The sequence below is a fragment of the Epinephelus fuscoguttatus genome, linkage group LG18, assembly GCF_011397635.1.
Source record: "Epinephelus fuscoguttatus linkage group LG18, E.fuscoguttatus.final_Chr_v1".
NCBI classification, from domain to species: Eukaryota; Metazoa; Chordata; class Actinopteri; order Perciformes; family Serranidae; genus Epinephelus; species Epinephelus fuscoguttatus.
Genome location: NC_064769.1, coordinates 5,620,389 through 5,733,239, shown reverse-complemented (window position 1 = coordinate 5,733,239; position 112,851 = coordinate 5,620,389). Strand labels below are relative to the sequence as shown.

The window sequence follows — 112,851 nt, the reverse complement described above, 5'->3', positions numbered from 1 at the left end:
GGAGGTAAAGACATATACACCCCCCTGTCTACATCAATGGAGCTAAAATGAACAGTGAACAGTTTCAGGTTTCTGGGAATCAGCATCACAAACAACCCGACATCCTGCTAAAACAAAACAATCCCCCAAACTGCTGAACCATAAAAAGGTAAAATTCCACTGGCAACTTTTACAGAGGAGCAATAGAAAGCATCCTGACTGGAGATATGACAAACTGGCAAGGGATGTGCATGGCCCAGGACAGAGAGATTCTGCAGTGCCGATCAAAACCGCCTAGAACATCATTAAAACCCATTTACCGCGCAGTGATATCAGTGAGGTGCCTGCACAAAGCACCCCAAAAAATCTGGAAGACAATACCACCCCAGCGCAGTCTGTTGACTCTGCTGCTGCTGTCTGGCAAGTGACACAGAAGCTGCTGCTGTAACGCCAGACTAAATAACAGCCTCTATCCTCTTTAAAAAAAAAACCCAAACAAGTACATATATATATATATATATATATATGTGTGTGTGTGTGTGTGTGTGTGTGTATATTTATAAATCTTTATTTACAATACAGAAAATATAAAAACAAAGAAGTCATTAACACAGACAAAACAGCATCAGAACCAGGACGGAATCTTAAAATGAAAACATTACACAAGGAACACAAATAGGCCTAAATGGTTTTCACAATTTTGTTTTTGTTTTGTTTTTTTAGTCAAAAATGATCTTAATGTACAGTTTAGGTTTTGAATGGCTAAAGTTTGATTTATGAATATGATACTTTGCTTCAATGATCATTAAATCGATTATATGTAATTCTTTAAGTTTTGTATTACTGTTATTGTAGATACCAAACCGTACATTATCCCAGTGAAGACAAATATCAGAGTTGATGTTATGAACAATATACAGAGATGCATCTCTCCAAAACTGCTTAGTGTAGGGACATTGCCGAAACAGATGCAGCATTGTTTCTGGATACATTTCACAAAATGAGCAGTTAACACAAATTTCCTTTTTAACTCTAAGAAGATAATGGCTTGCTGGATAATATTACAGTAGCATGCAAAAGTTTAGGCATCCTTGGTCAAAATTTATTTTAATGTGAATAGTTAAGTGCATAGAAGATAAACTGATCTCCAAAAGGCATGATGCTTAAGATGACACACGCTTTCAACATTTTAAGAAAATAAGTGTATTATTTTTGTCTTGTGCAATTTTAGAGTGAAGCAAGGAGCACCATGCAAAATTTTAGGCATCCCAAGATATTTGAGTTCTCAGACTACTTTTACCAGGGTCTCAGACCTTAATTAGCTTGTTAGGGCTTAATCACAGCCATTGTTAGGAAAGGCCAGGCAATACAAATTTCAAAGCTTTATACATTTTCTGACTCCATTAATCAGCAGCCATGGGCTCATATAAACAGCTGCCTAGCACTCTGAAAACTAAAATAACTGATGCCCACAAAGCAGGAGAAGACTGTAGGAAGATAGCAACGTCTTTTCAGGTAGCTGTTTCCTCAGTTTGTAATGTAATTAATAAATGGCAGTTAACAGGAACTGTGGAGGTCAAGTTGAGGTCTGGATGATCAAGAAAACTTTCTCAGAGAGTTGCTTGTAGGATTGCTAGAAAGGCAGATCAAAACCTCTGTTTGACTGCAAAGACCTGCAGGAAGATCCAGCAGACTCTGGAGTGGTGGTGCACTGTTCTGCTGTGTAGCAATACTATGACCTTCATGAAAGAGTCATCAGAAGAAAACCTTTCCTTTGCCCTTACGAAAAAAAAATCAGTGTCAGAAGTTTGCAAAGGAGAATCTAAACAAGCCTGATGCTTTTCAGAAACAAGTCCTGTGGACTGCTGAAGTTAAAACTGAACTTTCTGAATGCAATGAGCAAAGGTATGTTTGGAGAAAAAAGGGAACAGAATTACATGAAAAGAACACCTGTCCAACTGATAAACACGGGGTGGATTGATCATGCTTTGGGCTTGTGTTGCAGCCAGTGGCATGGGAAACATTTCACAGGTAGAGGGAAGATTCAGTTAAATTCCAGCACATTCTGGAGGCAAATATCACACCACCTGTAAAAATGCTAAAGATGAAAAGGCTGGGTTCTGCAACAGGACAATGATTCAAAAGACAACTCCAAATCCACAATGGACTACCTCAAGAGGTACAAGCTGAAGATTTTGCCATGGCCCTCATAGTACCCCGACCTAAACATCATTAAAAATCTGTGGATAGACTTCAAAAGAGCAGTGCATGCAAGATGGCCAAAGAATCTTCAGAGCTAAAAGCTTTTGCAGGAAGAATGGGTGAAAATTCCCCAAACAAGAATTGAAAGACTCTAAGCTGGTAACAAAAAGTATTTAAAAGCTGTGATACTTGTTAAAGGGGGCCACTTCTATGTAATGACCATGCAGGGTGGCTCAACTTTTGCTTTCAGCCCCTTACATTTTTTGTTATTTTGTAAAAGGTTGAAATTAAAAAGTAATCTTGCTTAAAATATTGAAGAAATGTGTCGTCTTTAACTTCATCTACTAATTACTCAACTATTCACAGTAAACAAAAGTTTGACTGGGGTGGCCAAACTTTTGCATGCCACTATATGTATGATTTTAAAGGAAACTTTCTTTATTTTATTAGTAAAGATGTATTTGTATGAAGATTTCAAACATTTTTCCAATTCAGGTTATCAACAAATCTAGACTAATAGGGTACAGCAGCAGGGGTACTAATAATATCTTTTTGAAATAATGAACATATATTACTGTAATTATTTCTCTAGGTAGCCTAGTAGTCAGACAGATTTTACCTACTGCAGTTGCCTACTGGTCAAGTGTGGGTTAACAAGCTGATCACTCTGCTTCTTATAGGAGAATTCAAACTCCTTTAGGGTAACAGGAATGCCAAAAGTAATGAGGAATTCAGAGTAGCTCAATAACAGCCCAATAACACTTACTAATTTGCTTAATTATACTATTGTCCGTTTCTTTCCTCGTGGTGTGGGTCCTCAATTCCACCTCATCACTCCACTATAAAAATGTTATGTTTTTGCTGTGATTTCTTATCTTTATACAAACATATGCTGTAAAATGACCATAACTTCACCATGAAGCTCATACAGTGCTTATTAATACAGCGATCACGACTAGTAATTACATCTACCAATAATTATATCGCCTACACATGCATCAGGTTAATAAAACAGGAATAAAAGATATTTACTGGTGACACAAAGACCAGAATAATAATTGATGGACGAGTGATGGGATAAGAAGAGGAAGAGGAGGAGGAGGAACAGGAAGAGGAGATGGGGAAAAACGGGGAGGAGGAGAAGAAGTAGAAGGAGGAGGAGCTATCCGTTTGTTGACATCGGGTAAAAACGACTATCAGATGAGTGAAGACTGATGATAATAACTCAATTTCTCGCCGTCATCAAGACATACAGCCTTGGCGAAAGCTAAGGTAAACCAGTGCTTGATGAGCCATCTGCTCACACACAGCTGACCGCTGTTTGTAGCCTGCATTTCCACATAAAGCTGTAAGCTAGCGCTAGCCCCACTAGCGTTGTTAGCTTGCATCATAGCAGAGAAAGTCATCGTTAGACACAAGCTAATTGAGAGGTTAAATGCACTGGTGACACCGTATCGGCAAGTTTAGGCTTAACTTAGAATAACAAGTGCTGCTCTTTGGTGTTTTGGGATGGTGTGAGTGAAAAGGCTTATAGTTGTTTTCTGTGTGTTAGCAGCTACCTAGCGTTAGTGTTGTTAAAGTAAAGAATTGTACAGTGTAGCTAGCTGGAAAGCTAGCTAACTTAGTATCAGTCTACTGTGTCTGCCAGGATTTATTGCTATTACTAACTAGCACCGACAAAAAGACAGGGCAAGCTAGGTTACTAGCTTCAGCTCATCAGCAGGAGTCATTCAGCTTATTGTAGATAATATTAGATAATTTTGTTACTAACCGTAAGGTAAAAACAAGTTGTTACAAAGTAGCCAACATTAGTTGCTAACAATAGCCAGCCATGGGCATGACGATTAACTTTGCTAAGCATGAAAAGGTCCACAACGCCTGCAAAGAGATCGTCTAAAAATAAAAATGCGGGCTCAGGTTGTTGGGGAGCTAAGGCATTTTGACAGTAATATGTCAACCAGTTCATTTAGTACACACAGAAAATACTGTAAGAGTGTATAGAACATGAGATAATTGTAATGCCTTGGCAGTGTCTTTGATGTTTTGCCATTATTTTGGATTGAATGTCATTTACTTTGATTGCTAATTGTGTCTGCAGTCAGTTTGTATTTTGTTTGTCACATGGTCCAAGGTAAAAGGACACCACACTGAACATTTTATTTAAGAAAATGTATAGGAATCCAAAACACTAATGTTCAGCTGCAATAAATGCCAAAAACAGTGGAAAAATGAAGGTCATAGTAGCTTATTTTTGCACTTAAAATCACAGTGACTTAGGACACAACTTTACTTTCTGGGCTTTGTACTCTTTAAAATATATTTTAAAATATAAAAGTCTTGACACGTAAACTTTGTAAAGGGCCAGCCTTTCTGGAATAGCATACAAAATGAATGTCAGAGGTAAGCTCTGACAGAGTTGACAAAAAGTCATGTATTTATTAATTTCACAGCTGTTGTAGTGAGGAGCCATTTTATGTTTCAAAGATGCTAAGAGCTCTCTTAATCAAAATACTAATTTTTAAACCATAATTCTTATTTAGTTTGGATTTAAAAGGATTACGGCATCAACCGGTTATGGTTGAGACACACCCTATGAACTCATCAAGAAATAGAAAGCTTACCAGTACTTGAGCAGCATTTCCACCTTTTTGGAAACCAGGAAGTGAGACAGGAGTCCTTGTGATATAGCTAACTCCTTTTTTAAATCACGTACAATGCTCTAATGATCTGGCACCAGAGTACATAACTGAGCTTCTCACACTGTACCGTCCAAACAGGCCCCTCAGGTCTGCTGGTCTGGGTCTTCTAACTGTTCCAGAGTCCAGGTTAAAAACAAAGGGTGATTGAGCCTTTTCAGTTCTTGCCCCTTGGCTTTGGAGCAGCCTCCCACTGACTATCAGATCAGCTGACTCTGTTCACGTCTTTAAATCTCGTTGCAGAACTTATATTTACAGATTGGCCCTTCCTGACAGTTGATAGACTGTGCATGTGGATGTGTATGTATTTGCAGCCATGTATATATATTTGCAGGCTTACAGTGATATATGTGATTATATGTTTATCTAGGTGTATGTATATGGTTATGTTTTATTAATATCACTCTTGTTTTGTATTTTCTTCAACTTGGAAGTTTGAAAAGTGCTCTGCAAAATTACAAAGTCTACAAGTTATTATTATTAGTATTAATATTTTATGCCTGATTAAATTATGTTTTTGTAGTTTTGTATCTGAAGGAGTTGACAAAAATGTACGACACATCTTTAAAGGGTCAACAGTTTTACAAAAAACATATTTTACAACAATGGTGATTATAACAGTACATTTTTACATCAATATTATCAATTTGTAAAGTTAGTTTTACATTTTGAAGGCTTCTAACACCTTTTTGATGTGTTGGAAATTGGAAATTCTCATTTGGGACAAGACTGTTTTCTGGCAGAGGCCAAGTTTAATGTTTAAATAAACAAAACTAAAGCATATCAAAATATTTTAGAAATCACATATTTTAATACATTTAAAAAGAATGGAAATTAGTGCATTGATAAGTATTAATTTTAGGATTTTTTTTTTTTTTTTTTGGCCCAGTTCTCAAGAATGGGAGGTTCACATTTGCGTCCATCACATTGGAAATATGAATTATCCAAGTCAGAATGTCAAGTGTAACTGCTGTGTCCTGCTAGAAGCAGCCTCCTGCGAAAAGAAATTTCTCCAAATCCTTTACTTTGTTCATTGTCTCCTAAGGTCCCCTGTACTGCCCTGTCTTTGATCTGAGCCAGAGAAAAAGAGGCTAACATGGCAGCCAAAGCAGGAGACAACCCAGACAGCCTCATGACTCTGGCAACGATCTTCTGCCTGAGGAACCTTAGGAAGACCATGTGCTACCAGGGATTCAGGAACAAGCTCTGTCTGCGCTCGGACATCTTCCTCCCCAGCGAAATCTGCGACAAGCTGGTCAACACGTAAGTAAATTTCTTCATTTTCATTCTGGCAAGATGCCCCATGTCTGTCAGAGTATTAGCAATACCATGCCTGAAAGGGGCTTTAGATTCAGTGTTGTGTTATTTTTTTGTTTAACAGATACATGGAGTTGGTCCACACAGACAGTAACTTTGAACCAGAGGAGAGCTTCTTCCAACTATTCTCAGACCCTCGCAGCACCAGACTGACCAGAGTACAGCTTAGAGAGGACTTCATAGGTGACAGAGATCTGGAGGCCATAAAAAAACAGGTGGGATGTCAGAAATTAGACAGAGACCAGTTTTTCAGAGTAAGTCTGTGGAAAATGTCAACTAGGAAACTAAAATTAAAAGGACTATTGTTGTTTTTTTACAGTCTCAATCTTTTTTTAGTTTTCTCTCCCATCAGTGTATGATAACATTCTACTCATTTCCCACTGTAATTCTAGAGACAAGTTATCAGTTGACAGTGTGTATGAAACAGCGTAGCACAAGCAACTTTATTATCTAAACCTTTTTATTTAAAAATGAGAACTAAGGAGAACCTTAAAGTTATTAATTTAAGTTATTAACTTAACTATCAGTTTTAAGTGTAAATGTTAGATTTTGGAAAACCACTAACTTCCTCACTCAGTGTTGATCTACCTGACTTACTGTTGGTATGCACCATTTTAGAAAACAATTAATGGTTATAATGGACAGTTTAGGTTCGTCTTTGTGGCAGTAATTAAAGGGTCACTGAGGTATTTTTCAACCTGTACCCTATTTCCTCAGGTTTTTATGTCTATGACTTATGGAAACATCACTTTTTGAAACTGGTCCATTATTGAATAAGAGCACTGCAGCCAGTAGCTGTGAAACAGGCTGCAATGTAACCAAGTGGGGCATTTGCACCACCGCCAGTGTACGTCCACTTTAAGTGTTTTTGCCACTGACAGGCTCAGACTGTTATTTTAAGTGGTTGAAAACATCATGGAAAGGATCCCTAAAGAGATAGACCTTCTTGTTTAAGACCCCTTTTGTTTAACCAGAAAAAAAACAGAAATATCCATCACCCAACCCACCAGACTTCATTTAAGTAAAAAGTAATTTTTGCGTGTATAGAGTCAGCATATTTTCACAAATAACTGGTGAATTAAGGGTTTTATTTTGACCAAACTAGAGTTGCTGATTGTTGAAAAAATGGAAAAACAAAACAAGATGGCTTTTGTAAAGGTACTGACACACCAAGCCGACGGTTGATTCTCGGTCAGTGTTTGGGCGTTGGTGAGTGTGTGCCGCCCTCATTGGCCATTGGTCATTTTTAGCAGAAACATTTCCAAATGGTTGTGTTATTGTTCACTGGCGCACAGTAAATATGGTCTGTTCTTTAAACATTGGATTGGGTTGTTAATGAGCTAACTGGCTCACTAACCTCAAGAGGGCCTTCTGATTCATTTTTTGAATGACGATTACAGACTGCCGCCATTTGCTGGTATGGTGAAGTATGTCCTCTCATGCAGGTGCAGAACATGCCTGTCAGACTAGTGTGTTTGTGTGTAAAATGTTCAACCAGATCTGGTTTTTGTGTTTTTAAATGATTATCCATGTTCACAAAACAGACCATTGAGTTCCTTGAGCAAGTTTTATTTAGCAGTTAGAATGACCCTGGTCACTGTTGTGAAAGAGGTATTACTTTTTGTAAATGCAGCATTCAATCTTGGCCCCTCCCCCCTGCACTGATTGTATGTATACTGTTAGCTAGAGCACTGATGTAGGAATGCTACATGGAGTACCCAAAAATAAGTCCTAAAACCTGGAAGCAAGTTAGCATTTATGCCTTCCCGGTTCCCTCGCCTCAAAGTCAAGTTTTTTTTTTTTTTTAATGGGTTTTCGATTAGATGCCTGAATTAAGGTCTTTGGTTAACACAAGCTTAAGAGACTTTCATGTTTTGTTCTTTGACATAAAATACATCAGTAAAAACCCCACTCAAGACCTTTGAAGCTTCTATGTGTCTTAAAAAAGTCGGTTGCTAAGAAGTGGCTAAATGAGACCACAGAATGTTTTCACGCCAAGCTGCGCTAAAAACAATTTTAGTCTTGTTATGGTGGTGATGTTACGTCATGGGACCGAAGCTTAATTTGTTCATAGCCTAATGTTAGCTTTTTAATTCTGGCAATTGCATTTAGGCTTTCAAGTTTGTAGGCTTATTTTGGGCAATGATCTAAAAGCCAATGGAAAAAGCCCATAGGCTTTTCTTTTTTAAAGAAACTTTTGACTTGGCCTAGGACTTTTTGAATTTGTTTTTATAATGTTTTAATTGATTTACCTTCTTACTGTGTGCTCTAGCACTTTGAGATTTTTTTCTAAATGAAAAGTGCTTTATAAATTAAGTTTATTATTATTGTGCCACTCTAACACAGGCACAGGTGTGCTCATATCCCTTTCAGAAGCTTTAGAATCCAGCCTTGAACTGCAGATTGTCTTCGAAGGCCAGATAAAATAAATCCGTGGTGATAAAATCCAACACTGAGTGTCTTTTGTGATTATTTATCCGTTTTTCCGATTAAAAATGAAAGTTGGGAAATGTTTAATTTTGGGTAAAATGGTCACCAACGGTCCAATCACAGTGCAGAAGTGGCAGGACAAATACCACAAAGACCAGCAGTCAGAGAGGACAAGTGCTGAACAACAACAACAACTGCTGTTTCCAGCTGGAAAAAGAGCACACAGCCTTATTAAAATAACATCAAGGATTGTCTGACCAATGAGAATTTAGTTGGACAAGAGCATATAGACCATCCAATTCACCAACCAACCAGAAGTTTACAGCCCTAGTAATGTATCATAATAGTAATTTATTGTAAATTAACCTGTGGCTCCTACTCCTATAGTGTGTACAGCAATTTAGAGATGATAATCCAGTCATTAATGATTGTAGCATACAAGGTGTGATTGAAATTTTGAAAAATTCACTAATAATTTACTTTGTGTGTTCTTCCAGGACCTGATTGAGCTCCACCTCACTTACTGCAACAGTCTGACATCCCGGAGCTTGAAAACACTGACCTGCTTCCGTGAGACCTTGGTGTCTCTTTGTCTCTTCGGCTGCAGCCACATCTTCCACAGGAAGCGTGGCGCTCCTCTCGCCTGCAATGAAGACACCGAGGACGAGGAGGAGGAGACCCCAGCTTCTAGGCAAGCATTAGAGACAGATTTTAACTTTCAGGGGTTCAACCGCCTCAGGTTGCTCAACTTAGGTGGCCTGCCTGACGGGTTGGATGCTGAGACCCTGCTCAAACCCCTGAAGTCACTCACCTCACTAGATCTGTCTAACGTACAATTGCTGGGAACAACTTTTCTCACGCAGTGGAAACACAGACTGGCATCTCTTGTTCTCTACAATGTGGACCTGTCAGAGGAGTTGGTCAATACAGTGGTGGAGATCGTTAATCTCAGGTAAGGTGGGCTTTTATGTACCAGTAGTCATTGTGCTCTTTGATTTTACGTCATTGTCAGAAAGAATTCTGAAATTTGTCGTGTGTCCCAGGACATCAACTGTTTAATATCCCTAAATACAAAAATACAAAACATTTAACCAAACAACAAAACCATTTAACAAATGCTACAAATATTCCAACAAATGCTACAAACAGACATTAAAAAAAGGGAATGCAGTGCAACAAATTACTGATTACCTATGACATTCAGTGTTGAACCCAGGTTACTTAGAAGCCATACTCTTGATTAATATGTTGACAGATTGAGGGACAAATGAGTACATCAGCCCGTTCAGTAGAGCCACTTAACATACATTGTAATTACATTTCTTGTGTGTATTGCCAGTTGATTGTGCCTGCTTCATATATGCTAGTGGCAGACCATGGCACACATTTTACCAACATGTAGGTTGTCGTAGAAATTTGCATGTGAAGTCAAGTTCTGTGTATCTTCATCTCATTCAACCAAGTTAAAATACAATTATCCACTGGACTAAAGTTGTAGAGATAAAAATGTTTATGGACTCATTAGAGACGTCTCGATGAGGATCTGCTATCCTTTTTAGGTGCTTTTAGGTGTTACAGCTCGACAAGGCCATTTAATTGGCCTTCTGTCCTTGCCCCAGTATACAAGCATGGGAGGGAAATCAGTTTATTGACTGAAGTATGTCTGACTTTGCTGCGATAGGTGGAGATATGCCCCCTATCATCTTGTTATTATTGGACCTTTTTCCCCTTTGACCTATTACTTCACAGACCAAACAATCGACAAAGAAGTTAGCTATGGTTAGCTGGCGGCAAACTGGTACTGTGGTGGACAACTTAAGAGCTCTGCACATTTTGTACGTGCTGTACGCTTTACTTTTTGTGCATGTTGTTACCAGCTTCTTCTTCTGTTACCCATGTAATGGTATTTGACTTGTGGGTCAAAGCCTGGGGGGGGGACTATAAAGCATGTGCAGAGCACCTGTTTGGGTCCATGTAGGAGTAATTTGATTCCCATTTACATTATCTGGGTGTGTTAGTCCGACTTTGAGAAATATGATTTAGTTCAGCTTTTTCTAATGTCATGTAAATGTACTGAGTGAAACTGCATTTACCCTCATATGCTGAAGGACCACATTGAGGTTTAGCAGTGGACGAATAGAAGAAAAGCTGCAATGCTTAAAACTGTTGGTCATGCAATATGTATTTTATGGCATTCCAGTTCAGATATGCAAAATATGGAAGGATGGAATGGAAATTTATACATGTATTTGCTGCACCTAATGTGTCGCAGATAAAAAAGAAAATGCTGAGTTACTTTCCTAGAGCTCTCCACCCAGCACCGCAACATTAGCTGTTATATTATTATTTATCTGTTTATAGATATGATTAGGTCAAAGGAGTTGAAAAGTTTACAAAAATGTCATACAGTCTCTCTTTCAGTATGAATGTTCAGTTGTAGTTCCACAAATGTTTTTTTCTTCAACTTCAGCAGTAGAAGAAAAGTCAAAGCAGCCCAGCATCAGATCTTATTGAATGGCACTTAAGGCAAATCAGATGGTCAAAAGCTAGGTTCATTTGAATTTATTTTATGGGGACATTGTAATTTAACATTCTTCCAGTACAGAGAATTAAAGTAATGTACAGAAAGTTTTTAGCTTTTACTAATTTTCAACTCTTGTTCCATGTTGGGCGGGCCCATCTACTTTCTTTCCAGGGTTTTTTAAATGGAAACACCCACTCAGCTCTCAGCAAAAAGCAATGGTGTAGGTTAGAGTGGTGAGTGCTGATGAAAATAATAACTGAAAAGGTTAGTTTGGGTTTTTTGAAATGGGGTTGTATGAGATACCTATCCATAGTCATTGTACTATTTTTACTTCTTTATCTTGCTGTCACACAGCCCTAGGAAACTGAAACCATTATATCGCTCTCCTCAAAGCCACCAGACTCCTTTGACAAAAACAGTAGTTTTACTGCACAGAACACACAGTAACAGCGTTTGTTGTTATTGTGCGACTTTTGGATCCAAACTAATGTGGCATCCACAGCAGTACGTTGCTTACCTTATGTGCCAATTAGGATCTAATTTTGAAGATCAATAACACACAATTTTCAAAGGAGGCTTGGCTCAGTCACAAAGAGGAACATCAAGTGGGCTGGGGGGGATTTTTATGTAGCAACATCATCATACAGAAACCTAAGTCACGTGGGGAAATGTGCCAAGAGGGGCTTGGGAAAATAGCATTTTGACACCAAAACATACATACTTTGACCAAAATTTGAATGTTTGGATTTGAGTATATAAGTACGACAGAGTATTAGGGCCTGTGAAGAAGTCATAATATTACGATAATAAAGTCATAATTTAATGAGGAAAAAAGTCATAATATTACGAGAATTAAGTCGTAGTTTTTAAGGAAATAATCAACAACAAACAGAATGAACCTGCTTGCGGCAGCTGCTCTTTGTCTCAGGTGTGTTGCCTCGACACACACATTTGGAGGCAGGGCCGGAGTGGGACTCATTTTCAGCCCTGGAGTTTCATGCCTCAGACCAGCCCACTTTAGATCACGACCTATTTTAACCTTACATGTTAAGTCTACAATAGTGCACTATTCTCTAAAGCCTTGTAATTTAGTGTATTTTTCTAAAATATTTCCAATTCAGTGCAAGTAAGGGTTGCTTCACAATATAGATTTATTTCAACATAAGTGCACATCTCCAACATTATTCTTAACAACACAACATCCTTTTCAACAATATTAGAATCTATATTCTGTTCAAATAAGTAGTGCCCACTCTGGACTTGTGGGCTCATGGCTGGTGCTTGGTGCTGGATCTTGCTTCTGAGGGGCTACAAGACAAAGTTCCCAGTTATGTGGCGTCGCATCATAGAAGACAGGAGACAGCGCCAGTAGCTCAGTCTGTAGGGACTTGGGTTGGGAACTTGCCTGTTCAAGTCCCCATCCGGACCAAATATGGAGCGTAGACTGGTAGCTGGAGAGGTGCCAGTTCACCTCCTGGGCACTGCCAAGGTGCCCTTGAGCAAGGCACGGAACCCCCGAAACTAGCATAAATCAGGAATAATGAATTTTTTTCCACTGCATTGTGGTGTCAGTCTCATAGAATTTGACAACTGAAAAAAAAAACCCAACAAAGTGCTAAAAAGTGCATATAGTGTTCCCTTTGTGCCTCTGTAACACATTATAGGCTGACTTAGAGTTGTGGTGGCATTCACTTGTTCTCCAAGATGAGATCAGAATGATGCAAATTGGATGGCGTTGTGCTGCCTGTGTACTTTACGTTTATGAGACAGTTATTACATATCACGTAGTCTTTATTGATTTTGTTTGTCCATCTGTGTTGCAAAAGCCTAGACTTTTGACTTGGTTTTGTCAAACTCAAATTGGCATGGGAAACCATTTAGAGCACCTGTTTTAAAAAAAATATATTGATATTTGGCACCAGTGTATCAGTAACGAATCACAAGAGTAAGTAATAAGATATATTGTAGTATCAATATTTTGTCCAACCACTAGCCATAATTGATATTTTTCCAATAATGTATGATATGAAAATGTGAAACAGGATACAAATATAATTCCAAACAAGTTCACCATGTGAACTTAAAATGTGTCTTGTGTCAGTTTTGTCAAAAAAAAAAAAATCAGTTATTGCAGGTTTAATGAACATGCAATATCTAATGTAACCTAATTACATCATCCTTAAATGATGGACTACTGGGGATATTTTGCAGGCATGGGATGATTTTTATTAGAAATGTAAAATTTCACTTTTGTTTTTATTGATTTACATCTTTTAATGATAGTGGATTAAAAGATTTGGTGTTTTCCAGTCTGTCCTAATATATTTGCTCCCATTGCAAAGACAATATCAGTTTTTATAACATTTGTAAAGGTATTCATTTTCCTGCCCCAATACAAAAGTTCCACTAATTATTTGAAAAGAATGTGTCAGTGTCATTGACGAAACTCTGCATTCCTCAGGCATCTTGACATCTCGCGGGAGAGCAGACGGACCTCTAAATCTAAGATGACTAGGAAAATCCTGACGGCCATCGTACAGCGTCTGGTCAACCTGGTGTCGCTGGACATCTCAGGCCACATTATGCAAGACAACTGCACAGTTCCACACTTTGAAGAAGCCATGGGACGGCCAAGGTGAGTAACCAACTCCAGAGTGTACCTAGGATGTAAAAAATGTCTGATTCAGAAATTTTATGCCTCCGCGCTGGCAATAGTCATGGTCAAAAGAATTATGTTTTCAGGTTGTTTGTCCATTCGTCCCATTCTTGTGAATGCAGTATTTCAAGAACACCTGGGGGGAATATATTCAGATTTTGCATAACTGTCCACATGGTCTCAGTGATGAACTGATTAGATTTCGATGGTCAAAGGTCGGTCACTGTGAACACCTTGAGGGAATTTCTTCAACCATGGTAAAAACGCTTGGACTCAACGATGAACTGATAAGACTTTGGTGATCAGGGTCATTGTAACCTCGTCTGTCTTATGCTCATAAACACGATATCTCAAGAACGCATTGAGAGAATTTCCTCAAATTTGGCACAAACTTGACATAGACTCAAGCAATGAACTGATTAAATTTTGGTGGTCAAGATAAAGATCAAAGTCACTGTGACCTCATAATTCATGTTTTTGGTCAAAACTCAAGAATTCATATACTAATTATGACAAAATTTAACAAAAATGTCTAATGGGATGAAAGTATGAAGTGATGACAGTATATATCCAAAAAGTCAAAGGTCAGCATCACTGTGACATCATAATGTTCTGCAAATGTTCTGCAAAAACCATTATTTAACCAAAGGTCATTATTTAACGTCATATCTCAAGAACAGAGGGGGAGACATTTGGTCAGATGCTGAATTGGTAACACTAATCTTGTCCACCTTGAAACTGTGCTGATTATATAGACCTTCTGTGCTGTTGGGGTGTGAAGCATCCATATTTTCACAGACATCGATGTAAACTGTGACTGCAACTTCACTACATACAACTGCAAGGCAGTAATTCTAGTACTGTATGTTATTTAATCCCAGATGAGCAGTGAACTTCTGAACAAACCAGGTTTTTCTCTCTTTTAGCATTGAGCCATGCAAGAGCAGCATCTATCCTTTCCAGGAGTTGAAGAGGCCCCTGCAGTTCCTGGGCTTGTATGACACCACCCTCTGTAATGTGACACACATCCCTGCTTATAAGGTACCGGATATTGAAAGGGTCGGACACACATATCTATTTACGGCTGATAATAGTTGGTTACAACTAAAGCGACAGTCCATTCTGACAAACTAGTTAAAGCATTCTGTGATTGAAATGAAAAAAATGTTTTTCAAAAAACAGTCACATGTGAATATGAACAGGTTATTAACAGGTTTTGTTCTGTGAGTTACATCTTTGTGGTGCCGCCCTTTTTCAGGTGACGGGATCAAAGAACGAAGACCAGGTCCTGAATGCCATTGAGGCTTACACAGAGTTCCGCCCTGAGTTGGCCCACAGAGCCATCAATCAGCTGTTTGACATCGCAAGGATACAACACTGCAGCCAATTGCTGCGAGCTTTGCAAGTATGATCAGTTTAAGTTGTTTTTATAGGAGGTGACACTAGTGACTTCCAATTAAATCTTGATGCCACAATTCCACATTTTATTCCTGTGCCACTCTCACATACCTCTCCTTTAAACATCTGTCCTTTCAGCTTGTGATTGCAGCATTGAAGTGCCATAAATATGAAAAGAGCGTCCAGGTGACGGGCAGTGCCGCTCTCTTCTACCTGACCAACACAGAGTACCGCAGTGACCAGAGTGTGCGGTTGCGCAGAGAGGTCATTCAGGTGGTGCTAAATGGAATGGAGCAGTACCAGGAGGTCACTGTAAGTCTACTCTGTGGCCTAACCCCCATCTTTGATAAGCCAGGCTCTACTTGAAATTCATACCAATACCAAAGCCAATACAGACAGAATACTTATGCATTCAGTTATTTTGTGCTGAATGTATAGAAAAATTAGATCAATCTGTAGAATTTTTGTTTTTAAACTATTTCTGTTGAGCAGTATCAAACTATCTTAATTACATCCACTATTATTAAATGTTGTTCAAAAAGTCACAAAGTATAAACTCAGCCAAATAAAGACTCATAGGCCTTTTTGATCTACATTATGTTAATAATAATAATGATAATAACATTAATAATACATTTTATTTGTATAGCGGTTTTCAAAACACTCAAAGACACTTTACAAAATAAAAACAACACAGTTAAGAGCAAGAATGGGGATTGAATGCAAGCCTGAACAGGTGGGTTTTAAGCAAAGATTTGAAGGAGTTTAAGCCTGTACAGTTATGGATGTGTTGGGGGAGAGAGTTCCAGAGGGAGAGGACAGCAGTGGAGAAGGCTTTGTCCCCCCAGGTTTTGTGCTTGGTCCTGTATGGTGGAGAGAAGAGATTTGCATCAGAGGAGCGGAGACTGTGGGAGGGGGTATGACAGTGCAACAGGTCAGTGAGGTAAGATGGGGCCTGGTTATGGAGGGCTTTGAAGTTGAGGAGAAGGACTTTGAACTGAATGTGTTGAGGAATTGGGAGCCAGTGGAGGTTCTGAAGGACAGGCCTGATATGGTCCTGGGAGCGGGAATGGGTGAAGAGATGGGCAGCAGAGTTCTGGATGTACTGCAGTTTATTGAGGACTTTAGAAGATGAACCATACAGAATGCTATTGCAGTAGTCGAGTCTGGATGTGATGAATACGTGAATCAGAGTTTCTGCAGTTGAGAAGGTGAGTGAGGGGCGGAGCCGAGCTATGTTTTTAGATGGAAGAAAGTGGTTTTAGTGATATGATTGACATGTGGTTGAAATGAAAGGTTGCTGTCGAAAGTGACTCCGAGGTTGCGTAGAACATTAAGACTGAATATATGGATGGTTTTAGTAAGGGAACTGGGGTCGATTATGATCATGTCTGATTTGTCACAATTGAGTTGTAGAAAGTTAGTTCACATCCAGGATTTTATTACAGTGAGGCAAATGTGGAGCAGATTGCTTCAGTGATGGATTTTGTGGCGATGTAGATCTGGACGTCGTCGGCATAGCAGTGGAAATGGAGGCCATATTGGCGGATGATGTTACCAAGCGGGAGGATGTGAAGGATGAAAAGGAGAGGACCAAGCACAGAACCCTGGGGGACGCCTTGGTACAGAGGAGTGGTGGAGGAGGTGCAGTTACTGATATGGATGAGTTGCTGTCTGTTGGAGAGATATGATCTGAACCAGGAGATAGTCGTGCCAGTGATGTTGTAACAGGTTAAGACGGGAGAGGAGGGTGGAGTGGTTGATTGTGTCAAACGCAGCAGTGACATCGAGCATGATGAGGATGTTGAGGTGTCCAGAGTTGGCGGAGAGGAGGAGGTCGTTGGTGACTTTGAGAAGAGCTGTTTCAGTGCTGTGCTGTGGCCGGAACCCGGATTGAAACGTCTCAAATAGGTCGTTGGAGGTGAGGTGGGTTTTGAGGTGAGTGGCAACAACGTGCTCCAGGATTTTTGATAGAAAGGGGAGCTTGGAGATAGGCCGGAAGTTGGTCATGATGTCGGGATTGAGTCCGGGTTTTTTGAGGATAGGGGCGAGTTTCAGAGGATCTGGGACTAAGCTGGAGCTGAGGAAGGCATTGATGATTCTGGAGATGAGTGGGGAGATAGAAGGGAGACAGGACTTAACAAGTGAGGAAGGGATTGGGTCGTGAACTGATGTAGAGTTACTTATACCTGTAGTGGCTTTTGTGAGGTCCAGAGGGGTTAGAGGGGTGAAGTGTGACAATGGCAGAACAGAGGTGGGGGGAAGAACAGGTGGAGGGGTCGGGAAGGGAGGGGAGGTGGTCAGGTTGCTGTACATGGTGCTAATTTTGTTTGGAAGAATGACAAGAATGAATTGCACTTGTCAACTGTGAAGGATGTGGAGGTGTTGTCGATGGGTTTCAGAAGTTTGTTTATTGTGGACAAAAGAGTTTTGGGGTTGTTGGAGCCAGAGTGGATGAGATGAGAGTAGTAGTTGGACTGGGCTGTGTTCAGGGTGTTCTTGTAGTGTAGCAGCTGGTCTGTGTAGACTTGAAGGTGAACTGTTAGGCTAGTCTTCTTGTAGAGTCTTTCCAGCTGATGCTTTCGGGATTTCATGGCATGGAGCTCAGGGGTGTACCAGGGGGCAGAGTGAGTGAAGGAGACAGTTTCAGTTTTGATGGGGGCCAACTGAGTTAGGAAGGAGGAGAGGGTGGTGTTATAATAGGATGAGGCTTTTGTTGTTCAGAGATTGTGTGTTGAATAGAGCCAGTTTCAGATGATGTTACTTAAGGACGGTCTTAGAGGACTGAGGAATAATAATGGGTTGTAAATTCTGGGCATGTCTGTGAGCAAAGTGAGGCTTGATTGAGTAGGGTCATTCAGTGATGATAACAGGAATGTTTGTGGGAGGCAGAACATAATTGGTGGAAACATATTGTGAAGGGCTGGGAACTGTAGGATGTTTGGGATTTGACCTGGAGCTGGCTGTTGAGGTTAGTGGCAGTTGCAGTTGGAGTCTGTAGGGGGAGAGGTTGTGGGAGCCAGTACTCGTAGAATGATCTGTAGAGGAAGAAGAGGAATGCATTGAGGGGGGGGTGGGGCATGTAAACAGTCACGGACGTGTGTTTTTTACGTGGTGTGTACAGTGTGCGCTATGTTGGCTGCTAGCATGTCGCTACCTAATTTGCTCGGGTGCAGTCTGTCATGCCTTTCTGTGTCTCCCTCTGTCCCCGTCCCTGTCCCACACCAGGTCCAGAGGAACTGCTGCTTGACTCTGTGTAACTTCAGTATTCCAGAGGAGCTGGAGTTCCAGTACAGTCGGGTCAACCAGCTGCTGCTGAAAATCCTGGAACCAGCCAGGCAGGATGAGTCCATCCAGAGAATTGCTGTGCACCTCTGCAATGCTTTGGTCTGTCAGGTGGACAACCATCACAAGGAAGCAGTGGGAAAGATGGGATTTGTCAAGGTAACATCAAGATGATCTTTACTCTTACTGAGTATTCCTGTAATTGTCCAATAAAAATGGGGCAATTACAACAATTCTTGAGTACAGATTATCTTTCCACTGTTGTTGTGAGCTGTGATTTTCTGCTAAATGAGGTAAGATTTTATTTGTGCTACTGATATTGCCTTATACCTTTGGGGGGAAAAAAACCATGCCAAGTTCCACTTAATTTATTAAGCTTTTTAAATCTTTGTGAGGAAATTCATCCTCTGTATATGAGTTATACTAAGAGCTGTGGGCAGCCACAGAATAATTATTCTAAGTAATTTCACTGTGTTAGAGATCTTTTAGGCAGACAAAGGCAAGCCTCTAATAGTATACTGAGTTCACGGAGGTGGTGCAGTGGGCAGTGTATGTGTGTTTGGCTGTAGAGGACTTAAAAAAGACAAGAGGATACAGAATAAACTTGCAATGCACTGTGTTGATCAGTCAACTCAATGCAAGCATACATACCAGTCATAATGCTATATATGATTGCACAAATTTACTGTTCACTTCAGAGACATCACAGTAGAGGATGCAACAGAGAATGCAACAGTGTAGGCCCGTCACGAAAATTATGTTAGTGCCTTAATGTACGCTACATTGATGTAACCTTCGATATTGCCTCTTGTGTTTAGGATACATGCATGTTTGTTGACGTAATGCCAGGTTCAGACTACACGATATCAGCCTGATCAGAGCCCGACGCAGCTATTGTATGGTGCAGCTCAGATCGTGAAGGACAATCAATATTGTTTGTTTTAATCCATTGTTTTATTCGTGTAGTGTGTCACAGTGGACGACAACCGCTGCCAGGCTTTGATTGTGAAACGTGCAGAAACTTGTTGTGGAGGATTCAGTGACTTGCATAGTTGGCATGCAGCACTTCAAATGTAGCTCCTGCCATCTGGTGGCACTTTTTTATGTTACTATAATAACAGTTAGGCTGGGATATGAAGGACCATAGTGACTGAAATAATTGTAATAATAATAAAAATAGGACAAGAATAATCTGATGACATCACAAACGTCGTGAAAGACGACCAGGGATGATTGGTCATGGACCAATGTGCGGTCTGTCCTGTCTGTTGCCCAAGTCACGGCAAGATTTTATCACTCCACAACGGCCTGATCTGACATAGTGACTGTCAAAAAGGACAAAAAATGTCATGTAGTCTGAACGTGGCATAACAGTGTCACCAACATTTTAGCCAGCACGATGCCTGAATAAACTGCAGTGTTTTTCCAAACTATTTTAAAATGTGGGCACAGCAATTCTCCCTTCTTTTTTTTTTTTTTCCCTTTTTCACCCCACTTACTTGCATGAGTCACAAGAAAAATAAAACAACTCTTCAAAGACAGCACAGCGTAGCTTACTGGAAGCAAGCAGCTGCACTTTTGGAGTGGAAGAGACGCAGTCCTGATTGATAGTGTTAGCTTGCTAACCCCTGGCAAGAAGTCAAAAAGTTTGTTGTTTGTAGTTTTACCTTCCAACAACTTCATCCTCCACTCTGTAAACCCACCAGCAAACTATCCGGCTCCCAGGCCGTCTGTCCCCGGGAGCCAACTGCAGCACACTGGCTGGTTAAAAGTGGTAACTGGAGTGTTTCCAGAGTTTCACTAACCTTGTCTATTAGTCACAAGATGCATCACTTGCATCACTTTGTTTTTCATTGGCCAAATTTTGTCTTTTGTCTTTTTTGGCTACCCCTATAAAAGTACGATTGTATATATACTTTCTAATATATATTACTTAAAAAAATATGTTAAATGTGTGTTTCATATTCAAATTCCAATGTCTGAGTATTCTTAAGAATTAAAAGTTTATTGCTCTTTGAAAGGCTGTGCTTGCTTTATTATGCAATTGTATAGTTATTATATCAGTGGCATAAAATAGTTTCAAAACGACAATAGCCTCATTTATCGAAGTTATTTCTGTGACAATACAGCGTCCAGCAAAAGTAGTTATGGTGACAGGCCTACTACTGTTGTAACTTTCCTAAGTTGAACACACCTTTTATAGTCAAGTACAAACTAATGTGCAGTGTCTTTCAACTGGACTCATGATTTGTATTTCATCTGTTATTTTTTGATTACATATGGTCAAAACAACTACATACTGATATAAGCTTTCAAATCTCTTTTTCATCCATCACCTTCTTCTTTCTTGGTACTGTGTGGTGATTTTGGAAAATCTGTTATCCTATAGCAACACACCCACACGGACACAGCCCACAATATTGTTTTGCCCTAGTGGCACCATCGGTGTGAAATTATCCTGACAGCTGTCAGCGGATTATATTTAAAGTTTTGTTTTCTTTGATTTTATTTCCTCCTCCACAGACAATGTTGAATTTAATACAGAAGAAGCTGCAGGACAGAATGGTGAGTCTCAGTTTTATTCCTTCTGAGTCTTTTGAACTTGAAATGTTATAGACACACCTGACCCAGTAGAGTATTGTAACCAATATTCTTGCCTGCATCACACATATGTGTGTGTAACAATCAAATGTAGGGGATTCATGCCATAAAGATTGTGTGTTTGTTTCCCCTCAGTGTGACCAGGTGATGGAGTTTTCCTGGAGCGCTCTGTGGAACATTACTGATGAGACGCCCGACAATTGTCAGATGTTCCTCAACTGTCGGGGCATGAGTCTGTTTCTGGAGTGTCTACAGGTGAGTCAACACCCTCCAACACTGCATCTGTTGTGCCTTTTCTGAAACCATAAGAACCCACTAAAGCCTCCTGCAGACAGTGAGATTTTAGCAATCTTATAAGTTTAATGCAAGCTACACTGTACGACATGGATCTAATAAGCCTGGGTACGACGTTAAGTTTGAGACTGCAGATTGTACAATTACAACACCTACTGAATCACAGGCTACATCATCAGCATGTGTCATCCATCTACGTTGTGCGATTCATGTTTGTTTTAATTTTTCTAAAACAAACATGAATCGCGCTCTTGCTATAGTGGCATTTCTGTGTGTAGAAAAAAGTCTTGAGAAGAATGTGGACAAAGTTGTGGCTGGGGAAAAGAGGCAAACTTGGCATGCAAATTTTACTACAAGAGCTCGAAATAAGTATTATTAGCGTCTACTAGCATTTAGCGTTGTTGCGCCAATCTGTGTGTCATTTCATGCTGCGTTTATGTTGGTTGGTTAGTATACGTAGGTTGTAACAGCAGTCACACACTGAGATGGTCTCAAATTTCTGACACTGTCAGAATTTCATTCCAGGCTGTCTTTGATTGGAAGACCGTGATAATGACCATCCTTGAACCTCTCTCACTGTACCACACACTGTGTGTGTGTAGACGTTTAAGAGCCATGACCAAAGATATTGCCACGTTTCTTTCACGTTCGTCATCATTCGTCCGGGACAGCCCAAAATCGCATAGTGTACACTAGGCTTAAGCTGACTTAAGGATTTGTTGCTTACATCTTAGAAATATATACAAGTGTGTACCTTAGTTATTATGCTTTTGAACTATAGGGCAGTAGTCTCCTGATATTTCCACTGTGTCTTGATATACCTCTCCTTTCACGATATGATCTTACTTCAGGAGTTTCCAGACAAGCAGGAGCTTCACCGCAACATGTTGGGACTTTTGGGAAATGTTGCTGAGGTCAAAGCACTGAGGCCACAGCTGCTCACCCCACAGTTCATCACTGTATTCAGGTAAGAGAGCTGTTAAAAATCAGTACAAAATAAATGAATTACAAAATGCTTCTGTCAACCTCTCCAGTTCATTAATTAAACAGCAACACCTATTAGAAGTGTGCTTGCCAAGGTGTCAGAAATACAAGATATTCTAACTCAACATTGTGGTTGCCCTAATGCTGTTTTCATACAAAGGAGATAAAGCTACAGCGTGACCAGCTACATTGTCCCTGAGTCAGCATTGGAGTGTTGCGCAGGCAGTTGTTGCCTCAGTTATGTCGCCACGGGCTTGTGTGTAACTTGCAACAAAGAACCTCAACTGAGCGTAATCTAAAGTTTGTATATGGTCAGATCAAAATCTGATCCCCATTTGAACATAACATTTTGCCACTCCATCGCATCCCCTACTGCACCACAATACATAGAAAGCTAGCATAGCGTCAGCTAACTCAGCTAAATAACACAGCACCACAGCTAGAAACAAAAACGTATGATTGGTTGATGCTTCGCCCCGTCATTGGAGCACAAAAAAACGTTAAGGCCAGCTCAGGTTTGATTTGTAGTATGTCATGCATGTCTGCAGTGCATGGCATCAGTTTGTAGCTTCATGTCACTGGCCTTCATTGAAAATTACTTGTAGCCTGTTGTTGTATCGCTCATAGTGTGAACACAACATTAGTGTAATATACAGTCACTGCTCAAACAAATGAAAGCTAGGGCAAAATATTTTAAATGATATGTATTTTATTACTTTGCATGGAGGCTTGAATGTACACAGTGAGACAAACTACTGTACATACCTATAACTACTAATGCTGATTGGTCTGATGTCCTGGGTTTGAAACAAAAGTCAGTTGAAGTTAGTAAACCCACAATGAAGATGAAAGATGAAATACCAAAGGATACATAGCATTACAATACTGTGGCAGAGCAATAACATTATGACAACAGACTGAAGAGGTTACATATGTAATAATTACATTTCACTGAAATTGTATTTTATATAATTTAATGTGACAAATTTATTGATTAATTGCACCGTGTCCTATCATCGGAGCACCCACACAGCCACACCACAGCCTCACCCACACACATAATAAGGTCTTACTACACTGAATGAGCCAAGACAAGATACAGATAAACAACTAAAATTTTTGAACAACACAACTGAATAAAGGGTTTGTAGACAAAATTGAAATTTGTGTCTGAGGGTTATTATTTTCATACAGACTGCTCATCAGATACTTGCTGTTTTTCTCTGTTCCCACCTCACTGTTGATGCTTTGACAGTAACCTGCTGGACAGTAAGGCAGATGGGATCGAGGTGTCGTACAATGCATGTGGCGTGCTCTCACACATCATGTTTGATGGGCCGGAGGTTTGGTCGATGGAAGAGCCGCGAAGAGACGCGGTGATGGACAAGATGTGGGATGCTATCCAGAGCTGGGACGTCAGCTCACACCGCAACATTAACTACAGGTGATTATTACCTGTGTACTCTTTCCTTTATTGATGCCATATCAGCCATCTTTTCATTTATTTAATGTATGTAAATCATATTTTATTATGTAATGTTAAAGAAAGAATGTCAGTATCATAAATGGATTGTTAAAAAAAAGTAGTTAAAACCAGGGGGAATATTTCAGACAGTGAACATTAAACATGTCATGAAATGCTGGTGTAAAGGAATCACAGAATAATGTAATGACATCACATCTGTATATTGACCAGTAATTATAACCTCTGCTAACCAACCTGTGGCTACTGTTGACAATACATCATGTTACACATACAGCAGTTAGTGCTTTATCAGCTGTTGTAATTGTTTGTATGAATGCTGTGGAACCTCTGAAAATCATTGTTGGTCAGTAAAAAAAGACAGATGTCACAGTGATGTCAGTACAGTTTGTAGACAAATAGATAACTTTATTTAGATTTAAAAATATAGACATGTATGTTAAATGTGCAACTGAGTAACAACATGTCATTGTATACGGAGTTGAAGCTGTGGTCTAGCAGCACTGCTGTCAGTGGGTTTTTTTCCTGTTTGAAATTTTAAATGGATTTTGGTCTCTCAGGTCATTTGAGCCCATCCTGCGCCTGCTGCCACAGAGCATCTCCCCTGTCAGTCAGCACTGGGCCACATGGGCTCTCTACAACCTGGTGACAGTTTACCGTGAGTATCTGCTGCTCTGCTGCTACCATTTTAAATCAGCAGCAACATTTAGTGTTAACATTGTCAGAGATGCTCACCTAGACCAGAACAGTATACCTGTACATATTTCTGCACTGAATAAACTGTGATTTTGTAAATGCAATTTGGCATATTTAAAATATTACTTACTTTTCCTCTCTGTTCTAACATAAATATTATTAGGAATATTAAATATTCCTTTCACCAGGCTGCTTGTTCTTTTATTTAAGTACACACACTGCTGATCTATCTAAATTGTGCTGTATACAATAATTCACAGCAATAATTTTCACAAACTGTCTGTCTGCATTCATTTTCATTCTGCAGCAAGCAAGTATTGTCCCCTGCTGATAAAGGAAGGAGGGCTAAGTCTTTTAGAGAAAGTTCTGGAACTGGAAAGTTCACAGCCAGAAACCAAGGACATGGCCAGGTAGGACATTTGAAAGAATGTTTTTTAAGCTGATCTTAATGTGCTCATTAGTACTCTGTAGCTTGTCAGAAGGTTCTGTTTGTGAATGATTACAAGTCTTTGGCCCGAATAATTTTGTTGCCAATGACTGTCAGTCATTTACTGCAGCAATCTAGAAACACATATCGTCACCTTCCTGTGTTTCAGATCATTTAGTCCACACCAGGGAGAAAGGTTAAATCTGTTTTTTTTAGTACTGGTTAGGGGTGGGAATTGCCAGAGGACCCAACAAAAGCCTTTGTCTTCAACAACACTGTATAGATGCAGATCTTTGCACATGAAGTAGGTGATGGACGGTGTTATTTTCTTAGCTCTCTCAGAGTTGGATGGTAGGTTTTTCAAGCTAAAGTGGGATTTATAGTTGTGCACAGACGCTACGCGCCCAGATGCTACATGCATAGCCCATGCACGTCCCCTGTGCCGTTGTGAGCATTTTTACTTGTGCGGTGGTGTGTCTGTAAAGTGCTGTAAAGTTTAGTTGATTCAGAACACACCCAAAACACACATTAAATATGGCTTAATAGAGACAATTTCAAACACAAGTACACAAATTGGCTTCACTATATTGCTTGTGTTAATCCGGTCACATTTTCCCCACAAATGCAATATGCTAACTTTATTAGCACAAGTTTATGGCATTTTATTTTGCATTGTATAAACTAGCCTAGCAGCTAGCGATCTTTTCCTCTTCTCATATAAAACCAGGGACAACAGCAACATTTATCAATTTGGCTCCATTACAACTGACAAAACAACTGTCATATTAAACACATTTTCCAAACAAACACAAAATGCTAGTGTTATTAGCTCCAGCCTATAGCATTTTACATAAATTAGCCTAGTGACGAGCGGAGATTTCCTCTTATATGAAATCTGGATAAATCCCGAAGTATAAATCCCTGAAGGATGAACACACAAGGCTTAAAATGCTATTTTAGTGGAGGCTTTACTGTCTTCACAATTTATTGTTTCTTATCTATGAAATAAAAGTAAATAAAAGCTTCGTTTCCACTGAGGGAAATGGTTTCAGCTTACAGAAACAGACAGGACATCTGCGTCACCGCGACGTATAGCTGCATTTCTGGGGAGGTGCACGTCAGGCTGCGGCGTAGGTAATGGCGTAGGCCCTACATCGACATGGAGCCTATGCTGTAGCTACAGCGTCCATTCAATGCAGAAGTATAAATTCCCTATAAGTGTGTCCAGTGTTGGTTGATTTTTCGGCTGAGTGGGTTTAGTGTTAGTTTAGCCATGAGCGGCTAACACTATCTCTGGATAGTGGTGTGTGAGGTGAGCCCTCGTGTTCGTAGTATTCCCAGAGTATTTTATTCTTATATGACACTGCTTACAAATCGCATGAGTCATATCCAAGTCCTCCTTTCCTTCCATGTTAAAAAATCCAAAATAAGTCCAGAGTCTTATCCAGAGATAAGTCCGACGGCATATCTCTGATTTCTTTGTCTGCTGCCTCCATCTTTGTTATGATGAACTTCCTGCCAAATGCTGCAGACTAAGACCTCTGCTGACCTCACCAGGATAAAAAGCATCAGCACCATCTAGCGGACTGAAAAAGCAATTGATTTTGTTATTGTAGTGCCAAAAGTATTTGCAAACATTAATAATGTATATGACAAAAAATCGATACTTAGTGTCTGTGTATCGATACAATGTCACCACGCAAAATATTGTGATACTATGCTGTATTGATTTTTTCCGTTACCCTTAGTTCTGGTGCTGTTTGTGCTCACACCAACTTCTAACAAACTAGCCAAGCCATTTAATCCTGAACTCATGTTGACTGACATTTAACTCTTTCATTGGTCAGCTTTGTCGATGTCAGCACTACTTAGACCCGTGGAGAGTCCTACTGCACTTTACTAAACATGACGTGTTTATTTGTCTTCTCTGGTGTCTACAAAGAACCCACCAGTAAAAAATCTGATTATGAGAAATAATACTTAAAACTTGAACTGAGCCTCATTGTTAATGAATAATGGTGGACCGTTAGAAATGGAATGAAAGAGAGGTGTCTTGTGTAATATGACAGAGGGGCTACTTACAATGGCATCATCTTTCACTCATATATAAATAATTAGATACACAGAGCAGGACACCAACACCACACAGGCATGTTTCAACTAATTTTGTATTGTCAGAGAAAATGTATATTCTCATTTGCTGACATGTAACCACGGTTACCAAATGATCATTAAAGCAACACAATGGAGTTTTTGAGCCCTCCAAGATCCTTGTGATGGTACATCAACTGACAATAGGTTGGATGACACCTCTATCATTGCTTAAGAGCATCTGTTTCGCTTGCACTGGCACTGGTCATATCCCCCTCCTCTCTTTAGAATAGTGTAGCTGAACCGAGGTGAACGAAGTTAGACGTGGTTGTCATTAGGGCTGCAACAATTAGTTAACTAATCGATGACTAACTGACTATTAAAATAATCGGTGACTATTTTAGTAGTCGACTAATCGGTTTGAGTCATTTTTCATATAAAAGTACTATAAAAGTACCCCAAAATACTCTTATTACAGCTTCTTACGTTCAAATATTGGCAGCTTTACACACTCTCCCATGACGGTGAACGAAAACCCTTTGGCATGAGTATGAAAGAAGACGTTAAATGACATAATTTTGAGGTTTGTGAGAGGCAGATCGATATTTTTCAACATTTGAACACATTTTTCGATAAAATGATTAGTCGACTAATCAAAGAAATAATCGACAGATTAGTCGACAATGAAAATAATCGTTAGTTGCAGCCATAGTTGTCATGGCTGATGCGACAAAGAAGAGGAAGAAGGTGAAGGTGTTGTCCAAGGAGACAAAGAAAAGAAAACGGAAAAGCGATAAAACAAGCTTGACCAAGGATTAATATTGGCCCGGCTTTCACATGCTGGCAAGAGCTGAAAGAGGAGGAGGGATGCCCAACCGATGGTGACCTGGCGCTGTTACTGCTGTTACCCTCTACTTAGGAGACTCACTGTCTGCAGGTCGGCTGCCTCAGGTACATTTTAAGATAAAGTGTTAGCCTACATATAGTCTCGCCACCAGACAATCAGAGATCTCTGCCTTCTGATAGTCTGGGGACACTCCTTTCTAAAGTGTGTTTAACACACCGGCGAAAACGGCCGGCAACAAAGCAACACCTCTTGCATTTTTGAAAAGGACACGCCTTCTCGGAAATGTGTGCCTCCCCTTTTCTCATCTACAAGGAAACAAACACACAGAGAGCTTGAAAATGGATGCCGAGAGATTTAACTCTGTTTTATCAAACGTGTGCTCAGTCCACAAGATTGTGGAAATGAAGGACTTACAGCGACTTGAGCCATTTTGTACCGCTACACGTGTTTCTAGTTGGACTATGTTTACGAGCACAAGAGTTCAGCGAGCCACCGAAGGACCACCCTGCGGATTTACTATTGGTTCTGCAACGTAGGGAGTTTTTTTTAAACTCTGAAATTGTATCCGCCCATCTAAACACAAAATCAGGGAGAAAGTCATCAGTCTTTAGTTAAGCAAAGCGTCTAAAGACTGACTTGTGAGTCTAGCCTACATACAGACAGCTTTCATTTTAGTTTGTCTTTAACACTTTGCTGTTAGCACCGCGAGCGCAATGTGCTTGTGTCGACCGCGATCGGAAATCATAATAGCGGTGAATGAGAGACTGCGGACAGAGCAGATTGAAATATGGCTTTCTACATGCTGATCACATCTATTGATAAAGTATTGGCTTGGCTGGCAGAGGTTTTATCGCACTTAGGCCTACTTACAGTAACAAGCGTAGTTGTCCTCAGCTAGAGTGATCTTGAAGTTATATTCGCTTCATCTGCACCGCAGCGTCTCTGCTGTTGTCTGACTTCACTCTGTTGAGTTTGTTTGTGTGTGTGTGTGTGTGTGTGTGTGTGTGTGTGTGTGTGTGTGCGTGCACGCTGTGAGGAGGCGGTCAGCCCTGACATGCAGAGAGCAACTCATTTCTGAGTGTCGAAAATGAATAAATAAATAAAATAAAAAAATAAATAAATAAAGCAATCGGCCTAATCATGTATGTACAAAACGCTATAAGGCTACTTTACCTGTTCTGAAGACATGATGATCACGCATTACATGGCCAGCTTCAGGAAGTTCACCAGTATCATTGGCTTGTCAACAAATGCATGTGCAGAAAGATTTTTGCGACAGTTCTAACGGACAATACCGTTTTTGATCTGTAGGGGGACCCCGTGAGGTAAAAAGCACCATCCTCCATTGTGTTGCTTTAATAATATACTGTATCTTGGAGCGGTGAGGGGGAAAAGTTGACACAGTACAGTATAACAATATTTTGCCTGGCAATATTTTATCAATACACAAATGCCAAGTATCGATATTTTATTATAGAAATTATAAATGCTGCAAATACAAATTAAACTTTTGGTAGCCTACTAGAGTAATAAAATAAATAGCTTTTTCTGTTCACTAGATAAACGTTGCTGCAATTAAAATGATTAAAGTGAGATGAACAGAGACAAAAAGAGTTTTTCCTTTGCAGTTGAAAAAGGCTAATTGTAATTTATCACAAAGTGATTCAGATTCAGATTCAGAATACTTTATTAATCCCCAGGGGGACATTGTTTTTGTTCCAATGCTCCGTGCAAAGTAGAAATAGAAATACAGCATGAATGGAAACAAGAGATAAAGATGAAGATACAAATAAATACTAAAATAGACAATGATTGAAAGTGTCACAGTGTATGTAATCACAATACTCAGGATATTGCAAAACATTTGAAGGTGCAGTAATATTGTATCGTGATGTGTCGTGACAGTATCGTACTGGGGGCCTCTGGTGATTCCCTCCCCTAGTATCTTGCCTGTAGGGATTTCTAATAAACTGTCTTGACAGTTCACAGTCAGTCTCGCATCTGTACGTACGCACAGATCTGCATTTATTTTGATAGGCTGTGTTGTACAGAGGTTATATCGCACATTCAGGCATATTAAGCTTCATGCAGCCTTCCTTTATGACAGGCTCATGACAGAATGACCTGACAACATTGATTCCTGCATGCACACAGCGAGAGAGGAGAGGGAGGGAGAAACACTGTGTTGTTGCAAGAGGTGCTGCTGACTGAGTTTACTCTGAACAGGAAGTCACTAAAAGAATCTGAAAAGTCTGAGGCGATTCATAAAACATTCAGCACACGTAGGCCTAACGACCCCACTGATTTCACGCTACTGAAGTCGCCGTCTACACGATGGAGCTGGTAGCAGTTTCACTTTAGCCATACTTGTTGTTGCTGTGCCTAACGATAATACATCTTTACATCAGCAGGTAGGAATATTGCTGTTAACATGATATTATTATTGTTATTATTTTTTATGATATTAAAAATTATACTGTTGCAATTGTATTTTCTTGAAATATTTAAATATTGTCCAGTATTTTGTCATACCATGAAGAATAATTACTGATAAAGTACCTTGACCTCATGATATTGTTATAGGGCCATCTCCTATACCAACCACAGATTAAAACTCACCTGCTCAAGTGGTCTTGTGCCTGGGCCACACTGCCTGAGTGAGCAGTCCTAAACGGCTACTTCACTAAACTGCTGTGGCGCTGCTGAAGAGCTGCCTGCTGCTATGACCACTGTATTTCCACAATTAAAATATGGTGAAGAAAGACTTAAGTTAATATATGAAGGGACTCTGTTCACAGAAACATTGTAAGAGGCATTTTATATTGACATGGAGACAGAAAGTGTTGAGTTAGAAATAAATATTTATGTTGTTTCATGTTTGTTACAAATTAGACATCAAAACTGTAGTGAAACGTGGTATGATGTTAATATTATTATAAAAAGACGAGTTTCACTGTCTGTTTTTGCTGAAAGCGTGCACGTCATGGAAAAAATAAATGAGACTCCAAATCTCTAGGTGTTCTGTATATCGTTCACAATAATACCTGTGCAATTTTTCATATGATATGAAAAATTCATTCAGTGATACTCTCAATGTTACGACTTGCTGATATATTGACGTCATACTGTTACATACAGCAACAGCAAGCATGACTAAAATCGAAATTATTACATACTCTGGTGGTTCCAAAAAAAGGAGCAGCTACAGTAGTGTGGAATAAATTGTGGCGTCCTAAATGTTTTAAGAACAGCCCCAGACTTCTCAGACTCTTTCAGCAACTTACAGCTAAGAGGAAACTCATTTAGCAAAAACCTTTGGTAACGTAAACCTTTGTGACGCTTGCAGCTTGACAAAAAAGTACATATATGTGAATATGCGATAGTTATGGTAGCACAACAGCCTGTCACAGGTTACAGCGTAATGATTAGAGGAAAGTGAGAGCACAAAGGTGCAAAAAAACCCCAACTCAGTCATTTAGGATTTTGCTAAAAGAGAAGGAAATCACCTGTTGATTTATATAAATCCCAGGGTACTTATTTTGTATTCCATGTGTAATTTGTAGTAGATTTTCTTTTGTTGAACTATTAATATTGTATACATAATCTGAATCTCACTCTGGTTTACTGTTGTTTACAAACTAAAGAAATGAGAGATCATTTTTGTTCAGTTTTTACTGAATATTTAAAGGCAAATTGTTAGGTTGACAAGTAAAACTTTATCACTAATTTTGTTACAATTCTGTGATGTTAAATTAATAATAACTTTTTTTTTTTTTTACTACTTTGTCATATCGTCAAGAATATCATTATCACAAAAATACCCTTAAATAACTGTGATAATATTTCACTTCAGCATAAGCAAACTAAAACCGTTACAAACAGGTTAGGTGTGGAAGCACCCTAAACGGCATCTGTAGCTAAAAATTCCCATGTGGACTGCATCATCTAACTGTGAAATCATTTTAGTACAGATTTTACTGTCTAAGAAGCTCTAGAACAGCATCTAACATTTAGTTAACTTGTGAAATATTTTAATTTTTCAGCAAAGTAATGGAGCAGTGTGAAAACTTCAAAGAAGACCCCATGGAAACAAATCATGGACCGGAGGTAAACTATGGACAGAGAGGTTGACACCACAGGAGCCATGATTCTCAGCAAACATCAAACAAACCAACCTAAGGCCCCTCCTACTGTCATCACCACAAGGGTCACTTGTGTGCATTATTCCTATCATACTTATTATTTTGTAGAGCAGAAATGTGTCTCTGACCCTTTTCACAGCAGTTTGGACAAAACCTTAATATATGACACATAGGACTTAAGATGTGGTGCATGGTGTTTTGTTGTGAGGGTGCTTACCTTTGCTACACATAAGCATCTCTTCTGTTGGGTTGGGTTTATGGGGGTGGGTGACTGTTATCTCTCACTGTGTTTGTGTGCGTGTGTGTGTGTGTCAAAGATTTAACGAATGAACAAAACAGTTGGAGTGATGCTGAGTGGAAGGAAACAAAAGCCCTCCCCAGCTCACTATCAGTAACTGTGTAACATTGAACAAAAGGCTAAAGGCCGGGTAGTGTCCTGCACCGCCATCAGAGGTCTCAGCTCTCACACTGCTCTCACACAGTCCCTCATGCTTGTGGAGGCCACTGAGCTGTCGGCACAGTGAATATTAGCCATTAGGTGTGTAGGCTGCAGAGAAGCATCACACTGATGTTGACAGGAGGGAAGTCTTCCCACGATTTGTGGCACAATGATAGACTTCTTTGTTATATATGTAAATATTCTCTGTTTGTCTCATTCTTTTACTGTTTGTTTTATAATATAACTGTAAACACTCATGACTTTACTCTATATTTAAATTCCTTTAGTTTTGACTGACATAAGGTCAGTGCCAAGAAACTATATACAGAATACCCAATCATTCAAATGCACTCTGTCAATCCTGGATTCTCTCTGCTTTAAAAGGATTATTTAGAGCCAGTTCAACCTCGCTTCTGTTTTTAATGATCTGGCATTTTAACCTGATTCTGTTAAGTCTTCTTACTGGAAGCACTAGTGAACTTCAACCGTGAGGGAGGTCAAAACACCCAAAGTAAAAACGCTAAATGGCTCTAACTGTGGACATAACAGGCCTCATGCACATGAAGAAATCTTCTTCCCAGTTTGGTGTAGAAAAACTGGACTAGCCTGTACAGAGCCCTGATCTCAACCCCACCCAGCACCTTTGGGATGAACTGGAAGGATGAACCTAAAGATTTCGGTTTCTAGAAGTAGCTGCACAGCGGGGGTAAAATCATTACACTACATCAAGTCATCCCGTCCACTAGGTGAAGATGTCTGCGATGAGTACAGGCAGCGGCAAACCCAGGGTGAGCCTGAATGAGATGGAGGCAGCTGCCTGGAGGAAGAGAGGCTTTGCCTCTTCAGATACCAAGATAACTTTACCTTCTGCCGTCTGCTTACAACTGGTGAATTTACAGCTCACAGCAACTTAATACGGTACAGTCTCTGGCTTTTGTTTGATACTTTGGGTTTGCAAAAATGGTACTTCATGTTTCCAGTCAGTCGTTAGCGTAGTTAGCACCATGGATGTATTAAGAGACCTGTATACAGTGATGAATGCAGGGCCCCATTAATTCCTATTAGAGTTGCTGGGACACGCATGAAGCCAGAATGGTTCAACTGCAGCATGTAAAATTACCAGGAAGATCCAGGGATTATTGGCAGTACTTTTGCACTTTGCGGCCCATAAAGCAGGTACACCAGAGACTTAATGCAGCCAAGCATGACAGAGTGTGGCCGGGCAGTGTTCTGCTTACTTGAATGGGAGTAAGAACTTTCAATCTTGCAGCTCTTATGGACTTTTCAAGGCTAGACTTGTTATTGAAGTAAATTAATCATCATCATCATATCATCATCATCATCATCATCATCGTCATCTCCCGGGGCTGTGATGCTCAAAAATGTGTCCACAGATAAACAGACATCTCTTTCACCATGTAAGTCAATAGTACAAAGTCTTTTTGGGCTGCAGGACATCACATGACGGACCCTGGAAATTGCAGTACCATCCAGAGGCTAATGCGTGCATACCAAGGCTACCAAGGCTAACGTGCGTGTGCATAACTTGGCTTGTTTACTATATTGCGTGAATCTCACCATCAGCCTGAACTTCCCATGGTTCCCTGTTCTAAAATGTGGCATTTCAGTAAACTGTTGCTTGATAGTTTATGGGTGCCTTTGGAAATACTCACTCCTAGTGCCTTCCCGCACTCTGGCACAAACTAGACCATTCGTAAAGTCGGAGCACTGTCAGAATGTACTCTGTTCAGTTATTTTAAAGACAACACTCTTGGAGCAGCAGAGCATGATCTAGGCACTCTGTTTTGGGAGATGGTGCAGCAGAGCACCTAGTGAAGGTGAACGCTTGATTAACTGAATCGTTAGTTAATTAGTGTAGAAATAGAGCACCCTGATTTTTCGAACAAAAGCATTTCAGTGTAGAGTGTCAGATTTGATTTACAAAAACACTGTGTGTGTGTATATATATATATATATATATATATATATATATATACATACATACATATATACACATATATATATATATGTGTGTGTGTGTATGTGTGTATATATGTCTATATATATATATATATATACACACACATATGTATGTGTATATATATATATATATATATATATATATTAAAGGAATGTATAGTTGAATATTCCTATTGAACAGCCGAATTGGATTTGACTGACAAAATTCTGAGTCAGGTACAGCCCTAGACTTCACTGATGCTCTTAGGTCTGAATGGGAGTGAATCCCTGCAGCAGGTTTAACGTCTGGCAGAAAGCCTGAAATCAGAAGGGTGGAAGTTGTTTGAGTAGCAGTGACCATTTTTTTGACCTGTTCTACACTATCACATGTGGATGTCATGTTCAAAGAGTACTTCTCTCTTATTAAAACCTGGTGCCAGTCTGGGAGGCTTATTTCTTCCTAACTCTTCCAGTTTGTTTTCAATTTCAATTCGATATTGTCTCAAGAAACATCACGTGAGAACATTTGTCAGACTTAAGACAGAAAAGGCATTATACAACTTTTACATATTCAGTAGTACTCCCCACGATCTGTAAGCACACTTTGATGTTTAAAGTCATTTGAGATTTCCCTCGCAGGTGTCCACAGGCCCGAAATACACACCTGCACAAACAGGACCTATACATGCACTAAATGGAGAGATGGCAGAGTGGGGTGCCCATGAGTGGTTGGGGGGGCCTTGCTCAGGGGCACCTCTGCAGTGTCCAGGAGGTGAACTGTCACCTCTCCAGCTACCAGTCCACGCTCCATATTTGGTCTGGACAGGGACTTGAAATGGTGATCCTGCGATTCCCAACCCAAGTCCCTATGGACTGAGCTACTGCTGCCCAGAATTGTGATGAAGTAGACTTTAAAATGTTGTGGACATGTAACAGTATAGAGTTAGGGGTTAGGGTCCCCTAACCCTGGATTCTTAAAGCTGTTTCCAGTACTTTGGCCTCAAGCTCAACAGTGCTTCCAGTGGTCAAATATGATGCCAGATGATTAAAAAGGGTATTTAAAAGACGAGGCTGCAGGAAGCAATTATCATTTAACATCACCTGATGGCCCATCATTTTTACTAGTTGGTCAACATGCTGCTAAATAACTGCTTCACTTAAATCAATGCTTCTTCTAGTTTGAGCAGTCCTATGGTACTCTACTGGCATTAAACAGCAGACGAAGCAATAACTGATGGGAGAAAAATAACATAGTGCATTGATGTGTATGATCAGCGTTGAACCTGGGAGGATCTGTTCAGGCTCTGGCTCTCAGAAATCAGGAAGAATCACACAGAAAGAGGGTGATGGACCGCTTCACTGCTTTGACTGTGAACCCAGCAGAATAAAGTTTGATGCCCACCTTTTGAGGTTAAATTTCTACTGGAGCTATCACAGCTCTCACCATCACATTAATGACTGCACCTTTTTCTAAGCCCAAATCAAAGTGTGACTTTATTCACTTTATTTGCTGTTGGGACCTTAAAGGTATCCTGTGGAGTTTTACATTTATGTTTGCATTTGATGTTTTTCACCAAAACATATTGTGTCTGTGCTTGAAGATTAACATGAATGCATTTTCTCATAGATATTTCAAAAGCAGATTAAAAAAAAAGATATATTTTGCAACCTGCAAATGTGTGCTAGCTCAACTTGTTTGCCTTTTCTGGCACTTTTCCTTGTTTCATGCCAACTGTCAATTGGTGGAATAGCATGAAACTGTCTGCACTAAAATATATATAACTGTGCCCTTGTGCTGTTGTATGTGGGTCCCTTTATGTGAATTCAAACAAAACAGAGACCTACTCATCATCAAATGTTGCTCCACAGCATTGCTAGTGGTTTAAACTCCCCAGGATACATTTAGGATGAGCCTAACAAACAGGTTTCTTCACTGGCATTTCTTTCAACATGGTAGAGGGTGACACGGGAGTGGATTTTCAGTCCCGTCCCATCCCACTCCCACAAAAATAATCCCATCCCGTCCTAATCCCATGAAAAAGGAAAAAAAATATCCCGTCCCAATCCCACAAGAATGAAGCCCGTCCCATCCCGCTCCCGTGTTGTGTTTCAGTTACAGTTAAAAAAAAATATATATATATATATCTATAGTACATGGATCACAAAATGCCTGCCTTAGTTGAATATAAACCCAAATATGACATCTAATGTTGTGTTTTGATGTTTATTGCCTAATTATTTTAACATTCACTCCACCTTGAAGCTGTTCAGAATGACAAACACATTTGATTTCTGATGTGGTCAGACAACACGTCATAAGAACCAGTTCTAAGAGGGAAAAATGTAGTTAAAGTATTGCAGTAGAAGTAGTGTTTGGTTCCTCTGACTGATATTATTATGATATTAATCACGTGAAGAATAGTGAAACTGATTCCCATCCCGTGGGAATCTTGCAGGAATCGCGTGACCCGTGGGACTCCCGAAAAAATGTCAGCCTCTACAACATGGCACTGAAATCATTTTGAATTAGAATGTTCTTCTGCAAACAGCATTCACAGTAAATGTACCACTTCAGGACATGTATTCTTGGCTGTCGAGGGCAGTGTCTTTAATTCAGAACTTAAAAAAAAAAAAAGTCTCAACAGTAGCTGTCTGAACTGGGAGCAGTTGCTTTAAACTTTGAAAGGAGGTTATTAATCATACATCTTCATTTTCATACCAGCCAAGCATAGCAAATACATAGAATTTTACTCAACTTAATATGTTATTTTAAAACTTTGACCATAAACTGGACATTTTAGTTTATTTCAGAGGTAAAATAGTAATATGTGTTCCATTGTTTACCAGATGTAATGCAACAAAGACTGCTGCTGTATGCTGTTAGTTGCTTTTATATCCTCAACAAGGGTTTTGTCATTTAGGGGACAGTTAAGTTCCCATAAATAGATTCACAGTGAGATGCATCATAAAAGGCAGAGTTCTTAATTAAGACTCCTTACTTTATAGTGTTGAATGGAAAAGTGAAATCATCATAGAATTCATCTATATATTACATACCATTTAAATTGAAAAATGGTAAATGATTTAATTATTTCAAAAGTAATTATTCAGTTTTTTTTTAAAAATGCAGAAATTTAAAATGCACCCTCTACTTGAAGCTCACCCCTCTCTGCCCTAAGCCCCTCCCACCAGATGACCACAGGCATATGCACACGCTTCACAAAGTAACCCATTTCCCATACATTGATTTATTTCATCTTATTTCATTGTAGGGTTTTACACACTGCATCCACTCAGCCCCTATTTACGCCATTCTCTCTATGTTTATCAGACCATGAAACAAGAATTAGCTGCCACCCCACACTCCCTCTGCCTTGCTCCCACCTGCTGTGGACTGCTTCCCTGGGAGGAGTGCAGGCAGCAGCTCGGGAGACGGAACTTTGGCCAGAGGCTGTAGCCATTCCAATTTGGCCAGCCGCCCCCCCACCCCCAAAGGGGTCTGGTAGCCAGAGGCAGCATGGTGCCTGACCTGTGTAAAGGCAGCAACAGAAAGTTTGCTGATCCAGCGGGGAGTCTGGGCTGTGCATACTCCTAGACCTGGGGTTTGTGCTTGCTGGATTTGGATTTCTTCAGCTGCTGACAGGAGGTCTGTCTTCAGAGCTGCTGCCTGTGACATACTGATATATGCAGTATACTTCAATTCAAGGTTGTAGCTAATTACAGCTAGCTAGCTCCATAACAGGACTTTACACCTGAGATCACACTCTAGGGCCACTACTAAGTCCTTTCTTTATGCCTCATTTGAATTTTTACGCAGAACCAGATGATGGTAGCATCATTCCACTCCTTTGTGTGATATTTAAATAGCATGCCAGCACCACAGAACCAAAAGAGGCAGAACGGGCGCGACAAGTAATGCAGCAGCGTTGGCTCGCTGCATCGGCAGTGCTTTCTTAACAGTAGCAGTGGTAACTAGAGCACTCGGATAGCGCAGACCTCCGCCAAGCAGCTCGGATTTCCTGCCATTTTATGATTTTATCCACTTCGCTTCAACTGATCACCACCAAAATTTTATCATCTGATCCTTGTCCCATTATCAACCTTTCCTGAAAATTTCATCAAAATCCATTCAGAACTTTTCAAGTTATTTTGCAGACAAACAGACAAACGCCAGCGAAAACATAACCTCCTTGGCGGAGGTAATTACAATCATTTACCGTCTGTGATATGGTGGCTTATCTCGCCCTCTGCTCAGAGGGTAAGGAGCTCCTGGACCTCATTGTTGTCCCAGTTTACGGACATTTACAGCTGATATTGTTCTTCTTTCAATTAGCTGCTAACTGCTAACAGCTGCTCTTTTGACACACCTGTCCTGCTCATGGTCTGGTCCTGCTGGCTGTTCTGTTTACACAGACACTGGTCTGGCACTGTCACTATCTCCTGTGGTGGCTTAACTAAAGGTGAGACAACTCTGTCCCCCATAGCGCAATTGTACCTTTCATACAGAGCGACGAGCCAGCATAACTGCAATATTCCCGCCTTGAACAGGCAGTGTAAAAGGGGCTATTCTTTCACCAAAAAGACATACATGCACATCTGCATGTAGAACAGCCAGTAGGAACACCCTCTCTCTGAAATGACCTGTTATTTCCCAAAGTCTCCCAGCACAGTCTAGATTTTCTGAAAACAGAGCCAAGAGAAGGTAAAGAAGTCAAGTGTTCTTTCTGTCAACTTGAATAACAATATGTTTAAAGTTTAGTATAAGATTTTTACCCAGTGACACCAAATGAAATGGCCTATACCAGCTTTAATTACCATTATTTTTGCAGAATTATGTTTCTGTTTTTAAAATTTGAACACCTTTTTAATTGTTTAATTAGTGTTTTAGGTCTGTGCTACAGTATATTTCTACCTTGATTTGATTCTTCAAATATTGTTGCCATTTTAATTTAGTTTCACTTTAATAAATGACCTGAATCAGCTTGAATGAGCAGTTTGAGCAGGGATTAAAGACTCAAGTCACCGTTGTGAACATAGTGCTAATGCTGACAATAGGATTTGACAGGTGGGTTGGAGCGTGAAGCTTACATTTAACTGAATTTCATGAACTAGACTCCTAAACCAGGGCGGCACGGTGGTGTGGTGGTTAGCACTCTTGCCTCACAGCAAGAGGGTTGCCGGTTCGATCCCGGGCATGTCAGCATGGGTTCTCTCTGGGCACTCCGGCTTCCTCCCACAGTCCAAAGACATGCAGATTGGGGACTAGGTTAATTGATAACTCTAAATTGTCCGTAGGTGTGAATGTGAGCGTGAATGGTTGTTTGTCTCTATGTGTCAGCCCTGCGATAGGGTGTACCCTGCCTCTTGCCCGATGTCAGCTGGGATAGGCTCCAGCCCCCCCGCGACGCTCAAGAGGATGAAGCGGTTAGAAGATGAATGAATGAATGAATGAGACTCCTAAACCAGGGGTTGCCAGAAACAGAACATTGATGCCAGTGAAGGAACCGCATCACCACTCATATTGCATACCCAATGTGAAATGTTTTGGTGTGGATGAACAAGGCCAGGCATATTGCAGAGTGGATTCTATTACAGTATGTAGCACACTGGCACCTCAGTGTGTTTTGCTCGAGCTGGTTGCCAGTATCAGCCTCTGTACAGTGTGTCATTCATAGATACAGTTAAGGACTATGTTCATGAGTGATGCCTAACTAATGTTTTTGTAAGCTATTTCATATCACTTGTGCTGGGTTTACCCAGTGACTTGGTTTCTTGGTTCTCATGTACAGTTTTTCTTTGTGTGATTTATGGGAATCTGATTGGTACAGCTCTATTTCTATCGCTATTTCACAGTCATGGTGGAAATTAATGTTCAAGTAGGCAGTGGTGTGAGATGAAAAGCTTTATTTGAAACTTTCTTAATGTTTCTGTTTGGAATACACGTGTGGGTATGAAGAGAACTTAACATGCTTTCACACATGATCAGAACAAAATCTGTTGTGATTTTTTAGTTCTTAAGAATCAGGCAGTGTTTGATTAAATATCATAGTAGAGGTGTGAACTTTGCTCTAGAGAAAGTAGATGATCAGTTGGACAACTTTAATTCTCACCTATTCTCTCTGATTTAAAGTCATTGAATGTTTCAGTGTATGCTTTCCAGGAAGAAATAATGTCTGGAGCTGAAAAAACCCATGGATGTCAGTGATGGCAGGTAGCTACTGTTGGGGGTTGACTGTTATTTATGAAGATGTATATGCTGAAAAAAAAAAAAAAGTTAAAGTGAAATACTGCTTCAGGGGAACTGCTGTGTCACAAACTGTTTCAAATTCCATCTACTAATTTCGTATGTTTCTGAAGTTTGTCGACACCCTTCTTGATTTCTTTTGTAACTGCTGATAAGTGTAATCTAAAATGGAGTGAAGAATATTTGATCCAAACAGGATGGAATTCCAGTTTTTTCCTGCTCTGAATAGTACCAGACCATTAGTGTAAAGATATGAATAAGCAATAAAGATGGAGTGGTAAAACATGGGAATCCTGTCTTGTTTTTCTTTCTCTTTTCACTACAAGTTATTAAATCATTATAACTAATGATTGAGGCAGTGGTGAGCCTGGAATTCTCCGGTATGATTAAAACAGATCTCTGAGCACAAGAGAGTCATTTCCACAGGGAAAGAGAACATATTAATGGCACTTTTTAAAGGCTCTTACATTTCAGGGTCTTGCACCGTATCCACTTTAGTAAGGCAAGACTTGCAGAGATCTACCTAAGTGTTGACGGGCTGTGATTGCTGCAGTAACACCCCTGCAGACCATGCTCACATGCTCTGTCTTTGTCCCAAACAAAAGAGCTTCTGGGCCCACGTTTTTGGAACCTTGTCTGAAATTTTAAAAAAGGATTTGCAGCCCTCCACTTTGATAGCCCCGGTTGGGATTCCACAGGACCTTACTACTCTGACTGCTGGACAATCCAATATAGTGGCATATGCCTCTCTGTTAGCCTGTTGCATAGTTTTGCTTGAATGGAAGTCCCCTAACCCTCCATCATCCTCTGTCTGGCTTAAAGACCCAGGGTTTCCTTTATAAAATACTGCACAGGATCCATACTAAAAATGTACGTACAGACAAAAAAATGGTGTCTGCCAAAAAATATTCAACAATTTCTACACACAAGGACAAGGGAACCATAATGACGCTAACTTCTGCGTTGGCCTTCAGACACAGAGAGACAGCGCGTCACGTTATACTCTGAAAACCACAACCACCGGAGGGGAAAACTGTTGGCGCCACAATATGCAACTGCGTGTTTCATCTTTAACCTCATGCCTTTTGGAGATCAGTTCATCTTCTACTTCCTAGACTACTCACAGTAAAGGAAATTTTGACCAGGGGTGCCAAACTTTGCATGCAACTGTATCTGTCTGTGACAATGTGAAAAAGTCTGCAAGATTTCAAAATAAGACTTCTCCCTAAGCAAGACTTGTACACAGAACAGAATGAGCTACAGGTAGGGGAAAAGGCTTTGTCTCTCTGTAGGGTCCTTTCCATTATTTGTAAGACATATCAGTTACCTTGTTACAATGCAATGTGGATGTCACTTAACCCACTCCATCTACCCATACACTATTGCAGACGAATAAAGCCCTCATGTTAACAGCACTCCCCGATGGCCAAGTACAGATATGGATACTGATAATTTAGTTGGTTGAACAGATACAGATACAGATAGTGGTGTACTCGTGCATCTCCACGCAGCAGGTCAAAGCCAAGTCTGATACAAGGGGGCTTGGGGGTACCTCTGAGGTACAGGCATGTTCCACAGATACTCAGATTGGGATCTGGGGAATTTTGTGGCCAGGTCGACGTCTTGAGTTCTTTGTCATGACTGAACAGTTTTTGTGGTGGGTCATGGTGCATCATCCTGCTGAGGGGGCCACTGCCATCAGGGAATCCCATTGCCATTACTCATATGACACTCGTACTTGTTAAAAGTACATTATCTGTACAAATCCTCCTAAAAAAATATTAAATTGATATTAATTAAATTAATAAACACTTAATCTGTGGTTATGTATGGGGGGTGTCTATATCTGCTTTGAATGGGATCAATAAACTGAAAGTAAAGTGCATCTGGATGATGATGAAGTTTTCATTGGAACTACTTCACACGATGAGTACTGAGTTGAAATTGTTTTCACTTTGTGTGGATGTGTAACCGGAGGTCACGGTGGGGGTGCAGCAGCCTACATGCTGCAGGGTGACAACAGAGGGAGTCGTGACTTGCAGCTCGGTGCAGTGGTCTCTTTAAGCGCAGGGCGGAGAGCAGATTTCCGATCGTCAACGAAGCGGATTATAGCTTCAGTCCTGCGTCTGCTGCTACATCATCTCAGCTGATCCGGAGAATTCCCTCTGCAGGGACACAAACAAGCCCTGCCTGTATGCTCAGCACAACACGGCACCATGGATTTCAACGTCAAAAAACTGGCTTCTGGTGCAGGAGTCTTCTTCACTCGAGCTGTGCAGGTAAGCTGCAAATCATTTCCTGGACATTCGTGCAGCAGAGCGAGCAGCCTCCGGTAAAATGTAGATTGCTTTACCGTCAAACTGTTACTGCATCCTGCATGGATAAAAAATAGCTGTGGGCCGTTGTGCGCGATTTATTCAACACTCACAGATCAGATTATGGTGTTTTAAATGACAATGGTAAAGATGAACATCGACATACTTTGTCGTGTATTCTGATGATCACGGCCAACGGTGTAAGCCGATAAAGGTTTGTCAAGCCTCGAGATCCATTATTGATGGCTGTGATCGAGTGTATCACCCATGTGACATCAGCAGACTCCCTGCTCCCCTACAAGACACCAACAGGAGTGAGCTTTATGGAACACACAGCAGAGACGAGACATGAGCTCTTGATGTATAGTAATTATGTTATTCATGCATACCTGTTCCAGTTGCTGCCAAATATTATGTATTTGATAAAACTTGACACCGAATCCCAGTCAAATAATTGGAAATCTAACCATTCCCTTTGTATTAACAACTTCGCATAACCAGTAGAATCAAACCTACCTCCGCTCACGAATCAATTGAGTTCACAAAAAAAATCGGCATCCACGTGATACACCAAGAAGAACCTATATGATTTAATTATTAGTTTTTTGTCATTAGGTTCCCTTGGGCTCAAGACAGGACGTCCTTTGAAAATACATCGCCTGAGGTGGGAGTAAACGGTGTAATCGCATATAAACCCTAAAATTTCCCTTAAAGTATGTTATTTTTGTGGACAATTTGTATGCCTAATGGACCTAAACAACCTAACGATCAGTAAACGGCCGCTAATAGTGTTGTATCAAAAATGTATCTCTGCTGATATTCAAGAAAGCTTTAAATTTGGATATTTTAAAAGGGAATTCTTGGCATGGCGCATCTGTCAGCTTCCTTTGAGTAAACGTGGTACTGTTTTGACAGTTTTAAATTCATTGGACAGATCTGAAACCAGACCTGTATAGACATTAAATAAAATCGCATAATGACAGGTATAGCCTACTTATTGCAATTGGGGTGTTTTAATCATGAAAATATTTGTACTCAAGCTCTGACAGGTGCTGGGCCAAAACCTCACACACCAGTGGCGTAGACGTCACGATGGGCCCCAGTGCACGCTATTATGAGATGCCCTAAGGCACGTTATTGTGCACATTACATCACAGACGTCATCAACATACATATTACCCAGCGATCATTATTGCACATCTGTATATGACAAAAAATACTAAAGAAAATAAGAAATTAGTAATTTAATTTGACAATTACAAGTCTATTAGTAGTTGATTGTTATAGAATAAGCACATAATTTTGCTACATTTGCTACTGACTATTTTACAAAGAAAAAAAAACATGACATATAGCAAATGGCACTAATTTTAATTTAACCAGAGTTCTTCTTTATTCTGCAGAGTTTGAATGTATTGTAGCGACTGGGGCTGTGACTGTGATAAGTGAACTATAAAATGATGAATGGTCCCATTAAGGGCACTACCCAGAATGCACTGTGTTCAAGAGAAGTGTGTGTTGTTGTTGTTTCGTGTGCTCGGAGAGTGCATGTTCTTTTTTTTTAGTGTTCGATCTGCCTGTGTGTGAGTCTCATGCAGAAGAGTTTTGTTCCCTCGAGTCTCGGGGTATGTGTTAAGACGGCTTCACGTCAGTTGCAGGATGCCATGCTCTGTTGATGTTCAGGAACGACCAATGAAAAGGAGCTGTGAGTTATAAGAAATCCGGTGTTGACGAACTTTAACCTGCCGCTCGTCACAGTATCCTACAACAAGTTCAGGTCACTTCTATGGGAAACACAGGAAACCACTGATTGCAGAGGAAGTAGGCGGGATTTACTGAGGGACAAAAAGCAACAGAGTAGGATAAACTTGAATTCGGGGGGGGGGGGGGTCTGGTCCATGGCTGTTGATTATAAAAGTGTACTCCAGGGTATGGCGTCAGTCCCAAGGATGTATGAAGAGAACTGGATACAGTGTCAGGGTTGGGGGCCAGTTTATTCCAATGAAAGTTGCCGAAGCCAAAAAAAGCCTGGGGTGTCTTCCAAATTGCATACTGTTTCTTTTTACTTTTAGTAGGTACCGCAGCTGTCCTGGCATGGAGTATGCACACAATTGGGGCATGCTTCATAACTCTTTGCCCTGAACTCGATAGTAACATTACATGGGCTATACATTTCTCTGTCATTGTCATTTAATACATACGCCCTTTTGTTGTTGGATATATTTATGATTATTTTGTTTAATTAAACAGTTAATATTACTGTTATTACTAATGGACTGGTCATCAGTCACCTGAATGGGCTATCATCCATCATTGCGACTTCTGACATTTGATGTGAGGTATCTTACGTTGAGCAGAGGATTGTGGGTCAGAATAGCCGGAACAGCATGCTGGCTTGCATACTGCAAAATCCGACTGGACGTAGAACATCCTGGTAATTTTTGCATACTGCATTTGACATACCATTTATTGGGACATAGTTAATCTTTTTTTTTTGCGTAGATAGTATGGTAGTATAGGGATTGGAACGCACAGCACATTTCTACTGTTTGTAATTAAAAGGGTCTTCCGCATTGTCTCAGAGTCTTTCATGGGTCTCAGAGAGCAAGCACACCAGAGACTTTTGTCAGCCGAGCAGCTAACCTCTGGTTTGGCCCTCTGCCAACTTGAATGGGAATAAAAATGATTTAATGGTGTGGCTCCTCTAGACTTAATGAGTCTTATTCATGAAATGTGAGCAGAAGAAATTTGTGTGTAAAGTGTTTGCAGAAGGAAACTGACATGTATTTTGTCATTCATCAATATGTTAGTAGCTCCGATCTTTTTGTAGGTACTAGCAAAACCTACACCTGCCTCTGACTGCTCATAGTGCTTGTGTAAATAAGGAATGCACACAGATATTGCTTGTCATTATAGAAAATTACGATTTCAATTGCTATTGTGCTCTCTTATGTTCACAATATACAGATGCACAGAGTTAACCACATCTGTTACCTCCTTCCAGGCCTTTTATTTACCTGTCCCTGTCACACCACTACTAACAGGAAAAAATAAAATGTTTTTCTCAACCCCACTTCACCTGAAATTACTTCAGTTTCAAGGTCAGACATTTTTTCCTTTCTTTCTCTCTCTCTCTCTTCGCTTGCTTTGTGATTTTTTTCTTTCCTTTCCATTCTTTTCTTTTCTCTTCTTTTCTTGTCTTTTCTTTTTTCTTTCCTCCTCTTTCTTTTTGCTTTTTTCTTTCCTTTTCTTTCCTTTTTCTGTTCTTTCCTTTTTTCTTTTACCTTTCTTTTCCTTTCTTTTCTTTTTTTTGGGTAAAATAGTCACAATCTATAACAAAATTAAATGCTTATTCTACATAAAGAAAAGCTAAATAAACTATATATATATGGAAAAATATTCAATAATGTCTTATTTTCTTAATAGTTTGTCATATACAGGTATGCAGTGGTGATTGTCTAGTAACATGTATGTTGATGTCTATTTGGACATGTGACAAGACGATACAATACAGTAGCTAGTTAAGACACAAAATCTGTCAAGACTGACAAGCTGAGCACATCTGCAAGTCCAGTAAGCAGTCATGCCTTTTAAACATAAAAGAAGCAGTAAGAAAGGACAAGAGAGAAACAAACAGGAGGAAAAAGTAGCAAAGCTCCCCAAATTAGATTTTATAAACAGTTGCCAGTGGTGTGTGTGTGCATGCCTTATAACTAGTAACTAGAAAGCACTAGGGATCACAATAGCGTGCACTGGGCTCCGTCATAATTACCTTACTCTGCAATGCAAGATTTGCAGCCTTTATATCACTTGATATTGTTCTTTAGTTGCGCATATTTTCAAACAAATGTATGATCACATGCCTGCTTAAATTAAAACAAATATAGCTTTGATGGTTAGACTTTTCCAGTGAATTTGAACATAAATATTTTGGGATTTATCACATTGTTGGCCTGTCGGGCTGCTTGGAAGCTAGCAAGATATCGTATTTTAAGGTTTCAGTTGTGAATTCTGGCGTGTATTGTACCTGGATTATTCACACAAAAGGCAGTCCTTTTTTTAAATGACCAAAATCAGAGAAAAGATGAGCATACACACATTAAATGTTCATGTAACTTTTCTTAGTACTGGCAGTGAATTAAGTTCTAGAAAGTGCTGGTGTTCCATGGACCGGACAGTAGGTGCTAAAAGGTTCACCCCTTTTTTGAACCTGGGGCCTTTGGGGCCTGGTTATCCAGCATTTAACTGTCTGTCTCATATTGTCCCTTCTGAATTCTTTTTTTCAAAATCTAAGAAGATTTGACATATCATTTGATTTCATCCACAAAGCTGTTGTCAGGCAGGGTTTTTCCTGCTGTCATGTGATAGTGATAGCAATATTTTTCTCCATCATCTACGTGTCCAGCTGGCTGCTGCCTTCTGTCAGTCAGACTGGCAAGCTGAGAAAAGATTGAAAGTCAGACAGCCTCCATTATAAAACACAAATTTTACAGTAGGCTTTTTATAATTTCATACACAGTTCATATTTGGACATTGCAGTTGGTGAGAATAAATCATTTGCACAAGTATGTTTGGTGCAGTACCTTTATCATCATGTAGATGGTATTTTTAAAGGGCTGCGGGTGTTGGTACGTTGGTTTTGGTATGTGGTGATTAGATTGAGAATACTGATATTTGACATTTAGGGGACCTTCTGTGGACATTTGGAAGAAGAGCTGCTAATACGATTTTGCTTCACTAATGTGTTTGGGATTTATTTCTTTTTCTCTATGAATATTGTCTCAGTAAACCCTTTGCTTGCACATATGCATGCAGACTCATTATGAAACCTCTGTAGATGCATAGTGTCTTCACTACAGCTTGACCAATATATCAGCAGGTATTGGTTTATTGCAGATATATCGGTATTGGGCAATATGTCAGCAAATAAGTAACAAGAAATTGTAAAAGTCATACTTATTTTTGTGTCGTTGAATTTGTAAAGCGTCTTTGAGTGCCATGAGAAGCACTATATAAGTATAATTTCTTCTTCTTCTTCTTCTTCTTCTTCTTCTTCTTCTAATCATCATTATTATTAAGGATCAAGTTTGTTTCTCTGTTTGAAATTGGGCTCGCACATATGTTGGTAACTCTTACAACGTTACCAACTTAACTGCATTTCTCTGTTGTATGGTGGTAACGTCACGTCAAATAGCTTTTAAGTAGTGAAGGTAATTGATTGGCAAAAAAAAAAAAAAAAAAGGTAACTGACTGGCCGAGTGGTACGGTAGCGTCCACAAAAGTTAGAAGTTCCTTTCAGCGAAAGTTCTGAAGTGCAGCTGACTTTTTTCTGTGGAGGTCTGGCTTAAAGTAAAGATAAAACTGAAGATAAGTAATGTAAATGATGCCAGCGTCATACTGAGGCATGTAGACAAGGGAAACACTACTGCATGACATGATGTACTAATCCTGAAGTTTATTCTGCTTGCTGCTTTCGCTATTGGCTTTTCTTGGCAAGACCCACCCTACTCTGCCTCTGATTGGCTACCTTGCACTTCTTAACGCGTCCCTCACATGTCTTGTCTATCAACTGAATATATTTAGTGGATTTGCAGTGGACATCAGAAAAATAGACACAACAGGGGCCAAATAAATGAGCCAGAGAAACAGATCAGACAGAGAGACAGAGACAGATACTGATGTCACGTGTTATTTGCAGGACGTGCTCATGTTCTAATGTCCCCAAAAAAGAAAGACCAGACCTAGCATGTGTACATATGTGTGTGTGTGTGTGTGTGTGTGTATATATATATATATATATATATATTTATATATATTTATATGTATATGTGTATGTATACATGTATATGCCTCTAATATATATATATAAATTGCTGCATGTTGCCAAAACATTAGCACAAATAAAGCTTATACATATCAACTAATACACTTAGATGCTTGAAGCTCAAGAATTAGTCTCTTCACTTGTTATTGTGTGTACATTCCTTGACGTGATGTGATACACACTCAGGACCCTGACTTTGTCTCCCAGTTCACAGAGGAGAAGCTGGGCCAGGCTGAGAAGACAGAGCTGGATCCACACTTAGAGAACCTGATCACTCGGGCCGACTGCACCAAGAACTGGACTGAAAAGATCTTGAGACAAACTGAGGTGCTTCTACAGCCCAACCCAAGTGAGAGACGAGAAAAAGACATGTGACCTCCCAATTACATGTTACATCTCCTCATATCGAGTCCCAAAAGAAACAAATACCATTTATGGCTTTCTGATTAGTAAAAAGTGTAATTGAATAAGAAAAATTAAAAAAATTGTAAAACACTATTTTTTTTATTTAAATTGATTGTAAAAAAGTCAGAGACTCCATAAATATTGTTTGAAACATATGTTTCAAACAAGCAGGAGGCAAACCATTTTGTCATTTTGAAATCTGTTGGAGAAATATCTGTATAACTTGTTTTAAAGGCTGCCCTCTTTGAGCAGATTGAAATAACTTAGATGTCACCGTGTAATTGTGCAATTTTAGCTCAGCAACTCTTTTCACTAAGCGATTTTTTATATCACACTTAGAGATTTTCATACTCCTACATTAACCTGTAATAGACTTAGAGAGGATAGAATAGTAGAATGGACTTTGGTAGTAGTGTCTAACTCTGTGTATTTTTTTAACCCTCCATGCTCCAGTTGACCACACTGGTAAGTCATTTCCCAGGGTACTGTGTAAGGAAAGATTGTGTGAACTCATTGCACTATAGCCTCATCAACATGAAACAGTACAGATGATATACAGTGTAGCACATACAGACCTACAGTATGGCTACATGCTGTCATTTCTGTCTGAACATGATAGATTGTGTCACTTCACATGTTGAAATGAGAGTGAATACTGTTATGCACTAAGAGGAGAGCTTGTCTGCTGTACAGTGAATGGACCCACTATGTGTGGATATAAACAGGTGTTTAATTACTAATGACTTCCCAAGCAGAGAGACATCTGCAAGCACTTCTGATGGCGTGATAATTGTTAGAATGGCAAAGGCTTAAGTAATTGCTGTCAGCATGAACAACAAGATGTTTTTCCATGTTTACAACATATTTTTTTATGTTATAATAACAAGATTTTTTTGTTAAAAACATAATGAACATCTTGTTTTAACAAGAAACTTGTCATTTATTTGCCTGATACTGATTTCATTTTGTTTTTTTGTTTTTTTGTTTTTTTTTATGTCTCCTCACTGGCGATAGCCATTGCCAGGGTAGAAGACATAGCATAGCCGTTTTTATGGCTTGCTTAATAAAAAAATGTTATCACACCAATAAAATCTCAAGGTAGCTATACCTAGCTATTTCACTTGTTCATCTAACATGTAGGCAATAGAACATTTTCAATAAATTATAAACATATACATTTTTTTAAATAAAGTAATAATCCATGTTAATTCCAGAGGCCAATGGCAAGAAAAGAAAGGTGACAATAAATATCTTAATTGTGTTGTATTTCCATTATATGGTTATTTGAAGACGCTTAATAAAATGTTGAAATTAGTAATGTAACAGTAGGCCTATGCATTGTTCTTTAATTTTAGCTTGGTATTTTTCATCAAATTGTTTTGAGAGCCCTCCTGCGAGAGAAGGGCAAGAAAAAATAATGTTGAGATGCTAAATACTTTTTGCTTCATGTAAGAATCTCAGATGTGTTGTTGTATTTTCATTATGGTTATTTAAAGACATTAAAATGCTGAAATCACTTATCTTATTTAATTTCTCTGTTTTTATATCAAAATATAGTGGAGTCATCAATTCTGTGCTTGATGTTTCTTTACTCTTTCTTCTGTATATTGTAGTCAGGGGGGTTAATGTTTATAGAATTGTAATAAAAACTTAAGCATTGGGATGATTCAGTAAATTGTTCCAGGATGAAAATTTTCAGAAAGTGTCCCACTTTATAACAATTCTCACCCTACTCTGAATCAAACAGGCACAACCATGTTTTCCACATTGTGTGTACACTTTCACAGTTGTCTCTTTATGACCTGTTATCCAGGTGCTCGAATAGAGGAGTTCATCTATGACAAGCTGGATAAGAAGCTCCCTTCCAGGACAACTAATGCAGAGCTGCTGGGACAGTACATGCTGGAAGCTGCCAATGAGTTTGGTTCAGGGACGCCATATGGTTAGTGGTGCTGTTACTGAAACTGATAATGTTATATCAGTCAGCTTTGACCTCATGAAGTACTTCAGGGCTTGGGATGTTTTCCTGAAGCAGCTTTCTTTCTATGAGCAACAGTCATGAACGAGTTGATAGATCGGTCTGTGACCTACAACTCACATACCAAAAAGCGGCTATGAACTACAGAGTGAACATCAGTCTGTACATTAAAGTGCTGATGTTTTTATGAAGTCATCAAGTTCGGTGTTGCAGGACTGAATTCTTTAAAGGTAGAATCATAAAGAACAAAAATATAAACACAACACTTTGACAAATCTGTCTAAATCTGTGTTAGTGAGCACTTCTCCTTTGGCGAGATAATCCATCCCACCTCACAGGTGTGGCATATCAAGATGCTGATTAGACAGCATGATTATTGCATAGGTGTGCCTTAGGCTGGCCACAATAAAAGGCCACTCTGAAATGTTCAGTTTTATCACACAGCACAATGCCACAGATGTTGCAAGTTTTGAGGGAGCTTGCAATTAGCATGCTGACTGCAGGAATGTCCACCAGAGCTGTTGTCCATGAATTGAATGTTCATTTCTCTACCATAAGCCGTCTCCAAAGGCGTTTCAGACAGTTTGGCAGTACATCCAACCGGTCTCACAACCACAGACCACGTGTAACCACACCAGCCCAGGACCTCCACATCCAGCATGTTCACCTCCAAGATCGTCTGAGACCAGCCACCCGGACAGCTGCTGCAACAATCGGTTTGCATAACCAAAGAATTTCTGCACAAACTGTAAGAAACCATCTCGCATCCTTGTCGTCCTCTTCAGGGTCTCGACCTGACTGCAGTTCGTCGTGAACCGTGTGTAACTGACTTGAGTGGGCAAATGCTCACATTCGATGGCGTCTGGCATGTTGGAGAGGTGTTCTCTTCACGGATGAATCCCGGTTTTCACTGTTCAGGGCAGATGGCAGACAGCATGTGTGGCGTCGTGTGGGTGAGCGGTTTGCTGATGTCAACGTTATAGATCGAGTGGCCCATGGTGGCGGTGGGGTTATGGTATGGGCAGGCGTATGTTATGGACAACGAACACAGGTGCATTTTATTGATGGCATTTTGAATGCCCAGAGATACCGTGACGAGATCCTGAGGCCCATTGTTGTACCATTCATCCACGACCATCACCTCATGTTGCAGCATGATAATGCACGGCCCCATGTTGCAAGGATCTGTACACAATTCCTGGAAGCTGAAAACATCCCAGTTCTTGCATGGCCAGCATACTCATGGGACATGTCACCCATTGAGCATGTTTGGGATGCTCTGGATCGGCGTATACGACAACGTGTTCCAGTTCCTGCCAATATCCAGCAACTTCGCACAGCCATTGAAGAGGAGTGGACCAACATTCCACAGGCCACAATCAACAACCTGATCAACTCTATGCGAAGGAGATGTGTTGCACTGCATGAGGAAAATGGTGGTCACACTGATACTGACTGGATTTCTGACCCCCCCAGACCCCCACAGTAAAGCAAAACTGCACATTTCAGAGTGGCCTTTTATTGTGGCCAGCCTAAGGCACACCTGTGCAGTATTCATGCTGTCTAATCAGCATCTTGATATGCCACACCTGTGAGGTGGGATGGATTATCTCGGCAAAGGAGAAGTGTTCACTAACACAGATTTAAACAGATTTGTGAACAATATTTGTGAGAAATGGTCTTTTGTGTGTATAGAAAATGTTTTAGATCTTTGAGCTCATGAAAAATGGGAGCAAAAACAAAAGTGTTGCATTTATATTTTTGTTCGGTGTATTTCATACCCCATTTTGATGCAGGGCAAACAATGGCAGTTGAGTTACTGAGCTCAAATACACCCCCACCCCCTCACACAAACACACACATACTCACATCTAGGTCTAAATGCTCACACACTGCTGCATAACTCACTGCACAAGGTCTAGTCTCCATGTTTTCCTGACGCTGAAAATATCCAGGACTATGGAGTCCAAATAGGGACAAAAGATATGGAGCTGTATATGACCGTATCTGAATGTGTAAAGACATTTTGATCAAATAAATTCAACTGTTTATATGTGTAGAAAAAAATGGAACAAATAGATTACATTTTGGAATCCGTAAGGATATCTGTAGCTGTGTGTGACATTTTGTGAACAGATAAAAAAGCTTTGCAATGCATAAACAAGATTTGCACAGAGGTTTAAGGCCATTGCACACATTTTTTGAGTTTTATTGCATCCGACAAAAACCTTTACAGAGATGTTATACAAAGACGCAGTGAAGAAAATATGGCATAACCTGCAGGACTCTGGACAAACTTCAGTCAACAAATTGATTCCCCTCCTGTGCTTGTGTACTGGGACTAGGACAGTAGTCCAATTTAATGGTCCAGTGGAGCTATAACCTTAGCTTGACTTAACTGTGCATATAAGCGTACTGACGGATATGCTGTTAGGTTTGTCTTAAAAAATGCTCAGCTTCCAGAATAGCATAAATGTGTTTTTGTTTTTTGTTTTTTTTTTCTTTTCAAGCATGATGTCTGAATACCTATAAAGCATGCTTGCAGTTGTCCAGTATATGAGTCCCCAATTTATCTGTAGCATTAGCCTTCTTAAGCATTAGTCTACAGTTAGCATTAGCAGTCCACTGACCCTCCCTCCTCCTCAGTTACACCATTTTTACCATAGCTTCACTTGTAATCTGAAGTTTAAGCTGTTACCAGTAGCCAGCTATTTCAGTTATTCTGGACAATCAAACTAGTCCATTTTTCAGTCCAATTTTATATATTATGTTATAAATGTGTGCATGTGTGTATTTTTAGGCAGTACCCTTATCACAGTGGGAGAGTACCAGAAAAGATTGGGGGGAGCCGAGCGCGAGCTCCTCCAAACCTCAGCTGCCACCTTTCTCACTCCACTACGCAACTTCCTGGAAGGAGACTGGAGGACTATATCAGTAAGACTAACTGACTGACAGTTTTATTCTCTTAAGGGTTGTACACATGATGCATTTTTTGCACCCTCAAATTCATAGTTTTCAGTGTGGACGTGCGGCAGGTGCGCTCAAACACCAGGCTCACACGTTCCCAAGCGCCTGTTTTTCAGGGCGCAACAGCAGCACCCTGAGATAAACAGAGTTCATCTTTTGGGGGCCATACAAATGCTGCGTCTTTAACTGCTGGAAAAATGAAAAATGGGGCGCCGTGCGCTACTTTTGTGCCTACTTTGTGCCAGCTTTCAGGATGCAGAGACAGGTTGTGTGTTAAATTGTTAAGCAACCTATTTAACAGTAATCCTTAGTGCAGAGCTGATCTTCTTCAAGACACTGTTTTTGGCCTAAGATATTGTCCATCACACAGTTGTAGCCCTGCACTAAAATGATCAACTTCTTTATATTTACCACAGACTGGTATTTACGCAGAGCCCTTGAATGGATGTTCTATTCTGTGGCTCTGTATTTCTGGCGAGGGGAAAGATATTTCTGGGCTGTGATTGGTTGTTTCCCATCACATGACGTACAGTGCATGCTGCTGCATTTCAAAAGCTGAATGCTGTTTATCGCAGGACGCATGCGTGTTGCAACGGCATCGCTCTGGCATTTGAGTGCACCTGCAGTGCATCTACACTGAAAACAATGGATTTGAGGGTGCAAAAAAAGCAGCATGTGCACAGCCCCTTGGAACACTTCTACTCACTACTACACTGGAAGTCCTCGGTGCTTAAACACATTCTGCTTGTATGAATACCCCCAAGCTGTAGGAGTAGTATATTGCCATGGACACATAGATGGGCGTAACCACCATTAAGTCAGCCACTGGTTTGTGGACTGTCATTTCGAAGCCTCATATTTAGCTTTCTTTTGTCGTCACCATCTTGGATTTTTGGAGCCAGAAGTGATTAAAATTGGACAAAATGGTGGGGATAACGCTAACTGCTATCTTGGTTAGCATGGTGCATTTGCAGCTATGGTTAACTGTGATAATGTTAATTTTTGCTAGTAAAAACTAACAGGCTTAAAACTGTTAAAACAAAATGTACTTTCAAGAGAAACTGAACATCAGACTCATCAGAGGGTCTCTTAGTATGGCCAAACACTGAACAAGACTTTTTTTAGATGACCAAAATGTTGCAAATAACTTGAATGAACTGAAAACACAATGAAATAGTGACAGCTACGGCTACACCTATACTCTTTTAATCTGGGGTTACCCCAGATAATCTCCGGCTGTGGCTCAGAGGTAGAGCGGGTAGTCCATCAATCGGAAGATCATTGGTTTGATCCCCGGCTCCTCCAGTCTGCGTGCCAAAGCATCCTTGAGCAAGATACTGAACCCTAATTGCTCCCGATGGCTGTTCCATCGGTGTGTGAGTGACTTAAAAAAAAAACTGAGTAGCAGTTGTATGGTAGTCTCGGCCACCAGTGTATGAATGTGTGTGTGAATGAGTGAATGTGACTCGTTATGTAAAAAGCGCTTTGAGTGGTCGGATGACTAGAACAGAGCTATACAAATGTAGGTCCATTTACCATTTACCGTGGTTACACTACCCAACTAATGTTTGTTAATTATGCATAAGTTTAGGCTTTCATAACATGTACACATATTAGTTAAACCCCCCGCATACAGTTGTCATAAATGTTGAAACCAAAACTGTTTTTTTGTACAAGGCTGTAAACATTCATTTCATTTTAACATGGGGTTTATGGACATTGACTCCAAGAGCATGGAATCAGAGGAACTGCAGTTTTTGGCAATTTTGCACTGGTTTTATTTTTCAGCCCCAGAGGTTGCCGCTTTATAGACACTCATCAACACTTGTGCACTAAAACTGATTTTGCCAATTTCTGTAGAATTTCTTCTTAAACAGAGCTGGTTGCTTCACTGTACTGTTAGCTGAATAAAAAACTAGTGTTGCAGGGTTTGTTCTCTGCAGCAGATGCCTGGTTTCTGATTTGATGACTCCTGTCCTCTGCAGAAAGAGAGACGACTTCTGGAGAATCGACGGCTGGATCTTGACATCTGCAAAGCCCGCCTGAAAAAAGCCAAGCAGGCAGAAGCCAAAGCAGCGGTGAGTTCAAAATTTCACACTGTTACTGTTGTGTTTTTTGCTGCTGTTCTTCTTCCTTTTCCTGTCTTCTGTAATATCACTTGAATCACAGTAAACATGAGACCCACAGCAACCAAACCGCAGAGTGTCAGAACTCTTTAGGCAACAGTGATCCCACTGAATCTGCAGGTGGTGGTACTATAACATCCACTTTTACCATTTAATCTATAACTTCTTAAAGTAGTAGTAATTTCTTTTGGCATCTAAGGGGCAGCGGGAAAAGCTGTGAACACAACACTGACATTTCATCTCCCAGCCCACAACACGTTACATCAGTGCGTTTCATATGTGTCATATCAACACTTCTGAAGTTACATAATATATAATCTGACTTTGTCATCTTAAGGTTTGAGGGGATGGTGGATGGTGTGTCACGTAGGCAAGACGCCTGTCAAGCTGCAGACCACTGTTCAAGACCAACAAACAAAACCAGTTGTGTTTGAACAAGTCATCGCTGTATTTCCAGCGGCATTTTAGCTACCATATGTGGGTGTTTAGCAGCAACCCGTAGCTGTTTTTCGAGTGAGGATTGTGCTCCACAAACAGGTATTTCAAACCAAAACATGATTTTTTTCAAACCATAATCAAGTGGGTTTGTGCCTCAACCAAACCACATGCATTGTTGAAACGTATAGTGTCAATACGTCAGCTACATTATAACATTAAAATATAATGCATAGTGGCCAAAAAAGGATGAATCCAGCTTTAAAGATGACAAAGGATGATTGCAGTGAGACAAGCGGGCCTCACAGCTCGTACATTTTATGTTAAATAATTAACACAGTTGGTGTGTTGCATCTCGGGCCAGCTGTTCTCTACCATATCTCTGCATAATAAGACTATTAAAAAAGCTCAAAGAAGGGAAGAACAACAATATCACATATGATATGGAAAAGCAAGAAGCAAACAACTCTGACATAGCTACTAACAGATGGATTTTTATGTCAGGTGATAAGGTCTTGGTTTCTTTATAATAACTTTTGCAGTCATTTTGTTCCTCTTGTGTTGCACTGAGTTGGTTGCTCCTTCAGATGGCATGGCTGCACTGACTACCTGCCCCTTAACATTAAATTTAAAAGCTTCTCAGATGCTCTGCTGGCTGCCATACATCAGTGATTCTACCTGCCGTGCCTGTTGCATGTATCTCCACCTCAGTAAGATAAGCTTTTTGATGCTGACTACAATATGCTTTGTGTGAAGCCATCACAACTTGTTGCCACAGAAAAGTCATAGCAACACTCATTCATTAAAGTTTCATTGAAAGGCTGGTAGCTTACTCTGCTGAAATTCCATTGGTCACAATGACACAATCAGCAAACATAAAAAAAAAATCAAGCATGATTAATACAAAAGAGACCAGGGGCCTTCATCAAGAAACTGGCTCTCTTTTAGTTAACTGGCTTCACCTAGCCAAACACTGTTGGTCCTGGATAACTGGTATCATGAAGCTGATAATCACCTGACTCTGGGGTTTCCACCTTTGTGTCTGAAAGAGGCAGAGTTGTTACATCACCACAACCATGACTGGAGTATCTAATATGACACACTGGGCAGTGATATCAGCAGGGATATTAGGTTACTGTAGCACACATAACATTCGGCAATGCAAAAGTTTATACAATATAATAAGAATAGGAAGATGAAGTATGGAATAAGTAGTATGGACTTTTTAAATTGGGTTGAAAATCAGTGTGAATCATATTACCCATAGAAGAAGAAAAGTCAGCATATTCTCGGCAAAACACCAAAGTTAAACAAACATCTTTACTTACTGAAATACTAAGAGTTTGACCTTCAAAAACTCAACTATTGTGCCTCATCAATCTCTATCTATCTGTAATGTGAATTCCTGGATATTAAATGTTTATCTGCAGTCTTCTGTAGTGGTCCCAGTAATATTTGTTCTTTGAAGCCCCTTTCCCACTTGACAAAAAAAAACACACTAACATCCAATAACATCTTGCTTTTGTCTTTAGTGGGAAAGGTTATAATCAGCATCTACTCCCAGGACAAATGACTCTGGAGTGGTCAAGAGTATTTTTATTTTATTTTATTTTATTTTATTTTATCAACTCCACCACCTTTTCCGGCATGTTGGTGACGTTGAATGTGGCATTAGTAAAACAACAGAAAAGCATACCTGCCAACACGACTCAGACAAAATAAGACTTTCATCCAGGAGACCACATCCAAAAGACACTTTTGGAAACCAAAAGTCAGTACTGTTTTAACTTAATGTTGTGTAAGGAACGTCCGTGCTGCGTGTGAGTCACTCACGTGATGTATTTACTCCATGTTACGTACTTATTTTAACCAAAAAACATGGTTCTTTTTCTAACTCTAACCAAATAGTTTTACTGCCTAAACCTAACTGCGACCGTTTGACGACCTTAACCACGTTTTACGAGTTTCACCCAGGAAACAGCCATGTGTCACACACAGCCGTCAGAGGGTGCCTACAGCATCGGTAGCACACACTGAAGGCACAAGAAAGCGTCGGTATTTGACAACCTGGCATGAGAACCTATTGAAAAAGAGTAAAAGTGTACTGACATAGTATATCACAAGATATGGTTCAGCTATGTTTGAGATAAATAATTAAGGATTATCTGCGTCTCATAAAGCCTGCTGAGGACACATTGTTTCCTGTGGACATTCTTTTGAAGCTTAAAAACTCACCAAGTACAGTGCAACCAAGGCTTACATTTTGGTGCAGTATTTCAGGCCAGTCTGAGTCACACCCAGACTTCCTGTGTTTAAAAGTTTATTGAATCCTTCTTTCATTTCATCTTTCTCTCTTACATCAATGCAGTGGTGTAAATTCATCACTCACTCACTAAGTCAAGGACAGATTTTTTTTTTACAGAGCTGGCCATGTCCAGCCAAAAATGAATACCAAAATTTGTCATCGCTGACATATTTTGATCTAATCTTGCATATACATTTAGATTAAAAGTGAGCCAGTTTGGGGCGACCTCTAGCTCACCTGGTAGAGTGTGCACCCCATATATGCTGAGTCTTCTGCAGTGGATGGATTTTGATTTCCTTTCCTATCTACCTTAGCAGCCCTATCAATAAAGGCAAAAAATGGCCAAAAATACTCCTAAAAAAGTGAGCCAGCTTTGTATAATCACACAGTCTGAGCAAAGCCTAAAGATAGCTGAATAACATTACAATCAGGCCTCTGCCCAATGCAAGGTTGGGATGTTCAGAGCCAGCAGGAGGCGATGACTGGACAGTACTGAGCCTGGTTCACATTGATCACATGAGCCTATGAGCTGTGTTCAGGAAAAAAAATAAATTGATAAAAAAATATCTAAAAATTTCCCTCACCCCTACTTGGTGGGGGTGGTGTGTCTTTCTCAAGCTTGGGTATTTAGCCTGGTAATGTAGGGGTTCTGTGCAGCATCTATACAAACATATACGTATATATATATATATATATATATATATATATATATATATATATATATATATATATATATATATATGTATATACATATATATGAGCAAAATATAGAAAACCCTAAACAAGCTAATAAAATCTTAATCTAATGGTTACAACATGACAACAAAAGAGGGAGCAGATCCGTCAACATAAGAATTTGTAGCTGTAACAGCAATCAATGAATTATTTACAGTCATAAATAATTTCAAGCACTCTGATATCACACACCACCACCAGTAGCTATCTGCACTACACTTACTTCTGCTTTGGACTTGTTTTTAATGATCTGCACCTGTGCTGCTTCTGATCTGTTTGCTTTCTGCTGGTATAATCCTGGCTAACTTTTATTGTTTTTCTGCTTATCAAGTGTAACTGCATGACTGTGCCAATATGTGTTTCCTCCTCCCTGCTCTTGTTTTTAGGCTGCACCTGATTTTCAGGAGACAAGGCCTCGAAATTATGTTCTTTCTGCCAGTGCATCAGCGGTAAGAGTCCCGAGTAAAACAAGTGGCACCCATGCAGGGTCTGTTTCACTGAGCAGGGGCTAGGCTAACACGTTAATAGTCATAGAGCACTGAGACACTTAGTGGAGCCTTAGCACAGACACCAACAGACCAACAAAATGTTAAGGCCAGACTACGTAGCTGTTCAGAAAAAAATAACAGAGAAATGAAAAGTTGAGTTTATGAGCAAAAAAAAATGAATTAAAAGCTGCAAAACTTTGCTGCTTCAGCCTCACTTGGTTTGAAGATTAGTTTTAATGTCAAATATATTTGTGGAAATATATTGTTAAATGTTTTAAAACCACTCTCACTACCATACCAATACCGTAAACTTAGAAACCATTTACCGCAATACACCAGCTGCACTGTTGATGTTGCCCACCTCTGTTTTCTGTATAATTAAGCAATATGGGATGACAGCTATTAAACAATACTGTAAGATGCACACATTATAAATTTTGAATGATTCATTGTTTGAAAGTAAATGCAAGTAAAGGGCTGCATTTCTAACACTTGAATGAGTTAGGCATGTCAGACTGTTGCATGACCTTTGCAACATAAATATGATACCTCTGATGAAAGCATGTTTGTGCATGTTTAACTTTTGTTATTGTTGTTTAAACCCCCTGAATGTTCATACTTTCTTCTTTATTTGATATACAAACGCTGTGAGAAATGCTTTGTCTTTTCAATGTACGAGCTACATGTAAGAGCTACATACAGCACAAGAGCTCCACACTGGTATATAATGATGTGTCTCTGATAAACTCTGACAAGTTTACAGTTGTCCTGGTTATAAGAGAGCACAACCCCTGTTCCAAAAAAGATAAGACACTGTGTAAAATGTAAATAAAAGCAGAGTGCAATGATTTGCAATTCCTGTTCAAAGGATAACTTCAACATTTTTCAACATGGACCCTATTTTCCCACAAATTGGTCAGAAAGACTGGTGAACAGCAAATTTTTTTTTAATTGGTCCAGTAGTGAGCATGTTGGAAGCGGCCGGTGGCCATGCAACAGGCTATAACGGAAGCACGTGGGGCAACTAAACATTGTCACTGTATGTCCATTAAAAGTGGTTATTTTCACCACAGACAGGCTCAGATTGATATTATAAGTGTCTGAGGTGTCTCTTTACCTTTCACGTGATGCATTCTGTTTGTTATTGCCTCTTTAAGCAGAAGTCTCTTTCCGAAACATCACCAGATGTCACTTGTTGCAGGAACACAACAGTGGAAACATAAGTGAGATTTGGAGAGAGTATAATAACTCAAGTAGTTTTTGGAATTTGAATTGTCAATATTATGGATGATTATTATTTGAGGTTGAAAAATGCCAAAGTCATCCTTTAACCTATATTCAGTTGTATTGAATTAGATGCCTGCAATTGTTCAAAAACAGTTGGGGCAGGAGCAACAAATGACTGGAAAATAAAGAACACTTGGCTGCAAGCAAAACTGTTCAAATAGTCTTTTTCTCTAGATCAGGGTGCAAAAACGATCACATACAAGGATCATTTGACTGGAGATGTTTCAATACCACTTGGTACTGAGTTACTTTGGTCAATTCCTGAAAGATATTGAATATGGATACCCTGTCTTAAGGTTTAAGTGGAATTTGAATGCTGTAGCTGAATAAGATTTTAGTTTAGTTTATTGACAAGAATTCAAATACAGCAGTAGAAAAATACAGGCATATATGAGATTGTCAGGGATAACATGATAATGTGGTCCCTGATGTTCCAGACCTTCGCTACACAACAAGATGGAGACAGACAGATGGTGTGGCTGTTTGGTCATTTAATCTATAACAGTTTATCATATTTTATAAATTGGCCGTATTTTTATATGTTAAGACTTTATCTGAAGAGTATCTAGTGGCCAACTGGAAATGAAGTAGAAGTATAAAGTAGCAGAAAATGGGAATACCTTACTTGAATGAGGAATCATTAAACTGCTATAAAATGACCTGTAGCTGCATTTTTGGTGATTTGTAAAGGAATAGGTAACCAGGTTCAGACTGAACCACAGTCTAATTGGAATTTAAATGGTATGATGATCACATTTGCCCTCCTGTATGTCAGACAGAGTTAAAATGTTTGAGGCTTGTTGACTTTCAGTGCGTGTTTCTTTGTGTTGGCTCTGTACCTGGACCAGCTGCAGAGTGGCTGGGAGAGCTGGGATGTGGCAACGGATCCCAGTGAATCAGAGCAGAGGAAGGTTGTGCACATTTACATTTGTTAGCAACAGGATGGGATTAGGTTAGGGTTAGAACTTTGTTATTTTGTGCTGTCTGTTCATGCTCATTGTCAGTGGTCAGTCTCCAGTGATTTAGTTTGTGTTTTTTGGTAAAGACCCCTCCCCCATCCCCCCATAATTCTACCCGATTCATTGCACAGTAGCTTTGCCTATTTGTGGAGGTACTTTAGGGACAATTTGATATTAATGTGGCCAGACAATAACAAGTAAATGGTAAGTTTTCAAGTATGCAGGAAGGAAAAGGGTGATGAGGACAGACAGCATCATTAGTTGTTTTAAACCCTTTAATATCCAGCCAGTTTGACTAAAAAGTCCTGTTTATAAAAAGTTCATGGGTCAGTTTCTAACTTATTTAGGGGATAGTTCAGATTTTTTCAAGTGGGGTTGTCTGAGGTACTTATCCATTGTCAATCTGCAGTAGATGTCAGTTGGCATGTCCCCAGTTTGAAAAATGTGGGCTGGAGTCTGACCCAGAAGCTAAGCAATGTACTGATGTGGAGGGTCAGCAATAAAACACATTTTAAATACCTAAGAAAGTCCTACCTACAACAATCGCTATCAGTTTAAGTGTATGTTATATTAGTAGTATGTTGGGCATTTTCCCTTTAATGGATAGGACAGCCAAGTGTGAGGGAGGGAGGGGGGGGGGAGTGACATGCAGCAAAGGGCCACAGGCTGGACTCAAACCCGGGCCGCTGCAGCAACAACCTTGTACATGGGGCGCCTGCTCTATCCACTAAGCCACCGACGCCCCATATTGATAGTATTTTTAACCACCTTAACTTTCTGTCAGACAGTGATTTCTGATGGGGCGCTGAAACTATTAATTCACTTTAATCAAAGCCAGACACCATTAAGAAAAACAATGATTTAACATTGCTGAACACAGGAGCTGCCGGTCTATCACTGCCTCAAGCAGTTATTTTTTTGTGTTACTGTGTGACTCTGGTATTTAAAGTGGTTAGTTCAAATTCACCAAAGTCACACAATAACGTTAAACTAACTAATTGATCGAGGCAGCGGTAGACCAGCAGCTCCTGTGTCCAGTGAGCCAGAATGACTGTTTCTGTCAGTGGAGTCTGGTGACTCCTAAGAGAGCATAGATGTGAAACTGAAGCCGATATCGGCTTTCCTGTTTGAATGGGCTGTCTGACGGAAAGGTAAAACTGTGAAAATACTCTAAATATAGGAAACACTTTGGCTCTGATCACACAGAAAGCGTTTGCGAAATGCAAGGCACACTGAATTACATCTACCGTTTATTTATTTGACAGTAATCAGTATCGAGTTCCTAAAATGGACAGGCAGAGGGTACTTGCTGTAGCTGTGGTTGAGGGCGAGAGGCTGTCAGCAAATAGTTTGTTGGGCACAGGGAAATGCTGATCTGTGTGGGTACATGAGACCCTAAAAAAGAAGGTGGATCAGAGGGAGCACCACCAGTTGGTCCAGGAGCTTCACCTCCATGATGACTGTTTCAAGTACTGCACTTATGTGCTTACTTGCTTGCTGTTTTCTACTGAGATCAGGATAATTGTGGTTTGTAAAGTCATATAGTTCTGGGTATTCAGCAGCCGCTACCACCAGTTTCTCCTCCATTGTTTACCAACTGCAAACTTGTTGTCATGACCACCGCAGAAGGCCTGCCTCTAGAATCATTCGATTGGACAATAGGAAAAAGTGTAGAGGAAGTGGGGCACTTTTCCGCTATGACTTAAAGTTTTTTCAGCTTGAGGAGTTCAGAGCTCTTATGCAAAACCGTCAGGCACCCAGAGTGCAGAATCATGAGGCACGAAGCAATGCAAAAACAGCAAGCAAAAAGCTTAATTCTCATTAAAAACAATTACAAAAAAAGTCATCTCTAGCTGCTAAATGCTTTCTGTGGGATCAGACCTTAATCAGTTGTAGACTTTGGAACTTTTTATAGGTGGCTAAAATATGTTTTATTGCTGACCCCTGCACAGCGGTACATCGCTTAGCTTTCATGTCGAACTCCAGCCTGCTTCTCCAAACTGGAGCCGTGACGACCGATATCTGCCATAGGTTATGCATTGACTATGGATAAATACCTCATACAACCACACTTCAAAAAATCCGAACTATCTGTTTAACATGTTGGAATATAACACACATCTGTACAATGTGTACCTGTTTTACATACAGCAGTTAGTATCATGATCAACTATCCCACTTTCCTACTGAATTCTTATGAGACCCACAGTATATGTAACCCAAATGATTCAAACCAAAACACACAGAAAGGAGAGAAATAAAGAAAAAAAAGCATACTAGGAAGAGATTAAAACAACATATAAAAAAAGTTTATCTTATTTTTCACATGCAGTTTCTAAAATGCAAAGACTAATATTCTTGTGCATTTAATAAAATGGGGGTAATTACTCATGTTTAACACATGGGGGTGTAGTACACCAACCACTCCTCAGTCTGAAGGATGTAGCCCTCAGGCCGAGTGGAGTTGAGGGTGGGAGCCAACAGCAGCAGCTATCCGACACAGACACGTCACTCAAGTATTTACAGTAGGCTCAAAATCAAATCAGGTTCTGTCTTCTTTTGGCAGCTCTAATCACACACATTCTCAATGATTTTATTTCAACAAAATTACAATGAACCAAATTTACCATTGTAGGCTAAAATATAAACCACTGTGGGCCTGGCTGAAGCCTGGTTTAAACATTCAATGCATCCCTGACCTCAGGTGGCTGATCACATTCATTCAAAATGAAGAAGTCAATGGCAAGCTGTTTTAACTTTGAACGGAGCCACACTTCTGTCTGTCATTACATTTTAGATATCCATGAAAGCATAATCCCAGACGGATTATTAATATACTGTATATTAGGATATTGGATTGATTGTGTAATTTTTTTCCACATAAGAACCATATGGAGCCCCCAGAGGTCAGGAGAATAACTACTGTCAGTACTGTTGTGTAATTACCAAGTGTTGTATTTCAGTTAAGGTTTGTACTGTAATTCTACAAAAAATAATAATTATTGTATTTAGACTGAACTTCTGCAAGCTTTTAACATTACTTTATGTATTTAAACATTAAACACAATGCTGCAAGTTAAAGTTTGAGATGATTTTAATTTGTTTTATACAGTATTTTTGAGACTTTATTTTGTCTTCCAGTAGTAAGTAAAGTAAAACTATTTTATTATTTATTATTTTACAATCTTGAGCACGTTAACACTTAAGTGAAGCTGTTGGATTGTAATATTTCAGGAACAATCTGTAAAATTACAGTGTCTCTGTGCAGAAGTCTTAGTGCCATCACTTTATTGAAGGTGTTTGATTGTTATAATTTAGTAAAAAAAAATAATAAAAATGTCTTTTTCAGCAAAACCTTTACTTTGATTTTATGCTGTTTGGCAGCTGCCGCTGCCAGTGATTTGACTAGTTTTTGAATGATTTTTTTTAGTTTATTCTCACTATTCAAAATAGTCATTAGAGATATCCACAGCACATTCTTATAAATAGAAATTATATTTCACCCACAACTATGATTGTACTTGTCAAAACTACTTTTAAGATGTCTTTCAATTTTTAAAAAGAGTAGGTGTTTTTTTTAACATTGAATCGCTAGACTGACTATATTTTGCAGATATTCATAATTCAATTCTTCCTGGTCAAAAATAACATTTAGGACATCCACAGTAACATTCTTCCTTGGACAAATTGTGTTGCTTTTGCTATTCATGTATTGGACTTTCAGTTTCAGGCATCCACAACGTCATTTTAGATATCCAGAATGAACTTTCTGAGTATCTGCAATAGAATTCTTAGATTATAATCTAAGATTATTTTTTGGGCTTTTTTGCCTTTAATGACAGGACAGTTAGAAGCATGAAAGGAGAGCAGGAGGGGACGACATGCTGCATTCCGTGGCCACTGCAGGAAGGACATTTGCCTTTGTACACAGTTGTCATTGTGGATATCTGAGATGTTTTTGTTTTTTGTATTTTTGTCGAGGAAGAACTGAATTACAGATATCTTAAGTATCCAGTCCAGTGATGCAGTGTAAAACGGCTTGCCATTTAGAAGACAGAGAAGTAGAGCTACAGCTGTGACTGTCACAGCCACAGCAGCACACACTGTAGCAATTACACTGCCACAGCGTCAAAAACCTCAAGTTTAGTGGTATGACAAGGCATGATTCTGAATAAGTGGAATAGATGTCCAACAGAGTGGCTTACTCACTTTTGTTTTTGCACTGAAGCACTTTGTGGTTGGTTACATTTTAGTTCTTTTTTAATAGACACAAAAAATTAACTGCAGGTCTAAAAATCATTTTAACTTTGATTGCTAATGTCCAGCACTGCATTTCAGTGTGAAATAAACCCTCTGCCCATGCTGCACTGCACATAAGATGCCGAGAAGAGTTAGACACATCACAAATTGAAACTGCTGTCTGAAGCTTATTTTGTGACCCTCCATTGTGGTAAAACACTGATTGCTGACTGGGCTACTTTATAATTCTGTTGTAATGTAAGCAGAGCTGCTTTGAGTTTAGTGGGGGTTTTTGAATTTCAGTGATAGAGTGCTGCCTTTGGTTGAAAAGTTCAGGAGTTTGTTTATGTTGACACTTCACTTCATTCTTCAGAGATTTATCATGCAAATCCAACTGAACATTTCACATAATATTATAGCATACCAGAGTGAAAGTTGGTATGCAGATTAAATTTTAAGTGAAGTCAAACCTAATTTAATTGCTTTAGTAATTTTAATGTGGGCATATTGTGTCAGGATATCTGTAAGTAAAAGTCTGATAATGATTATACCTGCATATCTGTACAGAGATGACTAAAACTGAGATGTGGAGGTGTCAAGCCTGGATTATGTTAGAATTATACAAATATATGAAAAACCGTCCAGCCTGGGGTACCAAAATGGCCAGAGACAGCCCTGTTTCACCAGAAACAATCAATTGAACTAGGAATTCTTAACTAGCAAAAGTGAAGTTGGACATGCCCTTAAAAAGCACTTGCTATTGATCATTTAAATAGGGCCCTATTTTTCTCTTACTGGGACAATTACTACCCAGAATCTAACCATCAGGCACAAACTTTGGAATAAAAAGTTGTTTAATGTCATTAAAATTAAATTAGTAAAGTTTAATATTACTTTTAATTAATTCATATTCGGTGTATATTAATTTGGCAAGGGATAAACGGCGCATAATCTGGGTACAAAGTAAGGCACAAGGAGTAAAGGGGTTGTATTCAGTCCCTTAATTAATCATAGGTGTGTTTTGGGTGTAATATGAATTCAACCAATCAGAGTGTCATCTCCCATTTCCTTTAAATGCCAGGTATGCCTGCACCTGTGATGTCACTGCAGCAAATATTGTTGGACATTTAAGCAGCAAAACAAAAAACTGTAGTTATGAATTCGACAAAGGAAACACAACTTAACTTTTAGCATGCTTTCACATCTGTAGTTGGGTTTATTTGGTCCACACCAGTGAGAAGACATGATTCATTGTTGCATCTTAGTTTTGGTTCGGTTCCTGTTCACACTGACTTTTTGCAAAGGAACCATGAGGAGTAAACATGAAGTTCTACCAACTGACAGGTAACTGATTGGACAGTTTTGGCATTTGTCATCCTGCATCATCAGGACCCACATAAGAAAATGAAATTTTATTGACTGACAGAGGTTTATGCAGCAGCAATGTAATGCTTCTAATGTGTATATATATATATATATATATATATATATTCTTTGGTTTCACAAAGCGAAAAACAACCGATTGTAAGTATTATTAGGAGGCTATTATTAGACTGCAAATTCATCACGCTAAGAACAATGACTAACACAGAGACATACTGAAAAGAAGGCATCTTGTACTGTACTGATTTGGGGCTTGATACTATGGGATCACTGTCACACAATTTTTAATGGACTTAATGAACAGACAAAGTATATGGGGTGCCATTTGTAAAGTGTCTCACGCTGAAAATAACATCAACATTTTGCCACATTTAGCTTCAAACAATGTTTAAAAAAGTATTGTGATTTTTTTAACATCACCTTTTACCACATTTACAGCAATATTTGTTAACTTAGAAATATATTAAATAGTTAAATCTAAATATTAAATGTGGCACCTAAATGTTAAATGTTAAATCTAAATATTAAATCTAAATCTAAATGCTAAATCTAAATCTAAATCTAAATGTTAAATCTAAATCTAAATGCTAAATCTATATCTAAATATTAAATCTAAATCTAAATCTAAATGTTAAATCTAAATGCTAAATATAAATATAAATATAAATGTTAAATCTAAATATTAAATCTAAATCTAAATCTAAATGTTAAATCTAAATGTTTTGGGTGAAACTAAATATTTAGCTAATGTGCAAATTCACACTGCCGGTCACCGGAAGTACCAAAATAAAAGCTGGAGATGGTCAGACTGTTTATAGAATCAAATAATGAATTAAAACCAACTTATCTGCTGTCATAAAATCCTGTGGTTGGTTTGTTTTCTGTCATACCACAAACAAACCGGAGTCGGTTAGGAACCAAACAGAGACCTGCCTTTTTGAGCAGTTTTGGTTAGGTTGTTTGGTCCGCACCAGGGTTCGATTGACGGCCACTAGCCCAAATGAACTGTACTAACTGCGCAAATAGACCTGAGTTAATTTTAACTGAACCAAATAAGCAGTGTAATAAGCAGAGTCTACTTGTGTTGTGAACCCACCCATGTCGGCCCATCATGCTATCTGAATAATGAAGCCGTTATACAGCAGGAAAGTACTGCACCATTCTGATTTAAGACCAGGTTTTTGTTGGTCAGTGGTGCAGTCACTTTTTGCTGCTTAGCAATAGCCCAACAATGCGCTTGACGACACTTGATTTTACGACCTACATGCCCATGAGTGCACAGATGGGTACAAGTACTTTGAATATAAAAACGGTGTAGGTCTGAAACTAATAATGACAGTTGTGTTGCAGTGTGCACAGCTTTGCACTAGGTGTAAGATAGGGCCCTAGACCAACTAAACCCAGTTTCTGCAGAATATTCTGATTTACAATAGATTCAACATCTGTTTACCCTGCTGGCTCCCTAATTAGTTTTAGATTGACTAGACTGAAGCTCCGACATAGTTCATAGATGTTTATACTGTCTACATTATTTTATGTTTGAGTCAGAGAATGGTTCATGACTGCTTTTTTCTGTTCTCCTGCTGCTTCTCTCAGCTGCTGAGTGAGGAGGTGGACAAAGTAAGTACCTTCACTGGCAGATAAAGTGTGTGGTAATTTGTTCTTGTCTGCTTAATGTAGATGTATTTGTACAGCCATTTTAACACTTCCTTCCTGTCCTTTCATTTCCACCTACAGGCAGAGCACGAGCTTCGTGTGGCTCAGACAGAGTTTGACCGACAGGCTGAGGTCACAAGGCTGTTGCTGGAAGGCATCAGCAGCACACATGTGAGTGCATGATGTTGGCCACAGGGCTCCTTCTGGGAACCAGCAGTGATTAAACTCTGTTAGTCATCCTGTCTAGAGAAGCAAAGTAGAGGAAATGAGCAACATAAATTGTGGTTTCCAGGATTTCCAGGTTGTTCCATGGTGCACATTTCTTTCGGTAACATTTAATTTCTGACCATTACCATATGAATAGCGGCCATGCTGGCCTTAGAGGATAGGGAGGAGATAAAGAGATACTGTAGCTTTGCACTCCTGTGTCAGTGCATATACTGCGCAGCAGAAGAGGAACAAGGACAAATACATCTTTTGAATGAACTGTGTGAACTTGTTAAGACCGTTTGCAGGCTGAAACAGTGGACAGTCCTAAGATCAAACTGCAAGGGGGAGTATATAAAACAGTGTTGAGAAAACAGAAAGCTGTTTGGAGAGCTGTTGTGGATGACACAAGCATGTTCCTGGCTTGCTTAGGGCCACACCGCCCGCGGAAGCGCCGCGAATAGCCTCGAAGCGCCGAGAAGAGAAGGCAGTTTCCTTTCGGCGCCCATGTTAACCGACTGTGTCGTCCACACTGGCCGCGCCGCGCCGGGAAGCTCTGCGGCAGGCTCACGATTTGCAGCGATCAGTTCGGCGTCTGGTCTATTTTCTGCGCGAGCCGCGAGCGAATCTGACAAGCCAGGCAGTGAAAAACAAGAGCTGGGAGCAGAATCGCTTGTCGACGGCGTGGAGAAATGCGCGTCTGATGTGAACAGAGGTGCTCCGGCGCGCGCGAGAATTTCGGTGCGCTGCGCTTCCGCGGGCAGTGTGGCCCTGGCGGTGTTAGCTCAGCAGCTACAGTAGTTCATGAACTACATGTTAGTCATTAAGTCACCAAGGCTCTAAAACCACATATTTTGTGAAAAATGCTATGAATAAGATGCTACTTGGTAGGTATAGTATAGGCCAATTCCACTATTTTCAGACCATTTTATTTTTCAATTTTGACAACTTTGAATCAGCATTTATACCATGTTGGCTTACAGATAACATCATTATACTGTTAGTAATAAAATATATAGGCTAGTATTATAATATAAGGCTACAGTAATGAAAGGCTGTAGTAATGAAAAATATTGTAGTATATAGTATAAGATGTTTTTACATGTCAGTCTTTTACAGATTAAACAAACAGGATATAGCATCTTAGTTAATGAGCTTACTGTATCACCTGATGACAGGTAGATTGTTTACCACTGGACAGAGCCACGCTAGTTATTCCCCATTTCCAGTCTTGGCAATCCTGGTCCTGACTCGCTTCAAAGTTAAGCTAAATTTTAGCAAGGGAACAACTGGCATGGTCATTTTGAGAGGGGTCCCATGGACTCTCACCTCAAGAGTGAAAGAATGAATGAGAATGAAAATAGGCTATATTGGTACCCACGGTTCTCCCCTAAACTTGAGAGGGCTTGCTCCCAGTAAATCTTTTGTGCTGCACCCCTTTAAATTGAGCTGTATATATATATATATATACACAGTACAGGCCAAAAGTTTGGACACACCTTCTCATTCAATGCGTTTTCTTTATTTTCATGACTATTTACATTGTAGATTCTCACTGAAGGCATCAAAACTATGAATGAACACATGTGGAGTTATGTACTTAACAAAAAAAAGGTGAAATAACTGAAAACATGTTTTATATTCTAGTTTCTTCAAAATAGCCACCCTTTGCTCTGATTACTGCTTTGCACACTCTTGGCATTCTCTCCATGAGCTTCAAGAGGTAGTCACCTGAAATGGTTTTCCAACAGTCTTGAAGGAGTTCCCAGAGGTGTTTAGCACTTGTTGGCCCCTTTGCCTTCACTCTGCGGTCCAGCTCACCCCAAACCATCTCCATTGGGTTCAGGTCCGGTGACTGTGGAGGCCAGGTCATCTGCCGCAGCACTCCATCACTCTCCTTCTTGGTCAAATAGCCCTTACACAGCCTGGAGGTGTGTTTGGGGTCATTGTCCTGTTGAAAAATAAATGATCGTCCAACTAAACGCAAAGTGGATGGGATGGCATGTCGCTGCAGGATGCTGTGGTAGCCATGCTGGTTCAGTGTGCCTTCAATTTTGAATAAATCCCCAACAGTGTCACCAGCAAAACACCCCCACACCATCACACCTCCTCCTCCATGCTTCACAGTGGGAACCAGGCATGTGGAATCCATCCGTTCACCTTTTCTGCGTCTCACAAAGACACGAGTTGGAACCAAAGATGTCAAATTTGGACTCATCAGACCAAAGCACAGATTTCCACTGGTCTAATGTCCATTCCTTGTGTTTCTTGGCCCAAACAAATCTCTTCTGCTTGTTGCCTCTCCTTAGCAGTGGTTTCCTAGCAGCTATTTGACCATGAAGGCCTGATTCGCGCAGTCTCCTCTTAACAGTTGTTCTAGAGATGGGTCTGCTGCTAGAACTCTGTGTGGCATTCATCTGGTCTCTGATCTGAGCTGCTGTTAACTTGCCATTTCTGAGGCTGGTGACTCGGATGAACTTATCCTCAGAAGCAGAGGTGACTCTTGGTCTTCCTTTCCTGGGTCAGTCCTCATGTGTGCCAGTTTCGTTGTAGCGCTTGATGGTTTTTGCGACTCCACTTGGGGACACATTTAAAAGTTTTGCGGTCTAATGTCCATTCCTTGTGTTTCTTGGCCCAAACAAATCTCTTCTGCTTGTTGCCTCTCCTTGGCATTGGTTTCCTAGCAGCTATTTGACCATGAAGGCCTGACACATTTAAAGTTTTTGCAATTTTCCGGACTGACTGACTTTCATTTCTTAAAGTAATGATGGCCACTCGTTTTTCTTTAGTTAGCTGATTGGTTCTTGCCATAATATGAATTTTAACAGTTGTCCAATAGGGCTGTCGGCTGTGTATTAACCTGACTTCTGCACAACACAACTGATGGTCCCAACCCCATTGATAAAGCAAGAAATTCCACTAATTAACCCTGATAAGGCACACCTGTGAAGTGGAAACCATTTCAGGTGACTACCTCTTGAAGCTCATGGAGAGAATGCCAAGAGTGTGCAAAGCAGTAATCAGAGCAAAGGGTGGCTATTTTGAAGAAACTAGAATATAAAACATGTTTTCAGTTATTTCACCTTTTTTTGTTAAGTACATAACTCCACATGTGTTCATTCATAGTTTTGATGCCTTCAGTGAGAATCTACAATGTAAATAGTCATGAAAATAAAGAAAACGCATTGAATGAGAAGGTGTGTCCAAACTTTTGGCCTGTACTGTGTGTATATATATATATATATATATATATATATATATGTGTGTGTATATATATATATATATATATATATGTTCTGCCAGGGGATCCTCTCATATTGTTTTCATCTTTTCCTTTCTCCCCTCAGCTCAACCACCTGCGTTGTTTGCAGGATTTTGCAGAGGCTCAGGCCACTTACTACGCCCAGTGTCATCACTACATGCAGGACCTTCAGAGGGAGCTCAACAAGTGAGGATTCACACTGTTGGTAGATTCATCTCTAAGGCAAAGATATATTAGATTAGGTTAACACTTTTGTAGCTCAGTCACTCAAAAAGTTTCAGTGTTTCCAGTTACTTTGCTAAGGTTACATTTTTCAACACTTGTCTTGCAGTGTTTAGTTTTATGGGAGGAGCTCAGAGTTATTGTAGGGTGAGTAGAAGACAACATGCGCACCACTTGCTTTGTCTCCATGTGGTGCAGAGAGTCAATTTAAAAAAATCAATTAGTTCAATGCAGTGTTGATAAGTGTGTGAGGGGATTGACTTTTTTCTTTGGAATAATAGCTCAGGATTAACCACAAACTAAATGCATTCTAGACAGTGTTGGCTTTGGCTTTCCTCCAGCTAACACAGCAGGAAGTTTGTAATTCACTTGCATCATTTATACTTACTGAAATGCAAGAATGTTGTGAGCTACACCATGTGCTGCCTTGTTGTGTCAGATGAACTCCCATACTGCAGATAGAAATACAAGGGCCCCATTTCCCAAAAACATCTTAAATCCAAGATGATCACAACACCTGTCATATTTAGTTTCCAAACAACAGATGTAGTTTGACTACAGCTTTGGGTAAAAGTGGTGCTTGAGCACCACTTTAACTGCAATGTAACAAATGAGTTACATCACACTGCTTCTAGTTATACAACCCATATTCAACACTTGAAGTAGTGACATTTTATTTCCAAAAGGTGAATGGTCGACTTCACTGTTACATCTTAATGTTCTACATAAAACACTTTTCTGGCCATTATTCTAATAATCTTGGGTGTCCATGTTGAAACTGTGCTGATGATATAGATATTCTGTGCTATCACCATCTACGACAAGCTAAGGGCTCTCGTGTTTCCTTGCACTACTTCTTCTTGTCTTCCTCATTATAATAGTCTGTCAAGTAGTCTGTCAAGCAGGCTGCACCCCTCGGTGCTTGTGACCAGCAGTCCATGGCGATTTGATGTGCAGATGATGATCACCACTCTACGCTGCATGTTCTTAATATTTCTCCCACTGTTTGAGGAGCAGAGGCAAACACTGCTAACCAAGTCGCCTTGCAGCTCCTCTCTCTCTCTCTCTCTCTTTCTCTTGTTTTTTGCCCCATCTTTCACCAGCTGTCCCTCTTGATTCAGTCCATTGAAGTCCATTTAAACTCCTGCCCTTTATGCATGAGAACTGCCAGTTTCAAAAAGGTTGAATTGGGCCCAATCGTGCTCAGGCAGATAATCAGAATTTCTAGGCTAGACGTAGGGTAGTAGGAGGCAGGAAAGGGGCCATTACCCCCTTCCACGTTATGCCTCTGGCCCACATTCATTTTAAGTCATGGATTGTTGTGTTGCAGCTTGAGTGATTGCAAGATGGTCTCTAGTTCATCCTTAAATATTATAAATTGTAAGAAGTTGAAGTTCTGAAATAAGGAGCTGATGCAAAAAATGGTTGAATTGCTAACAAAGGAGAAGGTTACTTTTATAGTACACATTATACCAACACATGTTCATTTATGTTTTTATAGTACGAGCAAATGATTACTCTAATAAGCACCACAGAGTCAGGCTTCCAAATCTGTTTTCTTTTGTCCAGGAGGAAGCTGTTCAGACAGCAGAACCATTTCAGCACCACCACCACCACAGCCAAATACAATCCTTTTCCCATTCTTTTGATGTGCAACACCATCAGTAAACGCATCTGGATGTGACCAGTCTGTTTTTTTACAGGAAAAGTGTAACAGCCTGAAATAAACAAGCTGGAAATCCACTTCATGAGCTTCACTCCTTAATTTGTGTTCTAATGTTTACGCAGATGTGCTAATGCCGTCAGCGCCCTGCACATGACTGCTGTCTGCCCCGACCCCGTCTCCTCTGCTTTCCTGTCTGGACCATCATCTCCTGGGGCTACAGTGTCCTCTTCGTCTAGCCAAAAGCCCAGCACGCTGGCTATGGAGCAGACACAGCTTCCTGTCACGGGCACCAGAAAGGCCAAGGTCCTGTATGACTATGATGCCCATGATGCCAGCGAGCTTTCCCTCTTGGCTGATGAGGTACAGTGGAATATTCTTTGTCATCCCTCCAACATCTCTGTTACACAATATCTGACCTACTCATCAACAGGACACAGTTAGAAGACTTTTAGCTGTGAGACTTGTACAGTTATATTGGATATTAAAAGTCTACATACACTTTGAACTTTACGCTCCTTACTGCCTTTAGGCTAAACAACACAGTCGCCAGAATAAAGTGCCTGCAATTGTGCATTTCTGCAAACCATGAAACATATTACATTTGCACATTTCATAAATCTTATATCAATGTGATGCAGTAGGGCTGGGCGATATGACCAAAATCTCATTTCCCGATAACGATACATATCATCAATTAAAAAGCCAAGAAGAGTAATTTATCAATGTGATCCCTGCAAAAGATGGACAGACTCCAAATGACGAAAAAAATGTTGCGTTACAACGATATAAACAATAGAGCAAAATATGAAACGATAGACATTTTTCTTTGGTCACACGATACATATTGTCATATCGCACAGCCCTATGTACCAGTATCTAAAGCTGACTTTGTCATCGGTGGATGGCGTGTCACTTAGGCAAGACTTCTGTCGAGCTGCAGACTGCAATTAGAGACCAACAAACAACAACACCTGTTCTCTCTGTTCATCATCCCGTAGCCTTAAATTTGGGTGATTTTTAGGGACCCATTGCTGTTTTTCCAGCAGGGATAATACCAGGAAAAGGAATTGTTTTTAACTGAGACAAAGCTGCTTTTCCAGCCAGGATTGTGCCCCCAAACTGGGTATTTTAAGCCAAAACATGATCTTTTCCAAACAATAAGCAAGTGGTTTTTGTGCCTAAACATCCACTCTTTAACCAAAGCATCGTTAATATGTAACATAGGTAACATGCAAATGAAATGTATCTGTGGTTTGCAGAAATGCCATTATCAACATTTTTTCTGCCAATTGGGTTGAAAATAAAAACCTCCATCCATTTTCTACACCTGCTTTTCTTTGCAGGGTCACAGGCAGCTGGGATTTTTCCCAGCATGCACTCATTCAAGGTCCAGTGTATAGAATTTATAAGGACATATTGGCAAAAACAAAATATAATCTAATAAGTATGTTTTCTTCAGTGTAAAAGGAATTATTGTGTTTACCTGATGATGAACCATTTGCCACTACTTTCTGTGGCAGGCTCAACTGCTACTTATATCTCACAGCAGCTACAGCTGTTTGGGGCAGCTGCTACTGACCTGCCACTGTTTGGGGGGTACTGTATGAACATAAAGGCTTCAGAAAACCATTAAGGAAAGATATTAGGAAGTTAAGTGGCATAGTATGAAGAGTGAAAAGGTCCAAAATGTGTTTACACTGTAAGTGGGTTTCGCCTGTCAGGTATAGCAGTATAATTTGGTTGGTGTTGGTTTTACACTTAACTAACTTACATGCCAAACTTTATTGTTATTTTCTTCTTCTGTTGCCCAAATAGTGGCTTTGCCCACATAGGTGCATCCCTAAAGAGCACAAGTACAACTACAAATAATTTCTGCACACTTACAAACTGTCATTTCTCCAGCAGCTTTTGACAGGTTTAAGGGGGGGGGTTACAAGCACACACTTCCTGACCATCATTTGAAAAGCTCAGCATCTCTCTATTAATGCTCTCAAAAACATTGACACTAAAAGATAACTTACCTAGGATTTGTACACAGGTTCATTGTAAACTCTGACTTATTGATCTCACTGTTAAGAAGCAGAAAAATAACTGAATTAAATCCTTTCTTTTATGCAACATGTTAGTCTGGAGGTTTAAATTTGTGTCCTCTTTTAGAGCTGGTGATTAAAACTAAGCAATCACCTATCAGAGAAAACTGATCTGAGTTCAGACTGTTAACTTACAGCACAGCAAAACTAACAGATAACTGAGCCTCCTACCTGCCTGTCAAACCACAATCAATTCAGAAACTGGCCCAAGACAGTCCGGATCTGAATGGAGTCCTACGGAGATCAGTTGTGTAGTCTGGCGGCTGGTGGCTGCTTGTTCCACTGCCATTCAGCGGCTAGCAAGCAGACCTAACTGCAAACAGCCACTGTTGCAACTGGGGACCAGGCGTTAGTGTGACCTCCCATAGGTCCAACTACCCATAACTCTGACTACCCGCTAATCCGACCATGCAGGTCTACAGCGAGTTTTATCGTTTTAGTCCCATAATGTTGACCGCCCATTAATCCGACCATTTTAATGCCATTATTCCAACCGTCGGATTTCATACCCAGTAGTCTGACCACCTGTTAGTCCGACCATAGCGCTTCCAACACGAAGCAGTCTGTGCATTTCTCCCTCACTGCGCCGGACTGTGAGGACAGTTGCGTTTATCTCATCGACGGGAAATCATGTCCATCTGCTATATGTGACATACATGCCCTTATTTGGATAACACATCCTGGTATTCCCCACACGTAAAGACTTCTGTTTTTCTGCTGATGTTGTTTTGTTATCTATGTACTGTGGTGGCAAAACTACTATTTAATGAACAGTTTAAAGAAAAAGTCGTCACACGTCGGCTGTCTTTCTTGATTTTTAATAAGCATTCATGCTTACATATACATACAACCGCATGAACAGTCAGTCAGTGAATGCCTAGCAAGTCCTCTCGCCCTGCTATCTTTATAGTTCCCATAACACATGCACATCAACAGTCAAAATACAGTACAGGCCAAAAGTTTGGACACACCTTCTCATTCAATGCGTTTTCTTTATTTTCATGACTATTTACATTGTAGATTCTCACTGAAGGCATCAAAACTATGAATGAACACATGTGGAGTTATGTACTTAACAAAAAAAGGTGAAATAACTGAAAACATGTTTTATATTCTACTTTCTTCAAAATAGCCACCCTTTGCTCTGATTACTGCTTTGCACACTCTTGGCATTCTCTCCATGAGCTTCAAGAGGTAGTCACCTGAAATGGTTTCCACTTCACAGGTGTGCCTTATCAGGGTTAATTAGTGGAATTTCTTGCTTTATCAATGGGGTTGGGACCATCAGTTGTGTTGTGCAGAAGTCAGGTTAATACACAGCCGACAGCCCTATTGGACAACTGTTAAAATTCATATTATGGCAAGAACCAATCAGCTAACTAAAGAAAAACGAGTGGCCATCATTACTTTAAGAAATGAAGGTCAGTCAGTCCGGAAAATTGCAAAAACTTTAAATATGTCCCCAAGTGGAGTCGCAAAAACCATCAAGCGCTACAACGAAACTGGCACACATGAGGACCGACCCAGGAAAGGAAGACCAAGAGTCACCTCTGCTTCTGAGGATAAGTTCATCCGAGTCACCAGCCTCAGAAATCGCAAGTTAACAGCAGCTCAGATCAGAGACCAGATGAATGCCACACAAAGTTCTAGCAGCAGACCCATCTCTAGAACAACTGTTAAGAGGAGACTGCGCGAATCAGGCCTTAATGTTCAAATAGCTGCTAGGAAGCCACTGCTAAGGAGAGGCAACAAGCAGAAGAGATTTGTTTGGGCCAAGAAACACAAGGAATGGACATTAGACCAGTGGAAATCTGTGCTTTGGTCTGATGAGTCCAAATTTGAGATCTTTGGTTCCAACCGCCGTGTCTTTGTGAGACGCAGAAAAGGTGAACGGATGGATTCCACATGCCTGGTTCCCACTTTGAAGCATGGAGGAGGAGGTGTGATGGTGTGGGGGTGTTTTGCTGGTGACACTGTTGGGGATTTATTCAAAATTGAAGGCACACTGAACCAGCATGGCTACCACAGTATCCTGCAGCGACATGCCATCCCATCCGCTTTGCGTTTAGTTGGACGATCATTTATTTTTCAACAGGACAATGACCCCAAACACACCTCCAGGCTGTGTAAGGGCTATTTGACCAAGAAGGAGAGTGATGGAGTGCTGCGGCAGATGACCTGGCCTCCACAGTCACCGGACCTGAACCCAATCGAGATGGTTTGGGGTGAGCTGGACCGCGGAGTGAAGGCAAAGGGGCCAACAAGTGCTAAACACCTCTGGGAACTCCTTCAAGACTGAATATATAAATAAATATGTCTAAATACCCAAATTTTCCATCACAGTACACTGTCTTGGTTCATCATGTCAGAGGTAGTGAGTTTTGGAGTATAGACATTTGTTTGTTTTTGCATCTTCAGCACCAAGGACAGCGCTCAAACTACGGTAGCTCTTGTCTGCTTTTGTCATGTGGTGAATTCTACTGTTGGCCTCCTTATGGGAAAAATGTAATAGAATTTGCATTTGTTAGAACTTCTTAACGTTTTATTTGTGTGTAGCTTATGGCAGCCAGTCAGCAGCCTAGTGAGTGGTGATGTGCAATGCGCTATACAGCAGGAAAAAAAATACAATGATGTCACTCATTCATTCATTCATTCATTCAGTTGGCAGCCTCCGCTACTTAAAACATCTTCCCGTGTGTGGGGAATACCAGGATGTGTTATCCAAATAAGGGCATGTACGTCACATATAGCAGATGATGTGATTCCCTGTCGATGAGATAAACGCGACTGTCCTCACAGTCCGCGCATAGAGACATTGTAGCTGTTTAGTGGTACCGCTGCTCTGCATTTACTGAAAGGGGAAAGTTGCCTGGCCCCCCCTGAAATGTAACTTTACTGCGGTCGGATTTTTGGGAGGTTGGACTAATGGGATTCAAATACTATGTTGGACCTTTGGGTAGTTGGACGAATGGGTAGTCGACCCTTTTACCTGATTGACAAGTGATATGTCCAGTCCGATACATGCTGCACTATGTAGAGGAGAGGAGAGAGCTCTGTCTTACCTCTTTATAAACTAAAGTCATATTATTTTGCGCGACGGACGCTTCATATAATAATGTAACAATATACTATTTATGGTGTTATGTCATCGTGGTATTTCTGTCTCTACATGGTCACGTGTTAACAATTCTCCTCTGCTCTCTGTATCGCGCACGGCGGAGTTCCGCCACACACACAGGTGAGCACGCTAGAGCAGCTCGGGCCGCATTTTCCTGACCAAACCTGACCCTGAGCCCGGCGCAATTTGTCAGCTGACAAAGTTATTGTTATGGACACTGTGTAAATAACCATCAAAGGACTGCTGTTACGCACAGACAAACACGCTGCTCTCACAGCAGCGCGGCACAGCACTCGTGCTGAGCTTGTGTTGCATTCAGGCGTTGTCACATAAATAACAACTTCCAGCACTTAAATAGGTCATAGCATAAAACAGCAGCATGTCAAGTGACTTTTTACTTTTATTATATTCAATACAATTTTATTTTCCTAAATCTTGAGACACCTCATATGTAAGCTAGACAGACATTTCACCTGCTCATTACTGTGCACACATGTACTGTATGTACTTAGTCCTAAAGAGCCCTTCTGGTGCCAGTAGATACACAGAAACATCCCATTAGGCTGTGCTTTGCAAGTATACAAAAAAGTTTCACGCATGTGAAAATTATTTTTCATGCGTGTGCTTCACCGCCGCTGCTACAACTCCATCCTAGGGGAAACACTGCTGTGTGCATTTTGTGCAACAGGTGGATGTGGTAGTCTACTGGTAGAGTAGAGAGAGAGCTAAGTAGCGTTGAAGTAGAGTAGAGCAGGGCAGAGAGATGGAAGCAAAATATATTAAACCCGGTGTTAATACAGCAGAACTGGAGAGAGGGGTGAAAAATAAATAGAGGTGGGCATGGCTCAAGTAGGGCGCAAAATTATAGACAGAGGATTGACAAAGATTGCCACTCAGAATCAGAATCAGCTTTATTTGCCAAGTACGTGTGTACATACAAGGAATTTGACTCTGGTAGACTTGCTCTCAATGTACCAGAAATGACATAAGTACACACATTTAGGAAAGAACATACAGAATATACAATACACAAAAAATATACAACTATACATTAAATATAAAAAATATAAAAATATTTTAAAAAATCATATTTTTAAAAATATATACAGTACAGGCCAAAAGTTTGGACACACCTTCTCATTCAATGCGTTTTCTTTATTTTCATGACTATTTACATTGTAGATTCTCACTGAAGGCATCAAAACTATGAATGAACACATGTGGAGTTATGTACTTAACAAAAAAAGGTGAAATAACTGAAAACATGTTTTATATTCTACTTTCTTCAAAATAGCCACCCTTTGCTCTGATTACTGCTTTGCACACTCTTGGCATTCTCTCCAAGAGCTTCAAGAGGTAGTCACCTGAAATGGTTTCCACTTCACAGGTGTGCCTTATCAGGGTTAATTAGTGGAATTTCTTGCTTTATCAATGGGGTTGGGACCATCAGTTGTGTTGTGCAGAAGTCAGGTTAATACACAGCCGACAGCCCTATTGGACAACTGTTAAAATTCATATTATGGCAAGAACCAATCAGCTAACTAAAGAGAAACGAGTGGCCATCATTACTTTAAGAAATGAAGATCAGTCAGTCCGGAAAATTGCAAAAACTTTAAATGTGTCCCCAAGTGGAGTCGCAAAAACCATCAAGCGCTACAACGAAACTGGCACACATGAGGACCGACCCAGGAAAGGAAGACCAAGAGTCACCTCTGCTTCTGAGGATAAGTTCATCCGAGTCACCAGCCTCAGAAATGGCAAGTTAACAGCAGCTCAGATCAGAGACCAGATGAATGCCACACAGAGTTCTAGCAGCAGACCCATCTCTAGAACAACTGTTAAGAGGAGACTGCGCGAATCAGGCCTTCATGGTCAAATAGCTGCTAGGAAACCACTGCTAAGGAGAGGCAACAAGCAGAAGAGATTTGTTTGGGCCAAGAAACACAAGGAATGGACATTAGACCAGTGGAAATCTGTGCTTTGGTCTGATGAGTCCAAATTTGAGATCTTTGGTTCCAACCGCCGTGTCTTTGTGAGACGCAGAAAAGGTGAACGGATGGATTCCACATGCCTGGTTCCCACTGTGAAGCATGGAGGAGGAGGTGTGATGGTGTGGGGGTGTTTTGCTGGTGACACTGTTGGGGATTTATTCAAAATTGAAGGCACACTGAACCAGCATGGCTACCACAGTATCCTGCAGCGACATGCCATCCCATCCGCTTTGCGTTTAGTTGGGACGATCATTTATTTTCAACAGGACAATGACCCCAAACACACCTCCAGGCTGTGTAAGGGCTATTTGACCAAGAAGGAGAGTGATGGAGTGCTGCGGCAGATGACCTGGCCTCCACAGTCACCGGACCTGAACCCAATCGAGATGGTTTGGGGTGAGCTGGACCGCAGAGTGAAGGCAAAGGGGCCAACAAGTGCTAAAGACCTCTGGGAACTCCTTCAAGACTGTTGGAAAACCATTTCAGGTGACTACCTCTTGAAGCTCATGGAGAGAATGCCAAGAGTGTGCAAAGCAGTAATCAGAGCAAAGGGTGGCTATTTTGAAGAAAGTAGAATATAAAACATGTTTTCAGTTATTTCACCTTTTTTTGTTAAGTACATAACTCCACATGTGTTCATTCATAGTTTTGATGCCTTCAGTGAGAATCTACAATGTAAATAGTCATGAAAATAAAGAAAACGCATTGAATGAGAAGGTGTGTCCAAACTTTTGGCCTGTATTGTATATAAAATATACAAGGATACAGTGTTGTTTGACCTGCAACTCTGTGACCGTTTAGGAGTTCATCAGAGCGACAGCCTGGGGGAAGAAACTGTCTTAGGAGACTATGTACAAGCAGATGTCTTTGTTTTAAAAGAACTCTTCAGGTATATTCTATGATCATTAGATAATCTGATGAACTTTAGTCTGTGAAATAATGAACAGTTGGACAAATCGATTGCATGCTGCTGCCGTTTGAGATGCCTCAGTCGGGCAGAGTGCATAGTGTCACTGGTATCCTATATGATCCAATATATTGTGTTTTATAATGTGTTTGTTTCATGGCTTTTAATTCTTTTTATCGCTGCGTGTTAAATGTGTTGTAAGTCATTGAAAAGTGCTGTGTCACAGAGTGTAAACAAATAACGTGTATAATCATCATTATTAATATTTATCTCATGTGTTCGTTGGCCAAAATTGCCCCTCAGTTACAATCAGGGAATCCCTTTTTTACATGCAATCAATCAGTTGATGGGCGGGTATAAAAAGTAGCGATCATAGTGCGTATAGACGCACAATGGCTTATTTGGCACTGCTAGAGGATGTGGTGGATGGGAGCGGATCTTCAGGGACCAGCAAGATCTACTGGTCAACGATGATGAGTGGCTTATGAGCCAGTTCCGACTGCTGTGTGCAGTGCTGCTGGATCTCTGTGCTGCGTTGGGCCCGGCGTTACCAAGAAGCACCCGCAGGAACCAAGCTATGCCAGTGCTGGTCTGCACAATGTAGCATAGCTGAAAAACGTGCGACTACCACTTGACACGGATGCTGGCCCCGACCTCTATCCTCAGGCATTTGAGCCAAATGCTGCTGCTGCTGCTGCTGCTGCTGCTGCTGCTGCTGCACCAGTGTCTGGATGTGATCATCATCACAAGGCATATTTTAAGAAATCATTTAAGTCAAGTCAATCAGATTGCTTGTCAAACAGTTATGGCAACTGTGTCCCTCATTTAGAGTGTTTATTTCAGACAGTCACTGAAACTGTCAGATCCAAACATCCCTCGGTTTTCTGTCTAAATAAATCAGCGTAAATAGCCTTAACACCTTAATATTGGACGTCTTCTTGAGTCACCAGACAACACTGTCTTTCTGTTATCAACCTCCCTTGCTCACCTGCGCCACATTTCAAGTCAATTGTGATTTATAAAGGGAAACAGGCGTGGGACATGCATGCGCACTATGTTATAAATCAGGATATTTTTGCGCCTAAGCACTTTCTGTACTTTGTTTGTACGTCACCTTAAGTCACCTGTCCTGCGCACAGTTTTATAAATGAGGCCCCAGGTTTGTTTGCTTTGAAGATGAAGAGACCTCTGTGGATAATTTGTCTCTGATGAATTCTGACGGAATTCAGCTGGTTGCAACCTGCAATCATCACCACTAGTTGCCAGTAAACCCCCCCCCCCCCCCATTAATCCTACACACTGGCACCCTAAATAGCATCATTTTGGTATATGTCTGAAAACGTTCTCCTTTGTTTGTTTGTTTGTTTCTCCAGCTCATTACAGTATACACCGTACCAGGAATGGACCCTGACTGGTTGATTGGAGAACGGGGCAATGAAAAGGGCAAAGTCCCTGTCACCTACCTTGAACTGCTGAGCTAATGGACCAAACAACAGGACACACACACACACACACACACACACACACACACACACACACACACACACACACACACACGTATTTTCTACACTTACTGTATGTGTGGCTATAAACACTTATGCAAACCTGTCTGTTGGAAAAGTTTTCATAAGTACAGATGAGTTATTGGAGGAAATTGCAACAAACGCTTGTTATGTGGCCACTTGGGTCATTACAGATTTCCTCTTATTCCAGTGATGTGTACGTGTATGCGAGTGTAATGAGACCACAGTTAAAGCTACATTCCCTATTTTTGTTAGTTTAGGTGTCTTCGTGTTAAGTCTGTGTTTTTACCACAAAGCATTTGCAAGGCATTCAAGACTAAGATAGCAACTAATGATTATTTTCACTGTCAATTAATCTGCAAATTATTTTCTGAATTAATCAATTACTAAGATACAAAGTAAGTTACAAAGTGTGACAAATGTCGATCACTGTTTTCCAAAGCCCAAGATGACATCCACAAATATTTTGTTTTGTCCACAACCCAAAGATATTTAGTTTACTGTCATAGGAGAGAGAAAAAAAACACAGAAAAAAACACATTTAAAAAGCTGGAATCAGATAATTTTGACTTTTTTTTCCTCAAAAATATTACTTTAACTGATCAATCAATTATCAAATTAGCTGGCAATTAATTCAATAGTTGCAACTAATTGTATCATTGTCGAGGTGCTCGACCTTGCATGATGCATTTAAGGATGATTCTGATTTACTACAACTTGGGTCTTTTTTTCTGTAGTTTAGCAGAGTTTGATGGGCCAGGAAACAGAAGCTGTCAGAAAAATAGACAATTATAAACTGGCCAAATTAGGCCAGATGATTTAAGCCTCTTTCTAGAGAGCTGAAGTAAAAATGAAACTCAATTAAAGTCATTAATTTGTCATAAAGTTGCTGCCTTGACACACAAGTCCACTTTCAGCTCCACAACCCCCAAAGCTGTGTTAATGCTCTGACCTTGTTTTCTGTTTTTTTTTTCTTTCTTTTTTTCTTTAGAAAAGTTCTCACAAATTCCTGTGAGGTGTTACACCCTAGACACGTGAAAATTCCATCAATGATTAAAACGTGTGCAAAGGCTGTTCATGAAATATGATACCAGTTGGCCCCATGGGGGCGCTATAAGTAAGGCTCAAAAAAATCAATTTTTTAAGGGAAACACCCCTCACACCGTAAGTGTGACTGACCTGAAATCTGACACACAATTGTAGCTCAATGTGCTCTACGAAAAACACACAAGAACAATGATGGGACCATCGGTAACATTTTCTGCAATTTTTAATCATTTAAAAAAACATTTTTGCATCTTGTCCTAAACCATAGATCCTGTTCATACCAACCTTTCTGTGGCTCATCATTGGACCAAGCTTATCAAAAGTTATCAAAAGCTTGTTGATATCTCATTGTTTTTTGATGATATTGACCAATGAACCTTAGAGGGGCCATGGCTCAGTACATAACTCATCAATGTTTCAGCCAATCATCACAAAACTTGCAAGCAATGTCTTAGGAGGTACCAGGAACATATCCTGAAAGTTTCATGTAAATTGACTACTAGGGGGCACAACAAATGCAAAAAATGGGCGTGGGATTACACAAATCAGACTAAATCATAAATTCTTAGTCCAGTCAGCTTGCAGGGTATGTTAAAGCTTTCAACTAAAAGGAACGGATTTGGTGGTTTTACTTTGTACTGTCAACCTCATTGAGCTGAAACATACATGGTAAAATTTACAACAACAACCAATGTTTGCTGATATATTTGCTGATATGATGGCTCTATGTTCTGTCTTTTCCTGCTACCGTGGCCCGTTGAGCACCATTTCACACATTCTTTGAAGGCCGACCATTTCATTGGCCAACTAAAATGAAAAAAATTGCCCGCACAAGACAACCTGGGGTGTACACATCGAATCTATATTTTCGTCCAGTCATCCAACTCTAAAACGTACGGATTGGAAATCTTGGAAGTTTCTTGATTTAATTTTCAGATTCAGAGTCCTAACCTCACCATTTTCCCACTATCACAACACTTGCTGTTAGTTTGTGAAATAACAACAGTATGCAGTGTTTGTGAGTGATCATGCTGAGTCATGCTGAGTTTTTTTTCAAGGAGAACTTGATAAATAGTCTGGTGCGACACTAACTGTTTGGTTTCAAGTTTAAATGAGGATTTCTAAAATGTTTGTGGAGAAACATGATAGAAATGTACATCCTGTATGAGGAACTACACTGCTACTCAATTTATTATCAAGTAAAACCACTAAGTGGTTTAAAAGGATGCTTACAAAGTGACATGTGCCTAAAGAAGTCATGCAGCAACACTAAAAATAGATCACAAAGGGGCAGTGCAGACGGAGGCCATATGACACCTTGTGAAACTTCCTTGCAGTAAATGATGATGATTTGAAACAGGGACGCTGGTGGCTTAGTGGTAGAGCAGGCGCCCCATGTACAAGGCTGTTGCCGCAGTGGCCCGGGTTCGACTCCAGCCTGTGGCCCTTTGCTGCATGTCACTCCCTCTCTCTCTCTCTCTCCCCCTTTCATGCTTGTCTGTCCTATCCATTAAAAAGGCTAAAAAAGCCCTCCCCCCAAAAAATATCTTTAAAATGATTTGAAACAGAGCAGTGTGTGGTAACTTTGTGGAGGAAATGAAAATCATGAATCACTTACTCTTACCATCCAACACAAACATTAAATTATTACCATGGAGAAGTTCTCCAGATGTGTCGGTCTTGTTTACTTATTTTTATCTTTGTGATCATGTCATGTGCTTAGTTTGAAGCTCCGACACACTCATTTGACTTGCAGCCAGCCAGCTTCCTGACAGAGGAGATCCTCTCCACTCACAAAGTATGCAGGGTGAAATCAGGCAGAGTGGGTTATGAGGCCAAAAGGGCAAAAGTCAGCGCATCCATCGGTTTCTGAAAAGAATTTCCACTAAAGTAGACCCAGTCATCATGTAATTTGTGTAACTTCCTTGCAATAATTGTGGCAACAGTGAGTGTAAAACATTTGGAAATAGAATGATCCAGTTTGTTGTGACCTATGATAAGCTAATAGAGCTGATGATGTTCAGGAAAAAAGGTCACATCCATCAGTCAAAGTAATGACTCATCACCTTGTGAGAATGTGGAGTGTTGTATGACTAATGTGTAATGTGTTATGTGTAATTAACTAGTGATGATGTCACCAGTGACAGTGCAATAAGTGTGAGTCATAGCTGCAAGTAATGTTGTAGGGCGTCCAAAGGGAATCCTAAGTGTGATTTCACATCCTGACATGCTAATAGTAGAAGCTTGAGTATACAGTAGTTAAGTGTATCTGGCATGGATATCCCTGTTACCAGGGGATAATGCTGAATGTTTTTGTGACCAACCCAGACCTTTTTTCGAGAGGCATCTGTACCTCTTATCATTTTAAATAGAACTGTCAGAGTGCTATTAAATTTGCTACATTGATGCTTCTCTCTAGGGCCACCCTCAGGACAAAATTTTTACTTTCAGCTTTACGACTGATTAGGCTGTAACAACAGAAAAATTTTCAATATGTTGTTTGCTCTATTTGTAATTATGTGTGAAGAAAAATTCAGCAGTGCTTAAGACATTTGGTTTTGTTTATATAGCCCAGTTGCCAGAAGGAGATGTTGGCATAGTAGGTTTCTGCAAACCCTTAATACTTTAGATTTGTATGTTTCATACATATCATGTCAATGTTTCGGAAGTTACATTATTTATAAATATATTCAGGCTGTAAATTGATTAATATTTTTAATCGCAATTAATCGCATGAGTGTTAAAGGGCCAGTGTATAAAATGGGTTGAAAACAGTGACGTCAGTGGTCAAATTCTAGATTGCAGGGCTCACTCGCTCACCCCTCCCATCGGGTAAATGACGGTGGCCTCGTAGGGACAAAAAGCCTTGCACACGAGTTTTTCAGGAGTAGGTCTATCTAGCGACGAGGTGAATGTTTATTTAGAAATCTAAACCATGTTACGATATTGTAATGAATCCCTCACGAGCAGGAGACCAGAGGAGCGTTGGGGAAAAAGGCCCGTTTATTTGAGCACTCCAGAAACTCTGGTAACACTCCACTCCGTCCCAAGCTCTGACTCTTCTAGCGTAACAGACACACTTCATAACTTTACACACATTCTCGTTTACCATACTGAGTGGGGACCCCCCTCCCCTCTCTGCTCCGCCAATCTCCAGCCCGCACACTGACTGACAGCGTAGCCTGTAAACAGAGCTCAGCTGTTTATTTAGCCTAGCAATATCTCCGGACTATAGTAGCTGCAATGGACGACTTTGAACGCGATTTTGAAGAGTTTGAGCCGGAGCATACAGATGAGGAACTCCATGTGTTGGATGCTGAGCGGGCGAGAAGAGAGGCTGAATGCACAGAATGGGATTCGGTGCTACTGCTGCCATTGTTGGGGAGATATATCATCAGAGGAAAAGCGCCGCAGAGTGCATCACAAGGAGTGAAGTTGCGTCTTCTTTTCCTCGCAGATGACGGTTCAGGTTCATTCTCTCCTGTTGCGTGGTAAGTGTGGTCCATTCGCAAACTTTGTAACTAAAAAAACTTTTCACTACTCTCTATCGACGAACACCTAACACTCTGCTGTTTCTTCCTCCTTCTTCCTTCCTTCCGCTGTCTTCGTTGGTTCATTTATACATGCAAAACGCGTTCTCTGGCTGGCTGGATTGTCCACTCGGTCTGCCGTACATACATGGCGGTGCAAGATGGCGACCTCTCTAAAGCAAGGCCCTTGCTATATATATATATATATATATATAAGCATAATTATAAGGCTACAAACGAATTTTATTTTATAGCGATCATACACTTGTATAAACATATTAATGGGTAGAATATTCAGATTCAGATTCAGATTGACAATAAACTATGCCAAATATTACACACTGGCCCTTTAAGTGTATCGCACATTTTTTTTCTGTTCAAAATGTACCATGAAGGGATATTTTTCAAGTTTATCCCTTATCAACATGGGAGTGGACAAATATGCTTGCTTTATGCACATGTACATTTCTTGTTATTGCAACAATCCAAAACAATGATAAATATTCTTCAGAATATTCTCCAGGATAACTTACTGGTACTGCATGCTCAAAAAATATGCTGAAAGCATATTATGGCAAACTCAAGCCCAACAAACAACAACAGATGGACATATTGACCTGAATGTAGCATTACTCAGTAATACTAACACAATATAGTGTCCAACTTTACACTTGTAAAGTTTAACCAAATATCCCATTTCTGACGCAGTTCGATGTAATTCGGTGGGAACTCAGGTCACACCGACAGTAAATGCAAATAAGTTTGGTATAGTTATAGAACCATCTGGCAGGGCTTTACAGCTGAACTTGCCATTCAAAAGACCCCTTGCTTTATCCATTTCTCCTCGTGGAGGTTTGTTTCTGCTCGCCATCCACAATGTTACTGCTGCATTGCTTCTTGATTTCTACTACAGGGTGGGCCAAGGGTCATTATAACAGAATTTGTTGATCGCGCGTCAAAAACATTTGTGGGGTTAAAAGGAATTTGTGTTAACTTGTTATTAACACATTGGCTTTGACCTTTGACAGCCAGTGAACTGATCAGATTTTGGTGGTCATAGCCTAGGTCAAGGTTACTGTGATCTTGAATCTATGTATCTCAAGAATACCTTGAGGGAATTTCTTTAAATTTGGCAAAAATGTCCACTTGGATTCAACGATGAACTGATTACATTTTGATGGTCATAGGTAAAATGTCAAGGCCGCTTTGACCTTGGTCTCAAGGCCACTTTCTGAAGGTCTTAGACTCGTCTGCATATTTACTCAATCTTGTCTCATCTCAGATAAACTTTGGAGTTTATTTCAAAACCAGTCAAGACCACAGCTGCGGGCCCTGTGCCATAAAGGATTGTGAATAAAGATGGTGAAGTTGATAAAGCTTCTTAACCTTGCTAACTCTGCGAGGATGCCAACCCTCTCGCTCCCCTCCTCCTCTGTTAAATGGTATCTCCCAGGTGCACTACGTCATCAAACCATGCCATTTTTGGTATTGCTGGATTCAGGAAGGTCTTGACTTTTAAAAAATAACCTTGTTTTTCTTTTATTTCTTATGTATTTCGCACAAGACCAGCCTTAACACACATAGTCCAAAATCGCAGTGACAAGTCATGTCATGCTGTTTTTCAATGGGAAAAGTTATAGGATTACACGCAACCTTATGAGTGGCTGTTAGCATGGACTTAGCTTTTTTATAAAACATAAGAGTCTCACTCCTACCGCTATTTTTGGCTGAGATACGACATCTAGAAAGTAGGATCATAACTTTGTTCACTGAGAGTTTGCCTACAGTCTCATACTGTCATTTACCTCCACAGATGAAGCCACTGACAGTTATTTATCCTGATTTTTTTTTTTTTTTAATTTTTTTTAGGCGGACCAAAATCTTCAATTTTTTTTACTGACTTCAGAGGCCCATTACTCTGTCTCGTTATCATCTAGAGTGTGTCTGACACTTTCACAAGAAACTTAGGGAGTTTTCTTACTGACAAGACCTTATGCATGCATGTAGTCAGAGCAGTTCAAAAGCTACAATCATTTTAATTTGGGTATGTCATTTCAGGCGTTTTTGCTACAAAATGGGGGTGGAGTGCAAGAGGTTGCCTCTTACAGACTGAGATTTTAGCAATCATTTAAGTTAAGTGCAGCTACACTGTGCAGCATGGATCCAATAAACTTGGGTACAATATCAAGTTTGATGTATGCAAACTATACGATGACAGTGCCTACTGAATGGCAAGCTACGATGTACGATGCAATAGCTTCCCATGCTGAGTGCAAGGATGCTGCAGGAGTTATTACTTCTCCAGCGGTGAAGCAAAACATAGAGGGTCATATTATCAAATAACCTAAAGGTTTGTGGACGCTATATACCGCGGTGTCTGTGTGTGTGTGTGTGTGTGTGTGTGTGTGTATGTGTGCGCTAGCTGCAAGGTTGCTCACCTGGCAGCTGTAACTCTGCCGCTATTTTCCTCCATGCTTTCTCCTTTACGTGATCATAGTAAGAGCTGGAGGACACATCATACAGACAAGGCTTCTGCTGCCACAACTCTGCAAGGTTGTCCTCTTTGCTGGAATCCCACACATTTATTTGAGCGCGTTTTTACCCTCACGGCAAGCTGCAATCAGTCTGTTTGTTTGGGTTTATCAGCAGTATGTCATTTCATGCTGCATTTCTTTTGGTTGGTCAGTAGACGTAGGTGGTAACAGCAGTCACACAGTGAGATGGTCATCCCAAATTTCTGACACTGTTAGAATTTTATCCCAGGCTTTCTTTGATTACAAGACCGTGACAGGGGCCATCCTTGAACCATTTCTTGCCACGATCAAAGGTTTCTTTTACGATGGTTATCTTTCATCTGGGACAGCCCAAAAATCACACAGTGTATACCGGGATTTAATGTTTGTATTTGTTTGCTCATAGTAAACAGGGAAATTGCTGCACATAAAATTCATCTCTTTAATGTGTTTTGCTTATTTTATCATGCCATTTCTCTTGGTACACTAATATATACACACATATATAGAGTATGGTGATAAAAGAGGTAAATAAAGAGGAATCTTCATTTATTTTCTGTAGGTGATTTTATGATCTTTCACATCAGTTTGAGGAATGCATATTGTTTGAATGTTCCATTATATCGTAAATCTGTCATGCAGTGTGGGACCTCAACAGGTCTGGTCTTGGTCTTGTCTCGGTGTGAATGCACTCTGGTTTTGGTTATGGCTTGTCATTCTTTAATTCCTTCGTTCATTTATTTTGCATAACCGCTTAGCCTGCTGGGGCCATGGGGGGGCTGGAGCCTATCCCAGATGACACTGAGCGAAAGGCGGGGTACACCCTGAACTGGTCACCACATTATCACAGGGCTGACACATAGAGACAGACAACCATTCAAGCTCACATTCACACCTACACAATTTAGAGTCACAAATTAACCTAACCTGCATGTCTTTGGGCTGTGGGATGAAGCTGGAGTACCTTGAGACTACCTCCATTGAACGTGCAAACTCCGCACAGAAGGGGTCCTACAGCCCGGGTTCGAACCAGCAACCCAACAATACTAACCACTGCACCATCGTGCCGCCACATTAACCAATGCGTTGTTGAAATGTGAAGTTTCAATGCATCTGCTACACATTAATGTACAAATGAAATGCTGCCATGGTTTGCAGAAATGTACAATGTTAACATTTTTATTCTGGGGATTATGTTGGTTTATAATTTATTGAATGTTTGAGAGTTTTTCTTGACCTTGTTTATACATCTTACTTCATGGCCTAATATCAGTCTCTTCCCAGAGCTTTTTACTGAATTTCACAGTTTTCATCAGCTGATAGTTTTCAAACAGAACTGAGAAAAATCCATCTACTTATGTAGAGGGCAGTTTAAGGCTCCAGAAAAAGCTTGTCAGTGGGCTTAAGAGTGACTCCACAATTGAATATTCTCACAAGGCTACCTAACTAACCAGGACTGAAGAACACATTGTTTGAAGCATGCAAAATGTCAGAAGTGTGTGTGTGTGTGTGTGTGTAATTGAATTCAGGATTTTTAACCACAGTTGTATTTATCCGCTACGTTTCCTGTTGCTTTTACAGTTCTTAATTTAGGTTGTTACATTCCTGGGGGGAGTTATAAAATGTTCAGAGATCTTATTGTCGTCACATTTTTGTTATTCTCCAACCAACAGCCAGTGGTTTGATGTGCAATAAACATGCATGTGTGTTACAGTAATATGGTTGTCTGGTTCTTGAATATCCACAAACACAGCACAGATGAGTGTTTGATCGACGTTGAAGAAGTGGTTGGGAGGAAATTGGATAGTGTCTAGTTTCACGAATAACATATTATGCCATCATAGAGTCATAAATTCTTGCTGTGACTTGGCAGAGAGATAAAGCAGGTAACACATTGAACCCAGCCAGTCACAGTTTGCATTTTCATATCTTCTGTGATGTTAACTCACAAAACACTCAAATGTTTAAGTATATAATCAGGGTTTTTTTTATGAAAGAAGTGAAGCTGAAGCTATTCATTGTCTGTTCACAGTTAAGTGAGGCTTTTTCTTCCTCAGACAGTAGAGAGAGTGGTTGTGTGGGTAAGTATATAAACTGCATGTGTGCAGAGGCTGAAGCCATACCCACTCAGGTGATTAATTTGGTATAAGTGTTTCCAACCCAAAGGAGAGAGTCAGATGGTTACAGGTTCACCAGAATCATTTCTCTTTTCCTTTGCCATACTGACCTTGACCTCAATTTGACCCAAGCAAAAACCTCCAGAAAATGATTGTTATTTAGATTGTTACCCAAGTTTGTGTCAGGTGCAATATATCTTTTTGTTGACAACCTAAATACTCCTTTTAAGGGACACTTCAAGTCTTTCCAACTGTCCCCATAAACCTGCCTCCCCTCTAGGTTTGTCATCTCAAGTATATCCTTTTTGATTGATGGTGATATGAAGACCTCAAATGCTGGTTTTATGTGTTGGCCATGGCTGACAGCTTATCTGGTTGGACATAGAACCTGTCATTCAAGGGGGTAGAGGGGCCACAATAATGTTTCCAGGTGTCCAGGTTGAGAGGTTCAGAGAGAACAGAATCTGCTGGTGGGTGTGAGACAACAGCAGGGTCAGGAAATTCTGGAAACCTGCCTGTGAGTTTTTGGTGACGTGTGCGCACTCTCCGCCGGTCAGCCAAACTGCCACTACACCGGCTGCGCTCCGCCTGCGCTGACAGTAGACCTGGTTTCAGCTGGCGAGCTTTTAGTGCACCTTCAGCGAAGCCTTTTGGCACGAAACTGTCACTGCGCCATGCTGGATCTGTCAACACCTCCCCCTCCTGCGCCGCCACACCCATCTCTGCACACCTCGGTCTGCCAAACTACCAAACTGAGCGTGCCTCAGGTTGCGCTGCTCGAAACTAGGTCTGTGCGGGGTTCACCACCCTGCGCCACCCTGCGCCGCGCCGGGAAACTAGAGGCCTGTGTCACAGCTAAAGCTTCTAACTGTTAAACTCAAGAATGAAAGGAGGACTCAAAAATGCAAAAACCACAGAGCTCAATTCAACAAATTTATTCACAAAAAAATCTTGAAACTAGTGTCCTGTGTGGGTTTCAAACCCAGGTCTGTGGTGTGAAAGGGAGGGACACTGCCACAGGACCACAAGCTTGGCTGGTTTAATAATGGCGGGTACCGGTGATAGGCAGGTCCAGAGGGAGGGGGGGACGGACGGACGGAGCTTGACAGAGGCAGGGGAGGTCCAGAGGGGAGAAGCTGGAGCTTGGCAGTAGCAGGGTGAGTATTCCAGGATTGGATGTCGGAGTTGGAGCAGGGCAGACAGTTGAGGGGTTTGCTGGTTGAGGCTGGAGTGCAGCAGGTGAAGGCAGTGGCAGGCGAGGCAGGTCAGCAGCGGAGTGAAGGCGGCTGCAACAGAGGAGAACGGAGTCAGGAGCCAAGAACGTACAACAAGAACAAAACTCATACAGAGCTGGTACAAGACCGAGGCCGAGAACATTACCACGAGGGGTTTACAACAAACTGGCGACGACTGAAGGGAAGAGCCGGGATTAGAAAGATGGCGCCAGTGTGTGTGGCCAGCCGTCTGTCAGGGCTGCTTGGATTCCTGTTTGCTTTATTATTGTTCTGTATTTGCTGCCAAGATATATCTGCTTTACTGGTGTATGATCGCCAAGCACTTTTTAACATCAGAACATCCCAAGAGACGCTGTTCAAGCATGATTTGGACAATCAAACCTCGAGCCTCCCACTATTCCTGGCATCTGTGCCGGCTTACCTGCGCCGCTCAACTGCTGTCATTTCGCGGAAGAAGCGGTCCAGAAGACGGGGCAAGCGGGGAGGTGTTTTGGTGAGAATCAGAGCTCGCCTGGGATCTGCCTGCATGTCGGGTCCCTGCTGCTGTTCGGGCGGATTTTCTGCGCCTCTGCGACCGCTGGGGCTTCGGTGGATCCAGCCTGTTGTTCCCACACACCCGGTCGCAGGCCGGCTTCACCTGCCAGTGGAGACTCCCTTTCCCAGGCGGAGCCGGGTGCGCCGCGGCGGTGTGCAGTACGGAAACCTTTGTCCTCTTGCCCGCACCTCCAAACCGGACCGCGAGGAGATGACTCTTCGTTTTGCTCTATTTAATGCTAGATCGCTAGCAAACAAGACTTTTGTGCTGAACGATTTCTTCACCTCGCATGAACTGGATCTTATGCTTCTCACGGAGACCTGGCTTAATGTTGGTGAGTCCACTCCATTCTCCGAACTTCTTCCTCCTGGCTGCTTGTTTTTTAGCTCCCCTCGGTCCACCAGTAGAGGTGGGGGGCTAGCGACTGTATACCAATCCAGCCTTCAATGCCGACAGGTGCAGACAGACTCTTTCCCCAGCTTTGAACTACAGACACTTGTTATTGTAGCGGGTCCCAACTCGGTCTCCACTGGCAGATATATATAGATAATCCTCTGATAGGAGTGCCCTGGAAATATTGGAAATATTCAACAGAAATCAGCGAAGCAGGACACAGGTGCTCATTCTCCATTCATCCGGATTATTTTTATTTTCATATTCATTTCAACTTTTAACTGCAATAATGGATTATTTTCTGTTATTTTGTCTGCTGTACATTGAGGCACCAAATACCCATATTTGTATTACATGAAACCATATGTTCTTTAAAAGTTTGTTTTCACATGAATGTCTCCCTTTACATATTTTCCAAAAATAAACTTAGCACAATTTCTATCAAACCGAAAATAAACATTTTCCATTTAAATCACGTGTTCTGTCTGTGAACAATCATGTATGTACTTCTCCCTCAAACACACGTTATCTTTGTCCTCTTATCGAAAGAGTATTTTTGTAATAACTGTACATTTTATAAGTGTCCACTTTATATAACAGAATAAATTTCCATTGCAGTTAAGCTACATTACATTTACACTATACTGTATGAACACAAACTAAAATAATGAACATGGCTGCCTCATAGCTTGCTGCCGCCAACTCCCATGAACTAGAACCATATCTGTCTACTATTAACGTGCGCGCCCTTAACAAGGCTGCCGCCGTAGTCTACTAGCTTAGCTTACTTTGTATATTAGCATTAGCTTATTGTATTTCGAACAATGTACCACACACACACACACCTGCTTTTCACACTCTGAGAAATAACCCACAAATGCCCAGGAGCCAAAAGAAACAAACAAAAGAAAACAATTTGCTACGGTGCCGGGCGCCATTTTCTCGTCACGTACCGTAACACTTAAATGTTTACACACTTAACGCATTTTTAGCTTACAGACAACACATCACAAGGGATTCACAGTAGCTTATAAACATCTGTAGCCACATGAAAAGTGGGTAACTAACCTGGAAATATTGGAAATATTCAACAGAAATCAGCGAAGCAGGACACAGGTGCTCATTCTCCATTCATCCGGATTATGAGCTCAACTTCCGCTGCGCATGGCAAAGAGTCCCAGTGACGCTGCTGGTCAGTGCTGCCACCAAGTGTCCATTTTATGAAACAGCATGTCATTGTGTGCTTCTCTGTAATCTCTCATTATAAATTAGACAGAATAAAATAAAATACAATTGTGATAAACCAAAAAGTGACTCTTAGAGGAAAGGAAACAAAAAGTAATAATATCTCAACAAAATACTTATTTTGTGAGTATCACATTATCAACTCAAACTCTCCTGTCCTGTGCGCACTCATCTATCGTCCGCCAAAATTTAACAAGGACTTTATACAGGACTTTTCAGATTTTGTGACAGGACTAACATTAAATTATGATCGGTTCATAATTGCTGGAGATTTTAATGTTCATGTCTGCTGTCAAACTAGACCTTTGGTCAATGAATTTCTGAATCTGATTGACTCATTTAATCTCACTCAGTCAGTGACTGGTCCCACACATGAGAAGGGACATACTTTGGACCTTGTGTTGTCATTCGGTCTAAGTGTATGTGTCACTGAGATTTGTGATATGCGTATTTCTGATCATTTTCCTGTCATGTTCAATGTTACGCTGCCTTGTTCTCAAGCTAAACCGTGCGTCCCGGCGTGCGTACAATTACTGCTTCAACAGCATCTCGGTTTTCTGCAGCTTTTAACGATTCTGCGCTCCACTCTCTGGATTGTAATGTTAGTCCCGATGACTTCATGACTGTTTTTAATTCCTCTTGTAATGATTTACTGGACTTGGTGGCTCCATTTAGGATTAGATGCTCCAAACCAGTGACAGAGCCGTGGCTGAATGACGCCACGCGTGCTCTCAGACGCACTTGTAGACGCGCTGAGCGAAAATGGAAAAAAGATCATCTTCAAATTTCTTTAGATATTTTAAAAACCAGCCTATTGGAGTATCAGAGAGCAGTTAAAGTAGCAAAAACCCGGTTTTTATCTAACCTTGTGTCAAGTAATAGTCACAAACCTCAGTTTCTTTTTAACACTCTCAGCTCTCTTATTAACCCTGGTAACTCCAATCATGTTGTGCCTTCACTTATATTGTGTGAAAAATTTCTTACATTTTTTAAAGACAAGATTGCTACTATTATATTATCCTTCTCCCTACGTTTCTGATCCTGCTATTCTTCCTTCATGTTCAGCTGTCTTTGAGAACTTTGAGCAGATGTCCCTCCCCTCTTTAGCTGAAATAGTACAACATTTGCGGCCATCTCACTGCCCCTTAGATATCATACCACCTCGCCTATTCAAGGATGTTTTCAATACCCTTGGTTCATGTATTGTTGACCTAATTAATTCCTCTCTGAGGTCTGGCTGTGTTCCAGCTGCCTTTAAGCATGCTGTAGTACAGCCCCTCATTAAAAAGAGCAATCTTGACCCTGATGTTTTGTCTAATTTCAGGCCCATTTCGAAGCTCCCTTTTCTATCAAAGGTTCTGGAAAAGGTAGTTTATGAGCAACTGCAATCACACATTGACTTACATGGTATCGCTGAGAAATTCCAGTCTGGTTTTAAATCACGACATAGTACAGAAACGGCCCTTTTAAGAGTTTTTAATGACCTGCTTTTAACTGTTGATTCTGGTAACTCCGCTGTCCTGGTTCTTCTGGATCTCTCTGCCGCCTTTGACACAGTGGATCACGACATTCTTCTGTCACGTCTTGATTCCTGTGTAGGCATTAAAGGCACAGCGCTAAAATGGTTCCAGTCTTATTTGTCAGATAGGAGTTTTTCTGTCCATCTAGGCCAGTACTCTTCTGCTGCGTCCCCACTTAATTGTGGGTTACCACAAGGCTCCATTTTGGGCCCCATTTTATTCTCGTTATATATGCTTCCCTTGGGGTCTATTTTTAAAAAGTACAACATCTCCTTCCATTGTTTTGCGGATGACCTTCAGATCTATCTGCCCATAATAACAAACAGTGATGCCTCTATCCAGGCTTTGTTGAAGTGTCTTAATGATATACAATTATGGATGGAGATAAACTTCCTTAACCTGAACAAAAATAAAACAGAGATAATCTTATTTGGTAAAACTAATTTGTTGGATGGCTATGATAGTGCCATCAGTCCTTTGGCATCTTTCTGTCATCCTGCTGTGAGGAACCTTGGCGTGATATTCGATGCTGTTTTTAAACTGGATAAACAGATCAGTTCAGTTGTCAAGACGAGCTTCTTTCAGTTAAGACTCCTCAGTAAGGTGAAGGCCTACCTCCCTCCACATGACTTTGAGAGAGTAATTCATGCATTTATCACGTCTCGTTTAGACTATTGTAACTCTCTGTATGCTGGACTTGACCAGTCTTCATTGCGCCGTTTGCAGGCTGTTCAAAATGCAGCTGCCCGATTATTAACAGGGAAAAAACGCCATGACCACATCACACCTATACTGGCTTCCTTACATTGGCTTCCAGTTTCCTTCAGGATCCAGTTTAAAATTGTATTACTCGTTTTTAAAAGTCTTAATGGCCTGGCACCATCCTATTTGTCTGAGCTACTACACCCCCACACCCCAGTTAGAGCAATGAGGTCTACCAACTTGTTGCTGCTGGAGGTTCCTAGATCTAAACTTAAAAGTAGAGGTGATAGAGCCTTCTTGGTGGCAGCCCCCAATCTGTGGAACAGCCTGCCACTGCATATAAGAGCTGCTCAGACTCTTGAGCATTTTAAATCCCTGCTGAAAACCCATTTCTTCTCACTAGCTTTCAGCACTAGTTAAGCATGAGATCTTGGTTTTAGAACTATTTATTTTATCTTGATTTGTTTTATGAGGTTTTATTGGTGATTTTATTACGTTTTATTGTTTTATTTTATCATGTGTTTTTAGAGAGGGATGTTTATATTTATTTAATTTATATTTGTGTATTTAACTTCCTTGCCTGTACAGCACTTTGGTCAACTGAGGTTGTTTTTAATGTGCTATAGAAATAAACTTGACTTGACTTGACTATATACACCAGGGTGATTGCAGAATGTGTGCAGGTGAGTGGATGATTGCTGACTGCCTGCAGGTGAGTAGAAGAAGCCACGCCTTGCCTGCTCCTGCTGACAGAAAGGGGGGGGGGGGGGGGTGACAGGAGGAAAGGAAAAACACAAGTGCAATCCTAACAGTACAACCCCCCTCAACAGGCGCCTCCAGAACGATGGAACTCCCGGACCAAAGCAGGGTCCAAGATGAAGGACCGAGGGACCCAAGAGCGCTCCTCCGGACCATACCCCTCCCAGTCCAGGTACTGGAGACCCCGGCCATGACGCCGGACATCAACCAAACGGTTGACCGTGAAGGCAGGATGGTCATCAATAATATGAGGGGGAGGGGGGGAATCAGCAGGAGGACACAGCACACTGGTAGACACTGGTTTGAGTTGAGAAACATGGAACACAGGGTGGATCCTCATTATTGGGTAGAGAAAGCTTTACTGCAACAGGGTTGATTATTTCCGAGATGGGGAGGTTTTTTTGGGGAGTTTTTCCTTATCCGCTGTGAGGGCCCTAAGGACAGAGGGATGTCGTATGCTGTAAAGCCCTCTGAGGCAAATTGTGCTTTGTGATATTGGGCTGTGGTGGCAAAACTACTATTTAATGAACAGTTTAAAGAAAAAGTCTTCACACGTCGGCTGTCTTTCTTGAGTTTTAATAAGCATTCATGAATGGAGACACTCACACATACAACCGCATGAACAGTCAGTCAGTGAGTGCCTAGCAAGTCTTCTCGCCCTGCTGTCTTTATAGTTCCCATAATACATGCACATCAACAGTCAAAATATGTGGCGCCTTGACATTCCTAAAACACAACATCTCTTGAGACTAACAAGGACACTTGTTGCCCTCCCTGGCTCATAATCTTGGTGTCTGAGCCTCCCTGGCTCGTGACCTTAGTGTCTCTCACTGCTGTCACAGTAGGGGTTAAATGAGCAACACACATCATACATCATAGCAATACCAAATACCAGAATTTTCCATCACATTCCACCCTTTTTAGCATTCTCATGCTAAACCATAAGCATGGAAAATTATCTTACTACCTTATGTCCTACGAGTTCCATCCGTACCAGCCAAACGCCAGTATCACCATCCTCCAACATGGTAGATGAAAACCCAGGCAGAAGTCACAGGCCATAAGCACAGGCAAGCCAAACATCCCCCTCCCTATATGGTGAAGGAGAGGGTAAAAGACTTGTTTGTCTAACTACTCTACCTCATAAGGGAAAAACCTCTATATGATGAGGGCAAAAATCCCTTATACCACACTCTAAGCTAAGGCAAGATAAGCATAAATGAAAAATTTCATCTTTAATGACAATACACAATAGTAAAATCAATAAAGGGAACACATTGCTTTACTGACTGTCATGCGAATGTTTATATAAAAGTAAATAAAGATGAATAAAATGAGAAATAAAAATGAAAATAGAAAAATGAAAGTGAAAATCAAAATAATAAATTGAGAGTAATGTAAAAATGTGATTTGCTAATCAACCTACTATTGAATCAACTTTAATGATCAAAACATTTCTAAACTAAAACACATAAATGTGAATCAGAATAAAACTTAAATGAGTGACTCCTGTGAATTGTAAGGAGTCCACAAATCCATCTGCACGTAGCGCCCTACAGAAGATGATACCATTGATGTAATCAAAGATCTCACACAGGGAACGATGCAACACATAAAAATGCACAGCATCAGCAGAACCAGTATGAAAGGGGCAAACAGATGCAATAATGACGCTTTCCATCCACTCAAAGAAAACCAGGTCATTAAGATGAGCAACCACATGTGTCATGTTATCAGTGATGTATGTATGTATGTATGTATGTATGCATGTATGTATGTATGTATGTATGTATGTATGTATGTATGTATGTATCGCAGTCAGTACCCACAATATGACAAACCCCCCTTGGCTAGCCAGGATTAAATCCATACCATCCTGTTCTGCAGAGCCACATTTCTGAGGCCCTGTACTGCTGGTGTGAGTGAGCTAAGTCCTGTAGCCACATTGCCTGTGAGATTTTCCAAGTCCACAGCTACAGCATCAATCTTGTGTGCATTGTTTACTGTTCCCCACCTTTGCAGGAGACCCCCAAAACCCTTCTCCACAGGGGCCACCCTTACCACAGCTCGTCTTGCTCTGTGCGGTGGGTAGTAGTGATCATAGTCTGTGTGAAAATGAGTCAAATCAGGAACAATAGTCACGGCAGGCAGCAACTTAGCCAAGTAGCACCTGCCACACCATCCAGGCTGAAGTGCCTGATGAACATGTCTGCCACACACCCAGACGTGTTGTCTGAGCGATCCATACCCATCACTGGATGTCAGTAAGCCATCTCCATCACCAAAAGCACCTGGAACGGACCGTTCCACCTGCGAGCTTTCCAGTTCTTTTGTCTCAGATCTCTCACCACAACGTAGTCGCCGGCATTGAGATCATGCAGCTTCCCTTCTGCTGGTTTGGGCAGGGCAGCTTTCACCTGTTGGTGGATTTCAGACAAAACAGAGGACAAGGTTGCACAATATCATAACATTTCATCCTCGCAGTGACCAGTGGCAACTGCCTTTTAACAGGCCCAGTCGCGGTATTGAGAGGTCTGCCAAATAAGATCTCAAATGGACTGAATCCATTTCTGCTCCTCCTCCTAGAGCTTTTGTCCATGACATCTTAGTCTCCTCACACACTTTCACAAGTTTGTTTTTAAAGTTGCATTTTCTCTCTCAAATGCCCCTCCAGAGGCTGGGTGATATGCACAATGTTGTCTCAAATCAATACTCACCAACTCACCAATTGGAATTTCCCACCTAGGAATTATCAGAGTCATCAACGCTTTTGCCACTGCTGCTGCATCCTGTTTAGCCGTGGGAAAAGCTTCAACCCATTTTGAAAACATGCACACAATCACCAAAACAAACTTTTTTCCCTGTGCTTGGTGTTAGTTCAATGAAATCCATTTGCAAGTGATCAAAAGTATTAGTATAAAAAGGTATACTATAAAGTATAGTAGCACAGATCACACATCTTTTGCAAAACTCTGTGGCATAACTGGAAAACCCTCTTGTAAACCAGTATCTACGTATCTCATCAACCATTCCCCCCTTTGACACGTGGTCTAAACCATGGTCTAAACCACGTGGTCTAAACCATGTGTCAGTTTAGCAAAGAAATGAAAAAGATAGCGAGGGAGACAGGGCAGGCCATCGGGGCCTGTCCACACTTTATCAACCACAGTATTCATTCATTCATTCATTCATCTTCTAACCGCTTCATCCTCTTGAGGGTCGCGGGGGGGCTGGAGCCTGTCCCAGCTACATCGGGCGAGAGGCAGGGTACACCCTGGACAGGTCGCCAGACTATCACAGGGCTGACACATAGCGACAAACAACCGTTCACGCTCACATTCACACCTATGGACAATTTAGAGTTACCAATTAACCTAGTCCCCAATCTGCATGTCTTTGGACTGTGGGAGGAAGCCGGAGTGCCCGGAGAGAACCCACGCTGACACGGGGAGAACATGCAAACTCCACACAGAAGGGCTCCCACGCCCGGGATCGAACCGGCAACCTTCTTGCTGGGAGGCGAGAGTGCTAACCACCACACCACCGTGCCGCCCCAACCACAGTATATCCTGCTTTTTTTCTAAATGACCTTCTCCACCGGAGAGGCCCTTATCTGCAGGTTATCTCAGCCGTAGCCACGACTGTAGGAGTAGAAGCAGGGGTTAGTGAGGTAGCATGCAAGGCTAAAGACAATGGCAGCACATGATGAGCAATAGTTTCCCCCGTTAAAGTTAAGAAATCCCTATTTTTCCAAATTTGTCTAAAATCATGAACCACACCCCAAGCATATCTGCTGTCTGTGTAAATATTTACAGATTTGCCCTCTGCCAGTTTACATGCCTCTGTCAGAGCCACCAATTCAGCCGCTGTAGCTGAATGTGAGGATGACAAAGGATGTGCGATCACTGTCTCCTGCAGTGTTGTGACGACAAAACCTGAAACATTTTTACCAATGCTAGGGTCTCTCGAAGCTGATCCATCTACAAAGATTCAAATCAGCGTTGGCAATCGGTGTGTCTCACAAATCTGGCTTGGGAGAGCAAGCAGAATTTATCACAGCTACACAGTCATGTGTGTCAACTGCAGCAACACTATCAAGTTTAGATGAAAAATAAGCTACAGGTCGCTTTTCCCCCCGTGTTCTTGTAACAGTACAGAAGTCATGTACCCACCCTTTTCGTCAACATTCTGGGTAAATGGTCGTGTACAGTCAGGCGGTCCAAGAGCAGGAGGTGTTTGCAAAGAAAATTTCAAATCAACAAAAGATTTTTCTGCGTCAGGAGTCCAAATGACACAATCAGATGGTTTCAGGCCTTTCCCATGAGCAATTGCCACTAATGGTGCCTCAATTTCAGTGTAATTAGGAAGAGATCATGTGACTCAGGAATGTGAACTCTTTTGCAACAAACTGTAGCTTTGACAGGCTGGCTTTATGGCCCTGTTCAACCAAATGAGTCAACAAGGCGAGGGTGTCTTTTACACAGCCCTCTCTGGTTTCACTCGCAACCAAAATGTCATCAACACACTGCAACAAAGCACTTCCTTTAGGCAGTACAAGAGTTTCCAAACTGTCTCTCAAAGCAGAATTTCAAATCCAAATGCAAACCAGAATTGACTCTTGGTGTACTGGAACACTGAAAAAAGCATTTGACAGTTTAACAACTGAAAACCATTCGCTATCAGCTGGAACTTGGGTCAGAATTGTATATGGATTTTGGGACCGTAGGCTCCCTGGCCTGCACAGCAGCATTCACAGCTTGCAGGTTTTGCACAAATCTCCACTCTCCAGATTCTGAGAGTGTGAGAGGATATTGATTACGACAGGGTCTGTTGTCCGATTTAGGTGTGATTATGACAGGCTCACAGTTGTTTTATCAGACCAACATCAACCAATCAATCAATTTTATTTGTAAAGCCCAATATCACAAATCACAATTTGCCTCACAGGGCACATCATGTTTACTTATGGCCCAGAGATAAGTGGGAACCTGCTGTAGCTCTGGGATGTCTGCAACAGATTTAACCGTACACAAGTCAGTATCAAAACCCAGTCTTGTCTGCAAACACGACTTAACGGGAAGTCTCAATGGCACAATTTAGTTTTGTACTTTCTGTACACCCTCATTTCCTCATTAAAATCAATATGAGGATCAGTTGTAGACTTCCAGCATGGAGTGGCGTTTAGCTCCCGCACCCACAGACCCAGGTCTGCGTGGCTGGGATTTATCAGTGAGATGTGTGGATCAGAGTTTTGTGACAAAATCAACTCATGCAATCAATCAGGAAGTTTCACCAGACAGCACAATTAACGTCATTCCAATACAACCAATCTAGCTGTAACCTGTCCTTTTCCTGTCCTGTACTACACCAGATGTCCTCAGAACCACGGTCAGTGTGTGACATAGGAACCATGTGTGCCGAGCAGTGCAGGCATGTGACATCAGCATGTGTGTGTGTGTGTGTCTGAGAGCTGCAGCAAAACAGAGGGAGGGAGATCTATCTTCCACTCACACACAAACTGTCCCTCAGCGTTTTGGAAAAAAAGTAGAACTTTCCTTAATTTCATTCACTCTCCTCACCTAAATGCCGTCAAGTGCACAAATCAAAACAATCCCCAATCTACACGAGATCTCGTCCTATCAGATTGATGGGGCATTTGTCAGAATACAACAATGAGTGTCTAAGAGATTTCCCTGTCTCAGAATCAAAACAATTCAGTGGAGCAGTGTATTTTTCAACAATTCCTACTCCTGTAATCCCAATTGTTTTCTAAGATCTCCCACTCAGTTTAGGGTTAGCCTTCAGATGAAAATCACAACGTCTTACGACTGATTCCGCAGCTCCGGAATCCACCAAGAAAGAGAGTTCAACACCTTTAACTGACAGTGTATATCTAGGCATTTTTTTTATATGCCTCCGCTGAGAAATCAGCCAGCATACTACTATGCTCACTCTCTCTCTGTTCAGATTCAAGGTGCAGAATCGCATCAGAAACAAGCTCATACTCTGCATCAGTCATGATGTGTGTGTTGTGTGTTTCTGTATTTGTGTTAGTGTTAGTGTTCTCACGTGTCTGAAGCGCTGATTCAGAGAGGCCAGCTGCTCCCTCCGGTTCGTGGTGTTCAACAAACGGTGGAGGCCGTTCGGGTGGAGCCGAGTCGAGGTCCGAATCCAGCTTCGAACACTGCACCAGGAAACCTTTGGGGCCCTGCCTATGCTTGGCTTCCCCTCATCCAACGACTAAAAGTTGACCAATCTGCCTGAAACTTGACCTTACCTCCAAACTTCCCTTCTACACCCCATCTTTCTAAGTCTGTCAACCTCACCTCTAAAGCCTCGAGCTGTTTAACACTCAGGCTGCCTGTTCTCGGGAAACAGCACTTATTGACCCACAGATCTAACTGAGCCATGCTCTCCTTTCCATAATTAATCTCCATAAATCTCACGTTAGGAGCACTATAATCAGGCTCAGTTTTCCTTTTTGAGGTATTGCTCTGTCCAGATCCCTTTGTAATCAAACTCTCAGTTTTCTTATTAGTATTAGAAGTAAGTCAAACTTGTGGAAGCAAAAATCAATCTCAAAAAATGCACAAACTTATCACTTTAAAGGATTTTTTTTTTTTTTTACCTTTACCCGAAAAACGCGCACGACTTACAAAAAGGAAATGAAAAAAAAAAATCGCGCTTCACTCACTCGCCTGTTCCACTTTGATAGCAAGTGTCTCTACTTCTCCTTTAACCCAGACAGCTTCTCACCACCTTTTCTTCCTCCCTTAACGGCTGAAATAATCAGGTGTCATGTTAGGTTCCCAACCTACACTACTTTAGGTCCCCCCTCCTCAGAACCAGAACCACAAGGGCTTTATAAATAAAATTGATTGATTGATTGATGGATGGATGGATTGATTGATCACTATATCAGCACAATGCTTGCACCTTTTCTCTATGGCAATAGGCTTTGCCAGTCATGGATACTAGTCATGTCTCTCTCCAAAGTTGTTGAATACTGGTGCTTGGTCAGTGACTCCCGGTGTCAGATACCAACAAAAAAAAAGCTGTCCTTTCACGTTGGTATGAAACATGGTCAGTCGCTGTTATTGTTTAATGGCACCTGGTTGTTTCTGGGGATATGTGGTGGGACAATAATGAAAGTTAAGGCGGCAGAAGTCCAAGTAGGGTGGGACAGAGGGGTGGTGGATGGATCCAACAACCACCAACTTTCACCCGGGAGGCCAGTGTTTGCTTCCTGTATGATTGTAAAGCCAAACCCTTAACCAGCCATGTGTGTCTGTTGCTTAAACCCAGCCACGTGTGTGTAACGCAAAATATAACCGTGTGCCTTTGTTGTTAAAGGAAAAAAGTGTCAATTCACAGTGTTGTACCAGCGTAGTGCGTTTATTTTGAAAGAGGCTGTATGCATACTGAACATTTCCTGTGAAACATAAATATATTTGAAAACAGACAATGCATGTAACAGGGTGGAGTTGATGCCGCATCCCAGAGTATCAACAACCAATGCACCCAGGGTACCTTGCACGTCATATCTCAATGTGGAAAGTCCATGACCAAACGTCGGTATGTGATGAGGCTGAAGTGAGAATGTGTTGGACAGCAGCACCAAGAAAGTAACAAGTGGAAAGGGAATGCAGGAGAGTTCAAAGGAAAGTGCGTGCAATCAATTTGCCAAGGGCCGGTCCCAAACTACCATTTCCACTCTGTTTCCACGCTCATGTGGAGGGTCTGCTGCAGTCAGCGGTGTCCCAAACCAACTAGTGAAAGTGAGTTATAAAACCATCCAACAGCGAGCCTGCATCGATGCCGACTTACTGACCATGTGCAACGCCGTATTGTGTTTGTCATGGAAGACGCTCTGTACAATTAAAATTCTGTACCACTACTTAGACAGGGGTGCCCTGATATTACTTGACGATACTGGAAATAAGGGGTGTCTCTCAGTGTAATTTCAAGTTAAAATAAAGCCTGAATTAATGAATATCTGCCCTACACCTCAAAGCAATATGAAGTTCAAAATATGTATAAAACTACAGCCTAGAGGCTTTTCAAATACAAAGTTGTCATAGACAGAAATTTCACAGACACCTTTTTAAAGTTATTTTTATAGAATAGAATATAATAATATAAAAACAATAAAGATTGTGCAATAAAGCAAAATGTGTAAAGTGAACAGTAAAATTCCTTCTGTTAATATATAACAATGAATGCAAAAATAAATGTTTTAATAAAACTCAATCTCTTATGTCTTAGTACAGCAACCCCTTCAGTTAATATATAACAAAGCATGAAAAAATTAAACTTTTAAAATAAAAATAAAACTCTTATGTCCCGGTACAGCACCCCCTTTAGTTCCCTGCATTTTCTAGAAGTTCAAGTAGTTTTCTATAATGGTATTACTTTTCGGTTCATTGTGCTCCTTCTAGTTTTCTGGTGTTACACCCCCCCCCCCCCCCCCCCATAAACCAATGAAAAATGTAATGCATAAATAAATAAATAGCCTGATGAAAACAGTCCTCCATTAATTTAAATTTAAAAAGTCTGACTAACTGACTGTCACCTGTGTGTATGCTTAGAAGGTGAGGGGCGGAGGGAGCGGAGCTGTGGAAACATCCTGCAGTCATACCATCATGCATTTAAATAACTTATTAGACTAGACTACTGTCGTAGCCTTCTGAGGCAAATTGTGATTTTTGGGATTGGGCTTTATAAATAAAACTGAAACTTGGAAACTGAATTCAAAACAATACTGTAGCAGAGTCGTAATTTATATACTGTACTAACATACTGTACATATAAAAAAATGTTAATTCTGTTCTTATTTTGTTTCATTTTTTCATAAAAAACACCCCCAAAGAATTATTTAGAGTACTGTTAAAGTACAGGATCAATAAGCAGTATCGGTAAGAGTAGTAGTATTGTTAAAATCTTAACAATACCCATCTCTCTTCCGCCTGTGTGGATATTAGAGTGTTTAGTTGTGCTGAGATGAAATATAAAGCACCTTCTGGTTCAGAATTCATCTCTTTGCCTTATCCTAGCAATGGAGACATCTATGCTCTCTACAATGTATTTTTATAGTTCAGTGATATAAAAAAAGTAAAATGTGTTCCCAATGATTTTATGTTCATATGACAGAATTAAATGCTCAAACCACAACAACATAAAAGTGGTGTTAAACTGAAAATTTCTGCCAGGCAAGGCTGATGTGACACATTTATTTTGTGTCTGGTGTACTCAAAACTTTTACGTTACTGTATTATACTAAACAAAAAGTTTTGAGTGCAAGCTGTTCCAAAAAACATGGTAAGTTGAGTGAATGAATTGGGGTTTACAGCAGGGGCGATTGCTCTGAGACAACAAGGGAGGCTGAACTTTTCACAGAAGAGATGGTCAAATATGCACTATCCCTTTATTTACATTGCAATAAAGGGATAGTGCACCCAAAAATAAAAATTCAGCCATTATCTACTCACCCATATGCCGACGGAGGCCCTGGTGAAGTTTTAGAGTCCTCACATCCTTTGCGGAGATTGGCAGGGGGAGCGGCCAGCACACCTAATGGCTGACGGTGCCCCAGACTAACGTCCAAGAACACAAAATTGAAACCACAAAATATCTCCAACATGCTCATCCGTAGTGATCCAATTGTCATGAAAAAGTTGTTTCAAAAAACGTCATTTTAACTCTGTTTTTAGCCTCACTGTAGCCTGTAGCTCTGACTGCTTCTCTGTGCTCCGTGCTCACGTGTGCGCGCGCTCAGGGTGATCGGTGATGCACGGTCTCTGAGGAGCAGCAGTCTCATCAGTACTGATGTCCAGATTCTCAAGTGCAGGCATCGCCAATTCCCAGTCTGAGCAGCAAAGACTTTCCTCATCCATTGGCATTGCTTTACATTTGAAACAACTACACCACCAGGTTTCCAGTGCTTGACTCCGGTATTCTGCGACTGGCTGAGGCTCATGAGCTGCAGTGGCTGCTTCGTCCATTAGCTTGAGTTCCGCGTCTGCATACAGTATTCTGGAAAACTGAAAAACTCCCAGTTTAGGTGTATCAGTCTATGGATCTAGTTATCATGCATGCTAGCTCCCCGCATGGCCTACTGGTGCTCCGAGCAGAAGTAATTATGACAAAAAGCAGTAATAAATATACTGAGTCTAACGAAGGCACAGTGGAGTCTGTTTGCACTATTAAAGACTGTACAGTATCAATCAATCAATCAATTTTATTTATAAAGCCCAATATCACAAATCACAATTTGCCTCACAGGGCTTTACAGCATACGACATCCCTCTGTCCTTAGGACCCTCACAGCGGATAAGGAAAAGGAAAAAAACCCTTTAACGGGGAAAAAAACGGTAGAAACCTCAGGAAGAGCAACTGAGGAGGGATCCTTCTTCCAGGATGGACAGACGTGCAATAGATGTCGTACAGAACAGATCAAAATAATAAATTAACAGTAATCCGTATGACACAATGAGACAGAAAGAGTGCCAGAGAGAGAGAGATGCAGGACAGACGGTAATGACAGTAGCCTACAACAACATTAATGAAAGTAATAATATTATAGTTATAATTCTGGCTGTTGTGGAACAATATGTTGAAAGTATATATTAATATCTGATAGTATACAAATGTGACAATAATCATATGTGTATAATAACAGTAGAAGTATGACTAATGATAACAGCAGCAGCAGGAGGCATCAGACAGGACCATGGCAGCAGCACAACCACACATGTCACACTATCCAGGCACCGCTGCAATATGAGTTAACCTGCGAGACAGTGGAGCACAAAGGCTCCGGAGAAGAAGCCAAGTTAGTGACATGCAGCATGGCCGAGTTAGTGACATGCAGTAACAGGACATGAGAGAGAGAGAGAGAGAGAGAGAGAGAGAGAGAGAAGGAGAGAAGGTGCCCGGTGTATTATCGGAGGTCCCCTGGCAGACTAGGCCTAAGTCAGCTTAACTAGGGGCTGGTACAGGGCAAGCCTGAGCCAGTCCTAACTATAAGCTTTAACAAAAAGGAAAGTGTTAAGTCTAGTCTTAAATGTGGAGATGGTGTTTGCCTCCCGGACCGCAACAGGAAGATGATTCCACAGGAGAGGAGCCTGATAGCTGAAGCCTCTCGCTCCTGATTTACTTTTGGAGACTTTTGGGACCACGAGTAACCCTGGTTCTGGTGGGATAATATGGCACTATGAGCTCTCTAAGATATGACGGAGCCTGACCATTTAAAGCTTTGTAAATTAGTAGTAGGATTTTAAATTCAATTCTGGATTTTACAGGGAGCCAGTGCAGAGAAGCTAAAACAGGAGAAATGTGATCTCGTTTCTTAGTTCCTGTTAGTACATGTGCCGCTGTGTTCTGAATCAGCTGGAGAGTTTTTAAAGACTTATTAGAACTACCTGATAATAGGGAATTACATTTATCCAGCCTAGAGGTAACAAAAGCGTGGACCAATTTTTCCGCATCTTTTTGGGACAGGATAGGCCTAATTTTCGCAATATTACACAGATGAAAAAACGCAGTCCGTGAGGTTTGTTTTAAATGGGGGTTAAAAGACAAATCTTAGTCAAGTATTACTCCGAGGTTTCTTACGGTAGTGCTAAAGGCTAGAGCAATGCCATCCACAGAAACTATATCATCAGATAAAGAGTCTCTGAGGTGTTTGGGGCCAAGAACAATGACTTCAGTTTTGTCTGAATTTAACATGAGGAAATTGGTGCTTATCCAGGTTTTATGTCTTTAAGGTATTTTTTAAGTTTAGTTAATAGATCAGTTTCTTCTGGCTTTATCGATAAATACAACTGTGTATCATCCGCATAGCAATGGAAATTTACAGAGTGATTTTTAATGATGTTACCTAAAGGAAGCATATATAAAGTGAACAGAATTGGTCCGAGCACAGAACTTTGTGGAACTCCAAAACAAACTTTAGTACGTAGAGATGATTCATCATTAACATGAACAAACTGAAAACAATCAGATAAATAAGACTTGAACCAGCCTAGTGCAGAACCTTTTAGGCCAGTTAAATGCAGCACCAGATGTTCTCATCATTCACTGTGGCGGCAGTGACATGGGGAAGGTCAGCAGTGTCAAGCTGGTCAGCATGATGAAGGAGGACCTGTACCAGCTTCACCTCCAGCATCCTGGCATTAAGATAATATTTTCTTCATTGGCCCAAAGGTGCAGGTGGGAGGCTGGTGGCAATCCAGCAAAGATTGATAAAGCCAGGAAATTTGTTAACAGTGTTATCCGCTGTGAGGGTCATAAGGACAGAGGGATGTCGTATGCTGTAAAGCCCTGTGAGGCAAATTGTGATTTGTGATATTGGGCTTTATAAATAAAATTGAATTGAATTGAATTGTTATGGCTACATGTGTTCATAGTTTAAATGGTGCCATAATTGAGCACTCTCACATCAGACATGACAGTCCTGGGCTATTTTTGAAAGA

The 112,851-nt window shown here is 40.6% G+C and overlaps 2 protein-coding genes across 4 annotated transcripts; both read left to right on the top strand.

Annotated features, from left to right (window-relative positions):
• Positions 1 to 3,320: 3,320 nt before the first annotated feature.
• zer1 (zyg-11 related, cell cycle regulator) lies at positions 3,321 to 34,437 on the top strand. Its single transcript, XM_049604021.1, has 16 exons — positions 3,321 to 3,453; positions 5,923 to 6,140; positions 6,259 to 6,409; positions 9,122 to 9,576; positions 13,610 to 13,783; positions 14,731 to 14,845; positions 15,063 to 15,209; positions 15,341 to 15,514; positions 18,431 to 18,646; positions 21,011 to 21,052; positions 21,224 to 21,343; positions 22,234 to 22,349; positions 23,622 to 23,810; positions 24,410 to 24,507; positions 24,853 to 24,955; positions 31,954 to 34,437. The coding sequence occupies exons 2-16, from the start codon at positions 5,974 to 5,976 to the stop codon at positions 32,039 to 32,041; spliced, it is 2,355 nt and encodes a 784-aa protein (XP_049459978.1). The 5' UTR covers positions 3,321 to 3,453; positions 5,923 to 5,973; the 3' UTR covers positions 32,042 to 34,437.
• Positions 34,438 to 42,756: 8,319 nt separating this feature from the next.
• Positions 42,757 to 93,580, top strand: sh3glb2b (SH3-domain GRB2-like endophilin B2b). Of its 3 annotated transcripts, XM_049604098.1 has the most exons (11): positions 42,757 to 42,973; positions 49,041 to 49,182; positions 51,052 to 51,180; positions 54,017 to 54,150; positions 56,169 to 56,261; positions 60,171 to 60,233; positions 69,737 to 69,760; positions 69,878 to 69,967; positions 73,351 to 73,451; positions 75,276 to 75,513; positions 84,633 to 93,580. In XM_049604098.1, exons 1-11 carry the CDS (start codon positions 42,911 to 42,913, stop codon positions 84,738 to 84,740), a joined length of 1,185 nt encoding a protein of 394 aa, XP_049460055.1. In that variant the 5' UTR covers positions 42,757 to 42,910; the 3' UTR covers positions 84,741 to 93,580. The 3 variants fall into 3 exon arrangements, with proteins under 3 accessions (XP_049460055.1, XP_049460056.1, XP_049460057.1); XM_049604099.1 differs by lacking the exon at positions 60,171 to 60,233 and having other exon boundaries at positions 42,758 to 42,973; XM_049604100.1 differs by lacking the exons at positions 60,171 to 60,233; positions 69,737 to 69,760 and having other exon boundaries at positions 42,758 to 42,973.
• Positions 93,581 to 112,851: the final 19,271 nt, after the last annotated feature.

Coding starts and splice junctions, on each gene's coding strand:
- sh3glb2b (XM_049604098.1), top strand. CDS start 42,911: ATGGATTTCAACGTCAAAAAACTGGCTTCTGGTGCAGGAGTCTTCTTC. Junction 42,974..49,040: donor TCTTCACTCGAGCTGTGCAG/GTAAGCTGCAAA, acceptor TTTGTCTCCCAG/TTCACAGAGGAGAAGCTGGG. Junction 73,452..75,275: donor CTTCAGAGGGAGCTCAACAA/GTGAGGATTCAC, acceptor ATGTTTACGCAG/ATGTGCTAATGCCGTCAGCG.
- zer1 (XM_049604021.1), top strand. CDS start 5,974: ATGGCAGCCAAAGCAGGAGACAACCCAGACAGCCTCATGACTCTGGCA. Junction 6,141..6,258: donor TGCGACAAGCTGGTCAACAC/GTAAGTAAATTT, acceptor TTTGTTTAACAG/ATACATGGAGTTGGTCCACA. Junction 24,956..31,953: donor GAAACCAAGGACATGGCCAG/GTAGGACATTTG, acceptor TTAATTTTTCAG/CAAAGTAATGGAGCAGTGTG.